Raw genomic sequence first — 144179 nt, forward strand, 5'->3', positions numbered from 1 at the left:
CAACCCAATCACCAGAATGTTAGCTAAGTACCTTTCTGTTTAGGTTGAATATTCACAACATTGTGCTCATGCTATGCTTATGCACAAAAACCACTTGGTTAGGGTAAGCAGTTTGGCATAAAATATCTGTTTTTGGTCTGACTGTCGCCTCAAAAACGTCTCAAAGGTCATCTGGGGAAAAAACGCCTGGATTTGTCAACACAAAAACAGCCGGAAATATCCCCGGGAGTCCTTAAAATTATCCACTGGTGTGACTTTAACTGCGGTCGGCCATTTGGCAGCCTTGTTGGCTGTAACACAACCACCGTCCCCTCCACTTCCCAAAGTGCAAATCAGATAATAAGACTATAATGTGATTGTGAGAACTTGATATGCCACATTTGCTACAAATGTGAATCTTGGACGTGTTTGTGGTTTGCAAAAACGTTAACGCTAACATTTTATCCTGCAGACTGGGCCGGCAAACTAGTAGCGGTTGTTTAATGCTTAGGACCATAATACAGCAGAGAGGGTAGGAAGGGCACCTCTGGAAAACCTTGGGGGAACCGGGGGACATACACCTCGATGTGAACACACAAAATGGAGAATGTAAGGCTAAGTGGAAGGAACGAGGGGCGTATTGAGATGCCCCATCTTCTGTTTGTGTTTGGATATATAAAACATATTATATTTGGCATTGTGATGTATAAAGCCAATCTTTGTAATCAGTGTATTCATGCAGGGGTGTGCACGTACGCGTCTCTCTATGCCAATTCATACATACGTATGTTATAGTGTCTGAATTTGCATCTGCAGATGACTGAGCCTGGATCCTAGTTTGCCATTTCCTGAATGATTTAGTAGCAAATAAAAAGCACAGGGGACGAGTGCGGGATGATTTTTGCTGTCGACGGCTTTTTCCTGCATCATTTTGTATTCAGTCAAGTGCCTGAAACGGAAATTATTTCATCACCTGATTAATTTAAATCTGCAAGACATATGTGGATGGAGAGCCGGGAGATCTGGTCTCCCACCTGAGAAATTAGGGAAGAGCTGATGACTGAATCAAACCGACATATTTTTAATCCTATAGCTCTCCTCGCATTCTTGAAAATGGCTTATGGTATGCAATAGGTGCTATTTTTTTACATCTACTTATGCAAAGTGTGTCTTAATAGATCTTTGAACCAAATATAGACTACGTTTCTTTAGATACTTAGCTAAATAATAGTCCCATAAATGAAATAATGACTCCAAAATGTTTGTTCATAGTGTGTCTACAACCTTGAGCTACTGCTGCAACAGCGCAGTGTGCACTTGCATGTTAATCAACTGCACAATGTCGACACTGTCCAAGGCTGCTTTTCACCTCTCCCAAATCCATTAACGGCCCATTTCTTTCCCACCTGTGCTTAACCACTTAACCAACACATGCAACGGGCAGAGATGGACACCATCTGTGAGGAGAGGAGAGGAGAAGGGAAGGGAAGAGGAGTAAAGACGACACACCGGTCGAAGAAATAATATGAGAAATTGTTTGCTGACAGCTTACAGAGCCACGTATAAAAACACAAAGACAATCTCCCAATTGAATCTGAGAGCAAACAATATTGGTTTCTGTGTTCATCGACCTAGTAAGCCCTCTTCAGTATATGAAGTCTTTTTTTTTGCCTGCAAATGTCAAGCCATAAAAGATCTCCATCTCGTCCCACCACACCGTCCTCTCTGCACACTACACACTGTATCTCAGGGAAGAATAACATCAACACGTGATAAATCTGCCATAAATAAATAAATACATACATGCAGGATCATTTCCATTTGAGCTATATCAGCAGCCACGTATCGTCTCGGCTTCTGCTGAAATGTCGGGTGGGGAAACAACTGTTTGTGCGCTTGAGACAGATCTTCAACAGGTGCTACCGTGTCTTCAACGACCAGTTCCTCTCACTTATGTCGGGAATCGACCTGAAAAAGACAGACAAGAGATTCCAGGGTAGCTCGTACTGAGCCAGACCGCAGTCACAAGATGTTGGACATCCATGCTTTCAGTGACAACAGATCTAAATGGAGGACAGCACGTTTTGATGGCATCTAAGCACTTTGACCCAAAATCCCCAACTTCTGCACCAGAATTCAGACGAGGGGTGATTCTCGTCACCTGAGGCGTCGTCAGGAAGTCGGATTAGCTGACAGTGTCTTGCAAAACATCCAAGGGTTGTTGCCCTGGGAGAGGCACGATTAACACCCGTCATGGAGTCTTGCATCTGGTCGTCCTGTTGTTACCCAACAGTATATGAAAAATTCAAGACAATCTGAAAGTCTGGAGAGAACATCCTGCTCGGGTCTTCTCTCCACGCTGCATCTATTATACAGATCTTACTCATCACACCGAGTCTGTGATTCTTCAGAGAACGAGCAACTCTCAGACTTCAACAAGAAGAGTTTCCCACACACACACAATAATAATCCTTTGCCCCCAGTCGGGACGTGCACCTCCTGCACGACTACAGGCACATCCGAGGTAACAGTTACTGTACTGAAGGTTCTGATTCCAGTTCAGTGTGTGAAGGTCCAAACAGACATTGTAACGTCTTGGTTTTCCAAAGACGTGATAGGTCACTAGTGATGGCTCTTTATTGGTATCATTTATGCTTGTGATGGGTCCCTTTGCGGCGGACATGCCTACAAACCAGCCCCAAACCACATCCACATATAAAACAAGAATATGTATAAATCTATGGGGAATGGAAACGTCCCTTATATTTGAATAATCAAAGAAATATAGGGAATAATGAAATTGAAATATACCCTTTTTACTGCCTTTTAAGTCCCCAATGAAAATAAATTAAAAAAAACTGAAGGTGAATAGAGACATTTGGATATCAAGAGGTTCAGTTGAGACAAACAGACAAAACCTGCAACACTCTTACTAATCAAGCTCGGCCCTGATGCAGGTAGCCTGGTTGAATGAGACTTTTGATGGTAGCTTAGTTGTAAAATGCTCACAATTTCCCCTCAACCAGAAGGAAATCTCAGCAGGGCCCGAACAGAGCAGACTTTCTGGCTGACAATCAGTTTGGCTGAGGGCTGCAGCGTGTCAAGGACAGAATCAGAATGAGACTCACCTGGGCGTCGTTCCCTCCACCTCTCTTAAACCTTCACAAAGGGCGTCGTCACACCCTGATTGGCTGGGAGGGGAATGCCCCGAGCTGCTGTCACTCAGTAATTAGGAGCCGGTCTCCACACAGGTGATCTGAATCAATCCAGAGGGACCTTGAAACTCAGTCAGAAGGGTTTAATGTCAGTTTAAAGACTCAAAGTTGTTAAACTAAGAGTTGAAGGGAAGACTGCAATAATATTTAAAGATCTACATGTATAATAATCCAATAGCAGCGCTAACAAATGAATCACTTAAGTGAATAATTTACTGTGTCCTTGTTTGTCCCTTGAATGACATCAAGGGAACACAGAGCTGCTCTCACACTGTGTCGAGGAGAAAGTAATTAATGCCGTTAACTCGGGCCCGTCCTTGGCTGCTGTTTGAGTCCTGTACCACACCGGTCTCTTTGACCCTGTCTCACTACGGGGGAGCGCCAAAGTGTGGAGGCGAGGCCCGCGGCTTCAAAGCCGGATACTCTGGGATCCTGAAAATAGAACAGAGCTACTGTATGCGAGTGAAGGTGGGGAGAGAGAAAAAAAGTGCAGGACCATATGCTCTTCCTTCTGGCCGTGAAACGAGATGATCTAATTAAATCAAGTGCTAAGTTTTACATGAGTGGGACAAAGCTTCTCCTGCTGAGAGAAGGTTCAAAGTCATATTGTTAGATATTTCTCTCTGGCACAGAGTCCGTTACATCACTTCAGCGCCAAAGATTTATTCCTTAAAGCGACCTTGTGTTTGAGTTGTCATCCACCTACACTGACAAACCGTATATGAAATGTGCTGTTTATGTTAATGTGGCACGCTTTAATCTTTTTAATTTTTCTGACTTCCCGGAGACATCTGAGCTTTTCTTCTTCCCCCCTCGCGAGAATCAAACGTCTCCCGAGGAGGTGAATTCAGCGACAGCCCAGATGTTGGTATCTCTCGTGACAATAGCTGAGAGGAACAAAGAAGACTCGCAGGACGATGAGGCTGATTCACTCCCTGCATGCTAATGCTACCTGCTGACACTTATTTGAATATTATTCTAAATTTGAACCAAACTCATGTGTTATTTACCTGCATTTCTGCAGGGAAAACATCACCGGCTGTGTGTGGTGTATTTACACATCAAACATCTCCCTCGCTTCCCCATTACTGCTTTCCTTTTATTTATTTTTTGTCTTCAAGTTTTTCCTCCAGTCCTCCCTTCTGTCTTCTCTTATCTCTGGTTTTACGTTCCTCTCAAAGGTCTTATCTCGTGTTCATTATCTGATTAATCTTAAAAAAAAATCAGACCACGGTATATAATTCATTACATTTGTTCTACATGCTCCGCAGATTAAAAATGAATAGATGCAAGGTTGCAGGATTGCATAACGGAGGCGTCGCTGCTGCGGTGAATATCCTTCGCAGTGTTTGACGCTTGAATACTTCAGGTAAGCCGGTGAAAAGCGCTTTACAAAAAGATAAATACAGTTTTTGAAGGCTCGTGTGAAGCCTCTGCACGCCCACACAGGTGTTGTCACTTTGCTGATTAGACCTCTCAGCTCTGCGTGGGAGTGTTCAGACTGCGCCTGATTGACATCTGCCCGACTCTCCTGGCAGTTTTGTTGCACCTTTTTTCGATTCTACTTCTTGAATAACCGTATAAAAGAAAAAAAAAAAAGTGGCTCGAAGGTTTCTGTCCTCAGCGAACGCCAAGCACGACAAGTTCACCCTAATCAGCCAGACTGACTGAAACACTCGTGTGGGAGTGCAGCGGCTTTGACGAAAACTTACTACACTTTTGAAGACGTGTTCTTAATAATCAAAGCTTTCCTCTAATCCGCCGCTGCAAAAAGCAATTTCCTTGTACGCCTCTGACTTTAATTCCTAGCACAAGTTTGCTATTTACCTCAATTTTCACGGCCCCGGTCTGATGTATGCAGCGACGTACTGTAGGCCTATGTACCTTCTTATAATTGGCTCCTCTTGGATTTTTGTCTGCAACTCGGTTGAAGTCGAGTTGAGTTCTGGCACAATTCACCAGCCTGCGAGGTGGAGAAGGGAGGCAGGCTTTTAAGCGTCAAAGCTTTAAAGGTCAAAAAACACTTAATAGTATAATTCGTCTAAAACGACTGTGGGGTTGTCAGGAGGAGTGAGGGGAGTTTATATTGAACGATAAAGGCAATTCCTCCTGGTAGATATATCATAGGATGATTTAGATATGTTTGAGTCCTTCTAGCTTTAGGAATGGTGAGGACAGTTGGTCACTGCTGTGGTCCATAATCAAAATATATCAAATAGTGACTGGATAGCTGTAAAATGTTATGGATGAATCTTTCTGACTGTGGTGTACTGACTTTTCCTGTAGCGCCACCAGCAGGTTGACAGTTTTGGCTTTTGGCGCTAAAATGCTAAACCAAGACGGCGAACTGACGGAAAACATAATACACAGCTACCATTGTTATTGTGAGCGTGTTAGCATGCTGACATTAGCATTTAGCTGCAGAGTGGCTGGTGTGGCTGCAGATGGATAGTAGCATGGTGACGGTAGCATTTAGCTGAAGGATCCACTGGCATGAACGTGTGTAGACTTTGGTTTGGTGAAATAAAAGCATTAAAGATTGAGCATTTTGCCACCGTAATTTGACAACGTGCAGAAGTCTCCAGGCCTTCGTGTTGAGGAATGAAATTAACAGGCGATGTAACGATGAAAGGCAAAAGTTAACTGAATAAACAACATGAAAATATTAAACAAGATTTTATTTTTGCCATCTGGACGTGATGGTGCTGACTCGGACTCATAACTTTAATATTTCTACAATCCTGGCAATGCTGCTCAATTTACTCCCTGTTTTTTCTTCATACTCTGACTTTTACATTTAAAAATCTTCGTATAAATGGGTGCTTGTAATTTAATGGTTGGCTTCACTGATGAATGAGCAACCCGTCTCTTGTTTCATACTCACGACGTCTCAGTCGGAGCTTGATTTGTACTGATCTTTATGCCTTTTGTGTCATCAAGTCGCATCAGCTGATGACTGAGGGTCTGCAGCTGTGAGACGCTGGGTGGAGTCTGTCATAAATATATGCAGACTGCTGAGACATTACAGCAGCCTGAAGATGACTGGAGGCTGAGATGTTCTCGCTGTTTTCATTCTGTCTTTGCGGATAAAAAACGTCAAAAGGAAATGCAGTTTTCATGAGCCCAGAATACATTTTTTAAGTCATAGTAGTACTCCTTGACAACTAATAACATTCAAATACCGTGTTTGTTTGAGTCAGGGACTGTGTTAAATGCCATCTTTGATCTTCAGCGGAAAAAAGGCTCGAATACGTTTAATATTGGAGCGATGCAGCCATGTGTGACGCCTGGGTGGCCCGGCCTTAATCACATTAGAAAACCAACATGTTGAACCGCAGCCACTCCCCAAACTCGAAGTCTATTAGAGCGGAAAAGCCTGTTATTAATATCCCAATATGACAGTCCCTGTGTTGTAACACTATCTCTCCCTCCGTTATCTGATTTGTATGTAAGTAGGTCAGCAGTGCCGGGGCCCCGGCTATGAATGGGCTCAGTTAGCCGAAGATCCACAGGCTCAAAGCAATTACACATGAACACGGGGCTCCGTCCCAAATTTCCCTTCTAACGGCTGCCGGTTGACCCCTCGGCTCTTCCCTGACCAGTCGCACGTTCACAACACCGAATAATTAGACTTTCTGCTGCTCTCCAGAAGGCCTGAATTGATATATAATACTTTAAAAAGTTTCCAGCGATAACAGGATGGAGGAAGCAGGAGCAGCTGTCAGATAACAAAACGCTACAGCAGCTGGAAACAGTCGGCTGCCACCGCAGTGACATCCAGACAGACATTTACAGTGTATTATTCTCCTTGTCATCAAGTCCTCCTGTCATATTCTGCATTCATTATTTCTTTAAAAAAAAGTCACAAAGTTTACTGCTGAATGAATCCGCCGCTGAAATTAAGTGCTCAAAATCTGTCAATTAGCTGCTCCAGCTGCATTTTATTTATTTTTTATTTTTTTTAGACGCAATCTGTAGTAAAGTGAGTCGTCATGAAGCTGATGTTCTGTGTGAAAGACAAAACTCAAGTCTGGTACAGCCACCTTTTCCTCAAGCCTACAGGTGGCGGCGAGTACTTTATACTATATATATATATATGTAGGGTTCTTTAAAAATGTGTAAAAACATTCATTTTTATTTTACTGTGTTTCTGTAATCTGAGTGATGGCAAAAACATAGTTTCTCCCTTTTATACTGCTTCTAGAACACAGAGTAGAGTAGGACTCCATTTCCCAGAATCCTCTGTTTCTTTTCTGTTTGTGTGATAGTCTTGTTTAAATGAATACTGTCATATATTAACTTTGTAATTCATGTGTTATATTGTTTAAAACATATTCTGTGGTCTTTAAAATTGATAAAGGTTAAGTTTTTTCCTGGTTAATGAAAACTATTCTTTTCGCGGGAGGAAGTATCCCAGAATTCCCCGGGACAGAGGAGAGCTGCCTGTGTTTTTCCTCGGCAGAGAGAGAAAAGTCCATTTTTGGAGACTCGAACTTAATGTTGGCCCAGATATTGAACTGCCCAGAGAGACTTAATCGTTCAGAGTAATCCTTTTCACGTATCTCAGTCGATTGTGAAAGTGTGGACGACGGTGAAGTTATTTTTTTTCTCGAGCCGCAGCAGCGCGGTCTCCGCCATTAGCTCACACGTTAGCTCTGTTAGCCGAGTTAGCTCGGTCGCCGAGGACCAGCCTGCTTCACAACACGGACACAAGGAAGTTTCCACTCAACATCCGTGTGGGTCGAGAGGACGGAGCGGACCGTGGACGAGGTCACGGCAGATAACCAGGACGTGTCGGACGGTAGCCTGGGCTACGGGAGCCGTCGCAGGGCTTGTCTGGACATCGCTCTACTGCCTGGCGGGCTGACGCCATATTGCGTCTACATCAGGAGGTTGCGTGAGTACTTGACATTGGAGCGGGACTGTGTTAAAGCACGAATGGCTACGAATGGGCCCCAACGGTTAGGGAAATTATCCAAGCGCTTGGGTTAGGTTTTTCATGGTATCATTATCATCTATCCTTATTTCTATGTGAACTGTGAAAATACATTAGTGCAGGTCTGGGTACTATTACTGTGTCTGAGTACACAAAAGCACTCTGGTTTGATATTTCTATTTCATGTTATTGGTGTCATATGTTGAACATTCAAGAGGTGTGAATAGAGTTAAAATATCAAGAACACGTCTAATTATTTCAGAAGTGAATGGTTTATTAAAGGAGAACCACAATTTGATTTAGTTTACAAATAAGCTTAAAATCTCAGGTTTATTTTCATTAAAAAGGTTGAGTTTGAGCTCAAATTAAAACATATCATTTCATTGATGTGAAGGAACAGTAAGGGTTAAAAGTGTACTCTATTGAGGGGAAATTATATCTTTTGATGTAAAATTATGCAATTGGTTTGTTGAAGAAAACTTAAACCGTTCTTTTGATCTAAAAGGGTAAGAGGAAGGGCATTTTGATGCTTCAGGTAATAACTGTCTTGATTCAAAGCATACAAGTGTTTTGTTTGTTGTTTCCTATTTACTTATCCATCTCTGAAACATTTCTCTTTTAAAGGTATTCTAAAAATGTAAAAGGTTTAAAACAAAATAAATGTTTGTGGTCTTCCTTTTTTCTCACTCAAGTGATAAAGTCCCTTGCTCAATTCGGTAGAGAAGAAACACAGCGAATTCACCATCTTTAGCTGAGAACCTAGGACCTGTTTTATTCTTATTGGGTGTGACCTCAGTGTAGATTTGTAAACACTAAGGAAAAAGGGGTTACATATATACATTTTTAAAGATAATGCATGTAGAAAAGTGCAGAGTTGAAGTATCTCTTCTCCTTAAAACACGATTATGATTGTGAATGAATAATTTAAAAGTGTTTGTCGGCTCCAGAAATGATTGTTTTGTCGATGACTGTGCAAGATTCCAGCTTCTAACAAGGTTTGTGAGCTGATAGTGTAACTGCATCGGTATCACGTGGCATCAACAGTCTTTAGTGGTGGTTGCCAGGTTGTGGGGGGGGAAATTAAAGAATGGCTGCGTTCTTCAGTTTGTGCCCAGCATGCTGTGCCGCCCTAACGTTAGCTAGCAAGCGTTAGCAACGTTATTGTTGGAGGTAATTAAGAGTTAACGAGAGGAGCTTGAAACGTCCAGCCACTTGTCAAAGATTAAACCGGTCTTTAATCAGTTATCAGTTATATCTTTGGCTCTTGGGAAGCCCTTAGAAAACGAAGTGATGTTTTTTGATTTTTATGGGCTGTTAGCAGTTCCACCAAAGAGCGATTTTTCCCTTTCTAAGCCTCTCAGATGGTTTCATTTAATGAAGCGTTTGAGGCGCTGAGAGGTCAAATTAACCAAAATATTTAAAAAGAGAAAAAGATTCAAGGTCCAACTATGAATACAAAAGTGTGTAGCAGCGTGACTTTTATTTTTCATCTTTCCTCTCCCCATTAATCAACCCCTCAGGGCTCGTATTTCAACCAAAAATAAAAATTGATATGAAACTTGAAAAGTGTGTGTGTGTGTGTGTGTGTGTGTTTCCAGTTGGAAACACAAAAGATAGCGGTTTTTTTCCTTGACCCGCAGTGAGACACCTGTAACGACAGAACACGAGCTCGGAGCTAATCGATGCCATCTCGCTACGACTGTTTACTTCCATTGTTCATTGTGCAGCGTCCTCCACTGACGACACGTCATTAATCACGATGATTCCTCTCGCTGGTGGAGACGTGGGCTCGTTTGATAGATAGCAGCAAAGGTTTCAAAGAAGCCTGTATGGAAACCGGTTCAGGAACCAGAGCTAATTTGTTGGATGGGAGCTACAAACAACCTGAGTGTTTATTAAAAGATCTTCTGCAGGGTAAAACGGTGAATAATGCATCCATCACGACACTTTTGCTGATACTACTCCTGTGCTTTTACTTAAATAGGATTTGAATGCAGAACTTTCACTCGAATTAAATATTTTATGTCATATTATCGCTGGAGGAAAAGATCTGAGTTTTTCTTCTGCGTTTTTGTCCTTGAGCAGCTCAGGCGTTACCTGGCACACTGCAGCGATTTGGTGATACATCTCCTCCAACATAAATTTCCCTAGAATACCGCCTCGCTCCGAGCACATTAGCATGTCCCACAGTGACCTCTTCACACATCCTGAATCCGCTGCTCTAAAATGTTTCACAAGCTTTTTACACTCGGGTGCCGTTGTAGTCTTTTGACACATCACCTGTTGCCATAATTGGAGGCAGCTAAATCCCTACCTGCTGTGTTTTCTCCCCCACCACCCTCCTCATCCTCAACCCACTTTGATGCCCCACTTATCACCCCTGCATTGTAAGTAGTTCTGTGCTTAGACGAGCAATTTGCTTTTTTCCCCCCCCCCTTCTCTGCTTTACTTTCTGCTCTGCTCACCCCACCCAGGATGCTGCCTCAGTAGAAAACCACGCATTCTGATCGTCCCGAATCCATCCTGTAAACACTGCATTAAATATTGATCACGGTATCACGCACAACTTTTTATTTATTTATTTTTTGTTTTTTTGTTTTGCTGCGCTAGGCTTAATGCACACCGTGCGAGGGTTTTTCTGCTAATGAGACACTTGAAGTGCTGCGAGTCATCTCCACCACCAGCGATTTGATCAAAGCTTCCAGATTACAGATTATTGAAATTAGTGGTGCAGGGGAGTGTTTAAGGAGAAGAGGTTTTTTTTATGTTAATGATCGCTGAGGAGGGTTTGCAGGAGATACAGTACTTACAGTGGAGGAGTTATCTCTTCACACTTCGTATTATAGGTCTGAAAATGTCATGGTACTAATGTGATAAGAATAATATTCAGAATTTCTTTAAAATTACACCCAAATTACATCAAAATGTATTGAAAATTACCCCAACATGATTTAATGATAATATTCTGACAAGCAGTCAATAAATACCTTATAATTTCTAACTGATTTCCAGCATACGTCCTACTTTCTTCTTCTTCTTCTGCTGATCATGCCTTTTTTAATTTCCAACTAGTTTCGGTCGAACTGCTGCAGGTCAGGAAATTAAAGTTTGTTTTTTTTAACCTTTTACATTCTCAACAATCCATCAATCAATAATCAGTCTCTCTCTCACTGTCACACACACAGTAAATCTTACACATGTACATGATCGTAAATATTAAAGGTGTAAGTTTAAAACATTCAAAAAATGTACAATTATCAACAAAGTGTAAAGAAATAACATAAAAGAAGTCTACGTACTGTGTTGCAGTGATATCTATTGAAGTTAGCATGCTAATCCGTTAGCCCCTCGCCACTTTGCACCTTTCAGAGGTGATAGTCAGATAGCAAACACCACCAACACTCATGCTCTGAGCTCCAAGTCTGGGCAGAGTCAGCTAATACACCCGCTGCATGCTTAACCGAGCCAATGGCAGCTACAGTTAGCAGCAGGTAGCGGTTGCTCTGGTGACATGCTGCCCTGTTTGTAGGATGACAGGTTCAATTCTCACACACTTAAAGAGTTCATATTATGCTAATTTGTAAGTTCATACATTTATTTGCAGGTCCTAGTAAAAAAAGTTTACATACTTTAATTTTCAAAAAACACATTGTTTTTCTCATACGGTGCATTGCTGCAGCATACCTTTTCACACATGAACGCTCCGTTTTAGCTACAGAGTGAGACATCTAGCCTCTGTTCAATCTTTGGGGGTGAGAGTTGCACATGCGCATTACTTAACGGGCAGGATGTGGCCAATCAGAGGCAGAGTAGAGCGGGTCATGCCGAGCAAGGTAGTGTGATCTAAAATGACGCCACTACAGAAGTAGCAACTGTATGTCTGCTGACTGACTGGCGTGTATATATTCTGTAATAAATATATATATATATGTATATTGCATTTGTATTACGTTTTCAGCCTGATAGCCATGCGTGAACAGGAGGACAACAAGATCAATGGTGGAATATCGAGCTTTGTTTATGTAGCTGGCTTTACTGAGTTTATTAACGCTCTTCAAGCAACGTGATGGCCAAACAAAAGGGTTTGTGTGCAGGCATGTCATGTTATTTTGTGTTTTTTTAATTTATTACAAAGTTGCAGCGCCACCTGCTGGCCGAGAATGCATACAACAGTGTTTTGAGATGTCGAGCTAGCTCAGGAGTCGCTGATATTCGGATGCTAATTCATTTATGGTGGCTAATTATAAAAAAAAAACTGACATTGAGGGAAATTGTTCCAAAGTCAGCTGATCTGATGAAGTGATTCAGAAACACATTTTAATTTACTGACCTGCAGATGTCACTCAGTAAATAGTTGGGAATCAAGCTGCGGCACAGCACTTCAATTTAGTGGCCTGCTGAGGGCAACTTTTTCATATTCCCTAAAAGAGGGACTGCAGATTATCACAGCCACATCACTGATGGATGATTCACCTGGCAGAGGATCACCTCCATGTCGATCTTAACAAGGCCAACAAAGACCTCAAACACTGGCTGGAAAAAGACACCAGACTCCACCTGAGGAAAGTTTCCAGCTTTTGGATGAAATGACAAAAAGGATTTCAGAGGTGGGAGGCCACTCTGAACAAATGCTCCTCTGACCTGATGCTGCAGAGAAGCAATTTAAAAGTCCTACTCTTTCATTTTCTCGATTAAGACAGAAGCTGGTTGAAAAAAAATCCAAAGTCGAGCTGAAATTACCAGCATTTTATTTACTGCTTGTTAGAAAATAGCAGTATATTACTATCAAATCATGTTGGGGGGTCATTTTAATACATTTCAAGGTATTTATTGAGGTAATTTAGGGGTAATTTCTAAGAAATGTCAAAGATGTTACCTGGCAATCACCACCGACTTACCATGACATTTCCAGACCTGTGAAAATGAAGTGATACCAAGTTACCAAACACATAATACACATATTTTATGCCCTGAAGTATAGAAAAAGCTCAAAGTACATACATTAGCTGTCCAAAAATAGCCTATAGCCAGAAAATAGTCTTTAAGCAGTCTCTGTCGGAGGCACTAGCAGGGATCAGTGGACGACTTGGAGCTTCTTCCTTGCGGAGAATCTGCAGAGCGAGAGTTGCTTGATACTATTAAAACATTGAAGTGCAATAAACAGCAGGCCTTACCTTCTCTGCAGCTTAAACAGACATCCACTCATTCATTTCTCTCTCACACACACACTCACACACACACCAGGTGTTAACATGAGGACAGGACGATCTATTTGAATGGCCATCCTCAAGGGCTCCACTGAAAGGACTCATTTCCAGCTCACATGGCAAAATTAATAAACCTTTGGACAATAACTTTCCTGTGTGCGTGTAAAGAGGGGGCCTGTTACACTTACACTATGGTATCATTTAACATTTATTTTTTTATTTTAAATAATACAATAAATATACTACAAACGAACATTGGCTTTGGTAGAGTTACAAGTTCATCATTTTCTCTCCACTTCACAATTTTCTTTTTTTTCCCCGGACATGACCATTGAAAAAACGGATGTATCCTGATGAATAAAGACGTGGACCTGGAGATCATGTCACTCTACAGATATCATAACAACAAGAGAAAGAACTTTACAATTTCATGCATACAGATAGGTTTTAATGCTTCAAAAGACATACAAGAGTGGATGGCCACAGTAAACTTGAATTTATTGACATAAAAACCAATATAACTTCTATCCTCTTATCCTTACACAGGTTTGACAAGACTGCGAAAAAACAAACAAAAAAAAAAAAAACAAGACAGACAAAATGGAAATCTACAAAATAAAAACAAAAATAAAACAAAAACAATGGCAGCATCACTGCTGGTTTCTGGAAATTTACAAAAATTTGTTTGTCCTTTTTATTGAGAGCGAAAAAAAAAAAGTTAAAGTTAAATTTGGGCGTACTGCATCACAATGGAAAAATAAAGCCGAAGATCTACAAGCATATTGATATATCTTAACAGAAATGGTTCAAGTCACATATTTGAAGATTTAAAAAAAAAATAAAGGAAACAAAACAAACCTATGTATGAAGGGCTGTAAAGATTCTGTGGTAGATACTAGTGGTCATAAGCAAAGAGAGTGCATAGTTTGAACAAAGAGCATAATTACAATGAGGGCAAAAAAAAAAAAATAGTATTTTCTGACACTGCACGAGCAAAAATCTTTCATCTGGCTGATTTGGTGACCTGCTTGTAACTGCCGGTAAAATCAAGAAGAAATACTTTTCAAGTTGTTTCCCATATAAAAAAAGAACTCATTTCAAGCCACTTAAAGCTAAAATATAATCATGAAATCCTTCGGTGGAAGGGTTTCATACGCCGAGCAACACTTTCTTTCTTTTCTTTTTTTATCCCTTTGGACGCTTTTTGGCCCAAATCACAACATGTCCAACGTCTGAACTCCCATCAGTTTGATGTGGCAACAGATGATCCAAACAGCAAGAGAGCCATAATGCAGCATCTTAAGAGCAAATGATATGCAAAAGCAAAAAAACAAAAACAAAAAAAAACAGCACCATCTTTAGCTTTTCCTCTTCCAACAGTTTGGTACAAGTTTTTTCTTTCTTATCTGTGCGGTCCGCTGAAGCAGGAGATAACATACGCCGCCATGCTGCACTGATCTGTGAGAGGATATGTAGAGAAATGGCATGCAGACACCACCGCTGAACATCATCAAAAAAACAACAAGTAACAGGATTGCAGCAAAGATCCACCTGCGTCAGACGTGGTGGTTAAGAGAGTCAAGGGGGTGTCGGGAGGGGGGGGCTGCTGGCGATGGAATATTTTCACCAGGTTTCCTTTCATTCAATAAACAACAACTAGAAAAATACATAGCACCACAGAAGAGAGGAAATAGCACCTAGGTTTCGATTTCTTTGTGTTTTCATTAAAATGTGACATCATCTCCCATTGCATAGTCAGATAGGTGAGTATTTGAGGAAAAAAAACAAAAAACAAGAAGCTGTTTATTAAGTTAATGATATCGCCACCAAAGGTAGGTGTTTCTGTTCAGAGGGCACGAAAAAAAAAAAAAAAAGGAGGAATGTATTATTTTTCTTATGCAAATCAAAAGTGTCACAATATAATATCACAGAGCTTGTTTTCGTCTTTTATTTCCATTCCGTTTTTAAATTACAACAAGGTGTGCTCCACAACTGCAACAAGACAGGACTTCCCAATTTTCTTTTTTTTTTTCCTTCTTTTTTCAATTTACAAGTCAAATTTCCTCACTTTTCTACAATTTTTTTTAGATGTTATCCCCGTATCCGTCATCTCCTACCTCAAAATTAATAAAGTCACATGCATGTTTTGAAGCCAGAAGCAATAAACATTACCAGGAAAAAAAAAATATACAGAATGTACTTACAAACATAAAAATTATTTATATATATTTATATATATAAAGATCCATTCCAAGAGAATGGGGAGACAATTATGCACAAACAAAGCTCCCGTAGTGAATGAGCAAATAAACCAACAAAAGAGACGAGTGGAAGGAAAAAAAAAAAAAGCCAGGGAGAGATGAAGGAAAACATGAAAAAGAAAAGAGCCAAATCAGATGGAGTCCATGGCAAAAAACGCTGCGAGCGTGTGGAAACGGCTGCAGCTCTCAGGGTTCGCCTTCGATGTTTGGGTCATAAACCATAAAAAGGGTAAATCAAGTGTGGGCTAGAGTTGTGTGTGTGCTTGCGAGTGTGTTGTAGGAGGCAGGATGTGACATCCAGTTTCAAAACTTGCATGTGATGGAGAAGGCACACTGAGGTTTCAAGGTTATTTTTCCTCTATTCCTATAGAATTTCACCGTATTCTCAACTTGATTTTCGTTTTACTCATACTTGTTGCTTTATGGAAAAAAAAGTTACTTTTTTACAAATAGAATCGTCCTATTCTTTTTCAATTGTTTTTTTTTTCTGAGAAAACAAATATATGCTTTTTTTTTTTTCTTCTCCATTTTGCTCAGTAAACAGTCTTAGCCGATGAAACAGACGGGGCCCACTTCGAAGCCGAACTTCTGCGTGGAGCCGCCAAAGTCGTTGAACATGATGTCCACAAATGGCACCTGTTCCACCTTTGGCGTGTTGATCTCAAGTATTGTCTTTTCATAGCCCTTTTTCAACTGTCAAAGAGAAGAGACACAGCGGGAGGCAGAATTAGTGTGTGAAAAACATATTCCTCAGAAATAAAAGCATCACACACGTTTACAGCTCTCACTGACTGAGCTGCTACAGAGACAATCAAAGGAGCCCTGCCAGCGCGTGCGCTGCTCTGACTTACCGCACAGCCGTCGACCACGGCGCGGATGTAGGGGTTGTTATCATAAGACATCTCCTCATCGTTGGAGCCCAGGAAGCGGATGGCCTTGTCGTAGTTGTCCTGCTCCTGGTCGTGCCAGGCCACCGTCTGGTAGCAGTTGTACGTCATGTTCTGTCGGGCCGCCGCGCTCAGCAGCCGCAAGAAGGTCATCTGGACCACGCCGATGGGGTTGCCCTCCGCGTCCACGTAGGACAGCTGCAAAGAGGCGGACAGATGGAGGTGAGCATCAAAACTTTAACACCAGGGGGGGAGGGACCGGTGTAAAGGATGCGTGGACCGAGAGGAAGATTTACAGAACACACTGTCAAGGCTTTACTCTGCTGTGTTTTTTGCCTCTCGGGAGCCATTTTGATTTAATTTATGACCAGTAATTTGTATTCCTCCTTTACTGCTGTGTTTGGCTTTCTTATTAGAAAAAGGAGGTGTCATCCAAGGATATAGAGTTAATGCAGTACCACGCTCTGTGAGAGCATGGACTAAACTTAAGAGAACTTAATTTACCAAGGATGGCGACGTTCAACATTTTTCTTACCGCCAACGAATCCCACGAAGAGAAAAACAAAATCAAAAACGTGTGAATGTGTCTCTGAATACTCGCCGACTTACCTGTTCTGTTCTGGTTCTGTTCACCCACGTTTCCACTCAGTGAGGACACTATTTTCTCCCTCGGATGAATAAACACTTTTAATTGCAGTCTCGGCCGGTGTGTCGGACCTTCTTGTGTGGCTTCTTGCATGCATACACAGAAATCTGTATCTGTTTATAGAGGTTAGTGCACTACTGGGTATTTACAGAACGGTGCATGTGGGATTGACTCAGAATAAACAACAGTGCCTATGTTCATCATAATGAACATGTCAGCCAGTAAAACTGTGACTCACTGATGTGTTTTTAATAGTTTTTGGACAACAGTGTAGCTCTAAATCAGGCTTTGGCTACACAAACAATAGTTGATTGTTAGCATTAGTTTTGGAGGTTTCATGGGGATTCATCGGAGGTAAGAAACGTTGACGCCCTTCTAAGTCCATTTGTTTAATAAATGGATAAAGTAATGATACAATATAAATGAGGAGGAAGGCTGCAGAGTCTTTTCCAAGGCCTCGTGCCTTGAAGCAGTTCTGGTGTTCAAGGCTTAATGTGGAAAAATCTGCCTCAAAGTACAAAAAATAAGCATAACTAAATACCTCATTTAAATCTTGATTATGTAATTATGTAAAATATATATCCAATATGAGCAAATTATGGTAAGTACATGAAAACGTAATTATCGTAATAGGAAATATGTTGCAGTAGGGATATGTTAATTGCCTGGTAATTAACCTATAATTAACCTCGGATTTTTGCTTTTCAAGCTCATGTCAGAAAACAGAGATATGTCCCATTAAGCTGATTATAACGCTGCGTAATCCTGACTGATAAGATAGCGATTTGGAACCAGTCACGGTTCACTTTAGTGTCCGTAGTAATTGGCTATCTGCATACCAACCATCAGGAATCCATTAGATCCACATGGTCGCTTCGTCTTTCAGACAAACAGGACTTACTGAGAGCAGAGCGCATGCAGCATCCGCGCCATGCAGCCAGAGCAGCTGTGAGTCTGGACGCGTTCTTTCCTTCTCCACTTGTTGTCACACACACACACACACACACATAAAACACACACACCACACCTCGGCACACATGCATATACAAACCCAGAGTGCCGACACTCAAGCTTGACATTAACAGAGCGGGCTGTCATCTGTGCGACAATTCCGTGCCAATGATTGCTTTAATTAGCTAATTAATCACAAGATGTAAACAATGAAGACTTTGTTCTGCGTTCTGTCTGTGAGTGTCGGCGCCGTGGCTCAGAGTGAAAAACCCGTTCTGATGTTTTCACCCCTCGGAGCGGCTCGATAGTCCCATGCTTTTCTCCTTGCTCCCCCGCTGCCCCCCCGCTCAGCGTGTGGATCCAGCCCAACATCGCCAGAGAAACATTACCTCTTCATCATCACAGCCGCAAGTCAACAGTGACTGAGTACCCAGAAGCCCCTGGGTGGTGACTGAGTGCCTGACCCGTTTGACTCGGAGCTACTCGGCCGGGGCTAAGTAGTGTTTAAGGGAGACAGTGGGAATGTGAGCGCAGCTGAGTGGCGGTGGCAGAGAAGAAACGAGTCTTATTTTCCCCCCTCTTTGTGAGGGATGAATGACCTGCTGAGGCGGGGAAAATGTCGACATCTCCAACTAAAACAAATCCAATGTGCGTGGAAGAAAAGTGCAAAGTGATGTATTCACTGTGAGGTGTTTTTGTCCACACTATTAAATCAGCTGTGTATGGATACTGCTGTAGCTCCCTGAGTCATCCGAGTGTCGAGGCACGCAGTCACTCTTAGGAGATGCTCCCTTAATGAGCAGAGGAGGATATACAGCCAAGATTTAAACAGCCGGTTGTTTTAAACTCCATCAGGTGACGTACGTGTTGCAAATCTTGCCTGTATGGTCCACAAACCTCTCCTCCATTTCCTTGTAAGAGCATCACCTATGTGTCTGGACTGAAGGCGAGTGCAGCTCAGTGCTCAATCATCATGCACCCACAATACCAACAAGCAAAGGTGCCAGTGCATGTACATACTTGAGAAAACCAGAACCATGCAGAGCCTCAGGCGCGCAGAGTCCAAGCCGGAGCCGGGACTCCGGCACTGCAGGCGGGGCCACTTACCAGGGAACCTCTCTTGTAGTGACTATACCATGTGCCTGGCGAGTCTTTGGGCCATTTTGCCATTTTGCTCTGTAAAATATAAGAGGCATTCAGGGAAGGGAAAAGGACTCTGGGAAAGTCGGGCTTACCAGTTTACCACGTTTGAATTCACTGAACCAGGAGCCGGGATTCTCCTTTACCCAGGATGTGAGCCTAGCCTGGGGGCATGGATCGAGGAGGAGGAGGAGGAAAAAACAGTGTTAAAAGAAAGGAAACAGATCTGACAGCAACACATCCCCTCCCCTTCTTTTCTCCTTCTGTTTGTCCTCTGAGGAGTCCTCCCGACCTGAAACAGCATTCAGTGAGATCAACCAGACCAGCCGGGTCCAGGGCAGAAATTTTTAGCAAGCCATTATGCCATTTTGTACAGTACAAACTGTAGCTGGCAGCTAATTGCTGCTGAAAAATTCATGAGTACACAGTGATTAATTAAGAAATGATCGCCTGCGAGGAGCTCTTATACGGCGGCCTCTATCCCTGCTGTTCGGTGTTAGTGCTGTGCAGCCATGGTGCACTGACTTTGTTATGCCATTAAAAGCCGTGAATTGGCCAACAGGGCACAGCTCTAATGGTCTCAGCTATGACAATGATGAATTTCTCCATAATTAGATAGCAGGGTTTGATACGGAACTGTCATCAATAGCCTAATGCGTTAATGAGTGATGAGCCGGAGATCGCTTATCGCTGGGAGATGGCATACATTAGACCCACGCTGCCTTGAAGGTGACCTTCAGTTTGTTTGCAGTGGAGTGGACCGAGCAGAGGAGGAACTGTATATCCTTGCTGTGACTTTCTGACTCAGTGACAATGTGTCTGGTAAGAGATGGAGCGATCGACAAGCAAGGAACTGGAATCGGGCCGATTGGTGTCAGATATATCCGATTCTGTGCCGGTCAGATTTACATTTTCTGCTACTTTTTACTCCCACTCCACTACAGTCTGGAGGCAAATATTCAACTTTTTACTCCAATACATTTGTCTAATAACTTGAGTTACTAGTTACTTTGTAAAAAATGTGAAATATTTATTATTTACTTGTTCTCACATATTATATCAGATATCATAAGACATTTACTCATGTACTATTCATCTGGGTGACTTTCACTTTTACCAAAGTAATATTTTAACACGATATCTTTACTTTTACTCAAGAATGACTTTTGGGTACTTTTAACTACACAACTATAACTTTAACTATACAAAAAGCAGAGCACTTTATTTTGAAACTTGCGAGTTCGGCCTAATGTTTTATTATGAACATTAAATGTTTGTGTAAGTTGTAAATTCAAGAAAGAAAATTGGAATGGGCCAAAATTGGACTCTGCAGGTCAGACCTCGTCCAAGACAGTTTCAGTCGGCGCATCTTTAACGTCCGGCTTGTGATCCTGTGGACTGTAACTACGCTCTCCTCCTATAATAACTGTGCCCATCCAAACGCACGTGGGAGTGTTTGGAGTCTTTATGCACAGACTGACAGCGCAGGCTTTTCTTTTCACCCCCCCGTCACAAATGAAAGCCGCCCCATCCACCAGGACGCTATAAAAAGTCTGCTTCATTATTCTAAGCTTAGGCAAACTCCTGCTCCTCTGAGGCTCGGTGAGTGGGATCATTAAAATGGCTGTAGCTCCGTGCTGTTACACAACCTCCCTGACTTGTCACAGTGTTCCCAGTGTTTCACCACGCTCGCTGCTCTCCTCGCCTCTACATACTCATGCATAATGAACCAAATAATCTGCCCCGACGTGCCTGTCACCTGCCAGAGGCTTTACAGGTGATAAAGTCCTTAATGGCATTGCACCTAAAAATGGCAGTTAAACAACACGGGTGCGTTAGGACGACGTGTGATATCGACTCTCAGAACTACACTCGGATTTAGCGTGTTTGTAAAATAACGTCGCCCCTCGTGGGATTAGGAGTCCCGTTGAGTCATCGCCCACATCTTCATCTTGGGTTACAACACACCAAGTAATCTCACAGAGGCTAATTATATGTCTACATGTGTAGGTACAACAGAGCTACCGCTGCAGCTAGTCTCGAGACGTTCAGGTTATTTATACAGTACGCGCGGCTGTTAGTCCCAGACGTGAGGAGAAAAGAGGAATTTACATGCAGCTTTACTTCGCTGTCAATCACAACACAAACCAAGAGGCTGAAAATAGTTTCTCTTCTTCTACATCATCTTTCTAGTCCCAACCCTCTTCTGCCTCCTGTACCCTCAACCTAACTGTCCAATACGGGTGTGTTTGTGCAAGTGTGTGTCTAAACGCTGCCAGGCTTACCCCTTCAGACTTCTTATCTGGGTAGATGCAGCTCTCGCCGCCTGCTGTGAAGTTGCAGTAGACCTTGAAGGAGTCTCGGGAGCAGCCCTGGTTTGGATCAATCCAGTATTCACCTGGAGGGATGGAGAGAGAGAGAGAGAGAGCGATTACAGAGTGGCATACGTATGATTTAAAGCCTATACCTGTCTCCCTTGGGTAATGGTGATGTCTGACATGATATGGCTTGCTGTGCCAAAAGTATCCTGCATGTCTCCGTCTACAACTCCGATTCCAAAAACATGTGGACGCCGTGAAAAACGTAAACACAAACATCATTTCCCAGCTCTCCCATTCTCCTGTTGCTCCTGTCCCAACGTATTTGAAACCTTTTGCTGGCATCAAATTCAGAACAAGCATATATTTAAAAAAATCAATGAAGTTTATGAGGTAAAACATTAAATGTTTTGTCTTTGTGCTGTTTTCAACTGAATGTACATCAAAAAGGATTCTGTTTTATTTATTTTTTCACGAAGCGTATCAATGCAAATAATTAATTAATTAGTCAATACTTAGACGATTGCAAATGTCACCGCAGCTGTGACAGATCAGCCGCCGAAACATGAAGAATGCAGCGTGTAATGATGATTTATGGTGGACGCACAGTAACATCAGCGCATCATCAGCATCGACCCGGAATGAACATTTCTGAGGACACGACGGGCTGATGAGTTGTGTAATCAAGCGCAAAGTAGTCGTTGTTTTTTGTTTTTGCCCAGTGAATGTGCACATTTTAAAAAGCATTGTACGTGCGCATCTGCCAGCGGGCCATCACGATAAGAGGAAGCGTAATCGTATGTTATTTCCACCAAAGAGGGGACAAAAAATGTGTGCATCAGCCAAAACGAGTTCATCGGCACATTCAATATTGCCAAAAATCCAATATTACTAATTCTAGACTGCTGCTGATTATTTTCTCTGGTGATTGATTATTCATTTCGTTTATAAAATGCCAGAAAAGATGATTAAAGCCCCAAAAAGATTTAATCAAATTGCTCGTTTTGTTCTACTTTCACATTAAAATCTAAGAAATTTAATTTACTATCACATACAAGAATGAAAGGCAGCTAGAATCGGGGTACGTTTGACATTTTTGATTGAAAAATTACAACCCGCTGAAGGACGTACAGCATGACAGGGCCCATTAACAACATGAATGCAGTGTCCGGTAGCTTTTTTTTTGATTCGACTAAGCTGCCTTGTGATAATTGCCATTTTAGCGCAGACATTAAAAACTGCAGAGAGGAAGGATTAGACAAAAGACCTCACGCCGCATTTCAGATTGCCTGTAATACGAACCATCGGGGAAGTCGGGGTGGCAGAGCTGCAGGTCCTTGCAGGTGCGAGCGGGGTTGCCCTGTGTGCCCAGCGGGTGCTTCATCTGCTCGATCTCCAGCTTGAGGGAGTTGAGCGAGCCGAAGATTTCCTCCATGCCGTCGTCGTAGTCCTTGTAGTTGGCGTCCATGGCCGCGTCGTCCATCACTTGGCTGGCGTCGATGTTCCTGCGAGTTCTGCCCTTCATGGAGGACTGGATGGGGAGTGGGTGGATGACGTCGCCGGGAGGTCCCTGTTATGGAGAGATGAAAGATGGAGAGACAAAATGCAGAAAATCAGGATGGAGATTGTTTAAAAGTGACGATAGAACACAATTCATAAGACTAGTGCATTGACTTACAGGAGGTCCAGGAGGTCCAGGTGTACCAGTCTCTCCCTTTGGTCCAGTTTGACCCTGAGAAGGAAAAAATGAAAGAAATGCTTCATCTTAAACCACAAAAAGACACTTGTTGCCGTTTCCAAAGGAATGCAGCTTTCACAAAAAAAACACTTACCGATGACCCTTTAGCTCCTTTGGGACCAGGAGGACCCTGAAGACACAAAGATGATCAACAAATCAATACTGGCTCAGACATAACAGGCTTTTTAGTTACACACATACAACACATATGATGAGAGGAGGCTTACAGGTAATCCAGGAGGACCAAGGGGACCGAGAGGACCTGATGGACCAGCAATACCCTGGAGGGATAAAGAGAGAGTGCGATCAATACTCACGAGACAGTATTGACAAGCATGAAGGATATTGGCGCTGGTGACGTTTTGGCATTGTGTCATAAAAAAGGTTATCAATAACTTCTGAGAGGGCTGAGTATTGGTGTTGCTCTTACATTGTCTCCTTTGGGACCATGTGTTCCTGAAGGACCAGGAAGACCTCTGTCACCCTTTTCTCCCTGTTCGCCTGGGGGTCCGATAAGACCGATAAGACCGGGATGGCCCTGAAGTTGGAGAACAACAGACATATATTATCAATACAGCAATCAATAATACACCATTACATACATTAGCCATATACGTCTGGAGGCTAACAGCAGAGCTAATCAATCTGTTGGTAAAGAGCTCCATTAGTTTTATGCTCTCAGTTGGAGAAGTTCTGGAGTGGCTCACCTTTTCTCCTTTGACACCAGAGTCTCCTTTCAGGCCGGGTAAACCAGGAGGACCCTGTGAGTGGGAGGACACATCGAAGGCTGTGAGTAAGGACTCAGCTCACACATTATGTGAGATACGTAGCTCTGTTAAAAGACCAGGAGTCACTTCTACTCACCATAGGTCCGGGAGGTCCGTCTGGGCCTGGAGCACCAGGTAGGCCTTGCTCTCCCTGATTGGAAACACCAGATACACATTTTATTTATGTTCAGCAGTTTATAGAAAACCTGCTCTGTGCGCCGTCTCATTAATGTGATAAATTGGTGGAAAGATAAGAAACACTCCACTTACAACTGGGCCAGGGATACCCCTGAGGCCTTCAGAACCGGGCTTGCCAGGTGATCCTTGAGGACCAACGGGACCTGTCTTTCCTTGGGGACCTTCCAAGCCAGATTCTCCCTTTTACAGAAAAAAACAAAAATGCACAAACACCATTTAATTCCAGCTCATATGTTTGTTATTCGACATGACCGGAGTACTAAGTGACAGAAAATCTGTATTTGTCGGAGGCGTTACCTTGGCTCCCTTCTCTCCTTGTCTTCCCTCGGGTCCTGCAACTCCAGGGGGGCCCTATGTAAAAAAGAAAAGATGGCAAAGATTCATATTGTGGAATATAAAGACGGAACGTTTTAGCATTTTGACATTGATGACTTTTTGCAAAGTCGAGGACAAGTGAGCACAAGGCGGTACTTACTCTCTTTCCTGGTGGTCCGGAGGGACCAGACTCTCCAGTGGGTCCAGGGGAACCCTAGACAGAATTTAAATTATTAAAATTTTAAACAGTATTAATTTGGTGTGCTTTAAAATGGCATTTTTAGTAGTGGTAAAGTAAGAAAGGACACTCACGGCCTGACCAGCCTCTCCATCATCTCCCTTGTCACCAGCCGGACCGTCTAACCCCTGTGTGAGAATCGAACAGAGCCTCAGTCATGCTGCACTGCATAGAAAACAAACTGTAATGACAAGCTGAAGATGACTTAGCCATACGTACAGCTGGACCGGGCTCTCCAGGGGGACCAGGGTCACCGGGGAATCCACTTGGACCCTGCAAGTCAATAAAAGGTTCAGATTTTTAGTTTAAGGTCACACTGGCCGTCCTTTCTGTGAGGTCAGAGCAGTGGTGAGAGTACACTGATTTATAAAATTAAATTCTGAAGCCGAAGGTGGAAAAATCTTACAGGGCTGCCTTTGGGACCATCATCTCCAGGGGGACCTTTAGGGCCGGGAGGTCCAGCTGCACCGGCGGGACCAGACTCTCCCTTTTCTCCTCGCTCTCCTCTTGGACCCTGGAATAACACGCAGTGTTTTTAGTCATTCTGACTCAGAGATGGTAGCAGAAGACTTAAAACAAAGTTTAACAGTTTGACAACAACAATTATTCTTTTTCTTTGTTGGTGAAATTATTGTTGGTCCTTTGATTCTTTGTAGAAATGGATGAAAGAGAATAAGTTAACTCACAGGTGGGCCAAGTTCTCCCTGAAGACCGGGCTCTCCTGTTTCACCAGCATCTCCCTGATAAGAGAGAGAGAGGAGGGGGGGGGTTATTAGAGGTTGAGAGAGGCACACATTATCAGAGGGGTGATTTGTTGATCCAACATAGTTCTGAAATTCCCATCAGTTACAGCCGCCCCTCACTGTCCCGGTGCCCTTGTCACCCAAACGGGGATAGAAAGAGATGACACAAGAGATTTCAATCCATCAAGTGGCAGCAGATTGTGTGGCTGGAGCGCAGGAGGCCGCTGACCTCACTGTTCTCCCTGGACCTTGCACATATATCTTGTCTCCTTCCTCCCGGCTTATTGGATAGCTGCCCTGTTGACTCACCTATACGCCGCGCGCTATCGTTACTCACTGTCACATAACCCTAACGTCCTCCCTGCTGAGGTTTGCTGCAGACGCGGCCCGCCACACCTGTTTCAGGGGGAAAACGTTAGCCCGTGTCGTGTTCGGGAGACGGGAAGCCGAATCGAATCGCGCAGCTCTGCGGATGCCAATGACAAGCTGTGAGCTGATGTGTTGTGATAAGCATATCCAGATTCTCTCTTGCATGAACAAAAGGCTCTGCATTGTGAGCATCAAGTCTAAATTAGTGTCTGGCTGTCTTCCACAGCCTCTCTTGTTGCTGTCAAGAAATCCACTTTAAGCAGTCGGTACGCCTGTTTAAAAGCATGACTGATCCTCCTGTATTAGCGGCTCGTACTCGGCTCCTTATGCAACGCTGCATCAGAGGAGCCCTGCAGAGGTCTTTGCCTGCATCCTCGCGACAACCTGCTCCTGTTCATGTTCAAATCTGCTGAGCACGGGGGAAACCGGAGAGCATGAGAGACAGCTGCTCATCACAGATATATGAGGGATGTGTTTACAGGAGAAGAAAAGGCCTGAGCTCGGTTGCTCCGCCAGCTCCCTGGCCTGGCTAATAAAAATGCCACATCAGCTAAAGAGCCATTAGGCCAAAAGAGCGCCCGTGTTTGTTTGCAGAGCAGAAGGACAGGCTATCCTCTGGGAGATTATGAAGGAGCAAAAGGTGATCCTATTGACTGAGCCAGATAAAACAAATCGCACTATCACTACGGACAGAAAGTGATGAGACGGCGCGCAGCACTGCGGCCAGCCGGCTGCAAAAGCTGCCAAAGCAGGGCCTTTCATAATGAAAGAGCAGCAACAAATAAGAGCAGGAGCTGATTTTTATGAGAGCCGTCTTTAATAATGCATTTATCATCTTAGAATTGCGAGAGCAGTGCCTTTGACTATTTATTCATACTGTCTCCACCCTGCAACAGTACTGCTGGGGATGGCAGCCTGTCCATTAGATTTGCTGTGCATCTGTCACTCTGCGGCAGATAAAAAACGATCACGTCCCCGTTTAAAAGGGTATAATATAAATAGGCATGGGGAATATTAATGGCTGCAAAAGGCTTTTAAAGGGTATCATACGCAGGCTTCACCGCATAGCACTCAAACTAACTGCCAGCACAATTAATCTGTGTCTTTTCTCGGTGTTACAAAAACCAGTGAACAAGATACAAACCACCTTTTCTCACGGAAAGTAAGAAAAACTGTGCACATAATCAGGTGTCTCATAACATTAAGCCCACTCGGGGACCTCTGTCGTGTTGTCTGCCTCTCTGGAACGACTGCCTCATTATATACTTTAAAAAATGAACATGAGAGACGATGCAATTTCTTTGGAAGGGAGCCAGGAAGCGCCATCTGGAACAAAGAGGCTATAGGATGATGAATTCATTATCAATTGAAGGGACGCTTTCATAATGGTCGATCAGAGCGGCCCCTCCCATCCACTTTAAAGTGATTACAAAGCAGTCCAGATACAGTATTTACACGAGTGGGTGATGTCGCTTCCAGGAGACAATTAAATTTCTGTGTGTGAATATGTGCACAAAATTGATTTGGTTAAAATCGGTGCGGTTGAATTACAGTTAAAAAAAAAGAAAGTCCATGTTTACTCTTTGTTTACTAAAGTGATTTGTGCGTTTTCCTAATTGCCTGCAGGATGAACACGAGTAGTATCAAATGAAAAGAGCAGAAAAAGGAGGATGTGTTTACTTTTACACCTGCTGCAATCTCCTGCCAGAAGCAGCCATCAGAGCTACTGGAAGTCCTTCAACACAACCTCAACACCTGGCACAAGAGTAAAGGTGAGCAAAAACAGACACAGAGGAGAGGTTTTTTACCTTTTCTCCGACAGCACCAGGGTTTCCAATGCCACCAGGAGGTCCCTGAGGGCCATCTGCTCCTGGAGGTCCTGAGGGGCCTCTGGGACCAGGGGGACCGGGTGGACCCTACACAGAAGAGAGGATGCAGTCTGATGAGTAAAGACATTTCCCCTGAAAACTTTAAATGCAATGTGTTGAAAAATAACACGCTCTTACCATTTGACCAACGTCTCCAGTTTCACCTTTCTCACCAGGTGGACCAGGCAAGCCCTGAGGAGAGCACAGAGGATTTAATCACACTGTTTCTCAACAATAACATTTGACCACAGCTTGTACTTGTTACTGTAGCCCGCACCTGCAGCCCGACTGGGCCTGGAGGTCCAGGGAATCCTCTTGATCCTTCATCTCCCTTCTGACCAAACAGACCCTGCTGACCTCTGGGACCGGGCTCACCATCTGCACCCTGGGGGTTGTTTGGGAGATAAAAGTGTTAGTGGTACTGTTGGGATACAGATAAAGCAGATGAGGCACCGAATGATGCGCAAGGTAGACACTTACAGCGGGACCGGGTGCTCCTACGGGTCCTTGAGGGCCAGTGGGACCAGGTGGACCCTGCAGAGGAGAAGGAACACATCAATTAAAGCCAATGAATCGGCAGTTAAAATGGATCAGCCTTTGCAATCCCATGCAATGAGATGATACATGGAAATAAACAACTACTCACATGTTCTCCTTTGTCACCTTTGCTTCCTTTCTGGCCCGGCTCGCCGAGCTCTCCCTGCGAAACAAAACGATTACAGTGTGAAACGGAGACGGACGGAAAACCCTCGATTCAAAGTAATACTCAGCTGAGAGGGAGATAAAATGTGACAATGAGCAGCGTTTAAATTACTATCAAACACTCCCGAGAACAGAGGCTGACATATCAAAGCACAAACATCTCAGCAATACCCCACCTCTGAAAAGACACTTTATTTTCAATATTTCAATTACATCTCTCCAAATGGTGACAAATATAGTTCGCCTCATCTGACGGGGGATTATCGTGATGAGTCACCGGCGCTACTAGCAGCCAGAGCAGAATAGATAACTAGTCCCATCTAAACCTGTTTGCACCACAATTCCCAGAGCGAACAACCTTGCACCATTATTTCAAAGCCTCCACGTGCTGTGGGTGTTTGGAGGAATAATGTTAATAACTGCCAAATCCGAAGGCATTTGCTTTTGTGTTTTGAGTCAGACAAAGCTCTTTGTGAGGCAGCGTTAGTGTCTTAAAATAAAAGCCTTGGAGCTGTTCGTTCCCCTTGGACAGGACTTATAATGAGAAAGTGTCTGAGTGTGTGTAAACATTAGCGTGTGAGATCCCTTTTTTTTATCTGCATGGTAAATACCCTCTGTGTTCTCTGTGTCCCTGTGCACCACGGGGACCATTCGTGAGGCCAGTTAAGAACTGAAGCATGCTTCAAAGGATAAGAGATTATCCTCTGAGTATCTCCGTGGATGATCTTCCCCCAAATGTTTTGCGAAGGGGATGAGGAGTTATTCTTGCCTCTGAATGCTACAGAGGGTCACTTTCACACATTCTGTCACTGCCACATAAAAAATCCTCCCACTCCTCTTTCTGTTTGTACAGCAGGGTACGAAGCTGAAACAAGGCAGGTTCACCTTTTAAAGATCTGTTAATCGATGCAAACTCTGTCAGACAAATTCCCCTCAGAGCGTTTAAGGTCACGGGGAAAGAGGTGAGAGAGTATCTGGCTTAGATCTCATCTGTAAAGTTTAGTGTCTTTGTGAGGTGGTAGGTGTGAATGTACTGCAGATTAGTGTGTGTGTGCTCAAAGATTTAAAGCTTCAATGCGGCTTTACTGAATTTCATTATGGTTCTCTTTACTCGAAAAGGAAACAAGTAACTCACCTTGTCTCCGTCCTCTCCAGGTGGTCCAGGAGGTCCTCCAGGTCCTGGCAGACCCACGGGTCCCTGAATACCGTCTCTTCCAGCTGGGCCTTGAGGACCTTTCTCTCCCTAAAAGAAATGTGTTTTTTTTCATGTCAGACACGCTCAATCTGTGTCAAAATGTTTCTGTATGCGACAGCAGTCTTTTTGATGTGATGTTCTTACCGGTCCACCCTTCTCTCCAGCAGGGCCTGGTGGTCCTTGAGGGCCAGGACGTCCAGGAAGGCCTGTAGGTCCGGCTGGGCCTGAAGGGCCACGCTCACCAGGAGAACCCTACATCCGCACCACGGAGCAATGTTAGAAATCAGAGAACAAAGACAACAAAGCTGTAGCGGTAAAACAAAGGAATCTCAGGCACATCTACACAACCAAATAGGTCAGACCTCGTCTTATGTAAGTAGCGAACTGTGCATATCATTATGTTATGTAAGAGCCTGGAACAACTGAGGGTGGGAACTCTGCTATGAAGACAATTCCCAGAGATGGAGGCAGAATACTGAAGGTGTGAGCGAGAGAATGAGTGTGACAAACTGGGGATGCGGATGCAGTAAGTTGTACTCACAGCGGGACCAGGTGGGCCGTGAGGACCCTCATTCCCTTTCAGGCCGTGCGCCCCCTGCAGAAACAGAATAAAAAGAAGGCTTCAGAAAACAAACACATCTGTCGGGGAAGCACACTTCCTGCCTTGCACTGGACTGCCTATCTTCAAACAGGCTCAGCGTGAGATGGAAAACCTCCTACAGTCCCCAAAGTGGAGGCTGAGAGCAGACGGGGAGAAGAGTTATTTACCGAAACGACGGCAAACATCCTTTACATTACAAAGAGAGAGGTGTGTCGCATCATTTCTGCATCCGAGAGCGAAACAAAAAGCTGTCGCTGCCATTGATTTCCCGACTAACAAGTTTGCAGCAAGAATTGCGTAACTACCAGGACATAACTTTTGGTCGAGTTGGAATAAAAAAAATTAAAATTAAAAAAATAAACAGCCCGGAGCACGCTGTTCACTTTCTGTAGCCCACTCAGGGATCTGATATCATGTCTGATTCTTGAAGTTCACCACAGTCGTACAGCTTACAGATTTAATAGCCCAGAACGATTATGCAATAACCAAGCTGTGAGAGATATTGAATTTGTGTGATGCTATTGTGCCGAGCAGAAGGCGAATACTAACCACAGGGCCGGGCAGACCTCTCTCTCCGGGGAAACCTCTAGGACCGGGAGGGCCGTCTTTACCTGCTGGGCCTGAGGGTCCGGGGTCACCCTGTAGATCAAAACACAACGCTATCAATCCTGTAAACCCAGTGTAAGCAAACATCATTAAATATTAAAAACTGAGCTTCAGGACTCACCTTGGCTCCTTCTTTCCCTGCAGCTCCAGGTAGACCTTGCTCGCCAGGTGGGCCCGGGGGTCCAGGGTGGCCACGATCTCCCATTGGTCCAGTCTCACCTGTTGGACCCTACGATTGAAAAGAAATAAATAAATGAAACCACGCACACTACAGCACAAAACCCCTTTTGCAGAGGAGGTGTGAAGACGAGACATGAGGAGGAACACTGAGCGAAACCAGCAATTTGATACAAAAAACCAGACGCTACAATTTCTCCATCTATTACAAAACATGGCGCGGAGAAGCTGAGCATTTGCTGCGTGGGAGGCTTACTAGTCATTAAGGCCACATACAGCTCCGTTATCATCAATGTTCTCAGCTGGCATTAGCAGAGCGGCTGGGAGGGAGAGTCTGTTAAACGTTTATGCATAATGGATGAAGATCCCTTTTGCTAATATGAAAGAGGATAAACACTTAAGTCACGGCTCGTATAGGTACGAGGATGAATCAGTTTTTTGGCCGGGAAAACAAAAGGCTGAGTGTTTTGGTAAGTCTGCTAAATCTAAAACACTGAGATTAGTACAAATGCAGATTTCTTATTTTTTCCGCACTTAAGGGCGATTTTTTTTTTGTCTCTGCACACAAGAACAAAATCAATACGAGTTACGCAACCAAAACAACAGTCAGTGAGTCAACTGGTAATATCATATTAGACCAAAACAGAAAGATGGTCGGAGACTGTGACTCACCTGAGGTCCAACCACGCCTGGAGGGCCAGGAGGTCCGGTCTTGCCTTGGAATCCCTGACAGAAGAAAATAACAGAGCTGTCATTCAAACGACTCTGGAGAATACAGATGAAGAGCTAAATATTCAGAGTAGATCTACTCACAGTCTCTCCTCTCTGTCCAGGATGTCCAGGCAGTCCGTCTTTTCCCGCAGGCCCCTGAGAAAAACACACAAAAATATGAATGGAGTACATAGAAAGGCATTATGGGTAGGGCTGGGTATCAGTATTGACCAAAATAATCCAGAACCAAGTAGAATCGAAAAACTAAATAATCAAGTAGTTGTCAACTATTAAATTGATTGATTTTTATAATCGGTTTAAGCTGAACATTCTCTGACTCCAGCTTCATGGACGTGAATATTTCCCTCTATGAAAGTAAGCTGAATATCTTTGGGCTGTAAACAAGAATCAAACAAAAAAAGGTACCAAACGAAGTACTCTGTGGTATCGATATCACTTTAAACGAACAGTGTGAGATGTCTCTCGATCAAAACAACGGCAGCTGTCTTCATTGTCGAGCGACCTCCGCTGCTGATTGGAAGTCTACGTGATTCGGACAGAGCTGTTCACAGACGGGGTCGGTTTTTAAAGTGTTGTTCACGTTGTGTTTGGCCTTCCTCGCCGACTTCCTTCCTTCCTCAATGTCTTCAACTCTCTCAGGCAACCGGACAAAAACGCAGCGTTGCCTTGAGTCAAATTACTGACGTCTCGCTGAACATTGTTGGAAACATTTGGTATAATGCGAGGACGCCTATCAACAAAATGTATCACAAAGATCTACCTGGTTTTTAAGCATTTTCAACCAGAACTGTTACATATTGTTATATTTTACCCCAACGATGGGTTTGTATACAGTGTTGTGTGTAGTTTGGACTTACAGGAGGGCCCTTTGGTCCTGGGAAACCTGTTGGTCCCTGAGGGCCTGGCAGACCCTGAAACAAACACATGATTCCTGGTCAACAATAAGTTTCTCTCTTACAGAAAAAGATACTTTTGAAACTAAGATGTGCCTCGATGACAGCGCGATGGTACGTACCCTCTCTCCTGGAGGTCCTGGTGGGCCGTCATTCCCTGAGTTACCCTGAGGAGACAAAATAAAGAGTAAACGGTGAACTATAATATAAAATACATGTTATAAAATCTATGCGAGAAAGTGGGAGTGAAATATCCTATGCACCTTTGGTCCAGCTTTTCCTGTTGGTCCTCTCGGTCCTCTCTCTCCTCGAGGGCCCTTCAGAGAAAGACAAAGTGGTTAAAATCACAGAAAGGGTCCTCAGAGATATTTGTGACCTGAAAATGCTTCACAGTCGAATCGTGTGGGTTCCCCCGCAAGCGTGGTCAGGTTGAACCTCCATGTTCGCTCGGCTGCCAAGCTCGCCATCTGCATATAAGCAGGAGTCTGCTGAGTAAGACTAACCGTTGGTCCTCTCTGTCCGCGTGGGCCAGGCTTTCCTGCCGTTCCCTGTGGACACGAAGAACACACACCATGATCAAAGGAGGGACACTCGCATCATTAAGAGGCTGCATCCTCTCGAAGAGCGGATCTAATGCCAGCAGACGGTCACATTTGCAAACACATTTCAACAGAAACGAGCCATTTAGGAGCTCTGAGATCTTCTATCATGAATTACTTGTTTCCAAAGCGCCATCAATATTTATCATCACTTACATTAAATTCATTACTTCCTCAGAATGGGGCATTTTAATCAACAATAACGCACAATATAATGGTTTAAAAGCAACATTATCACTGCAGTGGCTGCATGCAACTTTAATGAGAAAACAATTATATCTTCTGTGTGGCTTTTAAGTTCCTGTGCAAAAGTGTTAATGGTGCCGCAATCCCTTTCGGCCTGGGAGCTCGGTCTCATAAACTTCACAAATGTTTCGTGAAGATGAAAAGCTTTATGCGGCTTGCTCCGTTCGTGGCGAAAAACCATTACTCTTTGCAGGGCGAGCTAATGGCCCGTCCCTTAAACAAAGAAGATGAAACATTGCTCAGGCACCACAACGTGATAAACAACGCTTTTTGGTGCTTCGAAATGAGCTGTGTAAGTAGTAATGAAGAAGAAATGCAATTGTCTTTCTGTCCTTGGTAAAAATCTTTATTCTAGAGCCACGCAGCTACCTCTACGTTGATAAATCCGGAGCAGCGACAGGAGCCTGTCTCCGGCGCTACGCCTGTATCGATCCAACCCTTGTAGGGATGAGAAGAATAATAAGAAGTCTATCTGACATACCCGAGTTCCTTTCTCTCCGTTGGCGCCAGGGAAACCTTGGAAACCCTGAGATCCCTGTATGTGGGAAAGAAAGGCAATGAATCATTTAAGAGACAAACCTTAAATATTACATCCCTTGTTTATTCCCCGAGATATCTGTCAAGCATTAAATGCAACAGGAGATTAAGTGCACCGTAAATAAAAGCAGATGTCATATCAGGGGCAGAGCGCTGACACCAAAAGGCATATTCAAATCCCCGTGTCTTTGATCAGGGAGCTTCAAGCGCGTCCAGTTGTCAGACTGCAGCTTTGGCTCGGAGAGGCTAAATGATGAGCCATCAAAAGTTCAGCCCTCACATGCACACGTATTCATCTTTCATTCTCTTTCAAATTCACTCAGAAACACGGACGGCCAAATAAAATGTGTCCATTATTAACAGGGTTTTAAAGTTACTCTATACTGAATCAGCGAACTGATGACAATAATGTTTAGAAGTGCATGTACGCAATTACCTTTGGTCCTTGTCTTCCTGGGTATCCTGGCAATCCGGGAACTCCAAGTTTACCCTGCGAACGAGAAAAGGAACATTTGTTTTTAGACGAACTGATAATCCTGTTTCGGTCCCTGATCCTCGATCAGATCCCGACTCTCACTTACACTTTATAATAACCATCATTAATAAATGGCTCATTAAGTATTTTATTATTTGTTCACAGTGAAAAAAATAATGAACTAAAGTTGAATTAGCTATAAAGCTCCAAAAATGCTGGATCCTACATTTCCCATAATGCAACTCAACAGCTTGTCTTCTTAAACGTCTGACATCATCAGACTTTGGTTAAAGTGAAAGCCACCGATGTGAATAGTACCTGAGTAAGAGTCTTAAAGTATCTGATATTAAATGTACACAAGTGTCATAAGTACAAGTAAAAGTTAAATATATATGTATGTAAATACTATGGGTTGAATGATTATCAGCTGATTATCAGCTCTGATTATTGGAATCAATGTTTTTTAATTCGATTGGAGATAAAATAAATTAATGTGCATAATCTGCACAATAACTAGTAACTAAAGTTATCTAATGATTGTAGTGGAGTAAAACTACAGTATTTCCCTCCCTATAGTGGAGTGGAAGTATAAAGTAGCAGAAATGGAACAGCTCAAGTGAAGTACAAGTACCTCAAAATTGCAGTACTTGAGTAAATGTACATTCAATCACTATTTGTGAGTAAACTAAACTTCATGTGTGTGTTTAATGTACTTGTACAGTGGTCATGCATTAAATATATGGTACACATTTTTCTGGGTTGTATCAATAATACAAAAATAATTAAATTAATAAAACCAATAGAAATGATGTGTTATTTTTATCTCCTGGTGAATATTTTGTCAAACTCAATGTAAGACAAGCAGACTGCTTCCTGCCTCCACACTACATTTGTCCATCTGGGAACGTAGCAGATACGACAGTCGTCTTACTGGTGGTAGGACGACATTAAAATATGAACAAGCACCTGCTGAACACGGCGCGTTCATCAGAACCGGCTCACTGTTTGAACTGGGAAACGTTGGCTGCGGCGCCGGCTCTAATTAAATATGAAAATGACTCAGCTGTTGCCTCGTGTGTGATCCAGATCAGACTAGTGTCTACATCTATAATGCAGCGTAACCGCCATAATGCAAATATATGTACAATTCACAGTCACAACAAGTGCTTCGTTATACGAGGGAAGCTTTAAGGGTAACGAACACACGCGCTGTGTTTACTGTGGCTCGTGACTTCCCAGATCAGATTGTGCACGAGTCTCAGTGATGCTCGACGTCATTTCAAGCCAATTCCCCAGCCTTCAGAGAAAGAGCTGCACCCTCGATGAAAGACGAGTTATTTTTAAGTATTTCCCAACAACAGCTGACTCCATGTGTAGCTTAATAAAGAATGTTAAGAACTGAAATCATTTGATGCTCCCAGCTGGTTCAAGAGCGGCGGCAAGGAAAAAAAAATCGGTTGCCGTTCAAAAGAGAACGATTGGAAAAACTATTTTCCTCGTTAAGCCCTGCTGAGCAATAATCCGAGATCACACGCGTCTGATGATACAAAATATAAAGTTTTCTTATTCTGTTTTATCAGACGGATAAACTGATACATCCAATTTAGGCAGAGGGGGTATCCTCTCTGTGGGATATCAGTGTTGTGGTTGTAGAAGCCAAACTGGCAGAAGGAGCTTACCTTCTCTCCGTTAGGGCCAAGAGGTCCAGCATCTCCTGGGAGACCTGAGCGACCCTTTGGTCCCTCGGGACCGTCCTCTCCTCTGGGTCCAGCTGGTCCGAGCTCTCCCTGGAAGCACAGGAAGTCACAGATATCACATGCTATCCAACAGGTCACTGTGTGGAGTCACAGTACTGGAAGGCTGTTCCTTTACATTCACTGCTGAAAGTGGACATTTCCTCTGTGCTCACTTGAAGGTGGGTCCACGAGCATTATTTGTGACATCACAAATAGTTTGGATGCTGATCCTGATCCGATATTCAGCGTTATACTTACATATTTTATACATACAGCCTAAATAACGTAGTTTACATTTCTCACGTTTACCCTTGTGTATCCTAACAGACATGTTAAAATAAATTAGAAAACATAAATATAAAATATAAATTATCTTTGCGCTGCATATTTTATCACCTCAATTATTTAGGGCTGCCTAAAGTGGGGCCCTTAGGCCGAAGTTGGCCCGTCATCAGGTTCGATTTAGTTTTTAATTTGAATGAATCACACTAGTTATCATTGTTCATGCTGCACAGGGATTCAGCCAAGTACAGACCTTGGTATTCTCGTACCATCTTGCATTTTAACAATACAATAGGTGTTTGCTTTTGGCCTGTGGCGCTCTGTTAAGTCTGAGTTTTTTGGCTCTCGAAAATGAAAAAGTTTGAGCACCCTGGCTGTAATCATGTATGCACTAACCTAGCTAACTAACTTTTCTTCTTTTCTGCCTATTGCTGGTGCATTTCTGGGGGCTCTACTGCCACCAACTGTTGAAAGGATACATTACACATTTGTATTACTGCCCTCTACAGACAATCACGCATACCACTGGTTACATTATTGAAAACTCCGCCTTTAAAGGCCTCGAAACACCTATTTTCTCAATCAGCTTCTTACTAAAAGCAATAGCAATTGATCGTTCCTGTACAACACCATCACATTCTCACACGTTTGCATCTGTGGTATGAGCACAACTTAGAAAACTAATTTTTCTTCTCGAGCGAACAAGGTATTCAGGTCGCCCGTCGTGAGTGTAAAGTTGTTTAAAGAATCAAGTAAAGCTATTTTCCCTCTCTGCCCGCCCCTCAAAGCAGTTAGCGACCCTATTATTGCTTCCCTCTGTACGCGCGCTCCACTTCTAGCGGGACACACACTAAATGACAGAGTACAAACTCGCTCTGACAACCAGTCGCTGCTGCGGAGACCCAGCGGTGTGTGAAAGGTATCTAGTTAAAGGCTTTTGCAGCGTTGCACAAGCGAGCGAAGGGGAAACGAGCGCGCACACCCACACTGGAGTACACATAAAACGGCATCAAGCAAACTGTACTTGACTCACACTTGCAAGCTCATCAAAGGGAACACTTTAAATTGAGCACTCACACACACACGCACTTTTCGCAGGGATGCTTAAAAATGAGTCATTTAGATTCTGGTCCATGTGTGTCTCCTCCAGAGCAGAGGGCCTCCTCAACCCCTTGCTTTCATGTGGATTTGCTGCATCTCCAGAGAAAAACAGGCTGCAGCCCCATGTCTCTCTCTCCAGTTTGATGGGGTTTAAAGTGCCATTGATTTCTCCTTCCTTTCTGTACTCGGCTAGCCTGGTCAGGGACTGGAGGTTTTGATGTTTGAAGAACGAGCTGGGGCGAAGTATGTTTCTCGCTGTGAAAGACTGTTTTCTTGCTGCTTGACTTTCTAAATCCCTAATGCAGTTTGGGGAAGCTGTTCCTGGGTACACCTGTCAAAGTCGAGCTTTCCTCCTAAAGTTGTGGAGGTTCAGACTGACGGAAGAAAGTGGCAGAGGGCGGAAAAAGACTCGGAAGCGCTGGCGTAAACACACACTAACACACACTAACAGCCTAACAAAGGAACAGCAGCAAAGTCCTTTTCAACAACATATAATGTTTGCTCATTACCCACAATTCAACAGTACTCGCAGAGGCTTAGACCATAAGGGGTTTACATGTCAGAAGAGTTTGGTACTTTCATCGAGTTCAAGTAAAGGTCACCCTCAACAGAAAAAACTATAAAATAAGAACTGTAAAACAATAGTGGTGCATTATTTAGCATTAACCAACATTTAAGTAACAGTTAACGCATGTATCTAGTAATAACTGACTTATGGTGTTCATGTAAAATAAGGTATTACTTAATAAATATTATGTAAACGTTGGCCAAGATGTTGTTAACATTTGTTCAACGAGTCATGTTACGCTCACGTTCAGGTTCAGGTGTACATGCTTTGTTTCAGCTCCTGTCTCTTTAAGGCCCCTCCCTGCTGCTCTGATTGGTCAGCTCACACACGCCCGACTCACTGCTGCCCTACAACAACACAGCAGCTGCTCCAAATCAATTCTCACGTGCCAAACTAGCCGCGAGGCACAAATTATGCAATTGTGTGACATGGTGACGTAGTGTGATGTCACAAAGTCACGTAATTAAAGGCGGGTCTTCTGATGAGGCGTTTCAGGGGCAGTGTTTTCTGTGGGAGAGGGGAGTTTCTGCTGGTGCAGACTTGGACTAAAAACTACATAAAACACTGACGGAGAAGAAAAAAATAGGTCTACTTTAATATTTATCTCTTAATGAGAACCTCATGAAATGTTGATTAACACCTTCATCAACCGTTTCCTAATATTAGTTAGTACCTCAATTAACGTGTATATATACATGAATACCTTATTATTATTATTAACTAATTACTAGATAATTAGTTAATCGTTAATAAACTGTTAGTTAATGCTTATTACTGCATTTCTTAACGTTCATAATGTACCCTTATTGTAAATAATAAAAAATAACATATAAATAAATAAATAAATAGTAATAATGAATAATGTAAAAAACTAAAAATAAATAAAAAATATAATAAACTAAACTAAACTCCAGCTCTCGAGAGTTGACTGACACACACTTACCCTGTCACCCTTGATACCCATGTCTCCCTTGAAGCCGGGGAAGCCGTCTTCTCCCTGGCAGGAGAATAAAGGAGACGGAGAGGTGAGGATGTAACGAAGGTGAACGAATGGCATAATACAGATGCTGAAACCATTTGTGAGGCATTCACACACACACACACACACACACACACACAGAGACAGACACACTCTCAAAGACAAGCACACACAGATGTTGAGTCTTGGCAAGATCCCCTGTTGCCATAGAAACTCTTGATCGTCTTTTTTTTTGCTTCTGTGCCAGCGAAAGTCAGAATACAGGATTTCATTGAGATAATCATTAGCATCGTGGAGCAATAATAATTCCCACGAGCGCCACAGTTTCTCTGAAGTCTCTTCCTCTCACACGGCCACTTTTCTCAGCCAACAGTCGGAGTTCTCTTACCTTTTCACCCTTGTGTCCTTTAAGTCCTCGCACACCGTCGGCTCCCTGTGATGCAACAAGAGACAGACGTTACATACAAACATGGCGCATATCGGACTAAATCTCCACCAACGTGATGATTCGTTTTTCTAAAATAAGGCTGCAAAGTCAGAAAATGTGGCTGATTGTTGTTCTTTTGTTAAATAACGGATGCATTCAGATGTTATATTTGCCTGTGAACTACTTTTTCTCGACCTTTCGCCTCGTCTTCCCAGAAAGAGCGCACACTTTGGATTTTCAGCCGCGTCTGTTAGCCAGGAGTCAAGCCGCCTGTGTGATCTCCTCTCTCAGCGGAAGCTTTAACGATCGGATCAATCACAGCTTCTTGCCAAGATTTTATTTGATGGGATTTTCTTTTGTCTTGGTTTTATCAGCTGCTGATGACAGCGGACGAGAGGAGGGCTGCGAGCCTCGAGCCGTTATCAGCCCCTGTGACTAACCTCAGCACCACCTGATGTGAGCGAGGTGATGTAAAGTCTGACAGGGGGTCTCTCCTCGCTTAATCTTTGCGTCGAAGCTTGTTTTTATGCCTCTGTGAGGAAACCGGAGGCCATATTAGCATTCCACGCTTTTCTTCCTTTAATTTAGCAGAAAATTAGGTCTTTAAGTTTGTTGAACAGCTTCTTTTTTATAAACTCACACTAGTTGGCGGACAAACCTTGAAAATAATAACACAGCGTTTCTTTCCACAGGCATTTCAGCAACGATAATGGGCAACTATTAGCCCATAACAGTTATTAATTACAGGGTAGCACTAGCTGATGATATCACAAATGAATTTATTAGTGGTTGATAATCATCTCACCTTCACGCCTCGGGGCCCGGGATAACCGATGGGTCCTTGAGGGCCAGCGGGGCCCTGGGGAGATAAAATGTTCGGTGAGAGTTTGCAGCACACAAGCAATTACAGTACACACATGCACCCGCAGCGCTACTGTTATCTCCATTAATGCAAAAGGTTTTATGCAAATGTGTCTGAAGTAGGACAAAGACGTAGCGAAGCCGAAATAAATTTGGAAAAAGAACAAATGCGAAGCTCCAAACACAGAGAGAAGTGGAGCGAGAGATAAAACTTACCAAGTGTCCTTTCTCTCCAGGAGGCCCTTCCTTTCCAGGGTGACCCTGTGAATTATTAAGAGAAATGTTATTGCATCTCATTCCAGGATAATTACTGCCATAAATACTACAAGACCCCCTTTAACTGAGGGATTAAGTTGTAAAACTATGGGAGGACGTGTCAAACTTGAAAATTGGAATAAGGGCCTTTAGAGTTCAATCTCATTTGGGATTTCTATCCTTAATGCACAGAATTAGAGCAGCGCTGCTGGCTATTACTGCGCTCTGAAAGCCGAGACTGCCGTTTTGGGACTTCATAATACGTCACTCACATACTGTACATGCATGTGCACACACACAATGCAGATATCTAATATGGATGTCCGGTAAAAGGAAGGAAAAAGACGGAGGAATGGAAGGAAAATCGATCGCGTTCTCATGAGACACAGAAGCTCTGCAATGCCTCCGATGGTCTTTTAGCGATGAAGAGAGGATGGAGAAGGAAATAAATACTAGAGAGGACTGACATGAGGGGCATGGAGGGGGCACTGACACTGAAAGAGAGAATATTGCAGTTGATGGAAGATGCAACAAATGGGTTCACTTAAAAAAAGGAGAGTGTATAAATGGCGCAGAGCTTTTTCTACCAGAAAAAGACTCAGACAGCCATTAAAGGATCAGAGGTCGTATGGTTTTCCCTGTACACTCTCTCGTTCGCCACATCCCTCCTCTTTTTTCACACCATCTCTCTTCATTCATATTTCACAGCCTCCCTTGTCTCCGTCTCCCTCAGGTGCCACCTGGTGCCTTTCGACGGCACATTTGCCGTTAGCGCAGGTGTCTCCTGCAGCGAGTGTGTTAGCATGTATACGTCTGTCTGTGTGTGGGCGGGCTGTTCCACTGTTACACAGCTGTGGCTATGTGTTGTCTCAGACATATGTTTCAGACGAACAATTAACTCAGTGTGTTTGTAATGTGTGAAGAGGTTTTGAAATGAGAGGCTGTTATCATTTGACACATACAGCTTCTTCTTTTCCTGTATGCAACTTATATGTACATCTCTTTCCTTTATCTTTCACTTCTGCTATTTGCACAGTTTGACAGAGTTGTTGCAGCTCGTTGAATCTTGGATGTGTGGGACATAAACTCACCGGAGGACCGTCAGCTCCTGGCATTCCTGGCAAGCCGGGTTTTCCAGTTGGACCCTAGACAGAACACAAGACAAGACGTTAGCATTCGAAGGTTATAGGTATCATAAAAGTCTGAATAAACAAAACTAAGAGCTTACAGCCATGCTCGCATCTCTGTGAGGCTGCACTGGGGCAATACGCTGGTGTACTGAGCTAAACGCTAACACCAGCGTGCTAACATTGGATTGGAACTATTTTGGTAATTAATTAATCATTTCAGTCTTTTTCTAGTAAAAAAAAAGGCAGACATTTGCCAGTTTCAGCTTCCTTCAATGTAAAAATGTGCAAACATGCCCATGAGAACAATGCTAACATGCTAATACTTAGCAGGTACAGTGTTTACAATGTTCACTATTTTAGTCAGCAGCAGATTACTGGATAATACAAACAAAGGTGGGTTGCAGCCCTAGCTGACATGCTCCCAACAACAATGCTAACATGCTAATGTTTATATTTACAATGTTCACCATTTTAGCTCACATGTTAGCATGCTAACATTTGCTAATTGGTGTCGAGTACAGATGAGGTTGACGTTAACGTTTTATTATATTTAGTAATGAACCAAAGTATTCCACAAATTAAAATCTTGTGTTGATGTTAAATAAGGAGTCAGGGAATCACCAAAGTTCGTCCCGTGTACCAGAGTTAATGTTGCATTAAATCGTCCAACTGCTTACAGGGGCCATCTTTATTATTAACTCCTCCAGAGTGAGTGAGTCTGTGCTTCTATGATTTATGATCAACCTACTGTTTACTTTCTCGAACCAACTCTCTCAAACAAACGATCTTGTAACTCCACTCTGTTCTTTATTTTCTTCGCAAGGCCACAAGCTCTCCGGTTACTTTATTTACAATCAGGAGAGGCAAAATTCCTGCATTATTCATCCCTGAATTCCAACTGTTTAATAATAAACTGAATAACCTCTGCATAAACTGGCAGATATGATTTAGCTGAGATTGGATTAAAATGTATCAGGGTTTCAATCTATCTGTACCGTCTACTAGGCAGTATTTGGGGCTGCGTTGGAAACGGGAGACGCGTTTGCATAATAGTGAGATAAGCATTTGGAGCTGAATGAGAGAGCAACTTGGCTTTCAGCTCATGCAAATGAATGAGACAATTTCCTGCAATTTTAAGATTTGTGGTTTGTGTTTATTAACATTTTATCAAGCTGGCAGTTTTTTTCTTTTTCTTCTTCCCGGGGAGTTACATATTAAAGTTTTTATAGAGCGATCATGTGATTTCTTACCTTCTCTCCTGGAGGTCCGATGGCTCCTTGGGGGCCTGCGAGTCCCTGTGGACAGAATACGCAACGCTCAAAACATTTTTATTTGACGGATGGGAGAGAAATCTAAAGTCAGACAACCTGTTCATCACTGACCTGAGCACCTGGGTTGCCTTGCTGTCCGGGAGGTCCTGGCTCTCCTTGAGGTCCCTGGAAAAAGCCATTTTTAGAAACCTCATTATAAATACAAAGATTGATTACGTTATTTACTTGAGTTAAAAGCCCCGTGAGGAGCTAAGAGTGATTTGTTGCGCCATATGGTCGATTAAAAGTGAAATGTAGCTCTGAACAGATATAAATTAGTCGCCGTCCGGCAGCACATCACCGCATTATTACCTTCTTATACCTAAACAGGCCATAACTTTTAGACAAACAGCACAATTTCTTGCTCTAGATGACACACGCCTACTTTCCAAATGAAAGAAACTGCTGAACCACAAACACAAGACACCTTCCCTCTCAGATAACTGGCAATCGATTACGTTGCCCTCCCGTGCAAGAGTCTGGGAAAGCTGTTGATCTTCCATCTCTACCTAGTTGGACCGTTCCCAAGCTGCTCCAGCCAGGTATTCTCTCATTACAGGCAGCCGCTACCAAGAAATTGACCTGGAATGATACGACTGGCCGTGGCGGACTGCTCAAATGGATCCAAACACAGTCGGTCTATTCTTCATTATCTGCTAAATATCCTCTGATTGTGCTGCTGTGTGTGTGTGTGTGTGGGTAAGACAGCGAGGGCTCAGGAGGCGATGCAGTGGATAAAATAAAGAGGAAGAGATGAAAATGTTGTATTTTTTAGATTCGGTTGTGTGTGTTGGGTTTTTATCTGGCAAATGGAGAACGTCTGGTACAGAATATTAGCATTTTAATCAATTCAAGCTTCACTTACGATGTTTCCTTTGGGTCCGGGGTGGCCATCCATTCCAGTTACGCCCTGCAGCAGAGGAGATGAACACATCATTTAGTGCATATATACACCAGCAGGTCAGCAAAAAGTCTGTAATTCACTGAAAAAGTTATTAGTTTGGGTGCATAGTTTGTTTTTTCTGCCGCAATTAAAACATATGATGTAGTGTGATGACTTTGTGTAACAGTGTGGGATCATGGGAGTTGTTGTCTTCATTGTTAAACAACCACCATTGTCAATAAAAAACTAGTTTAGTCACCACAGCCGACTTCCCTCCTCACTCTCTGATGTTTCCCTGGAAGTTTTAGCGACAGGCGCCCAAATCAAATGTGCTTTTGAGAAAACGTAGATTTGTCTGAGTTTGAACTACGGGGTGTAACAGTATCTGTTCATCCTGCAGTCCAATATGAGACAGCGTCACATGATCACTGGAGCGAGGCAGAAGAAAACAGGAATCCAACAACTTATCCTGATGACGATGTGAAGGCAGACAGGGACGGTTGTTAGCCGTATTACCTTTTTTCTCTTTGATCAGGCCCGCATAAAAATACTTCCTATGTTAGGCCCAATCCCAACACAACCCCTAAAAATAGGTCAGGCTCTGTTGCTCATGTTTTGGTAGCTAACTAGCTAGTATTTCAATGTTGCATTCCCCTCCTTTGATGGCATATGAGGCCCGAGTCGTTGCAGTCGGTACCGCTCCTCTAACATCAGATCAGCCTGGCGGGGTAGAAGCACGGGTCGCTAATGTTAGCCTATAAAGCACCGCTAGCGGTCAGGTAATGAAGCAATGTTCCTTTTTTTATTTGATAGCGTGAAGTCGTGAATGATTTGACTGTCTCTGCTTTCTATCTCCGCCAGATAAATGGCTAACGGCATGATAATAACATCAGGATCGCCACACGGACGACTGCTGATGATGTATGAGGGTCTTGAAGTGTCGTCCCTTCTCATAAGGGGGAGATTTCAACCACTATCCCTTGTAGCTCTGTTCTGAGGGGATAATGTAAGTTTCAGACAAAGTTAAACTTGTTTTCGAACATCTGAATGTGGAAACGTTATTACATCTTTATATCTGACTGTAGACAAATGTATAAAGTTTAGTTTTTGCATCTGCGCTGTCTGAATTTGAGCGTATGATTTATTGTATTTGAGATCTCCACATCCCGCACAGAGACATCGCTTCAAAATAAGCCACCTGATCGATGTGCACCGCCCATGTTAAATTAAATCTGCTGAAACGATATGAGCGTTTGTTTTCGGCTGCGCTGTAGACACTTGTTTGAAGTTAAATTCAATAACGTATGCTACTCTTTTATGTATGCTGTCTGAAATATATTGAGTTTCGTATTTCCCTGCGGATGTTGTTTGCATTGTCTTTTGTTCTTGTTGCCGATGAGACGGCACAATATGGACTCTGCTCTCCAAACAGTAAATCTATTGTAACAGGAACAGATATGAAAAGGTGAGAGGAGGGGACTCACAGGGGGTCCGGGAGGTCCCTGAGGTCCTTTTGGTCCCAGCAAACCGCGGGGCCCCTAGGAAACAAGAAAGAAATGAGATTGAGAATGATACCACACCTGTGAGAGGACTGCTGAATTATTAAACATGTTCAGCTAAATCAAGTTTTAAAATTATACCTCTGGAAACAACCTGACTCCCCAAATGTCCTTGAGGATATTCTACAGTCAGTGAGGAGAAGCTGAAACCGCTTCCTCTTCTTTTTTTTTTTGTCTTTACTACACATTTCCCACAGCTATGCCTCTCAAACAATGCTTTGGATCTCTGCGGTTTTGCCTCACGGCCACAGTTACCTAACAAGACGTATTGTCCTGGCAGTGTGGATTCAAACCGATGTAGCACACCCTGGTGGACAAAATAAGTCATGACAGCAGATATCAGGGTTTCTCCTTGCCTCGTCTTTCTTCCCCCTCTGTGGGGAGTATCCCGCCAGAGAGAGTGGGAGGCTATTATAACAAGCTCGATGTGAGCTGCCCGCATTTCTCACCTCCAGAAAGGCACTAGAACACCTGATCACCGCACACATCCTGGCTATATAATGCTAAACGTCCTCTTAGACGTGGCTGGAGTCTGCAAGGTGATATACGGCATCATCAGACCATATGATTGCTCGCTAACACAATGACATGATGAGAGCGGACACTCAAGCTCTCGGCTCTATGCTGCAATCTCTCAGTGTAAGGCTGGATGGTAATACATGTGATCACTCACTGGTTCACCAGGAAGTCCCCTGGGTCCAATCTCTCCATCATCTCCCTGGGAAAGAGAGAGAGAGAGAGAGAACGGGTCAGAATGTGGAACAGACGGTGAATGATAATGGAGGAGAAAGTGAGGATGTGTGCGTGTGTGTGCGTGTGCTACGAGGATGAGGAGATAATGGGGAGGCACGAAGAAGAAAAGCAGGGGAGGAGGGGATCGGGTTGCATCAGCTGTGGGTAATGAGGATGGTCGGGGGGAGATCAGAAGCAGATAAAGGTGCGCAGAGATGAAAAATATTAAGGGAAAATTGAGTGAGAGAGGAGAATTGGAAATGTGGGTGCTGACAAAAAAGGTGAGTTTGGTGGAAGGAAGGAGTTCAACTCGGAGTAATTTGTGTCTTTCTGCAGGATAAAGATAACAGATGAGATGGATCAGGCGCGAGCTTTAGTTCTACCAGGCCTGTTAGGCTGAAATAACAAAAAGAAAATGCAGGAAATAAAACTGAAAGACAGAGATGTGAGGTTTGTTTTTTCTGCATTACCCTCTCTCCGTCCTCTCCATGAGCGCCAGGAGGTCCAGAGGGTCCAGGTTCTCCCTACAACAACAAACATCGAGATTTAACAGTGGCACACATCAGAACAAACACACACACCTTTCATAGCGCCGCAAAACAACTCACTCTGTGTCCTTTTTCACCAGGAAGTCCGGCCAGACCATCAAACCCTCGGTCTCCCTGAGGAGCAGAGAAAGAAAAGTTGCACACCTTTTGTTACGGACGGGCTTCAGAAACACACTTTTAAAAACCAGCATTATGAAATATGGCGCAGTGAAGTGTGTTATGAATGTGGCAGACAAGGTACCTTGGGTCCAGACTGTCCTGGCATGCCTCTGGCACCGTCAGATCCAGGACGACCCTGTAAAAATAACAAACAGTTACATAACATGTCTGCTGACAGATCGCTGCAAACAGACAATGAGGGCTGGAATATGTCTGGCTTTGAATTCAGCACTCTGAAATGTATATACACGACTCCGACTGAGTAGCAGAAAATATGTTGCATGCTTGGCTGTCCCAACTCGGTTTGTGTCACCCTTACCCTTCTGCCAGGCTTTCCAGTGGGGCCTGGGGATCCCAGAGGACCACGTGGTCCCTGAAACACAAACACTTCTATTAAACTCAAAGGCCTTTCCTTATGTTTTGGTTTCCATCTTGGAAAATTGTACTAAAACATGAAAAGTTGCACATAACTTAATTTGTTAGAACAAATAAAACACTACAGTAGTTTAACAATATAGATTTTTAAAGTTAGAATGTTTGAGATCAAGGATTTATTCGATACAGTTGTTTCTGCTCCTAATAAACCGATTTTAAAAACTACATTTTTATGTGTTGTACCTGAGGACCTGATTCTCCAGACTCTCCCTTCAGTCCTGATACACCAGGAGGACCCTGAGGAGAAAAAATAAGTAGAAAATTGAATCGACACTAAACTAATAAAAAGTGTTCAACTCAGCTACAAACTGTTTGTATATTCATTGTGTGCACTACAATATCTGCTGATCAAATTGTTGACGTAAAGACTTTGAGTCGGTGCCGTGAGGTGATTTTTGAAATACCTACCAGAGGGCCGGACCTGCCAGTCAATCCCATCGGACCTGTGGGGCCTCGCATGGCGAGCTGAACACGGAGAGGAGAAGATTAGCAATTTGATAACGAAAATTAGATAAAAATACATAAAGGATCAAAGTCTGAAACATTTAACCGACGTATGATTAAATCTAACATGCATTTAGCTGTTTGCATGTGTGTTTGTGTGTGTGTGTGTGTCTGCTGTAAGTGTATTTGTGCGTATTTTTTTGTGAGTTTGATAATACTATGATAATATTTAAAGAAAAATGATGAAAAGAAAATTAGAAAACAAATATGGTTGCACATTATTTCAGCTTTAGAGACTGTGGAAAATATAACGTCAGCTAAACAAGAAGAAAATGTAAGAGGAGGTGCAGAGGAAGCAAGTTTGCACGGGACAACACTGACTGCTGCAGTGTGGTGTGTGTCTGTGTGTGAACTGTTACCCTAGCCTGCTGCATGATGGCTTGCATCTGGGCCTCCTGTGCTGAGACAGCAGGTCCCTTCTGTCCGGAGTCACCTCCAGCGCTCATTCTGAACTGTGGAGGGAATCAGAGATCGGTTGAGGCTTCGCTCCAGTAAAGATGTTACCAGCACACATTAATCACTGGTGAAACGCACAACGATAATAGCTGAGACGAATGTGGAATGAGAACAAGTTACTGCAGGGAAAACAAATATCAGCTCCCAACAATATTTTCTTTAATACAGCGTACTCATCTTGAAACTATGCAACAGATGTTGAACTACAGTAAGCGTCGGCCTCCAGCTGCCAAACCAGGACTATCAAGAGCAGCCTCTGCAGGCCGACAAGCTGCAAATTCTACCGGCATCTGGTGGCGATAAGCCGGAACTGCACCATGTGAGTGAATATCCAGGCTTGTGGTGCGACACAGGTTTGTTTGGGCCAGGCATCTCTGGTTGGGTTACGTAGCACAGTGAGCCTCCTCTGGCCTCCTCTGGCTTACAGATGCAGAGCAACACGAGCAGGATTTCACCATCGCAGAAACATTTGTTACCAAGAGGCAAAATACAAATAGTTGATGGAGAACATCGGGGCTGAGTCAGATCTACTGCTGCTCCAGATTTTCTTTTTCTTTCACAATTATTTTTTGCACATCCCACAGTTTCTTCTTCTGACTCGATGTCTGCTGAGTTTCATTAGACACCGGCCCATCTTGTCTTCGCTATCTCTGTTACGATCAAATATATGCAGCTATTTCTTTTTTCTGCCTGCCAGTCTGTGAGCTTTTTGGTCTGTCTCTGATTCTTTCTCTCTTCATATTTAAGGCTTTTTTTGTCATTCCTTATCCAACATTCACTTCTTTTACTGACGTTCCACTGCATCATCAAGCCTGGAACAAAATGTTCTGATACATTAATTTGTTGACTAGCAGGGCCAGAGACAGGGAAGAACAGTGGGAACGGCGGGAACTACGTCATTTTTTTTCACGCATCACCGACTCGTGTCAGAGCAGACTGTCGACGGAAAGATGCATCACTAACAAGCCCTTTAAGCAGGCGTTGCTATCATGTTTATTCCACTTTTTCAATGCCGAACCGAACAATCCTCTGGTGAGAGAGGGGTGAAACAATAATGCGTGTTTCTCATTAGACCCGGAGCTCCGGGATCAGATTTCAAGTCGGTGGATACACCAGAACGACTCGAGTTTCTGTCCAGACAGAGCTCGCCACATGGCTCGCCCAGACAGCTCTGTGGACCCTCGAAACCACAGCTCCACATCTGCACAGCTCATCAAGTCAGACAGCGGCAGCTTCAGACATCTTCCAAGTACGAGGAAAAGAAAGTCGAAAAAGGTAGGACGGAGGAGGAAGTCGTTAGCGTCGCCCTGTCGTATCATTGGATGCAGCTGAAGCTACAGAGAGAACCGGCGGCGTTGCCCTGCTTCCTGTCTAACACCAGAGGACTTCTTGGAAAGACACACGATAGGTTCGCTTAAGATCTGACTGAAGAATGTTGAGCACGTTGAAACTATGTCGGTGGAGAAAGTTTGGTCAAAACAACCAAGCGTGAGCACTACAGATGATACTGAGGGGGATATCTCACTTACTGAACACACCACAAGGGGTTGCTAAAGCTCAGATTTACATGCCAAAATATTTATAAGAGGTAACAGGTCCATTAAAACATTTTTAAAGGAAACCCCCTTCATCCCAACACTGTGTAAACCACATGTCAGAGTTATTGATAAAACAGAAAGATACGTCATACTTGGCTTTCAACGAGGCTAAAGAAGCACATGGAAAATGTTTTAGCACTTTAAGTGGCGTAAACACGAAAACAGACAGCGTATTCTGCCATTTTTAACCCTTTTTATGGCAGTTTTAATGTACTTACAGGCAGCATCAGGACAGTTCCTGGGGGTCCTGGCAGACCATCAGCACCAGGAAGACCACCGCGACCCGGAGGACCCTTAGAAGGAAAATAACAAAACGTGAGCACGAGTACACTGACGGAAATGTGGTTGTTTTCTGTAGTTTTTTGAAAAGCTTGCGACAGACTCACCCTCTCTCCAGGATCTCCAGGGCTGCCTGGTGGGCCAGAAGAGCCCGAGGGTCCGGGGAGACCCTATTTCAGGCGAAAGTTCTCACGTTACACACATCATACATACATAACGCAATACAAAGAAACAGCTCCAGTACAATTCTCGCCTTTCTCTTGCAAAGTGGTCACACATGGGAGAAAGGAATGCATGAGGCAAAACGGGACAGCTTGTCGAGCTGTAAATCCTTTGTGAGGCGCTCTTTATTTGTCTATAGCTCAACGCCTGAATGGCGGCACTCCGTGGGACTCCATCTGCAGGGTGTCAAGAGCAACTGTGTCTGAAAAGTCTTCCCGGATAAATAATTTAGTTCTTCAACATCTGGGCAGGTCCATATATCTTCGGGGGGAACTGCTTTGGGCCACACCCTTTGCATTGGAAATAAGAGAATTGAACTAAAACTAGCTTTTTCTATCCAAGTATGGGTGACATAAACTTCTATCAGCTTTTATTTATAAACAGAGATTATGGAGAATAATGCCACGGACCGAGAGAGGACGGAGAAAGCACAATGGGAAGTGAAAGGAGGAGACTCGGAGTGACAAGATTGACTTACTGTTGGCCCCTCAGGCCCAGGCGGACCCTCCACCAGCATTCCCTGAAACACACAAGCACAGAAAAACTCATCAGATACCACAAGAATCCTCACAACTGTTTCAAGACCTCGTTCACAACGTCCGTACGCAACAGATGCACACACGAGCGAATCCGGCGTCCACTAATAAACGGCTTTGGTTTAAAGGCTATAAGTCTACATGAATACATGTCCCGACACACCTGCCCATCTATCAAACTTTCCATCTCATAGTCTTCGCTAAACCAATGTACATTCCTGCCTGTCATTTCGGTTATGCTCGCAATTAATCCACAGAGAGGGAGGACGGCGAAGACGCCCTGAGGTGCTTAGCTACCTGACGAGAGGCTGAGGGAAGTGCTCATCAAAGTGAGGCGATAATTAATTTTTTCCCATCGACAGACCAGATCTCTGATCATGCATGCATTAAAGCAGTTTATGTGCATGCGCCTGTGCTTTGAAATATATCAAGTGAGATATCTTTTGGAATAAGAGTAAAGAAAGCAAGAAATGTGAGCTGGCTGTGGACTCCAGCTCAAAGCATCTGACTTACAGATGCATCGTTGCAGCTCAGCGGCTACAGAGATATTGCTTTGTTTGTTTGCTCTTGCGGTAACATTTTGGCTTCCTGCTTCGTTACGAGGACAGAAACCCACACTTTATCCAAACTTGTTAAAAAAAAAAAGTTTTTTTCTTCTTTTTGCATCAACCCTTGAGCTCTACCCACGGAGCATTTTCATTATTAAATTACCACCATTGATCTTTTTACGCTCACAAGGTTGTGCCTGTGTTTCGCCTACAGTGTGTGTGATGGGAAAGGGGCGAGACCGTGGGGGGAATAACAGTGTGTGTGTGTGTTTGTGTGCAGGAACGTTTGTTTACAGGAGATGAGACGCACCGGGTGGGGATGTATCCTCAGATGTACACACACACACACACACAAACGGTCATCTAGGAAGAGGACGCAGACACACACTCTCACGTATAAACACGGAGACACTCAGTCAGAGCGCCGTGTATACTCAGCGGAGTTCAGTGACATTTGTTTGAAGTGAAACAGCTGTAGCTCGATCCCAAATATAAATTCCTGGTGTGTCAGATGTACAATTGCAAACATACGAGAGGAGTCGTCCTCATTTTCGTGTTACCTGTATACACGAGTGTCTGAATCACAAATCGGGTGTGCTCCACCTGTTTTGGCAGCGAGGCAGCAAACGTCCGTCTTACTCCCCTTTGTTCTCTTTGTATTCCTTCCCCTCCATCTCCCCCTCGTGTTTACACAGTACCCACTCTGTGTTTAGAGATTATTGACAATCCCTGCATGGCCATTCTCCAAATGTTTATGCTGTAGTCCTGATGACCGGCAAGGCGCGAGAACTTGATGAGAAGACGAGGGTTTTTGGCCTCCGGATTCTTCTCTCAGAAGTGAGAGGGGTGCATTGTGTTTGGATGCGGATCAGTCGTATGTAATCACGAATACAAACATCCACGCATACACCCATGTGCACACCAGCAGCCTACATCTGCTGCTCAAGTATGTTGTTTAAATAGTGGTACTCACAGGCTCAATAACAGCAGGCTCTCCCTTCTGTCCCTTCTCGCCGCGAGCACCGTCGACCTACACGCCAAACACACAGAAACAAACAAAATTAACCTCACCCCCATCAAGCTATCCTCCTAGTCTTTCAAAAAATCACGTCTTTGCCGTTTACTCACCTGTCCATAATAATCCTCCTTCTCAGCAGGCAGTACTTTGCCCTCTTTGTCGCTGTAATCCAGTTCTGAGTAGGTGTCATAGATGTCCAGATCGCTGTAGTCGTCGATGTTCTCCTCCTTGAATATACCTGTGTAGTCGCCGTCGCCGTCCACACCCTGGCCTGTTCCGGTGGCGATGGATCCCCCTGCTCCGGTGCCGGCGCTGGCAGATCCACCTCCAGCGCTGGAAGATCCTCCCGCGGAGGAAGAGCCGCCTCCAACGGAGGCAGAACCACCTCCGGCAGACCCGCCACCGATGGTGATGGTAGAACTGCTGCTGCTGCTGCCTCCACCACCACCACTGGTGTGAACGGTGCTGCTGCTGCTTCCTCCACCACCACCGATGTCGATATGACCTGTACCTATGCTACCGCCGCCGCCGCCGCCGCCGCCTCCACCGCCGGTGTAATGGTAATCGTATCCATCGCTGTAGTCATCGTATGAAGTTCCAACCTACAAAAACAGATATGGTTAGAAATATATATGCAGATGTACTGGTGGTTTACATGATAGGATCGATGGAAAGATGACAATTCATTCAAAAGAATGACTCTAAAGAATAACCCTGACCTTAACCCTGACCCGAGCACAGGGGGCATTACAATAGGTGTTCTTTGCCTTCTTAACAAGCAAAACAAGTTACAGTTTTCTTGTTTTAGGTAGAGGTAACCTCCCATACAGCACTCCAGGGCTGCAATTTAGGATTATTTCCATGACGGCTAAAGTAATGCAGATTATTGTTTGATCTATAGTCTCAAATTCCCTAGCTGAAGTCAAAAATACCTTTTTTCTGCCTGACGAACTTTCCAAAACCCAAAAATATTGAGTTTACTGTCGTACTTTTTGAAGATGGAACTCGAAAAATTAAAAACTCCGGTCAACTTCCTTGAACCTGGACACGTTTGGCCAATAAAGCCGATCAACCTATCATAAAAGCATTCGTTCCTTCATGTTGGCTTTCTTTAAACACATCCATATTGGCTCTGCTTCCCCCAAGTGGATTGGTGGATTATAACAGACAGACTGGTCCACAGAAGCCACTAATGACACCTACAGAGATAAAGCGAGGATGTCCGTGAGATGGATGTCAACCTACTGATGTCTTATTGCTGGTCATGGTTATCGAACTTCCCGCTCCACTGGTGATGACCCTTCCTCCGGTGGCTGCGTCCAGATCAATCTTTCCCCCTGCTCCCAGATCCAGCTCTCCGTCGGTGCCGATGCTAGTGCTGGTGATGGTGACACGCCGAGAGGTGTCCCCGTCTGGCGATGCAGTGGCCTCGTCGTAGTAGGTCTCGTAGTTGCCGTAGCTGTCGTAGCTGTCGTAAGGGCTGGTCTCCTCCCCGTAGGTGTCTCCTCCGGCAGCTGAGCTCGGTGTAGCGTGGCCGACTCCGCCAGAGGACGAGCTGGATGAGCTGGATGAGCCTGAGGTCACCACTTTGCCAGCAGAACCGGCGCCCAAAACCTTCTCCACTGTGGTAATTACACTGTCTGCATCCGTCACCTGTGAGGGCACAGAGAGGATATTGTCCGCGCACTGATTTCATTTAGATTAATGTGTGACGTCCGTTTGTGCTACATTACCTTGACGTCTTCTTTTGTGGTTGCCTCAGCATCAGTTGGCTGATAGGGCTTGCCCTCAGAGTCCTCATAGTAAGGGTATTCATAATAGTAGCTGTCCTCCTCTGTGTTCTGAAGGAGAGAAAACATGACACTGACACTGAGGGAGTGCGACTGAGAGAAAAAAGAAAAGCGATCAATTATTAAAAACACGATTTTTTAAATATGAGCCGCAGCTCTGTTGCTCCTGGCTGATATATGCGCGACAGACTGGCCATCGATCAGAGGAGCACAGGAATGCCTTCTACTCCCGCTGCATCTCCCTGTTGCGACTTGTTACGACTGAGTGACAGATTACTTTTCTGCTGCCTTTCTTAATGAAATGAAGAGAAAAGAAATAGGTCAGGTTTACATGCAGCTTTCAGGCATACCGACAGGGCAGGGGGGAAAAGGTCAGGAGGGAGAGCTCCCTGTCCATCTTTTAACACTTCACTGACACACCTTTACGCAGCACTGGTATTCAGTGCAGGGGATGCAGGCTTAGGCAGGCACCGAATCATTCCTGAACATTATTAACTAACTGCACAGCCTGATAACCCTGTTCTCCCCAGTCAGCACTTTCCTCTGGCAGCGTGCGGCTCCCTCGCATTAGGCCAAGAGGCTCTTTTCAGCACAGGATCCGACCGAGATCCGATGTGAGTATTAGAGACAATTATGGATTAAGGGAAATGAACTTCCGAGAGTTAAGGTCAAGCCATGGGAACGCTCGGCGCTTGTCTCTTGTAACGGGGCGGCGAGTTTACACAGCTGCACCGTGAACATATTAAAATTATGAAAACCTAAAATGGGGAGGCAGGATATTGGGATTTTTGCTGATATTCCAATGTTTTTCAACACATTTTGGCCGTTTGCCTATGATGATAACTTCAAAGAACATAAAATCCCTCCTGCAGGGGAATTAGACATAATTATTCCTGCTGTGATCAAGGTCGTCAGAAGTATTGATACTCTGATACTCTGATACTTTGATACACGTGTCTAGAAGAATGCAGTTTGGTTGTATAAAAATAAAACAGATCTACAACTTTCAACCCAAGGCTGCACAGATGTTACCACTGTTACAACTGTGCTGGTATATGTGAGCGATGTGGACTCAAGTCACTGTTTTGATGACTTGCAACTTGACATGATGACTCGAATGACTTGGGTCTTGGGAATATTTCTGATTGATGAGAAATAAAGAAAGCTTTTATAAAGTTTTTTTAAATCAAGTCACACAACCTGTGACTTGAGGCTTGGATTAATTCAATCGAGTCACATGTCTGGTAAATGTTCAGTGACTTCTTTGGTACCAGCACAGTGTGGAGGTTGTTCAAAAATAGTCGTATTTTGTGTTTCTAGGACTTTTTCTTTTTGCTGCGTCGTCGAATGAGATATCGAGTATCGTTTTTTTATACTAGTTCTGTAATGAAGTTTAAAATTCTGGTATTCTGACGACCTAAACTCTTATCATGATGGGCTACGGGCAGATGTAGACACACGATGATGCCAAAATGTACAAATTTGCTGGTTAAAATAAGAAAACTACTTAGTCAACACTTGATTACGCCTTATCGGCCCGTCATATCAGCAGAAATGTTCTTTTCGGGCCAATGCCGTAATGTAACTTTAAAGCCTTAACAGCCGATAATGTGACATTTTATCATAAATCCCTGACAAAAGGTCTCGTTACTCACGTATTCATCAGTGTTGGGGTCCTGGTTCTGAGGCTGGTCAGGCGCTGGCACTTCACAATCGGGGCTGTAGTGCTCACAGTAGTCATAGGCAGCACGATGGTCTGCTACAATCATTAGCTGCTGGATGTCTCCCTGGAATCAAGACACAGGAAGTCACGTGACTGAGTGGACACAGACACAAGTCATCCATGTAAATAAACAAGCAAACGATCACTGGCGACAAAGACGCCGCTCTCACACTTAGTGACCTAAGGAGGGAAAAATGAAGGAATATAAACAAACAAAGATGAGGCAGAACATCTGTGTGCTGCAGCGCTAGCACATGCACAACTAGGCAGTCCTGAAACTAGGTCAAGCCAGGGGGAATCTGAGGGTGACTAAATGATGAAGAACTTTGTCTCGGGTCCAAGAGTGTCGTTTCGCATCAGAGTTGAGCACCAGAGTGTGAGACAAAAAGGTTACAGTAAGCAGAGCGGAGCAACGGGAGAACATGGAACAACTGACTTCATGAAGCCGCGGACGATGACAGAAACAAACGCAACCGGTGTGTCTCTAACAAGATCCGAAGATCTGAACAGGGATCTTTGCCTTCGAGCTGATCAAGACGAATAGATGTGCGACATGTCGAACATGAGCAGACGTGCAGTTGCAGATAGCTGAACCGAGAGTGTGTGCATGCATTGAGTCGAGGTGAAGGAGGGGGGGGGCGTGGAACGGTAGCAGAAGTGAGAGATTTGAAGAAAACTCAAAAAAAAAAGAGACAGAACAGAGGAGATTGATAGAAACAGAAGAGGAGAGAACAAGAGGGAAGAAAGACAAGGCTCAGAAGGATCCCCGGGCTACATAGGGAGCTGGGTGTGTGTGTGTGTGTGTGTGTTTGCCACATGTTTCTGAACAGAATGCATATGGCACCGAAAAGCCTGTGTTGTATCTCTCCAAACATGTCCTAATCATACTTTCAAACCCGGTGATGTCATTCCACATCGATCAAACACAATGTCAACTTTAGCTGAAACAAATATATTTTCCGGGGGAGGTATGAGAATCACGAAGCAACCCAAGTATGGGAACAAAACCACCACAGAGGGTGAAGTGGTTTTAATTATGTCCGACTGCCAAAAAGTCTGAAATCCCAAAACAACTCTTTCCAGCTTAAAATCTCTGCGGATCGTTCTCTTTTCTGACGAACATAAACGCATCACGTTTGAGGTCTCACCAGTGACAGTTCACCGCTGCTACACTTGGACATACCACACACAACTCCCCATCTTGGGTCCTTTAATAACCCTTGCAAAACACCCCACAAGATGATGTTTCCTGCTCAGTCCTTGGCTTATGTTATCAGGGGGGTTTATGATGGATGCGGGCGAACAAATCCCAGTGCTTCCTCCAAGACAGAGAGACTGCCGGTACAAAGCTCTCCCAGCTATGAACTCGGAGCTCCCAGGAAACTTTCGAATGGCTACCTCTGAGCTATTTGTCTAGAGCTGGGATCCGTAAGGAGCCTCGACTTGCTATCATTTTGACAGTCTGTCTCTTATCCTGGCATGACTGCGTGTCACAGCTGCGCTGAGAGGGGATGATGGGAATTCAATGTTTGAAATGAGGTCACATTCAATAAGGAATCAGCCCTCAGTACGACAAAACAGCCCTGCCGTCTGGAGCATTGCAACTGCTTTCCTATTCACATGCCATTCTTTAGCTTTCCTTTTCCTCTGTTTCCAAACACTCTCTTTCTCCATCACCCGGAGCAGCCAGAGGAATGTCAGGGAAGAGCCTGACCACAAGTGGTGTGATCCTAATTGTACCGAGATGAGATAATTAATCATATACCTAAGGATTAATGAGAACATCCTCGCAGCGGTGACAGCACCGTGGCAGAATGTGTTTAATTATGTGTGACGTGTACACAGAGAAAGAAAAGAGGCATGTGCATGCCTAGAAAGAGAAGTGTGCTGCTATAAGGAGGTTACTGAGGCTGGAAAAGCTGATGGCTGCATCTGATTGTACTAACTCTACAGCCAGAGGCATGTGAGAGAGGAAAATGAGGATGAGAAGAAGAAGCTAGATGGGAAACGTGGACCTGAGCTGAGCTGTGCTCAGTTGCGTTGGAGTGCTCAGCACAAAGAGTTCCAGCCGTCTGAAGTTTTATTCTGTGTTAAAAAGCTCTGGACTATAAAAAGGGGAGCCAGGCACTGAGCACAGGCATGAAACCACATGCAGATGGTCAGGCAAGCAGAAGTTAGAAACAAATAATCTTTTTTTAAATTGCACTTCTGCAGATTCAAGTTGGGGAAAGAAGAAGACTGCAGCAGAGAGGGCTGAGGAGCAGAGGACAACATGCAACGAGGATTATGTAATCAGCTCAATTAGCTCAAATTACATTTAACAAAATGTGTGATTAAATAATAGCTACACTGTCCAAGATTACTTGATCTTGACAGTGAAAAAAAACAATATTAGTGGAAATCAAATTTCTGTTACTAATTACAGTAATTGCCATGTAATTCAGTAACTGATTACACTTCGAAGTACAGGTGCTGGTCAACGAATTAGAATAATTTGAAATAGTGCAATCATTAAATTCTTTGAATGCATTTTTTGTGCAGAAAGCAAATCAGGTGTTCACCGCACCTGTCCTACTCGTTAGACTAATCACAGAACTCGTTACCTGTAAAAAATTTGCTCAGCTGAGCTTTCCAAAAGGCCCATTTAGGCCATTTAACTGTGACACTGTTGTTTTATTGAATTAGAATAATGGAGAAACCGTTTCATTGAATTAGAATAATTTTTATTATAATTACAATCATCACTTCCTCAGTATTTTGTGGCTGCCCCCTTGGCTTGTATGACTGCCTGAAGTCTCCGCGGCATCGATTTGACCAGCTTGTCGCAAGTTTCCGCACTCACAGCTTCCCAGGCAGTGGCGATGTTCTGCTTCAGTTGGTCCAGCGTAGTAGGCTTTCTGTCGCGAATTTTCCGCTTGACGATGGCCCAAAGGTTTTCAATGACATTGAGGTCAGGCGAGTTGGCCGGCCATGCCAAAACTTCAAGCTGTTTTTTAGTGAACCAATCTTTGGTCGACTTTGCCGCATGAGCCGGTGCAAGATCCTGTTGAAATATGAAGTCTTCTTCGCCGAACTGTTCCTCAACAGTCGGAATCAGGAACGTTTCCAGAACATCTTGATATACGGCAGCATTGACAGTCTTCTTGAGGAAGCAGAGTCTCCCTACACCTCGAGCGGACATGCATCCCCAGACCATAACGCTCTGGGGAAACTTGACGGATCTTTTCATGCACTCGTGGTTGTAGGTTTCGCCACCACGACGCCAGACACGAGGACCTTGGTCACCGAAGGAGATGCAGAAGCGTGATTCGTCACTGAAGACCACTTTCTGCCAGTCTTCAGCAGTCCACTCGACGTGTTCTTTGGCCCACTTCAGCCGTTTCTCCATTTGTTTCTTGTTCAGCATCGGTTTTACTGCTGGAACGCGAGATTTGAAGCCGAGTTCGCGCAGACGACGGTAAGTGGTTGATCTGGAGACGTCAGCGCCGGTCTGCTTGTTCCACAAGTCGGTGAGCTCGGAAGTGGACTTGAACCGGTTGCTGACTGCGATCTTTCTCAGCTGCTTGTTGTCGCGAGCAGAAGTTTTTCGGACGCCGGAACAGTTGGTGCGCTTGCTGCAGTTTTTCTTGAGAGCTTTGCAGACGGAAGACTGGCTGATGCCGAGCTGCTCAGCAATTTTAGTTTGGGTCAAGCCTTGTTGGCGAAGGGCTTGAATTTGAGCCACTATTCCGGTTGAGAGGTTGCGCTGCTTACCCATGATTGGTTTTACAACTTAGAAATTCTACTCAACCCTGACTTTATACTGCACAGTGAACACTCTTCACAGAAAACAAAAATTCGAGCATTTATTCTAATTCAATGAAACGGTTTCTCCATTATTCTAATTCAATAAAACAACAGTGTCACAGTTAAATGGCCTAAATGGGCCTTTTGGAAAGCTCAGCTGAGCAAATTTTTTACAGGTAACGAGTTCTGTGATTAGTCTAACGAGTAGGACAGGTGCGGTGAACACCTGATTTGCTTTCTGCACAAAAAATGCATTCAAAGAATTTAATGATTGCACTATTTCAAATTATTCTAATTCGTTGACCAGCACCTGTAGTAGTCTGACCCAACCCTGACTTCTAGCCCCCAGTGTGGGTGAAGCTCCAAAAACACTGGATCCTACATTTCCCAAAATGCAACTTCATAGTGTCCCCTCCTTCAACTACCTACCTTTACTCCAGGTTGTAATGCAACCTGTATTTGTTATGTTAAAGTTAGCATGCTAACCAGCTAGCCCTGGCCCATCTTGTCTCGTAATACCTGCTTTGTATATCTAGAGGTGATAGTCCGATAGTAAAGCTCCAGCAGAGTCAGCTAATAGGGCTGCTAGCTGCGATGCTAACTGCGCTAACTAGCTGACAGCAGCCACAGTTAGCAGCAATTAGCGGTTACTCTGGGTATATGCTGCCCCCTATTTGCTAGGAGTATGAATTTAACGCTATTTCTTACATATTGCACCTTTAATTCTCATCACATAATAAATATATACAATTATCTGATACACATTTTATTTCAGATATAAACAATGATTGGAAAATAAAGTGTAACTCAGCACAACAGTGTCTGTACTTCGTCCTCCATCATCACCCATAAATTATTCCTGCTTCCATATAAATGGCGTACAGCGTATGGGTTCCCATGAACACTGTACACCTCCACAGTGAAACTATTGTCAAAGTCCTGATCCACCGTGACAACCGCTAAAGCTGGTTCTGATTTCCTTTTCTTTGAGCCGGCGCTGCTCCTTTCACCGCACGTCGCTGACAGATTGCGGTGCCAAATGTTATATAAGCTGCTGTTTTACAGATGTAGGGAAGCAGTAAATATTCCTATACTGTACTCCAGCTGTATGCTAATGCAAAATTCTTCATTTAGTATTCTGGCGCTGGATGGTCGACTTCACCCAGCAGCCCATTAAAGCGTGAGGTATTTTCTACATTGCTATATACGCCGGCTACCGCTTTATGCTTGATGACAGGAAACTGCACTGCTTCTTACTGTATGTGCCGAGTCAGGGATTCAGAAAATTCGATGAGGCTGATTGGTCAACCAAACACTTTAAAAGAACAGGAAATTATAGCTTATTTCTCACCTCAAAAAGTCACATAAACGGACGCTTATACATGACACAAAGGCATAAATAAAATGATTGATACGCAGCGACACATGCAGACACAGACACACACAAGTGCCACCAAACCCCACACCAAAGGAGAAGAAAAGAAAACCTGAAATTATACAATCACACCCAAAACCCCTGAGGGAACCATAAAAGACATGCAATCATCTTTCCTATTTGAGCGAGGACAGTGACATTTGTCACCGTGGAGCATCATGTGGCACATCAGAGTGGTGCTTAAGGCAGAGTTTTCAGACAATAACAGGGCTGCCGCTGTCAGCATCTCCCTGGACTCGGCTGAAATATGACTCTTCTCCCGGCCAACGCTCTCCGCATGTCGAGACTCTGGCGGAAAAGGCCATCGACTGTGGCTGTGAGCCACGGCCATGCTCACTTCACACACTTCATGTTAAAGAAACTGCTGAAGACGCTGCAGGGTCAGGGTTACATCAGGGTAACTGGATAACAACTCCAGACTGATTAATAGCACTTAAAGAAACAGTCCGCATCATCCTTTTTTTTTTGTTTTTAATTTACTGAAGTGTCACATCAACTTCTTGTGTATCGGCCCCCCCACACATTCATCCCTGCTGGATGTTCTGGCTGTGTCCAGGTGGGGGCAGGAGAGTGCTCTAATGAGCAAGCAGCCAAACATTTGTCTCCATCTGAACCTGACCCAAAACTCATGCAGGGTGGACCGAGTTCATTGTGTTCCCTCTTCTGAATAAAAATATATGATGCACGGGATGGAAAGCAATATTGGCGTCGTTTCCAGAGTCGCCACATCACAGCGGACAGCTAATGAACGGGGTAAAATGTTGCAACACGAGCGGCTTAAACAAAACAAAATGAGCTGCACGCATAAATGCTCTGCTCCTCCTCCACACGTTCTTCATGCATAAGGCCAAGGGAGCCCAACAGAGGCTTATTTTGATTATAGCAAGGTCTTGAGGTGATGTCAGGCGAGCCCCTGCTGAGCGTCCCATGACATTTTTGCACTTTCTTGGCTTAGAGCAGCATAGCATGAAATAAACAGCACAAACCAACGCTCATTAATTCCCCACATCCCCAGGGACACCTGATAATGGCTCTGTTTACCCATTTTACACGACAGCTTAAGGAAGAAAAACCTGAGCCTTGTTTCTCATCGTTTTACTGCTCATATGTCAGGCAGAGGAAAAACGGGTAGGAGGGCCCCACAGAGCAGGATGAGACTCTGGGAGGTCCGAGATCTGGCAGCATTTTAAGGGCGAGCTACTTTCACAAACGTATTTACACAGTCACCCCTGAGCTCTGAGCCAGGCCTCGGGTCCCACTGCCAGCCCACACCGGCACACTGACAGTCCAAGCGCCTGGGCAAACTCCAACCTGACCACAAAAACCAAACAACACATTGAGGAGGTCAGCCTGCCGCGCAGAGGACATAAATCAGCGTGGACACGCACACAAAAATGCACACTGACAAACGACACATGCATGCACACCTCTACAGAAACTCCACTCCAGGCCACTACAGAGTGAAACCTTTACCAGACATCAAGTAAGTTTTCACCCACATGCACTTTCCCCTCCAGACTGTAGCTCAATCCCAACGCTCAGAGCAGCTGCCAAGAGCAACAGGTCCGTCTGCCACCCCACTTATCCACTACACAGCACCTTAACCATTCCCTCACCTCCTTGGAGTCCATCTTCCCAGCCCCCATCACACTCCCTTTCTCTGCGTGACGTCCTAATTCCACCTCTCTAAGGACTACAGGCGGCCATATTCCCATTTCCCGTTCATTCGGGGCGGTGGAAACCAGAGCGGCTCGCCCCCACCTAACAGACTCTGTAGATTCGGAGTGTTTGGCTTGGCCATTTGCTGAAATCTACATAAAAAAAAAAAGTGCTGAGGGCACACTTCAGCGCTTGCTGACACAGTGAAGGAATAACAGAGGGAATAAGTGGGCGAAAGACAAACATCTGACATGAGTTAGAGAAATTCTCTTAATTATCCATGGTGGAAAAACCATCTTCCCCGGGGCTACTGGAGTCTACATCCCGTTCCTCCTTGGATTGTATAGAAGTAGTGTGTTATGACAGTCAAGCATGGCATTTACCTTGGATAAGATTATATAGACGCATGTGAACACAGCAATCCACAAGTCTGAAGAGCTACTGTACGGCGAACATGGCAATTTAACATTGTGTGATTTGAAAGTACTTTTTAGGTGTTTTAAGGGACAATAAGCCATTCTCTCAAGATCTCTACTTGAAACTGTAAATGTAAATGTATCCAGATACGACTACATTACTGATTTATTTTTAAATCCAGTTGGGGCAGACTGCAGTTCACACATGGGGCCAATACCTCTGAGTCAAACCTCAAGTGCATCATTTCCTCCTTCACTCGACTTATCTCTGGGAAAACTGCAGCTAGACAGACAAAAAACATAGTTTGTCCACCCCCGTTTATATCATCGAGAGCAGACTGAATAACAGAAACATCTTTAACTGACTCATACGCTTAACAAACTGATTGTAAGATGACTCTTCGTTAACTATCATGAATAACAAAGATAAGCTGCAAACTTTTAAGAAGCAGGAACCAGCATTTATTTTACATTTCGTGCAATCACACCACTAATCGGAGCCGTCCACTTGAGATCAGATATACTTTACTAAGATTCATTTTTTGTGGAAACAGGGCCTCATATTTCTGGGACCAGACCAATCATGAAGACCCAAGCAGGGCATCAAATGTCTCCTCTACTGGGGCTCCATGAGAGAAGTCATTATCCACCATTTAACACCCGAGGCAGACCTGTTACTGTTTGTTTGACACCTTGAAAGTTTTTTTTACCTCCACTGAGGTTATGTTTTGGCCCTTGTCCATTGGTTGGTTAGTTGGTTGGTTGGATGATTTGTCAGCAGTGTTACACAAATCCACTGAACAGATTTCTGCAGGACTTGGATAGATGATGGGACTCAGCCCAGAACAGACTCCATTAAAATTTTGGTGCAGGTGTGATAAAGACATTTATTTCACTTTCTTTAACAGCAACAATTTGATGTAGATCCAAATAAAAATCTGGATCCAGCAGATACGTTTTAAATAAATAGATGAAAACATTTTTTTATTTCATATTGGACGAAGCTTGATTGATTTAAAGTGAGTGGTTGTGCCTTGGCAGAGGTATGCACTCTACTGAGTGCCATTCTAGTTTACAACAGAAACTGTGGAGCCACTGATTAAAAAGCTTTACTTGAGCTTAGGTGCAGCTAATAACAAATAATAAGACAGGAGCACAGTCAAGGTCTGGCAGTGTCAGCGAAACCAATTTTACTACTAGCTCAGAAACTGGGCCAAAATGGGCTTAGATCGGATTCTGAATCCCAAAAAAAACCTGCTACAAATATGGAAATAGATGATGCAGTACATCCTCTTTGTTGTAAATCACAAGAACCTCGACAGGTGAGCGCATCTTTACCTTGGATGACTGAAAAATATGAACTGTAAATAAGGAGGGTGCTGAGCGAATGGCAGGAAAAAGCTGAAGGAAAGTCCTGAGGTGAAGATGAGGAAACAGGATGTGTTAAACTCATCATGCCATCACAATATTAAAGCTCTTAACGAGCATCAAGCTCATGTGTTGCATGTTTTTACTACTTTTTCCTGGCTCGGGCTGCACCATGGGAGCCCCACAACTCGCTTCATCCCAGCCCTATTAAAGGCCTCCCCAACCCTTCGCACCGCTCCTCTTCCTCTTATCATATTGCGTCTAACTCTCCCACTCATACCATGCCTAATCCTTTATTTCAACACATCTTGACCTCAGTCCTCTCCATCTCAAGTCCATTGTGCTTTCTTACCTATCCTCCCCCGATTTATCACCGCCCACCCACACACATGCACCCACCGCCGCCCTCCCCTTCCCCTTGTTCAGGACAGCCTATCAGCGGATACCAAGGAAACCTCTGGATGATGTCATGTGGTATGGCTGCTGTTCCAAGACTGACATCAGTAGGGAGAGAGCTCCTCATTCTTTCCAGAGTATGACCCAAAGGTTTTGGCTCCACTATGCCGAACCTACCGCTCCAGCTCCCCCGCTCCTCCGCACGCTCTCAATCCTGAACATCTTGCTTTTCCTCAACACCAAAAGTCTCTAATACGCCAATTTTAGTTCACATTCATACTGGATGGAGGATGCTTTTGCCCTTGGCTGCAACAGCGGAGGCCAGACAAGAACTGCTGTGTCTGCACGGCTCCACCTGGACTGCTTCGTTTCACTCAAGGCTCCCTGGACCCCGCGGATTACTTCGGAGTGACGCCAAGTGGTCCGTCTGTCCCGAGCCAACCGCAGCAATTTATTTCACTGAACGCTACGTCGAGCCAAGAGATGGGTATTCAATTATCTTTGGTTTTGCTTGGCGCAGCCACTGGGAAAAACAGTGATCGCAGAAGTCAGGGGACACATTCTGCAGATGGACTATGTTGTGCGCGCTCTACCGTCTGAACGGAGATTAAAGTACACTGGAAATGCACATCCACAACCCCACGGTAACGAAGACAAACAACATCGCTCAAACCCATTAGCTAGCAAAAGATAGTCTCTTAATGACTGATTTTAAGATGCACATAACAATCCTTCAGAGGGAGTAATGACTGCTTCATTGGAAACAGATGAGCATTGATTACCCGATTAAAATACCTATCATCTTATATAATCAGCACCTTAATCACCTTCATCGTCTTTATTGGCACACGCTACAGCACTCTTATGCAAGCTGCTCGGGAAAAAAAAAAAAATAACATTATGGTACTTATAGAGTGCAGACACTCTCCCTGCGACCGCAATAACCATGTCAGAAACCAAACCACAAACCAGCATACGCTAAGTGCTACTTGCCTCCTGTCCTGACTGCTGTATGTAAAGAAAAGGCCTCTGGAGAACTTCACAGGCAAAAGAAACACAAGATGAGCTGCGTTTACATCAGACTAAAAGCCAGATCAAGTTAAAAATGCCTTGTGTAACCAGTAATGGAAAGTAACTAAGTACATTTACTCAAGGACTGAACTTTCAAGTTCAATTGAGGGATACTTCACTTGAGTATTTCCATTTTCTACTGCTTTATACTTCCACATTACTGCATTTTTGTACTTTCTACTCAGCAATTGGACAAAAAATAACAGATTCAGATCATCAGAAAAGAGCTGAATATTCATACATATATATATTCAGGCCACTAATCATACTATAGTATCATTTACTGACCATGTAGGTGTGTCCCATCATAACAGGGGAAATTCAAGCAAATGTGACTGTTGTCAGATAAGTATATTATCCACTGAACGTGAATAACAAAAGCAGCTTGGCTACAATCACTGCCCGACGGCCCGGAGGAACAAACTACGTGGGTGTCCGTGACGAGTCAGTGCTGCAGAACATGATGGTGTAATCACGTTCAACACAGAGCCCCCGAATGCCCAAAACGAGACGCGTTGGTGTGACTTTACATGAGTTAAGAGACCTGAGAGTTGAGTTGATGAGAACAATAGCTCGTTTTAATGAGGTTGAAGAAATATTGTCCATTTTTCCGCAGCAACTGATTATCTTTGATTTTTTGTGTTGCACTGAAATCTCCGGTGACTCGAAATATAAAATGAAATCAAATAGCCGCTGTATGAAACAGCCCTCACCGGCTGACAGTTCAAAAGTGCTGTTGCTCTTTCTTGTTATTTCCCCTTTTACATGCTGTTTTTCTAAAGAGATTGACTGGAAATTGCAGCCTCTTGAGTCAACTGAATTAATTGGCCTGCCAGTGAAATCAAATACGTTTTTTTGTGTGTGTGCGCGTGTGTGTGTGTGCGTGTGTGTGTTTTCGTGCTCAACACCTCTTGGTGGTAACTGACTCTGGCAAAAGCCAACACAGGATCAGACTAAACTACAGAGGGGAGAAGGGAGTACGAGGAGGGAAGGAGCGCGGCCTGAGCATAATTTGGAAACTATGTGGCATATTTTCCATTTTGTGCACGCACTGGAGCCTGTCCTGTCTCCCAACTGGCAGACGCACAGCAGGAGGGCTTTTAACATCTCTCACAAAATATCTGTCTGTTCCCACGGTAACCATTGGACTGTTAACACGGCTCTGATAGCCGGGTAAAGATTTTTACAGTGTTCCTTGTATCGCCTCGATCTCAACGACGAGAATACCTCGGGCAGAAATTACAGCAGGATTATAAACTGTCGTGTGTAAACGCAGTCATCACGTCGGCAACTGGAGGTATTTACTAGCGGCCATTAGGCTGAAGGGGAAATAATAGCCAAGCTAGAGCACGTATACAGCAACATACACTAGAAACATCTGTATTTATGCCTCATTAAACTGTTTGAGTCAACAACTTCATAAGAAAGTTGAACATAATCAATGTTAATATGAAACAGAGCTGTGTTCCCGAGCTTCACCCGTACACCGCATCCAACACTCGTATGGAAAATGCACATGTGTACAGTTCAGTTCATACTATATGTCTTCTCTCAAAGTATAAAAATCTGGCTTTGGTCGCCAGGCGATGATTAATGGTTTCGAATGAGTTCAAGAAGTGAATTTTTAGCTTTATTTTTATACTCCATCATATATCTAGCTCCCTGATGGCTTGGCAGACCAACTTTCAGGGATTGTTGAGTGGGGGGGGAGTGATGTCATATTTCATTCTTTTTGTCAGCGGTGAGGTTAAAGGTCAGCTGGCTCAGCATCAGTCACATCAGTCAGCCTCTGTTACTAATTATTATTGAGGGCCTCAGCCTCACAGACTAATCCCCCTTTAAACAAGCACAACTCTGACAGGACAAAGACAACACTATTCCTTGTGCCTTTCTGTGTGTGTGTGTGTGTGTGTGTGTGTGTGTGTGTGTGTGTGTGTGTGTGTGTGTCCGTCACAGGGGTTATGTTTAACAGCCACAAATATCCGCACAAAAGTCTTGTTTTCTCTCTGAACTGATTCTGATTCTTCACACTGGGTGGAAGCGAGAAGTATTTTGTTGTGATGCACACCAGGGATCTCTGGGCATCATAAAACCCCCTGAAAGACTTCCTGTCACTGGTCAGATTAATATTAATCTTTCATCTGCAGCCACAAAGAGTTTGGAGACATAAAGAGAGGAGGAAGGAAGAAGGAAAGCCCTCATTGTAATCATGAAAACCTGTCGCCGCTTGTTACAAACCTTCGTAAACGAGACTGAACTCAGAATACAGACATGAACCCACAAACAGAAATATAACAGTTTGAGGTGACACTTTGTTAGGGTACACGATCAACATTAGCTTGTAGCTTATTAGCATGCATATTAGTATCATATCTGCGCACATTATAATAAACCATACTTATTTTACTAAAAGTTGAACCAGATTAGAGTTGAATCAACTTATCTTTTTAAGTTAATCATATAAATATACAAGTTTTATTTATTTCAAGTTGATTAAACTTAAAATCTCTAGTTTTCACTTTCAGACTACTCAGAGTTGACAGGAGCTCTTCCAACATGAAGAGTTTTCTTTTTTTTAATTGAAATGATGAGTTGGATAAATATACTTTACTTCAATTAGTTCAATCAACTCATTAAAATAAGTTTTGTGGTGGACTTCCCAGCATGCATTGGCTGAGAGTTGAACCGAGACACTTCCTTATCATAGTGTGAAGAAGACAGGTGAAGATGCTGCTGATGAACTGAGAAAATGTTCAAGTAAATCAAATGTGTTAGTGTTTGTGAGGTTCATCAGTTGTTGATTTCACTTAGTATCTTAAGTTTACTGCTTTATAATGACTAATAAAGACAATATGCTACTGAAATGCATGCTAATAACCAACCAGTTAATGTTTAATTAACCCTGATCTAACGTGTTACCCCATTTGACTTACACGTTCTAACTGCTTGCTCGCCACGATGATGCAAAACTCAAAATAGCAACAACAGATGCAGCACAATGAGAAGCAGAACAGAATTTAGAGACGTGTTTTCGTGCGGACGATGTGGAATATATGGCACCTAAAATTAAATTTGATTTGCGACTGTGTGCATGCGCATGGGTGGGTGGCAGAGGTCGGAGGATCAGATGTCGGGGGGGTCCACGAGCTGAATCCGCACATCTATAGAGGATGTGGCCGCGACCGCGCTCCCCATCCCATGCGGCGTGGGGACCGGGGATGACCATCATTTGCACCGCAGCCACATGTGTGTGAACTGCAGTTAAGATGAAGAATCTCATTTAGCTTTTTATCTAATTTGCTTGAGGACTTTAAATCACAGTGAAGTTGGCGACGGTGACTGCTGGTATGCAGACTTGTTTAGCACAAGCCTTGAAAATAGAGCATAATGGGAGATCAATCCCAATTTGGCGCAATCAGTTCACACAGGGCCACAAACCAAATGGACACGAGTAGAAAACTCACATGCATCTGGTAAAAGAATGACACAAACATACAAATAGTTCTAAATGCTGCAAAAACAAATCATGTACACCAGGAATTAAAGTTTATTTCCTACCTCAAAGACTTCTTCATCAAGTATTCTAGTTCCAAACACTACAATTCCCTTGGTATCGATGATGGGGCTGGCGCTTCGGAGCAGCTTCTGGGCGGTCTTCTTTTTACAGTCCAGAATGAGGGTGATGGTCTGCTTGTGCACACTGATGGCCACTCGATGCCATCTGAAAGGGGAGGTGAAGTTAATTCACACACATACTGGGTTACATCCTGCCCACTGACTCACTACTAACACCCTGCTAAGAGCCTCTTTTGTGCTCAAATTCAAATGTAGCCTGTTTTGTTTGCTGTGAAACACAATCTGACTTTATTCTTTCTTTAAATCACATTATTTTTATGGTGATACAAACTGAACTCTACACTGTGCCTGCAAGCAGAAGATCCATATCTGAGGATACATTAATCCACATTAAAGGATAAGTTCACCCAATAAGGAAAATTCAGTCATTATCTACTCAATCTCATGCTGAAGGAACAAACATTTCGGGAGCTTCTCAGCAAAACAGTGTAGTAGAATTCTCCGAAACAACTGAAGTAGACTTGTTTTAAAACATAAAAATACAGCTCGACTGGCATAATCCAATTTTCCAAAAGACCGGAGTTCCCAAACCTGATTTGAAAAGATGTTATTTACCCCCTTTTGAAGCCAAAATCTTCATCGTAGCCGCTTAGCTAAAAGCGTTAGCGCAACAGCTTAACCCTGCGTCAAAGGATTAAATTGCATTTTTTCACATCGATTTGAGATCTCAGGGCTTCCTGAGACTTGAATTATGCTGGACAAGCTGTATGGAGCCATTTTTATGTTTATTTCTGTTTTTTCCATTTTAAAAACAGGTCCGCATCTACTTCAGTGGATTTAGGTAAGTCCCTCAAAGCTGTTTTGCTGTGACGCTCCACAAATGTTTGTGGACGACGAAAATTCATCCGACTTTCCGTCGGCAGTAGGGTGAGTAGATAACGACTGAATTTTCACATTTGGGTGAAATTACCATTTAAATGTGAGAGATTAAATCACAAACAAATCCCCTGCAAAGGGACCACCTGGGCCAGGTGCTGCTAAACAAACTAAACCACCATCAGCCCCCATTCACCTGGACTTTAATTATAGGGGAGGTTTGCATAAACTAAAAGCAGAGCGTATTGTACTGATGGATGTTCATCGAGCAAACAACAAGCGCACGTACTTTCCGTCAGCTAGGTTGACTCCTCGGAAGAGGGGGTAGTCCTCGGGGCTGGGTTTGCCTGTGTGGTCCTCGTACAGGAAGACGGGAGAGCGGCCCACTTCCAGTCCGAGCTGCTGGATGCCCTGTTCGTTGTACACAGACAACAGGAAGGACTGGCTGCCCTTCTTAGGCTTCACTGTAGCCAAGATGGAAAAGTCCTCCGGGAACGAATCACCTGGCAGGTAGGATGGCGGGTTGGACAAGGAGAGAGAAAAGTTTTGGAAAGTTAGAAGAAGCAGTAACCATTCATCATGAAATACTATGTTTTTTTTTTCTCCAGAATGTTGTAATCGTATTATTATTTTAGGACACTGTGCTCCTCGGAGTCGAGGAGGAGTGTCAAAGTTATTATCGCTGCTCCTGATGGAAAAAAAGTGCTACAAAAACAGACAAAGATAGCTTAGACTGGAAGAATTGGGAAGACGAGTTGAAAGGAAACATCAGCGATTTGCCGAGTGCCCAAAATGTAACAGGATAGGATTAATGTGAGCGGGGCTGGCTGGCAGACTAGAGGCCAGTCAGAGGAAAAAACAAAAGTTAGAAGTGCAAAGTGGAGCATTTCCAGCGCAGCACAGGATGAGAAGCTTAATGACAAAAGCATGTGATCCTGGGAGACTTCTGTCAAACTATCCCTCAGACCCCTCCTCCCCACCTCTCTCTCTTCTCCCACAGCTGATCGATCTAACAGACGCTCGGAGGGTCCAGCAGGGGGTTGGAATAAGTAACAGTGAAATATTTGTTTCACAGGAGAAAGAGTTTAAGAAGTGCTGAAATGGAAATACCAATCATAATTTGGTATTTGAACACATAAAATGTGCAGAAACAGACATTAAAAAAAAGGGTGTGTTTGCCTCCATCTGCATGCTTCGAGTGTTCAGCCTCAACTATTTCCTCCATTTTGCTCGAGTGTGAGGCACATCTGCCACGCAGATTCCTCTTAGTGGGGTGTTCTCAGGACCCCAGAAAGAGGGCGGCCTTTTCCAGCTGAGCCTACCAGCTGAGGAGACTGTCGCTCGCTAATGTGGAGGTCAGACAGAGAGAGTTTTTCAGTCCGGAGAGTCAATCTGATTATACTTAAAACCGCCATTGTTATGAGAAACCAGGTATCTGGATTTTGTTTGAACATGAGCAGAGGAAGGAGCCATTTGGATTCCAGTAGCAGATCCTCTCTGTTCAGTATGTGCAGAGCAGAGATTTCCAGACGACCGGAAAAGAGAGGCAGGGTCTGTGGCTGGAGCGGGTTTGTAGCACCTCGTGCAGAAATCAAACCCCCTCCCTCTGCCACCAGTTTTTTTTGGATGAACAGCAGACAGGCTGGAAAATGCTAAAGTGGAGTGAATACAGTTTTAGGTAGGCGATCAGAAGCCGTGGAGAAAAAAAAGAAGCCTCAGAGGGAATGTGGTGTGGAAACCTGAGGTCAGGAAGAGATAGTGGAAAAGGAAAGAAGAAAAGCTCCACCACCGACGTTCAGTCGCTTTACTCTTCGCTTCTACATTTTCCTCCAGCATCTGCGTGTCTGTTTGCCATCTTGTCTTCCTTTGCCTTTTCTCTATGATTCCTTCATTAATGCCAGGCATCAAATCACATCATGCGGAGAGCACATGCCTTGGCAGAGTGCTCCCTCAGGAATTCAGCTTGGCATCATATGAGAAACATTTCTTTAATTGACAGATGCTTCGACAGGATGGTGTAAGGCGGAGAGAGAGAGAGAGCATGAGAAAGACAAAGAAGAGACGGACAACTCTTCAGAAACTTCACACGGAGGAGTTTTGTGACAGAGAGCAGAATATTAAAGGAGACATATTATTTTCTCATTTTCAGGTTCATGATGTTATTTTGTGTTACTACTTGTATTCCCCCTCTGTCTGCTGTCTGTTAGCTCCTGTCTCTTTAAAGCCCCTCCTCCCGAATGCCCACTCTGCTCTGATTGGTCAGCTCACACACGCCTGAGCCAGCACCTGTCGTGTTTCCAGCTTCCGGTTAGCTTCACATCTACCGTGAAGATAGGCATACATTTCGCCAATGTGTGACATGGTGACGCAGTGATGTCGAGAAATCACGGATTTAAAGGTGGGGCTGCTGACGAGGCGTTTCAGGAGCAGTGTTGTCTGTGGGAAAGGGAAAAACTCCTTTAAGATATCGAGGTAAGGATGCAAAAAAGCTGGGATATATCAAAGAAAAAGAAAAACAGATGAAGGAACGTCTGCCACCACATCCTGTTGCATGAGCCGTGTCTGTCGCAGAGACAATGACTCAGCGCTGGCTCAGGACAGGCTGTTTGTGTGGAGGTCAAGGGTCAGCTGAGGGGTGAAAGGGACGCCAGAAGAAGGGGGGGGGGGAGGACAGAAATGAGGATTTTCAAATTCAAGGTTCAGCTCTTTTTGGAAGGCAGAATTAAACCGGTCCCTGAATAGAACTGAAGTAGCATTTACACAGCGAGGTGTCTCATTTGCGGATTCATGTTTATGCAGTGTGTCCCGTCCTCCCTGCCATCACTGCGAGGACCGAGATGGCCTGAGGGAGCCGCGAAGGAAAAGGATTTAATGAGCCCTCTCTCGCGTCGGCGTCCCGCCTCACTCTCTCCTCAGGACCTCATGGCAAAGTGTATGTCGGGGGGCTGCGTGGGGCGGAAGCTCAGAAAAAGCTTGGGTTTCTCTGGAATGCGTCTTTCAAACCGCTACTTCGGGCCGCCAGATGAGAGATACCTCATTCCTCAGTTGTTGTCTCAGGGACATGGTGGGAATGGAACGGCTGCGGTGCCAGAAGTCCTGGGAGTTTACACCGACGGCATCGCCATCAGTGTCTGACTGAAGAAAATAAAAAAGTCTGGGATAACCTGAGACATCTTAACCGGCCAATCAGACACAGCCCAGCAATTTCCTCCAGATTAAATAACCAATTAAAGTCGCCTTTTACTTTGACGGCGGGAGAACTGCGGCATTAGGGGCTGATGGAGGGAGGTCTTATTTACAAGCACACCTCAGTTATGTGCCAAACTTACAGAATGCCTCAAACGCCAGGGAGGGGCAGGAGTTATGATCCTGTCTGCCATCTGTCAGTGCGCATACAGGCAGGTAAATGGGCTAGAAAGTCTTGTGTCCTGTAATTGGTCAGTCAGTCATCGCCGTGTCCAAATCCCTTCTTCCCTGCGAGACGCGCAGCATTCCAGCGGGATTGCACATTCGCTGCAGAGACAACAAGCGTACCTGTCTGCCGGTTGGGAGGAACGCGGGCAAAGAGGAGGATGGATGTGTGTCAAGTTCAAGGTCTGAATAACCATCATGTGACTAAAGCTCTGAAGTTTAAGAACAGCGAGAGATGGATCTGCATATAATTACATGGCTTTTTGTGTGTAAACAGCTCAACTTGGATTAAGCGCAAAAAACAGCAAGTGGAGACGCGTCTTATTCTCTATGATCCACCTCTCATTACATCTGCTTCTGCCTAGAGCTGCAATCATCAACCTACAAGTCCATAAGTCAATCAAATAAAATAAACCACCAACTGTTTTGATAATTTATTAATCTTTTCAGTAATTTTTAAGCAAAATTACCTCTTAAATGTGAGGGCGTGCTGCTTTTCTTTGTCATTGATGACAGTAAACGAAGAATCTTTAGTTGTTGGACAAACGAAGCAAGCTGAGGACGTCATTTTGAGCTCAGGAGAATTGAGATGAGCATTTTTCAGTGCAGTCTCTAATCGTTTTATGCGTTAAAGCTTCGACTAGTTGATAAATCGAGTAGTCGGTTCGGTTCGGTGCAGCCCTACTTCTGCTAATCGCCTCCTCGCTCCGCTCGAGGATGCACGGATAATGCAGTGCAGTGTAAACATGACCACATGTCACCTGTTGCTTTGAGAATTGATTTTAAGATTCTATTGATTACTTAGAAAGCCCCGAGAGGCCTGACTTCAAGTTATTTAAGAGATCTTTCATCGCCCCTGTGTCTTCTTTGTTGTTTCAGGGTCTAGATTGAAACACGAAGGTGATGGAGCAACGACTTTACAATGACTTGCCTGAGGAGATCAGAGCTGCAAACTCGCTCTCGTCTTTTAAATCACTTTTATTTGCTTTGTGTTTTATTCTGTTTTTGTAAAGCACTTTGTATCTGTGGGTTACTCTATCCCTGCTGGAGACATTAACTGGTATTATGGCTATAATGATAAAAAATGACATCTGATATCTGCAAATCTTCTCTATCATGCATCTCTACTTAGTAACTGTCACGTAGAATCGCATCATTTTGGGTTTTTTGGCGTTTTTAATGAAGAAAATGGATTTCTAATTACCCTTTCTCATTTCACTGATGGTGCTGTGCCGTGCATCTTCACAATCTTAACTGGTTCTTCAGTTAAGCCACAAACGAAGGCAGGTTTCTGCTGAAATGTAATGACGCTCTACATGTGGGATGGTGCATACCAAACATAATAATAAACACAGGCGATGTGCCGCAGTATGTGTAACGCTCTGTATTGCCCCAGGCTTAATGAAGTTAGTAAAATATGTCAATCCTGAGCCATGTTTGCAAACAACAGCACCATCTTTTTAATTTTAGCTTAGCTAGTCGAATCTCACTGTATGTCTCAGCAGAGGGTTCAGTGCCATCGAGCCACAACAGTCCAGACCACAAGTATGAATGCCAAGTGACAGCTTACTCTGTTCAGACACAATGTAGGAGCCACTGCATCATTCTGTCCTTTCTGTCTGGACTAATGTTGGCTGTTGTCCACGATGGCAAGCAGCGCAGACTCAGGGGGTGAGGAAACTCAGCTGCAGCCAGAGATTTATGGGGATTTGAATGTGTATACGCACTCATTTTTTATCTGGATGCATAAAGAGTTACTAGATGAGGTCAGACTTGAGACATGGGAAGTGTCGGGTACTAAAGTTAAATAGGGCAGACGGCTTCATCGCCCCTGTTTCTTCATTCACGTCTCGTTCACATCATAAAGGTAAGAAAGGACGCTTGTGTTTTCGGTGCCTCGGTAGTTTCAAATGAATCATCCCTTCCACATGTTTGCCTAATGATTGCATGTCTGCACTCGCTCTTTTCCAACACATCATCACAGACTGTCTGTGGTAACCGGGTCACGGGCAAGCGCTCTCAATCGGAGCTGCTGCGGTTTCTTTAATTGCCGACATTATAGTCATAACAAAGCGAGCGTGTTTCGCATGCTTTTGTTATCTATATGTGGCATTATTCTACCTTCTCAGGAGGCAGGGCGCTGTGCTGATGACTCAGGCTAATTGCACCTCCAGGCTTCGGGCCAGAGTCATAACTCAGTAGCAAACTTAGTTAAAGGGGGAAAAAAAGGGATGGATAAAATGATCTCACAAGTTTTAGCTGCCTTCTGGAACATATTAGCTGCACATTCTCTCAGTGTGGAGGTGAGAGAGGGACCACAGACAGCTACTTATTCTGTTTGCACCTTAAGACTGTGTGGTGCCTATTGTGAACTCCTCCGAGTTGGTTTGTTTTATGTGGACTGTTATTTCGGATGAATCCAGAGTAGCGTGTGTATAATTATAGAATGTGTATCTAAACAGGGCTGTGCTGTCACAGAGCTTCAAAGCGAGCAGTATTTGTTTGATTGGAGAGCATGATCAGGCATGCAGGCCATAGGAGCCCTGTGGCTCGACTTTAAGCCCCAAAGAAGAGCCACGACATGGATCAAAGGTCCACTGAGGCCAGCGCAACGTCTCGGAGAGACGGCCATGAATGGGGCTGTCATCCAATCTAAGCTTTGTGGGAGCTTTGCGAGCAGGAAGGGTTATTATTTCTCCCTCTTTCTGCATCAAAACCACATCATTTACTTCTTCTTTCTGCTTTTTATATCCCTAAGCTGCAGGGAAACCAATCACAATAATTGCATGAAACTGGTTGTCTTTGGTCGCAGAATTATGGTTTTGAATTCCTGTACTGTAGAACAAAAAAAAGTAGACAGTAAGGAGAGCCTTGCATGTCTCACTGGACAGACACAAAGAGGAGAAAACAGTGCGAGGAGGCGGTAGCAGCAGCAGCAGCAGCAGCAGCAGCAGTGTGGGAGAAATGATAGAGGGAAAAATGATGGCGCTTGAGGGAAAATAAAGAGAGGGAAGGAGGGAGGAAAGTGAGGAAAGATTGCCGAAGAAGGAGGAGAGAGAGGAAAGTACTGCTGCAGCACACAGCGGAGCAGTAACCCAAAGCCACGTCAGCACAATAGAACAAGGCAAAAGTGGAACCCCAGACTTCCCTCCCTGCTACCACCCCTGTTTTCACTGCTTTTCCACCGTCCGGCTCCTCCTACAACATTAAATATTACAGGGCTGGATTTCTCATGCATCTGGTGTGTGTGTTAGAGGGGGAATGAGCATTATCTAGACATTTTATGTGTGTGACTAAGCAACGGGGCCGAAAGAAGTGTCCAGATGTGCTAAACACGTCTGATTTACTTTATAAATAAAAGCTGCAGACTTCCTACAGTATATGTTTTCATAAGGGGTAAACAAGGTTGGAGGGAGGGTAAGGAGGCGCTGCCAAAAAATCTCATAAAGCAAAGATAGAGTTGACATAAATAATCAAGTTAAAGGAGCCAATAAAACTTCTACCTGGAGGGGAATGAAAGGAACGGGCCAGGTGGGAGCAAACACAAATTGCTTTCCAGCTACGTTAAAGTGTTAATAATCCCACTTTACTGTGATGTGAGGGTTAAAGGTCGTAACGCTGACCAGATGGCAGGGCAGAGAAAAACTTTGGGAGATGAGTCAAAGCTCTTGGAAAAGCTCCACTACATCTGCGGTGCAGTGTTGGAAAAATTAGCTGGTTTTGTTTGATGTTTGGAGAGAAAAGAAAAATAGAAAAGAAATGAGAAACGAAAAGAAGATGATGGTTTGTTTGGTTTCACATCTCAGCTGCTGAGAGACACTCACCTGGATACAGCTGTTTGGTGGGGGCGCTGAGCTGGGCGTCTTTGGATACTCTGTAAGCGACATCGGCTCCTTGTGTTGACCTCCTATGTGAGCAGAGACCCGTTGTTTTCGTAACACCCTCGGGTAAATTGTGAAAATCTAAAATCTTCAAGAGGTCTGCTGGTTCCGCTGCAGAGAGGGGAGAAAAAAAAGACACAGAAATAAAGAGCGTTTAGTTTTAATTGTCAAACTCAGTCGTACATATTCCTTAAAATACAGCCCACATATCATATTGACAAAGCATATAAAAATCCCACAATTTCTGCATTTTCAAATAAGCCTTCATTATGGCCATTTCTTTAACCGTTGCCTCTATTTTTTGCCGTCTGCTGACTCAGGCGCTGCAGTTACTCAGCAGGAGTTTTGCACTGTTGTGGTCCAGAGAAGATCTGTGTTATCCATTTAGGCGCTAAACTGAGATGTGCCCGTTTATAGATCACCATGATCATGGGTTGCGGATGCAGCAAAACCCATCCATCCATCCATTTCCCTGCGACGCTAAATGTACCGCTGCCTCCCTCTTCGGCCACAACCGTGCAATTAGCACACTTTCAGGCCGGTCGTCTCGACTGTAACCGGGGCCACCGCAGAAGTACACTGGGTCAGAACAATGTGACATGGGGTTTGACCCTGCACCGCACCCTCCCGTGCCAAAACCACCCAGGACAAACAGCTGTTCCTGCAGCCAGATGCAAAGACAACAAGCTGCACAATGACACCCCATTAGCATGCAGCCTTATCCCAGCAGAGATAGGGACAGAAAAGGACCTCGGGACCTTATACTTGCGTAAGGACAGGGGCTGTCAGGGTGTTTTAAAGGAGGGCAAACACTAACAAAAGGAATTTATGGCACAGGAGTTTAAGAAATAACACCGAGACAAAAGCAAGCATGCTGTTTTATTCTACTGGATGTGAGAGTCTGAGGCAACCCACACTCAGGTACAGCAGTCCTAGTGTCAGGCTACAAAGACCACACAAACCGTTCAGGGAAAGAAGAAAAAAAAATTCAATAGCCCCATCCATCCGAGAGCGAAAGGGACGCTGGGAAAGGTGGAAAGGGGAGTGGGCAGAGCGAGAGTGTTTGTACATTCTGCGTCTCCCTGCAACAACCTCCAGCTGGATGTCATTACTTATGACTCACACGCAGCGCAGATCAATTAACAGGAAAAAACAGTCTTAAACAGAGGTCTCCATTTAAGAGCCATTTGGCTGCACGTGCTCGTCCGCAGCTGTACAGTGATCGCGGAAAAACAGACTTCCTCCTCATCAGCTAAAGTGTGATTGCATGTCGCCTACATCATCCTATGATCAACGAGATAAAGACCCAACTGGAGGAAGCTTACCGAGACCACTCAGGACCAAACGTTTGTCAGAAGACGTGATTTACACACCGACTGCCTGACAACAAATATGAAACGCGATGACAAAACATCCTTTGAGGCGCAGACTTCAGTCATGGCGCAACTAGTTTCCATCACCCAACAAATCAAACACACTTTATAACAGTTTATATCTGTTTATACACAAAAACACACACACAGCAGTCTAAACAAGACTGTGTGGACTACTTCAAGGAGTAAAAGTGGGATCTGAGTTAGGGATGCATGATGGTAACACCCGATGGACACCTGAGGGTAAAAAACGGAAAAGACTTAATGAGCAAAGATGGATGATTTCATGCTTCTATCATCTTCTTCTCTGTTTTTATTAGTGGACTGAAAACCAACTCTCTACAGTGCAAACAGCCACTAACAATATCAGTAAATGCTGGGCTTTGTAAGTCAATGCAGGCAATTTGGTGTCATAATATTGGCAATATTCATCAACTATAATTTCACTGATACCGTTAAAAAGCTGATAACATAAACATCCCGATATCTGCGCCTGAACACGCGGCAAAAACTGCAGCCGACAGCCAACTAGCACGAACGCTCTGCGCATGCGTGAGAGGAAATAACTCTCCACACCACCGGGTGGCGATATACAAACCGTTGTTATCATTTTAACACAAAGCCACTTCTAACTGAGGATATGTCTCGTCTAAAATAGCGGTGAGGGGTGGAGGCAAAAAGGAAGGATAAGCTAGATGGGTGAAATCATGGATAATTTAACATTTCTCTTCTCGTGCATCGAATCACTCAGCTGAGCAGCCAATGATTGAATGATGAATGAATGATTTCCCCAACGGGCTCGGGCCATGAATGAAACAGCCAGGTCCACGGATGCTCCGGTGCTCTGGAGGCAGTCTTTAAGCTGTATTTGCAAAGCCCTGTTTCCTAATCAGGACGTTCTCATCTCAACTCACTTTCTCTCCCTCTCTCTCTGAAGTCAGCCCACTTTCCCTTGCTTGCAGGAAGTCTATTATCCAACCCAAACTCTGTAATTGCATTTTTACACATTGTGAATGTAGAACTCAGGCATTAAACATCGCCTCAGGGGACATTCGAGGCGAAGGCACACGGCAGCTCATCTGAGAGAAAATACATGAATCCGAGCACCACACCCATCTGTTTTTTAAAACCCACCTAGGCCGGGATTTACACATAACGCATACCAGGAACGAGAGAGCCTCTTAGTAGGTGAAGGGTCTAAACAAAAAGACAGCTTTGTCTGTCATCGGCTCATAATGAAGAGACAGACAGAAACTCGCCCACCGGCCAGGAGATGTCTATCATTCACCCTGATGACAGAGGTTCATTTAATGAGCTTGTCTCTGAGCGCTCTGCAGCCGGGTAATGATATGTCAGAATGTCAAAGTGATGGGAAATGGAGCTCTGCTACAAAACGCTCGGACTGATCTGACATTAATCAAAAGCTTTGTTCTACATTTCTATCGCTTATTGGTCTAATAAGCGGGGAGATTGCGAGAGCTGATTGAAAAATGTGATGCATATGATGCAAAATCTCTGAATGTGGAGAATTTGTTCTGCTGGTGGCTTCACAAATGAGGCGTTCAAGGGCCTGAGTGCCGGCAATAAACTTCTAAAAAAGCTGAGTAAAGGTGTCAGTATGGTGTCAGAGGATTCAGCATTGAAAGCACAAGCACTGATCATATACTTCTGAAGTAAAGGGTTTGAATCGAATGCCCCCAGGACAGCATCATGATTCTACACCTGCTTCATGTGAAATTTTACATTTTTTTATTACATTTTAGCACTAAAAGTGTTTAATGCATTCATCAAACGAGGGCTCCATACTGACTTTCCACACTTGTTCCACTGGTGCTCCTAACTTTTACCATTTCGGAGCACCGGCACATAATTCAGGTAGGTGCACCCAATTTCACTGAATCGATAAAGCAGGAATTAAGTTGCAAATACATGTACACTTCGTAAAATCGCCTGCACCAAGATATTGCGATAACATCAACTGTTTGAAAAAATAAACACCAGTGCGACCAATTAAAATGTTTATTCGCACTTGACAGATTTTTGGGCACGTGCGACCAGAATAATCGCGCTCTGGAGCCCCGCGTTAAACATGGACACAAGAAGTAAACTGCTTGAATAAACTGTTTATAATTGTCAGAATAAAACACATTACAGAATAGACTTGCTAACCTTTACTAGACTTAGCTGATTGTCTTTTAATTGTAGAAGTTTATAACTCAAATTTTTTTGGGGAGTGGCGCAAACTGTTTAGAAATTGAGATGAGAGATCCAGTACAGTTAATATAAAATAATCCCTACGTGTTTTGAGAATAGAAAAACTGCATTTTCTAAGAAGAAAACTGGAGATCTTTTATGTTTTTACTACACTCTTGCAGTCTACAACCTTGCATTGATTTAGCATCTATCAGAAAAACGTCATACAGGATTTAAACAATCCGAAAATCCTTCTTACCAGCTAATCCGGCTTCCTTTGATTCAAAATCGGCTTCGGTGACCCACACACAGGGAGCTACTGTTTCTCAGCCACTAATATAAGAGAAGTAAATGACACATAAACTGGCACATACGGCGTTTTCATTTAATTTTTTTAACAAGGGCCATGGTTTACCAAAGGCACAGCTCAAAGCTCTTGCACTTTCCTCACACAGCCCACAAATGTTCCCTGTAAAAGCCACAACAGTCTAGCTCTGACACTGCAGTAATCCCCTCTAACCTGCCAACATCCAACAGCACATTATCCCCTGGGAGATGGATCAATCGATCACTGGCGGTTTGCACAGACGGAGCCCATACAAGGCATGGAAATGTAGGCCAGTCCGGCTGGTCCTACGGTTAAACACAGCAGCCACTGTATAGGTGATGGCACTTACATTCACAGCTCAGATTAAACCCCGTTGATGTCTGTGATTCTCAGACTGTTACAACCAACCAGCCATAGCCTCACTTTTCCACCTCTTGATTCATCTTCATGTAGTCTCTTTCTACTCACACTAGGCTCTCCACCTTATATGGACACAACCTCGCACATGAGACTCTGGAGTTGACAGGTACAAACCCTCACTTCATACCTTACCTCATGTAATCAATAAATAAACTTATATTCCTCCCAGTAACACTCATATTGGTGTTAGAGTACTTTAAGATCATCTTCTCAACTCTCATTTCGGTGCCACTTTGTGCCAAAAATGTTGTTCTTGTGCTTTTAACACAAACAAATACACACCAGCAGCGGCTGACGGCGAACTACCTCCATTTATCAGATGTTTTCCCAACAAGCCGCGGCCATTTTATTAGTTTACAGATGACAACAACACACGCACAGTGATGAATGTTTTAAAGAAGTTCCTCTAGGCAGCAGCGGCCCACACTGGCGGTGCATCATGACAATATGGCTGTCATAATAACAACATCAGTTCAGCTTTACAGGGAAAGGAGAAAAAAAAAATGGGGGAAGTCTGTAAGGAGCATCCAGGCGATGCCAACTGTGTCATGACCCCTGCTGCTGCTCCTGCTAATCCACACTGACACAAAGTAATCATGAAGATCAGCAGCTTTTAGGGAAGGAAACCATTCATCATCAGGATGCCCCTCATTCCACACCTGTGAGCAGCTCTTCCATCAATCAGTTGGCTGTTTCATCAAACTGTTCCACTTTCTCATTTCCTGTCTCCAATTTCCTCTTTCCTCCTTGTATTAGTTTGTTCCGATGGATCTAAAAGCGTCCGCAGGGCCTCTGGTGGGTCGCCTGGAGGTGAGCCAGGTGGACCGGGCCAATTAGCAGCTTACAGGAAAAGAGGACGGTGAAAGGATGGCGTAATATATCTCTGTCCGGACACAGGTGACATAACAGAGCTATTGAAAAAAACATCAGAGTAACAACAAATGTCTTTTCCAATAAGCAATGACTCACCTGATGCAGTAGGTGCAAACACAGGTGGGGGGAGTAAAATACAATACAGCGCGGTGCTGCAATATTTTGCATGACTATATCGTATTATATTGAACACGGGCGCCAAGCGTCGATGTTTGTTATAAAATTCATTAATATTGCAAATAGTAATTAAGACTTTCTGGGACTAGAATGAAAAAATCAATTGCTTTTTCTTTCAGATTTCCCCAGCTCCTCACCGCGCTGAGCTGCATCGTTCAATATATAATAATATAAAAGCAGTTATAGGAGTCCACACACGTTTGCATTCGATTAAGTTGGACTGTATATACTCTAATAAGAAAACACAGTTCAGATCTGCAACAATCAAAAGACAATGAATCGCCAAGCAAGCAACATCCAGCTGCCTAAGTAAAAAAAAAAAAGATTGCAATATACTGCATGTTTACGCAATAGTCAGCATATAGACAATATTTTTAAAAGTCAAATAGCGTCGCAGCATTCTCCTAAAGTAGATGGGGACTTATATATATTATATATTATATATATCTAAAATGGCTCCACACAGCTCATCTGGCGTAATCCAAGTCCCCCTGAGATCCCAAATTGATGTGAAAAGCTCGATTTTGGGTGAACTTATCCTTTAAGTATCTCGATCATATCTGGTGATTCCCACTTCTGGCCTAAAAACCCGATCCGCTCCACCCTCTTTGACATGTTCTCACACACCTTCATTCATGGATTTCTGTCACCTGCAGCCGACCTTCCAGCGGAAGCTCTCCTGACCACATCCTAAGCCGCAGGTATGAGTCTCAGTCTCACCTTGTTAGGCTGAGATGTTTACCCACTTAGCATGGCGGATCCCTCGAGAGACCAACACCTCTGGCACTTGATGCTAAAAATACTTTTCCCTCTGACCACAGCCCCTCACATCCAAGAGGCAGGTTCTCCACACATACACAGACACTGTTTATACGACACGGTCATGTGTACCTTCGCTCCCCGCCGGTCTGCGCACCTTTTTTCTGCTGCTTTAATGCAGCAACCCTCGTAAATACAGAGCATCCTTTAAGCCTTAATGCTCGTTGGAAGTTTTTTTCATGTGTAAGCAAAAACAGCGTCTTTTCCTTTTCCTACATCAACACACTGGGGCACTATTCCAGATGTCTGTAAGGCTCCAACGCCTCTGCTGTACACAAGTTAAATGCATTTACAACATAATTACAAGAGCAAAGACACGACATGTTAAAAGGAGGACTGAAAATAGCAAAGGGTTCACCCAGGAAACTCTAACTCAGACTCGTTTCTTCCTCATGTTCAGTGTTTCAAAACCTTCTCCTGGAAGATAAACTCATAGACGGATGGGGTGTGAAGTATCCACTCCCACAGTAAGCTCTTTCCACGCTATGTGCACCACACAGACTTGTAAGTGTAATGTACAAATGTGTAAAGCAAAGTGCTGCAACTGTGACGGAGCAGTTAACTTTGTTTCCAGCCTTTTATAGGTGTGTTTGTCAGACATGGGTTGAATGAGGCTGCAGCTACAGTAAAAGATAATGAATTCATATAAGCACATGCTTAAGCTCACTACAATACAACCGAGAAAAGTGTGTATGATGTGTTTTTTTTTTTGTCTTCCCCTCTCTACCTCACTGCACTTTCTTTCTACCTTTTTCCTCTCTCTTGTCTGAACAGTAGCCTGAGTGCCACATTCATAATCCTGCTCTCGGCTCGGTGCCAAGACTGTGGTGGATCCCATTCCCCTAACCTATCCATCTATCCCGATCTCCACAAATGCACACATACGTGTACACACACACACACACACACACACACACACACGCGTTCTGTAACAACACTTAGTGACTCCAGACGGCACCATTTCATCTGACAGGAGGAGGGGTGCCGGACCAGTGAATTAGGACTTTTTCATGGGGGGGAGATTAACATTCTTCCCTCTTTCCCTGCCCCCTATCCTCCTCCTCCAGCCCGTCCTGAAGTGAGGCCTGACTCTCCAGGCACATGCTTGACCTGGCGCTGAGGACAAGGAGTAATTAGCAGCCATAAAGAGGACCCTGCCTCTCTTGGAAACCAGCACAGCCGAAAACAAGAATGCCAAATGAGAGACTTCCCCCTCCTAGAGCGCATCACACACAGTGAGGGTGTAAGAGTCTCTTTCTTTTTTTTTTATTTCACCTGATTCTGTTATAAAACCTTAACTGAAGCCAACTGTTGTGAGGACGGAGCCTCACTGTGAATACAGCAGGTTACAATTAAGGCCCCTGACTTTAATTACTTAAAACAAGACTGTAACTTTTTAAAGGCAGACATTCTTCCTCTTACAGATTAAAAGTGGAATTCATCAGCGATAAAGCACACTCCAATATACTCAGGGGGGTTTTTAGCTGATGTTTGCAAGCTTTAGATAGCATTACTGTGTACCTGACTCTCCTCTACATGTACTACTGTTACACTGATTTTATCATTATCCCATGTTTGCCAGTTGTGGCCACAGTAGCCGCTGTTGAGCCTAAAAAATCAGGATGGTTTAATGTTAATCCACCTTGATCCTGACACAAAGCCAATGCAATCCTAACACTCGTTAAGTATATGGAAATGTAGTGTGAAATAGTGCCTCTCATTTATTTCCCACTTTCCCTACCATTATAAGGGCTAAGACCAGCACCTCAGCCATTTTTTTGGCATCACCTGTGCCAAACGAATGTAAAATCCATCAATGTGGACAGTAGTGAAAGCAAACGAAATGAGTTCCCAGATGTAATCCAGTAGACTCCTCCAGCAAGTTATATCATGCAGCTTTTTACGATTCCCAATTTTTTGAACACATATAATAAAAAATGCCTGTTTTTTAATCAAAAAACATAATATTTCCGTCCACACACCGTGCGAAAACACTGCTTTAAAAGTTAACGTTTTTATCTCAAAGTCCTTCAAAATCGAAAGCATCGAGACAAAACAACGACCTGACGACACACTTCTGTCAACGTTGACCTTAAGTTGTTGCTTCTGGCTTTCATGTGACCGACAGAGCTGGGAATCATACTGCAGACATTACGCTTGCTAGATCGAACGCATTACATACACTGCATGGACATCCTGTGAGAGAACACACACACTCCCGTAGACGTGAAGCGCTAACGCCAGAGCAAACCTGAACCAGGTCGCAGGATGGTAAACAATCACACATGCCCCAACACCTTCGCTTAATGACACCACCGAACACTGTGAGGGAGATTTTCAGGGAGATTTCTTGGCAATCGCTGCTCTTCTGTATGTAGGCTTTTCAGCTCAGATTAAATACATCCTCAATTTAGGTTTCAAGTTGCACCAACATGATGATTTTAATACTTGTCTTGACACACTGCTGCTTGTTTTTAACTGTTTTGAAGACGTCCTTTGAAAGTGACATGCACCTGCACTTTTATTCTTATTCTTTTATCTTATTTTGATCTACTTGTTTATCGTTATTTACATGTATGTTAATAATGATAAGCAGACAATAGATTAAAGAAAACTAATATTTGTATTCATGTTATGTGCAATCAGTGTGCCTTTAAAATATGCATCAATGAGAGGAGATGGTGTAAAGTGAGATTATGTAACTTTAAATGGCACTCAGTAGAGCGCATACCTCCACCAAGGCCCAACAGTCCTCTTTAATGCAGATTTTTATTAGGATCTGCATCAAATTGTACTCGATTATAGATACTAGCCTAAACTAAATACACCCTATCTTGCAATGTTAAAGAAAGTGAGAATAAATGCCTGGACCTGTCCCTTCATCCGGATCCACACCAAATGTTAATGGGGTCTATTCTGGGCCGAGACCCATCCTCCATCCAAATTTCGTAAAAATGCGTTAAATAGTTTTTGTGCAATCCCACTGACAAACCAACCAACAGACAAGGCTAGTTCATGGCAGCTAATGTAAGCTGATGTTAGCTAACTTAGATATTGCCATACAAATGACAAGACTTTGGCTTGTCTATTACCACATGTACAGTAGCCACAGTGGGTGTAGTTCAAGTATTAGCGTTAGCATTAGCAGCCATCATGTTGTCAGCTGGTTTGTTTTGAATGAAGAGCAAGTGTGACTGAGAGGAAGTAGAGGAAGTAGACAACGTGACAAGTCTCAGCGGCAACTGAGGACAGTGTTTAAACTGGCAAGAGTACAATCAAACCTGTCAGAGACCTCACATGTCAGTATCAGTGAAGTTACATTTCATCGACCGGCTCTAATCCAGACTTTTCAGGACACTGACCCAGTGACCTGAGCCGAGAGCTGCACGTGAAAGCAGCAGCAGCAGGGAGGAAGAAGCACAGGAGGAAATGAGAGGAGGGAGATTTTTTTTTTTTTTGTTTATGCACCTTCACTCCAACAGCCAGGATCGACTCATTCTGACCTTCATCATGAGATACCTGAACGTTAACCGCAGCCTCTGATTTCAAAAATGTCAGGAAACACCAGACAGAAGCACGTCCGTGGACAAACTCCACCAGACTTGCATATTCACCCAGACATTCACACACACAAACACAAGCACACAGTCTTGAAAGATGATCCAGAGAACAGACAGACTTTCTGACTGGAGCTTCTCTTGTGTACTCTGAGTCTCAGTGCTTCAGCCGGACTCTTATTGCTTTAACAGGGGGAATACCAGATGGTTTACTTCACTGTCTCAGCGCTGCAGCTCGCAGCAGCGCAGATAAATCACTGTCTGCCGGCCACCACAAACTAAGATGGAAAAACTGAGTCAAGATTCCACGGTGCACCTCTGAACGCTCATTTTACAGCGAGAAAGTTCAGAAACGGCACTTCTGAGGCACATGTGTGATGTGTGTCATCTTCGTCTTCCACCCCCTGTAGTTTTTGTCTCCTTCACCAGCTTCATTTAGTTTTATTCTCGAAAACCTTCATTAGCAGCTTTATATCCCTGCGCCTATTCGATCCTTTACTGAGTCGTAACCCTTTTTCCTCATTCTGTCTCTCCCGCAGCAGATACGGTCTATGATGGCTGACTGCTCAGAAAGTTATGATAAAAGAGGGCCCTGCAGCTCTGACATTTGAGAGCCATTTCCTCTCACCCAGCCTCGCAGATAACCATTATTCCAGCACCAAACACCCTGACAGAAAACAATGAAATCGAATCCAATAAATATGAAATCCTGCACAAAAAGTGACACTTTTCCCCCTCATTAAGGCACACCAAACCTAAGTAGCACATTAGACGCTGTGCCCCTGAGCTAACGACGGGAGTCAATCCAAACAGGCAGTGCTTTCTCTCAAAGGGAGAGTTTCGTCATCATGAGTGAACTCGATGACCCATGACCCAGTCCACAAAATCAGTAGATGTGCAACAGAAAAACAACGAAATTCCCGATTAAAATCTAATATGGCATGCTACGGTAGAAGACAGCATCACTGAATGCTGACAGTGTGAGAAAAAAAAGCAAGTAAATGTAGGTAATATATCAAAAGCAGCCATTTTATGATGCACAAGCGATCGTATCAGCGATGTCTTAAGGGAAAGAAAATAATAGAGGATGGGTGAAAAAGAAAAAGTGATGGCACGGTTTCAGTGACGTGTGGAAAGAGTGATGAAACACGAAAATGGAAAATCAAAAGCAGCACTTAGGTTATCAATCATTGTTCTCATGGTAGTAATAACACGCACTGTAAGCGCAGCCTGGGGATAGGAAAACTTGCCATCTGAAGCGCCAAATAATAACTGCCGGCGTCGCATTGACAGCCAAGTCGACCATCAATTCACAAAAACTGACACGTTTTAACCAGTGTCCTATCTGAGCAGCAACATGTAAGTGTGCCGTGAGAGAGCAGAGTGCCTGACTGACAGTAGGCTACCTCACCGGAGTCATTAACTGTGAATCATCAACTTCCGACATCGTGTCTTTTGGTAAAATGAAATATAAAGCCTCCTGAATGCAGGAGAAGTTAAAGAGTTGACAAACCAACCCTGTCTCCTAGAAATTACTACTAATTTACGGTAATTACTGTATTTACTACAAACTATAAACTACTTACTTTGTTTGGACAATTATGTTTCATGAGGAATCATAATTACTGTTTGGACCATGTTCCCCTGCAATATTTTTCTTTTTTATATAATCTTTTCATGCATAAAAATGTGTGTGTGTGTGTGTGTGTGGTTAGTTTTTTGCATCAAAAGCATTTTGGCTGAAGTTAGGGAAACATTGTGGTTTCGGTTAGATGTTAATACATGTAAACAAATTGTGTTTCTTAACTTCTTCGACATGCAACCGACAACACAGTCTTTTCCTGAACTTAACCAATGATTAAGTGTTGCCGTGCATTATGTGATATTGTAAAGACAACATACATACAGACCAGGATAAGATGCTAGCAGTTAACGTTTCTGCAAACCACTGATACGTTCACATTAGCACGTCTTAGGCTACGTATCATACTGACATTTTCTTCAAAACATGTCATATAACGCTGAAATTACATCTTCATGACCCGACTTTCATATTGGGGGTCGGAGGGGACGGTGGTAGAATTATACCACTGGGTGTTTTAACGAAACCTTGGGCCATTTTTGTCGTAACCAAAACAGGAATTTTAAGCTAAAATGTGATCGTTTCCTATCCCTAATCGAGTGTTTTAGTGCCTAAACCTAACCAGACCATAAGCACAGTGTGGTCACAAGATAATATTTAGAGTTTAAAAGTTTTAACATATCTTTGGTTTGCAGAAATGTACACTACCAACATTTATTCCGTTCCATTAATCCATCCATCCATCAAAGGTTGGGTCCCCAGGCTAAACAGGGTGGTCCACACATCCCTCTCCCCAGCAATGTTCCTCCTGGGGGATCCCAAGGCTTTCCTGAGCCGGATAACATACATAATCCCTCCACCTTGCTCCGGGTCTACCCCACCAACTAGATGTGCCCAAAAATCTTCCAAAGAGGAGGCAGCCAGGAGGCATCGAGAACTGGCTCCTCTGACGCGAAGGAGCAGCATCTCTACTGTGAGCTCCCTCCAGATGTCTGAGCTCCTCGCCCTATCTCATTACATTTTTGACTAAATGAATTAACTGTTGCACAGTGGCACTAGACAAATGTAATTTCTAGGAGACAGTGTTGCTCAAACACTTATCTCTGCTGCTACCGAGTGTTTTCTCCGTGTGTCTAACACGTCTCCTTTAGTTTTGCCTCGGCACATGCTAGCGTTTGCGGTCATATTTTCTCGCTGCTGCAACAAAACCAAATTAATTAAGACTAAGCCCTTAATTAACAAAAGACTGCTGAGCGAGCAAAAACATAATGCTTTCCATTCCAGCTCTTACTAATTTCATCACCTAATAAAGTATAAATAGAAGACATCTGATGACAGAGACGCTTGTGGAGTGACCAGAAACCATTGCATTTCCCCTAGTAGGAAAGAAATGCTTACACTCAGTATTTCGACTGCCCAGGCTGTGGCTAAGCTTGGGCCAGGGAAGGGGGAATGGGGTTGGAAAGGATGAGTCATACATTGCTTTCCATGCTCAATGATTATAATACCCCATTACAGAGAAAAGCACTGTTTCCCAGCTGAAGTGAATACTCGGCTTGTGAGCCTGGACCAGACTTAACTTTTTCACTCTGCCATGCGCTACACGCTGCAACAAAGCTCACTCTTAAAAATCAAATACACGAGTGGGAGTTGCATCATGAGGCAGCACGTCCAACTTTCACATCACTCGTGTGTTCGTGTTGACATTTCAAACGCCGCTGCCTCCATTTTGTTCCCTTTTGTCTGTCAGCGAGCAGGGAGCACATTGTCCCTTTTAATCGTAATGTGAAGTGTAACGATCCTTCTCTGTGCATGTGTTTTTAAAGCTGAAACGTTACTTCAGTCGCAGCACCTTTAGAGGAAAAACCATCTGTATCTGGCTTCGGATCAAGCACGCTGTGTCATTAGTACAGAGCGCCATTGAGCAGCAACAATCATTCATCCCTTGATTAGTCTGGAAAGGAATAGAGACAGCATCAGTCCAGAATATGGCAAATAATGCACTATTTGTGCTGCACAAAGGATCTCCTAAACTCTGTCCCGAGGTCAAAATGACCTGTCCTGCATATTTTGTTTTATCTCCCATGTTATCAGGCATTAGTGGCTGATTTACAGCGTCTTTTCCACAAAGCCTGCATTTACAGGCTGAAGTGGCACATGCAATTGCAGGGTCACCGCTTCTCTCCACAGTCCAACTACCTCAGATTCCTTCCCCCCGCGCCATGGCAATAGGCACACACAAGAAGAAATTTTTTTTCCCACCGCCACTTATCTGATCGAGTTGGACGCGACCTCAGGATTGCCACTTAAAGGTGAGTCAGAAAAAACAAGCCACGGAAAAACTACAGTTACATGATGTCAGTGTCTCTGGATGCTAAAAGCCCCTTGGCTGCCATGCAGCTCGCTTGATAACCCACAAGGCACATCTGCGTCTGGCTCTCACCTTGAACAAGCTGTGTTAGTTTGATTTTGGACAGATCTGGACAGAACCAACTGTTCTAAATGAAAAAAAAAAAAAACAATAAGCGAACAACTGAATCTTTGTCCTTTTTATTTAGTCATAAAAATGGGTTTGACTTCAACAATATAAAAAAAGGACCATAGTTCTAGCAATCCTCCAGGGCATCCAGCTGTTAGCATCCTGTAAAATTTACAAGCAAAGCACACCGGATCTTATGCAATTTATTCAATTCTGCACGGATCCAGTCGCTTCTCTGTGCTTTTCTAATCATCCTCATGCAGAACTTTATACACAGCGAACACAAGGAAAATGGAATTATCCATAAATTCCTTTGGAGGACGACTTCTCCAGATATAAAGAGACTGTAAATGAAAAACAGCTGCGGACCAGCTGTATTCGACCTTTAACCCTGTCATAAAGTTGGCTCGCTTAAACAAAAAGAACCTTTTAATGACCCGGGATGTGTTTGTGCAGACCTTGGCCGAAAACGCGAAGGCACACTGCTATTATTTTCATAAACCCCGGCTATAAGGCTGCAGATGTTATTCGATTAGGAATTTTCTCTAAAACCAGAACAGAATGGTGTATTTTCTTTAGAAAAATGCAACAGTATTTTTTTTTTTTTTTTTTTTTTTCATGGTCCCCTGTTCCACCGCGAATGGGAAGAAAACATCTGGAAGACATTTTTTCAGGCTTTCTGGAGAGCTTAGCAGACAGCACAATGGAACTTATCGATTCCAGATGTGAAGGCACTCAGTGAAACAGTGCGGCCTTCTTCTGTTTATCCCTTTTAAAACGGACATAAGGATAAAACAAATATCAGCGCCTGATATATAGCATAGTTCTTGAATCGTGATCGAATTTCCTGATTCCTCGGCGTATCTGGTGGCTCCTTTTCAAGACTCTTACAATGCTCTTTTACCGTCGCTGGCTTTGGCCAAAATCCATCCTTGTTTTCATTTGGCAAAAGGTATTCAAAGAATGTTATTTCAGTATTTTTGATGACTAAAGTACTCTGCACATGTCAGTTCTGGTCCTGTGTCTATGTTACCGACATAGACCGTCCAAAGGAACTTTTAGTTAATTAATGATAACAAACCACAGTGAAAAGAGTCTAAACAGATTTTTTTCCAAGACGTGTGAAAAGAGTCTATTGATAGAGGAAACTAAGCGAGAAAAGGCAACTCAGCAGAAACACAAAGGAAACCATTTGGTCCATAGCAGGTATGCTAATCATAAAACTACAAAACAACTGAGCTGTCACGCTAGGAGGCCGGGGCACTCTGTTACATTTCAGTGGGTGTTATTCAGTCGGACGTCTATGAGTTTTGGGGCACAAAAAAGTAAACTATCGCAGATTATATACATTAAAAAAAAGCATTAAACGACGACCTAAAATATTTAACTTCACACTCTTTCTCTTTGACCTCCACGAGCCAGAGGACAATTTACTGAAACAAGTAGCAGTGAAGCTTCAACAGCAGGAATTCCTTTCTTCAGGCAGTGAAACTGTAAACCTGACGGCAGCGGCAATCCCAAAGTCCCGACCTTCACCTCTGAACTCTGACCCCCTCCTCTCATTCTTCACCTCCCTGTCTTATAGGCCTTCTGTTATTACCACTTTTCACATGAGTTCAAAAGCAAAGCTTTCCTCATTAATGCCAGGGCGAAGTGACCTCCCTTAAGAAGTGGGGAGTATGACTTCACTCACACTCTCTCTAATAAAGCTTGTCTTACATTCAGTGCGCTGATCCTCTGTGACCTCAGGTCGCCATCGACTTCAAACTATTTGGTAGCGTGCTAAAAAAAAACTCAATCGATACAGTATGAGAATTTAGGCTAACCTTAAAGCTAGCACTGCCCTGATTCCCTCAACAGAAAGACTGTGGGATTTTTCAATTGGATTGTGGATTATTATTGCAAGAAAATAAACTCTGGAGCAATCACAAGCTTATGATACTTGAATGTTTTGTTCAGCAAGATAATCTTCACAAATAAAGGCCACTCGAAAGATTTCTGAAGCGTAAATGTAATCAGCAGAAGTGAAAGCTAATGCTATGCCGTAAAAAAAACTACATCGTGGTGTCATGACTACAAACGTCACACACTATAGGCCTACTATATATTTAGCCACTTGTTAGCATCAGCTTAGCTTAGCTTAGGTTACCGACTTATTTTATGTTGCAGCTGTGAACATTTCTTAAGCGTGTATTAACCACACACCTTTTTTAAAACATCTAACTGAAAACCCTTTACTTCAGCACGCTATATATGTGGCAACGCAAGACGCATAGCTCAATCTTTCCTTTCTTTACTCATCCGTTTGTCAGTAGCTAAATACTAACAGGCCTACAAGCTAAGCTACATTTGACTAAAGACTTCTAAGACTTAGGCTTGTTTTAAAGCCTTTAACTTTATTGTTTGAGTTCACCTTCACTTTTCTAACCAACCTTGTTTCAAGCAGTAGCAGACAAAGTTAGCAACTAGCAAGTTAACCCTGTGTAACATTTTGCAAGCTGAGTCTTTCACACACTTTAAACTTACTTTCACCAGGGGGATAAAAACACAACTCAAAGTGATGCTAATGCTGCCTTGTGTCTGCTGGGTGTTGATACGCTAGGCAGGCTAACTCTTTGCTAACACAGTGTTGTGTGGTGTTTGTAGCTTGTTCTGCTGCCTCCAGGTGGTGAAACAATGGATGCATCTTTATAAACAAAAACTTTGAAAAATTAATGAATCAATGAAAGTGTCGTTAAATGATTGGTCTACACTGTCAATCGTTAAAATAACACAAAGATATAACATCAAATCAAAACCATACAATTTAGGGAAATCTACTTTTTTGACAATTAATAGTTTACACATGTAAATATTTCTGTTACACCTGCATTTTTAAGCAAACATACTGTGTACAGAGTTGACAAGTCTCAGATAAGCAGTGATGGTGTGTCAGGGCAGGCCTCTGCAGGCTTTCAGATTAATGCACATCCTGGTCTCTGGAGGCTAAAAGGTCATCTGGTGTGGGATCAGGATTTATCAATTGCTGCTGACAAACTGGCTAATTGTCTGTAATTACCATTTATCTTGAATTATGGGGAAGATATGTGCAAAAAATGAATATTGACACAAAAACCTGATGTAAACTGATGCTTCACTGAGCTTAAATCTGCAAGAATATGAATAAAAGGTGAAATATTTCATCTGAAGAACAAGATAATCAGTTCACACAGATCTGCATGTAGTTGGCCCGTTGCTAGCGCTCAGCGCTTCTCATTCTGCATGTGTCAAGTGTCACGTTTCGTGGATTTGTGTACAGCACCTCTTGAGGATAACTTACAAGACTCTGGTTGCTCTCTGCCGGTATTAAGAGCCGATTAACTCCAGCTTGCAGCATCAAAATGGATTCAGTCCCAAGCTCTCTAACAAGTAACAACCCAGCAAAAACTCCAGTGCGGCCCCTCCTCTTTCAGCAAAAAAATGACCCAGATCTGGATCCAACCATTACACATTGAACCAAGTTGTGTTCAGTTAACAACCAGTGTTTATAGGCAACATGAAAATAAACAACTGCGGTAGTCCCTTCATATGTTTAACAGTATAGCCCATATGAGCTTGTAAATCCACTTCGGTGGCATCTGGCTTTTATTATAACGATTAAAGATCTCCTCCGACAGACTTGAGCTCTGAGTCGATCAGCAGCTCAGCCGGGCTGCGACGTCACATCGGCACAATCTCGGACACTTTCCTAACCGTCCGTGCAGATTGGAAGAAGCCACCTGTTCGCCTCAAAGCCCCGTGTCAGAGCCTCTCCCAGCAGACGGCAGCGGGACCACCAACCATGCCAGGCAGCCTTAAGGTGCTAATAATACATGTAGGCCAGACCCCAGCCCCACTGCCCACAGCACTGCGTGACCTCTGAGCACCCATGGGACACAACAGTGCCACACAAGACCCACCTCACCTCTTCCTTCAAGTATCTGATTTAACATTTAATATCAACGCTTTTCAATTCATACTTTCAGACTTTTTAAGTGATATAAGTGTTGGTGACGAGCATGAGGAGACTCTGCAGAGTGAAATAAGTGGAGGTTTTGCAGCTTTTTTAGCAAAGGGCCCTGTGCTTTGGAGAAGCTGTGCCTCCTGATGTTGGAGTCCTTGAGGCGACTCCACCCTGCCACTTCAAGACAAGCTGCAGCCCCTCCCCTCTTATGAAAATCATGCTCATCCTTCTCATCAGTTATTTAAAAAAAAGAAAGAAAGAGAGAGAGAGAGAGGGAGGGAGGAAAGAAGTCACGAAAAAGTCTATTTAAAGTTTCTTTAAACTTTTACAAAGTTTGCAAAACAAATCTTGGACACCTGGAAAACACATTTTTATGGTTATAAAGTATATTCTTTCTATTTTATACATGCAGCAAGCCTTTAAGATCACATATCCAGGCCTACATCTATCAGTTATTGGGTGTTTTTTTTTTTTTGCAGAAGTGTCCAGTTTTCTCTCAAAAGAAAACTTTCTCTGGAGAAAAAAAAAAAAAAAACTTGCAGTCTTTTGACACTTTGACAAGTCCCATAGTTTCGGGTAGACCAAGCTGAATATATTAAGGCACCAATAAAAGGCACAAAGATGAGTTTTAGGGAGGAGGAGGAGGAGGAGGGTGAGGAGGGTGGACATCACAGTGATCCACTAGAAGAAGAAGAAAAAAAAAAAAAAACTTTTCTCAGCTCCAAACACAAACTCTCTCCTCAGCTTTTGCATCTTACCTGAACTTGCTTGCGATGTGACAAAAAGCAGAATCACCGCTAAAGTGACTTGGACGTCCCTTATCCTCCGTTTAACTTTCCATCTTATATGGGTATCCATGACCGCCAAGAGACGTCCACGGCAAAGTGGAGAAGATTCACTTTCTCAACCCACTTGGAGCAACTTATTTTTTCAGACTTGCAACAACTTCACAGGACAAATACTTGGAGAAAAAAAAAAAAAAGCCAAAAAAAGTCCCAGAGAAAGAGAGAAAAAAGGGGGAGGGGGGGTGTATCGTTATGTCTCAAGCAGCCATAAGGGTTTGTTGGTGTGCGTTTCCTCCAGCTAGTAGACGGATGGACGACCCGTCTCTTCCCGCACAGCTCCTCTCTCCTCTCTGCTCTTCTGAACTGTCCTGCACCGCTGCGCCTCCGTTCAGAAGTGTCGCCCCCCTCTCCTGGTCGTCACGTCAAGCCCCCTTCAAGTCCAACACACTCAGGGAGGAAGAAAAAAAAAGGTCTTTCCCCCCTCCGGGCTGTCAGTCACTCCCGAGGACAGCAGGCTCGAGCAAATCAGAGCCGTCCATACATTAGAGCCAGCCCTGTTATTGGTGCTGTGGGAGGGAGAGAGGGGAGAAAAAAAAGTTGAGGGGAAAGTTTCACGCCTCCTGAGTCTGAATTCTTCTTTGACATGGAGGCTGTGAGCAGAGGAGAGAGAGGGAGGAGCGGGAAAAGCAAACTGCAAACAGAGACAGACATGGACACAGACGTGCACGAGTCTGTTGTAGATAAATATGATGATCACTGGTGTCCATGCAACTTTAAAGGTGCACTTTGTAGTTTTTGGGAAGAGGAGAAACATCTTTATTGAATGACTGTTTAAGTTCAATTTCTCTTTATTTTCATGACTGAATAAACAATTTCTGTTTAACTCTGTTTATATGTGGCGGACCCTGCCACCTTTCTAGCTTCAAACAGTGTTGAATCAACAGGTGGACGTCACTTCTACATATTAGGTTTGAGACAGACGCTTACTTAACATTAATTTGATACTTAATAACTAACTTCAACTTTAAAGGTGCACTTTTTTTTATGCCTAAACAAGCTAAGTAAACAGTTGCTCTTTGTTTTCTAACTGAATAAACAAAGTGACCCTAAAGGAAAACACAATTTCTGTATAACTCTGTTTATATGTGGCGGACCCTGCCACCTTCCTAGCTTCAAACAGTGTTGAATCAACAGGTGGACGTCACTTCTACATATAAGGTTTGAGACAGACGCCTACCTAACATTAATTTGATTATTAATTCTGAAAAGTTATTTAAATTAGAGCCAGTAGAGAATAATAAATAGTGAATACAGCGGAATAACCTGCTTTTTCCCCCAACTAACTAAATAAATAACTTCAATTTTAAAGGTTTATTCAGTTAGAGATAAACAATTTCTAATTGAATAAACAAACTGACCTTAAAGGACAACACAATTTCTGTTTAACTTTGTTTATTTGTGGCGGACCCTGCCACCTTTCTGGCTTCAAACAGTGTTGAATCAACAGGTGGTCGTCACTTCTGTCCCTGCATCCACATATAAGGAACATTAATTTGATGATCTATACTGGAAAGTTACTTAAATTAGAGCTATTAGAGAATGTTAAATAGTAAATACAGCTGAATTACCAACTTTTTTCCTGTTACCTAAATAACTAACTTCAACTTTAAAGGTGCACTTTGTAGATTTGGAGAAGAAATTCAAACTCAGAATTTAAATTTTTAAAATATTAATGAGAAAATAATACAAACTCATACATAACTTAATAAACAAGCTGTTCTCAGCGGGGGAAAAAAGGTCCCCAGGAATCTGTTTGAAGCTAGAAAGGTGGCAGGGTCCGCCACATATAAACAAAGTTAAACAGAAATTGTGTTGTCCTTTAAGCTCAGTTTGTTTATTCAGTCATGAAAACAAAGAGAAATAGTTAATTTAGGCATAAAAAACAAACAGTCAATGAATATCTTTCTATTCTGATTAAAATCTATTTCCAAAAATGACATACTGCACCTTTAATATTCAAGTTTATTTGATGAAAAATTGGACTATTAGTGAATAATACCAAAAAAAGACAGTTCCTGTCTGCCACCTATCATGTGGCTCTGGTTCGATATCACTTAACATCGTGCTCACATGGTGGTATTTAATCTGTTGAGTGTGTGTGAGGCTAGAGGGTGTTATAAAGCGCTTTGAAGCAAATCTGTGATCTAAAGCTATGCGGTCTATTAATAAAAACTGATTTAACCACATCAAATCCTCAATCAGTCGTACTCTGGGGCTGATGTTAATGATTCCACTATGTGTCATCTGTTGTGGTGCATATTCCTAATTCAATGTGCTCAATCAAATGGCCGCAACTCAGCTAAAACAAGAAGGGATGATGCAGTCTAACATAGTGACAGTACAGAGAGTGTAACTGAGTGCCTAGTTGGGCTTTTACATGTAAGACATAAAACATACAGCTCTTAATGGACAGTATCATGAGATCACAATCCAATAAAATACACATACCACAATATATCAACACTCATATAACCTATAATGAAGTACAACATGCTAAAAAACCAGATACAGCTTTGTTGTAAAAGATTTTATACCTGATATTAGTTCAATTTCAGTCCGCTGTACTGGACAAAATGTAATAAACCTGAAAAAATGGTGAACAAAAATACAAAACAAATCAATATTTTGGCTCAGGAGGTAGAACAGGTCGCCTAATGATCAAAAATGTTCCTTTATTCTGCATGTGAAATGATACTGAACCCCAAAATAGACTATAATAGAAAAGTGCCATATAAATTCAGTCCATTTAACAGTTCTGCTCCCATCAAAAATCATGTTTTATGTTTTATTACATTAGAGAAAGTAATGTTTCAAGCCCAGTTTGGCTCTTTTGTACCCCACGAAGATCCAGTTTGGGCTTGAAACATAAACTTTCTCTCTAAAAAAGGGAACTTTTGACAGTTTATTTCTTTCTTTGAGGCCATTTAAGTGCAATCTGAGACGCCACTGTTGTATTTTAATATACAGTAATGAGAGAAAGCAGCTCATGTGTGGCCTATAAGCAAAGATAACGTATTGCTACCGTTCTTTCGGGGCCAAACACAAACTCTCGCTGCTAAAAATGGCAGCTGTCTTTTATAAGCCGTCATATGGCGGCTCCAGCGGGGGGGGCAGACGTCCATTAACTGCCCAGTAAAAGTTGGTTTTAAGCACAGTAAACAAACAGAACGGTGGCTGTGGACACATCTGACGCTGCGTCACAGTGTGAGGTGTGTGAAAGACGGGTTTAGATGCGGATGCGTAGTGGCCCCATCATGGTTTTACCTCAGATAACCCGTCTCACCATATAGCGTATTTATAACGTCCTCTGATTTATAACAGCTTGTCCCCAAAAGACAAGTGGATATTTACATCAAGAGTGCACCAGCCTTTCTTAACTGACCACTTAGCCATATAATGGTTACGTGGTCAGATGTATGGTTCGAATTATGGCCTGAGCCCTGTATTTAGGGTGGCTCTGCACCTACACCGCACTAATTTTAAAAGCTCTCAAACTACTCCTGTACGAGGTCTACGCTCGCTCCCATAGAGTGTCCTCTAACCGAGAACATGGTGATTTATCTGCAGCTGGACCGTGGGGTGGTTACGCTTCATTTGAGGACTCTCAGACAGAATAATTCTTCACAAAATAAGTCCCAGAGAGATAAAAAGATGGGATGTACAGTCGAGAAGAGAGGGGCAGGCTAAATTGTGATTTAGTGCTTGAGTTTTTCTGGGGTTTTTCTTCAGTCCCGTCTCTTTGTCCTGTTTTCCACATTCACCACGTGTCAGGCTGGATATCAAAGCAAAAGTCGGCCTTAATCAGTCCAACCTTTTTTTATTGTCCTCCACTGTTAAAGCAACACTTACAGATGGTTTGACTCTTACTGGAGCTAGATGAGAAGTTTGAAACTCTAGCTTGCTAGCTTAGCCTAGCTAGACACCGTTAGCTAATGGAATCAACTGACAAAGCCAACGTTAGCTTGCTAGGCTACAAGGAATTTAAAGTGAAAATAAAAAGAAGAAGGTCGACACTTGACACCAGTTTAAAGATGTAACTATGAAAAGTTTTCAACTAAAAGGGACAAGAAAATGATGGTTGTTTCGGCTGTTGTGTCAGTGGTAGCTGGAAGCAGCTAGCTTCTTTAAATTCACAGAGCGCTAGATTGGCACAATGTGCGTCATAATCTGTATTGTTTTCAGGGTCATAACTCAGTCAAACTTCAACATACATACATGATACACACATTTATAGATTATGTACACTGTACTTTTCAAAGATATCACACCACCATCGGGAATAAACGTCCATTAACCTGCGTAGAAATCAAAGAAAAAAGGGCGCTCACTCTAACTGCAGAACTTGCCTGAGAATCATCACGTTTTTAAGTTGCCTTCAGTGTCAAAGTAATTTGCTGACAGCTACCTGAACATTCATGGGTAAAATGCAGGCAGGAACTGGTAACAGCTAATTCGGCTCACTTTTAATGGTGCCAGTTTGCTGAAATTTAAACAATTACTGGCTAAATAAACTAGACTCGTGTTGTAGCCCACAGCTAGCTCCATGGCAAAGCTGCAGTATGGGAGCTGTAGTTCCAAGACAAAAATATCAGTACTATTATCATTTTTATTCATGTTGCCCTATCAATAGATATATATTTGAGACTTTTAAGGCTCAGATTGTCCCATCAATGTCTTTCACGTTAAAAAATCGTGTTCACACGGACACAGGGGGTCAGACTGGTGCCAGACAATGTAGCCTTCACTGATTACTCACTAAGACATTCCTGGAGTGTTACTGTCGATGTCTGATTCAGCAAACCATTCATTTTAAAGTAGTTACTTAGACCTAAGAATAGACTTTTATATAAATTGGTGAAAAATGGTGAAACCCTGCAGTCCAGACAGGACACCATCATGCAGGACACATTCTTAGGATACTTTAAACTTGGCTTATGTCATCATAACTATTTTATTTTTAGGGTGTTCAACTTGGAAAAAAAACACACAAGGTTTTATTGTGACAGAAGCATCTTTAAAATACAAGGGGGATTTTTAGAGGGACATCTTTATGGGCTGTAAAGGTGCTTGCATCTGCACGTCGTCTTCCTCCTCAGGTCCCCTGTAAACCGAAGCATTTCATTTCTCATAAACTCTGTACAAGTTGAATTACGCGTGTTTAAACCTGACTTTTACATCTTTTCAATCATTTCTCAGACACCCAATAATCTTCCACAGACCGTACACCAAAACATCGCTCTCCAGTGTTGTGATGGGGATGAATTACAGAACGAAGTTGATTCAGTGGTTTCACTTTAATGATAGATTCTTAAAGAGCCAGAAGCAGGAAGCTCGAATACAAGCACTCACATACAAAAAAAAGAAAAAAGAAAAAAGACTAGATAAATCGTGGATCCTGGCACTGAGCAGCTCCTGGCAGCTCCGAACAGCAGATTAGATTTTTACGCAATGTTGTGCTGCAGAGCAAAGAAAAACTGGGAGTTTGAAATTCAGTTTCGCAGAGCGAGCTTTGCATGTGTCGTCCACTGTTTTGTGAGGCTTTCTGGCGCAGGAGCAAATCCTGGAAACAAAGGAGGCACGTGCACTATCAGAGAAGGGGGAAACCCAGGAGCTGACTAACAAAAATGTGTAAAACACAGTGTACACAGTTATATTTTTTCAGACGGCAATCAAATGATAATGAATTTAGACCGCCATCTGAAACACAAATGTGCAATGTGTAAAAATCGAACTGCACATGTTTAATCAGTTTGTGGTGTTGCATTCTTTATTGGATGATCACGATTTTGCAGAAGAAGCCTTTCTTGAAATATTTAAAGATCTGTGTAAGTAGTGCTTATAATCTTTAAGACAGGAGCAGAACCTTTTTGACAATAAATGAACCCGATGCCTTGTCTTTCAGCTGCACACTGGTGTTGTTCTGCATTGTTAAAGCCTGTTTGGCATGACGCACCATGGCAGGACACCATATTTTCCATTCCACAATGTGTGACTCCGTCCCGTGCCAGATTTCATCCTGGCAAACCTCTCTAAACTCACTGTGGGGAAATTGTGAAGCATTCAGAGACCTGGGTGTTAGAGAAAAATCTCAAGAGTACATACGTACGCTTGGGATGATGACAAGAGACGGGAAAGCACACTGGTGCTTAGTGACTCACCTGTCTGCTCATGCTCCCACTTGCAGCTCATCTTTTCTTCGTTACACATGCTGTGTTGGCAGAGGATTTGCAAGCACAGATTTTTTCTTGTACAAAAGACACGGGGCCAAAAATATTAATGCCAGGCATGAATCAATCAATTTAGGTATTAACTTAACTAAACACGATACGACAGCTGTGCATTGTGCTGTACGTCCTGCACAACTGTGCCAAAGAGTGCAGCAAGAGGAATGAGAGCGTCAGTGCACTGATTCTCCAGAGGTTTAAGAAACCGACTCGATGTTGTCGGAGAGCAACGGGGAGTTAAGTTGATAAAGCATGTGTGTTCAAACTGTTGTGTTCTCCATGATGTTTGCGTTCATTGAGCTGAGACCTTCTTCCTGTGTTAACTCTATCCAACTTGTGCTATTCAAGAAATGCAGAACATCTGCTGAGAGTCTTCGAAAGTGTCAGCCAGTTATTTCTCATTGTTGATACGGGTCCTGTTACATGTTTCATTATTGAAACGTTGTGGTTCTTCTTCGAACATTGATGTTTTCAGGAAATAATTGTATTTATTTCTTTTTCCGTTCACTGGAAATGTTAGCGGCTGCATTTGTACTGTAGTTCATGCTCAGTGGTGCAATGTAACTAAACACATTTACTTAAGCTCTGTACTTAAGTACAATGTTGGGGGTACTTGTACTTTATCACAGTATTCACATTTTCTATTACTTTTCTTTAATTTTGGTGGTAATTTTTGACTACATTTATTTAACACCTGCAGTTACTAATGACTTACTAGAATAAGTACATTGTCTCATAATGTACAATACAGTATATATATATATATATATATATATATATATATATACGTGTAAATATATGTATAATTAACTTTTACTTGTACTTTTGACTTAAGGACATTTCATCAGATACTTTAAGACTTTTACCTGCGTACTATTTGAATGGGTAACGTTTACCAAAGTAATATTTTATCACAGTATCTTTAATATAACTCAGGTATAACTATTATGTACTTTTACAAAACTGTTCATGCTAAATGTTTGAGCCAGAAATGGTCTCCAATGTATGGGAGGTTAAGATTTAGCAGATTTTATATATTATATATTTATTAAAATACATAAGCAAACAACAACATACAATATACACAACATAATATTTTCCATACACCCTACAAATGAGGTGTTTCAACTCGTGAGCATGCCATCTGACACCTTTGACATGTTGACATTCTGACCCGTGATGACTCAGTAATCATCACTACATTATTACATTAGTACTCAGGCTTATGTAATACTGTGGGGTGGCTGCTGCTCAGGAGGTAGAGCGGGTCATCCACTAATCGGAAAGTCGGTGGTTTGATCCCTTGATCCCGGGTTAAGTATCCTTAGGCAAGATACTGAACCCAAAAAAGTGTTGAAGAGCACTTTAAGTGGCCAGTAGATTAAAAAATGCAGATCCTTTTACCCATCTCGGCCTTCGTTTTGATCTAAGCTACATCCCGATGAAGTTTCCTGACTGTATCTTGTACGGTTGTGATGCTATCGCGGTGATAACTGTGTGACAAACAGACAGACTGACATATAAACTCCTGCCAAAGTACTCAGAACCCCTTCTGTGTCAGCTCCTGCTACAGTAGACGTCTCCAGGACCACATTACGCCATGATGAGACACACAGATTGTCGCGACCGGTAATAAAGACATGCAGTATATACAGGTGTCAAATGTAAGTCACTATAAAATATAACTGCCTCCAGTTAATTTTATATTTTTCCTCAGAATCATGTCAAACACGTGACCCCCCAGAAGTCTCAGGTGACTTCCTGCTTCCTTGGGCGGGCAGCAGGTTTCGTTTAATGTTTATTTAGCAGTAAAAAAGTACAAATCAAGCACTGGTTAAGTACATGGATGAAGCCTTGAGCTGACATATGGAGTTCATAAAGACGAACAAGAAGCAACAGTGTTGCCAAAACACTGGAGAAGTCGATGAGAAAAGAAGAGCGAGTCTTTACATGTTTTCTTGTGAAGAGCAAAGGGAACGCTTGAACAAATTACACTCGGAGTCATTACACCGGCTTTGATGTCGATGTTAATTAGTTTTGGGCTGTCTAGCATCTTAAATGTACTGCTGTGACGTCCATTGTGTCTCGGCTGACTGAATTATACTTGTTATAACAGTGTAAAGAGGAGAAATCTCACATGTAATTGTAGAGGGTTCCCCAAATGAAAACACCAGTATAAACCATCCATTGTTGCACACGTTGAAGGTGAGATAAGCTCTGCTCAGATTCTCTCCAGCGAAGAGAACAAAACACTCTTTTAAATTAATTCTGTCGACCAAAGCAGCGAGAATTAAAGTGCCGAAGTTGTCGCCTGTCGCCGAAGAAATTAACTAACCATGTCTCCTTCCCCACCCCTGCGAGCCCAGCTCCGCCCTGTCGGCTGTTTGTAGTGGTGACTGTAATTATGGAAGGCGCTTCATTGCCCATGTGTTTTAACAAGACCCGTTCGTTATGTTCCTCTCTCACTGCCGAAGGCGGCTCGTCACATAATTGCGAGGGTCCGAGGAGTGACACTGCGCAAACAAGTCGCTCATCTGTGTCCACTGAGGTTTGAACTGGAGTTTGCTGGTGCAAACCGGTGCAATAATATTGTTTCAATGTTAAAAATGTTAAAATAATACACTCTTTTTCAAGGCAGAGCAAGTACTTCTGAGCCTTTTTTCCCCTGAAATGCATGTTTACCTGGAGGAATAAATAGTCAGACTTCTGCTGTTTATGAAACTAAGATCTTCCGCGCTGGAGAATCTGAAAAATGTAGTTTCGATTACACTCGTTTCTTCAGGCCTTTTTCCATTTTATTCCACAAAAAAAAAGGTTTATTGCCTGGCAGCTCACCTGATGTATTTTTTACTGTCTGTGACATCCTGTGATCTCGCACCAGAGCTCAGAACTGCCCTGAAAAACCTCAAATCAAAGTAATAATTGACTTTGCTATCAGTATGAGGAATATGGGCTCTATCTCACTATTTCATCAGACATCTTCCCGCTTGATTATATTACCATCCAGAGCCAGTATTCATTTCTGGCCATGCTAGTGACATGGCAGTGTTGGTCAGTCAGTCCAACATTTGACTTAAATATCTCACCAACGTTTGGACAGATGCCATGAAATGTTTTACAGACATTCACAGTCTCCAGAGGATGAATCCTAATTACTTTGACGATATGTTGGCTTTTCCTGTAGCGTCACCATGTGGTTAATCCTTTAAAGCTCCCATGAAGTCGAAAAAAAGTGCTCGTGACAGCGCTGGATTTAAAGATTAATGTCGTCTTCCTGGGCTGAGCTGTAAGGTTAGCTAGCTTAGTTAGCTAGCACTAGGCTACAGGTAAGAGGAAAAATATATATTTTGGATTTTGGGGTGAACTATCCCTTTAAACTAATATGTTGATGGCACACAACTTCGTAAACAAAACCCTGTCTGTCTTTGTTTTTCAATTTAAATAATTGATGGCCTTAACTTTGTTCATCCTTGAAAATGCAAACAAACAAACAAAAAAACAATGAGATTAATACAAAAAACATAAATTAACAACTGTCCTCGAATGCGACTTTAAAGCATTGCCACCATATTTTAATATATTTCAACAATACATCACTGGATGACACAATAAGCTGCTAATAAAAAAAAAGGACCTATAACTTCTGTGGGCCTCTCTCCAGTGGCTCCATATAAACGCATGTGTTGATTACAATGTACTGCTCGCCACTTGTCAGGCATTACATAACATGGCATCCCAATATATCATTAGTTCACGAGCCTCCCACATTCTCTGCTTGCAGGATGCAGAAATGGTCCCTGCATTCAAAAGAAACAGCTTCGGGTCAGGGTCATCTTTTATGAGGGCCCGCTGCCTCTCCAACGAGCCACCAGCCTTTGTGTGGGCAGCGCACACAGTTTCAGGAGCTCCGTCCTGTCGACGTTCAGTCCCACAGTGAGAGTTGAGCTCTTTATTTCATGAAAAGGACAACTTGGCCACAGAAACTGACTCACCGAATTAAACATATTGAAGTTTTTTTTTTGCAAACATCACAGACTCTCGACCCGAACGGAGCCTCCCGGTTCACGGTTCGGTCTACTCAACCATGATGCAGGCAGCTCTGTGTTTGGAAATTTGGCTGCTGATTCTGGGAAGTCAAACAAAAATTAAACCACAATAAAACAAGGGAAATATTTTAGTTGTCCACAAAATTATACAGCATTCATTGTGCATTTCCTCCTTGAATGGAAACCTATTACACTGGAACATTTTACAACACTGAGCTGGCAAATTATATCAGAGAGCTGAAGTGAGACATGTGTGATGGAATGTAACTAAGTACTGTACTTAAGTACAAATGTAAGGGTACTTCACGACTACTTCAGGCCACTTTTATACTCCACTACATTTATCTGACAACTTTATATAACTGTTACTATACAAATTAAGATTTCGGTAACACTTTATAATGACCATCATTAATAAATGTGAAATTTAACTTAAGTTTATGTGTATTTTACTGTTAACAAACAATGAAATGCTTAATAAAACATTTATTAAGTAATTGTAAATATCTATAAACATCAGTTGCAACTTTGTAACGACCATTCAAATAATGTTATATAAACACTGGCTTAACAAATGGTTTATGAAGCATCTCACCGTTTGTTAACAGTGAACTAGCTACTTTTTAATTCACTAAAAATGAATGTTTACAAACCAAAGAATCAATCGATTATTGGAGAACATTAATCCTTGAAGGTACAATATGTAATATCTATGTACGAATTTGAGTTTATTTTAATTTAAAACATCCAAAATTAAAAATATATCAACAGAATATAAAGAAAAATCAGTTTTTACTTAATGTCAGAGGAGTTTTGTCACCAGCAGTGTAACACCAGGATTCCCCCATTGCTCCAATCTTTATAAACACTACACTACACTACTAACACTACTACAGCTCCACTGGACTGAACTTGTACTTTTAATACTTTAAAAACATTTTCACTTTACTTCATTATCATTTTTACTTGTAAACTAAAGTGTAAGAGTATTTTTACAGTGTGGTTTTTAGCAGTTTTACATAAAGAAAGCATCTGAATACTTTCTCCAACACTGGTGTCTTATCTTGCTTCACCTCTAAGATTACATTTTCAAACAATCACTGTGTTGTGTGAGTGTGGTGTGTGTGTGTGTGTGTGTGTGTGGTGTGTGGTTTTTGAGAGGTCCCACCTCCTGTCAATCAAAAACCAAGTCAACAGGCAAATCACACCTCGACAATTTTGTCAGTTATAATCAGTAAAACAAAAAGAAAAGACAAAAGGAAAGCACAAACTTGGAAGCTTCTTCTTTAAGTTACTGTATAATTAGACAGAATTTACTGTATTTCCAAATATTTACTTTATAATTAAATAAAGGGATTAAGATAAAACTGTTTTTATTTTTCTGTTTCCATGCCGACAGACAGTTTTGATAGCTGCTTTTACATTGTAGGAATATAAAAGCACGTACACAGACAAAAATAAACTCGCGCAGCACCCCCTTCTTCTGCTGTTTGTTTTGATGATGGTGATATGACTTCTCGGGACACGGAGAGTTTCCATTGGCCGTCAGTTGGAACTGAGCTCATATAAATATTATCATGAGTGCATAAAACCTGTGCACATGTGAAAGTCTTCAGCAGCTGCTCGCGAGAGAGTCATACATCAGATTAGAGCATAAAAGCACGAGTACGTGAAGGCTCTCACTTAGCTGACGTACACAAACACGTCTCCCCTCCTTGAATACACACTGTACACTTAACACGTTGTCATGAACTCACCAGCTGCCAGTTATCAAATGGGTGCAAATCCCCTGTTGGCAGGAGTCCTGCTGCCTGCATGTTTGTGCTCCTCCCTGGAGTCAGCAGAGGGACGAGGACAGGAACCTTAACAGAATAACTGAGAGGTGCTATCTTGAGTAGAATATGTAATTAAAATGCTATCATTAGTAAAATACAGACAGGGTCAGGAAGTCTGAGACCACCGATCGAAACACCTCCACCCCCTTCTCTACTACAGACCGCAACACAGGCCCAACAATCCGAGTGAAAAGCTGAATCCCTGAAAGCTAACCCCAGCACGACATGCCAGCACCAGAACAAATGCCCAACTTGGCCGAGGCCAGGTGACCGCGGAGGAAAGCCCACCACAGCAAACCACCAGTCCAGTCAAGATGAGACCCGACTTTATACTGCGGCAGGACAAAGATCCCTCAACACACCACAAAGCCTCGCAAGAGAACCCAGTCACCAGGAGATCATGGTTGAGCTTAAAATACCTGTTTTGTTCACCATGATTGTGGATGGAGATGCCCCCTGGTATCCTTAAAAATATCTGGTGGCATGACTCGAACTACGGACGGCCATTTGTCAGCCTTGTTGGCTTGTAATAACACCAACACCACTCCATCCACCACCTGATGTGAAAGGTGGCTAACAAACATATGATGCGAACGTGAAATGCCACATTTGGTACTAATGTCAACCTTGTTTTTGCCAACACTCACATTTTTATTTTCTAAAGCATAATAAAACTTTTTGGATTTGTTTCCTGTCATCGTGACAGACGCTGATTTCCTTCTATTTATTCAATCTCATCATTTTGTAGCCAAGAGGAAATTGTAGTATTTTTAAACCTGGGCCCTATGCTTATATTTTGGCAGGTAAATGAATAATATGTACAAAAAGTTTCAAAATCGCTCCAGTAGATGGTCCTCGCCGGCAGGTAGACCGATGGACCTTTTCCTTAGAGTAAAAACTAAATATTGTTTGTTTAACCAGCAACAGCCTCTGTGTCACTGTTGCCAAATCGACCAGACTTCATTTACAGAAACAGTCGTTTTACTACAGTCAAACACACTCAACGAGAAACTAAATAAATCTAACCAAAACCACCTTGGTTAATCTTTCCAGTGTTCCAACAATCACCACTCTGGATTTTTGGTGGAAATTAACCCTTAATTCACGTCGACGTGGGTGAACGAGGGGTAAGTAGGGAAGGTAGTTGCAAGCTGGGAACGTATAGTGTCCCTTGAAATGCATTTAATGATACTCTAGCAAGTAACAATGTTGTCCAAATGATTCTTCATTTATCTAAAAGTTGTCTTTTTGGCAGCTGGACTCTTGGATGCACCGACAATGAGCAGCTGAAAGCACTCATTACCAGTCTCTAACGACTTTTAAGTCTCTGCAGCTGTACTGAAGGAGTTTTACGATCCTGTTTAGGCTGTCTTTTTTTATGTTTGTGTGAAACTCGGTATAAATGTATTCTCATCTTGATGTCACGCGGCTGCATATGCATTAAAAAAGTCATGTTTCCTGCTGCAGGAAGGCACTGTACACTGTTTACAGTTCACAGAGTGAAGGCCTCTTGTGATGACAAGTCACCAAATGTTTTCAATCAAAGGGAGGAGAACAATTGGGAGAAGATACAAATCAGATGATGATTTTGTAAGTAAAATAATTGGCTTAACCAAAGCGGGATGTGTGCTTTATTTATTCGATGATCAGATTTTGACCCATTAATTCCTGATTTAGAAAAACTGAAAACCAAAGATCTTGAGCCTTAGTCAGCTCGATGGACGGTTTCCAGCGCATATTTGTGGCGACCAAAGCAGGTATTTCAGGCCAAAACAGGAACTTTTTCTTGGTTTCTGTGCCAACACCTAACCAGACCATGAACTTATTGTTGTCACAACATGAAATTGAAAGCTGAAGCTGAAGAAATGTACAGTTGCAACCTACAGAAGCGGAAAGTTTGAACGTATCCATGGCTTGAAGAAACTATACATTGCCAACGTTTATTCTGGTGATTGGGTCGATATGCACAACAACCAATATACAAAAAAAGAGATGATTTCATGTGTTTTGCGGCCAACTGTACCTTGGAGGTGGGGTGTTTTTGCATCATTTGTATGCAATTCACTGACCCAAATGACTCTGTCAGCAGCTGAGCAACAGCTTGGCTTGATTCTTGCCCCTGGCCTGACTGTAAACTCCACTCTGCAGGCAACCGACCACTCAAACACACTACCTTGGTCTCACATGTGGCACGCAGCCTCTGCTCTTGGCTCAGGTCGGTCCTGCTGTTCTCTGTCCCACACTCCTGTTATTTTTTTTGTGCTCTTAAAGCCTGATGTCATAAATTAAACATCACATACAGGCTGTAATAATTAAGAGCCAGCAGGATATGCTAATCAGAGACTCCAAGATTGAAGTATCGGGGATAGAGCACAGGCCAGATGGAGTCTCCGCGGGTGTGGACCGGTTCCAAAGCAAAATGGCCACATTACATGTCTGAAGTGGTGCAGTTGAGAAATTTGCCATGTCACTGGAAATAGGAGGGTTGTTTTTTTATCATATCTGTCCCTTTGATGATCCTTTGGATGTTCAGAGAGCTCCTCTGCCCCTGATGGCCTCCCAGATGATAGTGGAATCCTTCATAAATGCTAAACTGGAAGGAAAAAGTCTGCGGTGAAAGCCTCTCACTGAAACTTTGACTTAAAGAAACTGAAACTTCTTTTGTTTTGTTGGTGCCGTGGTTTCAGCCATGGAAATGTGTGAGTCATAAGTCCGTCAGTGTCGTCCAGACTGAAATATCTCAATAGCAATGGGATGGATTACGACGAAATTGTGTACAGACATCGATATCAGCGGTGTGCCACGTTGTCTAATCACTCCAGCGTTGTGCGGTTGCAGTGTATTCCTGAGGAAAGCGTGCAGGGCGTGGGTGAATGGTCTGAGTTTTGTTAATTTTGATCAGACAGAAGAGCATGTGATTCATCTGCGACACATGTGCAACAAGGCACATAACAAGCCTCCATCATAATTTACTTCAGATTAATAGAAAGAAGACTTTTATGCTAAACACAATGCATGCTGGGAGATGTGCTAACGAGTCAACAATGTTTCTTGAGCATTCTTGATTTGTTGAGTTTCAGGGAACAATCAGTCGGACATTTGGTCGACACATGCGTCGCAATAAAACAAAACCTAATAGAACATTTTCACTCTAATGAATCATGGTTAAAGATTGTAAAATGTCACTTCTGCTGAGGCAGAAAGCAAAGCAGCAGTTTGGTTTTAAACTTTTAGGTCAAACATTTGCAATTCATGTTTCTGTGTGCATCATCCCCTGAGGATGAATCCTCCTAAAGCTGGTGAACCCCTGACTTTTCACTTAGCAACACCAGCAAGATGACATTTTGTGACTGAAATGTATTCACAGGTATTGGATTGATTGCATTACATTTAAAAATCATTCATTGTCCCCAGAAGATGAATCCTAACTTTAGCAATCCTTGAGCGCTAAATTACCCAGTCAAATATCTGAATACGTGCTGAATGTATCGACACAAAATTTTGTACAGACATTTATGGTTCCTTGAGGATGTGCCCTGTTGACTTTGGTGATCTCCTGACTTTTTCTCTGGCGACAACATGAGGTTGACGCTGATGTTTTGAGTCAAATGTCTCCGCAGCAATGGATTGCCATGAAAATTTGGTACAGACAACAGCCAGGTTTTCATCCAAATGTATTGCAAATTTAAAACAAAAGCAAATTAAATGAAAATGAATTCTTGTTTCTGTTCACTATCGTCATGTGATTACAAGACAAGCAGTCGGTGGTGCCAACCCTCCCGTTGGAAAACCAAAACACCATTACAGAAGAAAAAACACTAAGACGTCATGTTTAAAAAAGAGCTGATCGAACTGAAAATGATGAAAAACCATGTAGAAAACTTGACTAATGTGAGGAGGTTACATCAGATTTTTGTGGCGCGATGAGGAGATGGTTTCAATCTGCTTCTACTTTTCACTTCAGCTCAGAGCGAAAACAGCTGAGCTAAATGTTTGCAGTGTCAGAACTTATTCGCGAAACGTGTTTCCAAAAAAAGGCAAAAACAACCTCGGGCAACAGTTTATATACGATAATGGAGACACGGCTAATAACGTCCCGCTTAGAGTGATTTGAAATAGTTTTGATAGTTGCTTAATGTTTCATCCAGCACCATCATGATAACCATCAATGGACACATTTGATTTTACCACTAACATGGCTGTAGAGTTTCGATTAATTGCATTTACACCTGGCTGACATCTGAGCGCAATGTGAGTCTGATAACCTACCCTTTAACGTGTTTTACTTAGCCATACCTGCCAACACTACCGATTTTCACAGGAGTCTCTCTATTTTTAGCCCTTTCTCCCGCTCCCGATTTCACAGTGATACAAATCAAACAGGAATTTCTCAGTTTCTTGTGGGACGAATGTCGTGGTACCTGGCAACCCAACCCAGAAGCAGAAACGACCCTGCCTGACGCACGTCACTCGTCCCTGCACTCACTTATTGTTAACATGAGCACCAGAGTCTGCAAATGTGCCAGATTTTGCCATACAGGCACATTTTCAACTGCAGTCTCTGGCAGGTTGATGGCAATAAAAAAAACCCACAACACATAAGCACAGACAAGTAAAATAACACACCCAGTACTCCAGACCATGACAGCAGTCCCTGGCAGGTTGATGGAATATGAAAACATAACTTAAGCCCTCCGCTTCGCCCGGTTTGCTGCTGAAAATGGATGAAACAAGAAGAAGAAGCAGAAGAAACACACTTCCAAATTCAAGCTCAGCTTGGTGCGACACTCTTTATTGACATTTGCTTATCCTCAGATACACAACACACAATAATGACGCATGTTAATGGGGTATTCGTATTGTTTCTTCTGACTGTTTTTAGTCAGAGTTTAACCTTTTCCTTAGTTTCATCAGATCTTCTATGTATGGAGCATTGTGAGATATTCAGGAAATGCTGGAAACAGTGAGATGTGCTGAGTCAAGCAGTCTGCGGTCACCTTTTTTTCCCCCCTCAACTGGTCATGATGCCATTGGCTCAGTTACCTCTCTAACTAAAAAAGGCCAATCTGAGGGTTTGGACTCGAACTCGTGCAGAAACAAAACAATCCCCTCTTAGAAAAGAGACACAGAGACATTAAGTCTGTTTTCCGCCAGAAGAAATTCTTCTTAAGAGACCGAGTCCAGTGTGTGGGACTTACTTTCATTCTATCATAAGGTTCAACTTTAGAAACGAATCATCCCGAAGGTACAAAGGTCACAGAGATCAAGAACTAGTGGACCCTCTCATCTTAATCCCGACATAGATCTGCCCAGCAGATGTTCTCACACACACACACACACACGACCATGACCCACCCTTTGTAATACGGTTATGTACTGCTGAAGTTAATGGGCCTTTCTGAATTCCAGGAGCACCCGTCTCAGATATTTGAACTATTTCCCTGTGGCCCAAGGGATAAATCCTTCTCACCTCAATCCTCCTCTCTGCTGGTTAAGAAAATCCCATGTCTGGATGAGAAGCAGTAATATACAGGTGGAGCCGCACAGAGACTGGACCTGAACTACACAGATTTGATACTAATCCACCAGTCGCCCCGTCCCCCTGCCTAACTTCTGAGGCCTCACACAGAGAGAGTTATGGATTTCTTGGGATAACACATGTTTATACAAGCATGCGTCCCTGCTCTTCTGTGGATTGTAGCATGCACAGACACAACCGCACACACTGAAACCGATGCGCACGTGCACACGACTGTTCCATCGCTCATCATTTTACTGGTAATCTCCCCGCTCGGCGCTGTTTAATACACTTTCCATCTAACGCGATTCATCACAAACATCTCATTGAGGTTTGGCAGCGCTCCTGTGGAAAATCTTAACACTGCAACTCATGCCAAAGTGCTCATTGGTCTTGATAAACACGATGTCTGCTAAAGGGGACGTGCAGCACAGTCGTAACTTTTTTGTTGTGAATTTATTGCTGTTTGAAAAATCGACATTTTGTTATCAAAGCACAGATGAAAGGAACGTAAGGGCACAATCTTCCCATCACCGGGTCCGTTACAGCAATGCCACTCCTCAAGATGTCTGTCATTTTACAGCAGCTAGTTGCCACTTCTCTCCGTAAGATCATAAAAGCTGGAGCTGTTAGCATGTTATGGTCTGCAGTTGAAATCCAGATGTCTCCTGGTGAGCGCACTGTTGGAAAAAAAAAGGAGAGGGAGAGAAAGGGAGAGAATTTGGGGGGTCGTGATGGGATAAAATTTGGCGAAGATGGGGCGATGTTCAGTGGGAAAGCCCATATGGTATAAAACTATTCTGCTGTCGGTTAAAACACAGATGGGCACAGAAAATATGCAGACAGCCACAGGTCATGACGGTCTGATGAAAGAGTGGTACTAGGGGGGCAAAGCACGTCAGAAATCCCAGCGTTCTGGGTGTTTGATGTGGCTGATGACACACTCACACGCCCAGACTACAAAACTCTGAATGAACAAAAAGGATTTTCCTCCACTCCAGACTACAACAGACAGACTCGAGTAATTTACTCCATAAACAAGACGTAAACCGTAGATTTTGAAATACTGATGGACAAATAATGGAGACAAGAAAACATCCCGCAGCAATTGTGTGGTGTTCGGTGGAGGATTGCGCCCGACTGTCTGGTCAGTGTTTAACCTTGAATCAGGCCAGTGCTCCCATTCAGACCTTGTCCCTGAGGACTGGAACCGCTGATGGGGGAGTGAGTGAGGAGGAGGAGGAGATGAAGGGAGGGACTTTCCGAAGTACTCGCTGGGAGCTACTCATCTGCTCTGTGTACATTTCAGTGCCCTTTCCTCCTCTATGCTGCCTTGTTCCAATGTTTTTCCACTTTTGACTGTTTAAATTGTGTGTTTTTAGTCGTGCTAACGTGTCGGGGGATGGCGATGTTTGTAGGTTAGTCCACAAGTTTGGTCTAAACTTAAATAACTCAACAACTATTGGATGCAACACATCCTCATACCTAAACGATCGAGTAGGTCCTCCTGGGTGAAAGTCCTGTGCTTGTTTGACCCAACTCTCCATCTCTGACCTCCTCCGAATGTCACTACTTTGGCTGACTTCCTCCTTTGCTGCCGTCATAATTATTCTGGCGGCTAGAAGCAACCGCTGAACAATAAACATACATATAGATCGTAATGAGCTGCATTCACAGTCAACTTCTAGGTTTTGCTTTTTCTGAGTGGATGGCCTGATTGGATGGACTGCCGTAAAATTTTGTACAGATGTTCATGGTCCCCAGAGGATGCACCTTAATGACATAAAAAAAAATTGATAATACAAGAAAAGATAAAAGATTAATGATTAACTGTGTTTGAATTTGGAACAGATTTTAGACAATAGACAATTTTTTATAGGTCATGGTCCCCAGAGGATGAATCCTAATGACTCGGGTGATCCACTGACTCTTCATCTAACTCCACCAGCAGGTCAAGTTTTTCACTTAACCTGTGAATTAGAACAAAATTTGGTACATGCATTCATGTTCCCCAGAGGATGAATCATGGTCCTGGTGCCACTAGGAAATTGATATTTGTGGTTTTGAGTGAAACATCTGAACAACTGCCATGAAATTTGGGACATTCGTGATCTCCACAGGATGACTTTTAATGTTCCAACCTTTAGTGTGTGATGAAATATCTGCAAAACTAATGACATTCTCATCAGCCTCAGCTGCACTTTCTTGTTGCTAATTAACCAGCACAACATGTAATAATTGACCTTTAAATATTTATGGACACGGCTGTTTCTTTGTTGGAGTTTTGGGCTTGCCACTGGACAAATTGGCAGTAAGGTTGACTGAGGTCACAGTGTTCAAACAGCTAGTTAAAGTATTTAAAAAGCCAGTGACATAACTTTAAACCTACAAAATGTATGAGAACATGTTTATATGGACATTAATGGTCCCCAGAGGATAAATCCTATTGAGTTTTGGTGATACTGTGACTCCAACGAGCAGATCAAATTTTCCACTTGTACTTGTACTTCCACTACCTGTAAAATATCTCAAGATGTTCAGTTCCCTGTGAACTAGGACAGATTTTTGGTACAGACATTCATGTTCCCCAGAGGATGAAGCAATGGCCACGGTGATCCGTTGACATTTCCATGTGTCACTAGGAAATTTGTGGTTTTGAGTGAAATATGTCCACAACTGGATAAACTGCCAGGAAATCTGGTACACACATTCAGGATCCCTTCAAGATAGTTTTCAAATTGTCCTTCATTTTTGTTTATGACCAAAATATCAGCAAAACTAAAGGCCTTCCCATCAGCCTCGGCTGTACTTTGTGTTAAGTGCTAATTAGCAAATATTAGCATACTAACACCCTAGGCTAAGATGGTGATCAAGATTAACATTATACCTACTTATAATCTTTAGCATGCTGATGTTGGCATTTAGTTGTGCCTCGGGGAGGAAGCCTCACAGAGACGCTAGCTTGGCTTTAGACTATTCGCCAGTTGTGGCGTGTGGGGCACTTGGAAAGCCCATAAATATAACATATAAGATCTATTACTGTTGTAAAAAAAAAAAAAAAAAAAAGCAGCAGCAGCAGCACAGTCCAAAGGGGGACACAAAGATGGAAAAAATAAACTAAGAGAGGTGGAGTGAGGCCAAAATGAACAGAGGGGGACTGGATGGTGTGATGGGAAGAGCGTGTCTAGACGGTTCCTGGCCTGCCTGAGCTCCGCTCTTTGATGTGTCGCCTAGTGATGCGTGCTGCACTCTCAGGGCATGTGTGCAGGGCTCTGATGAGGCTTACTCTAGATCTTCTGTTTTTAGGCCATCATCTCCGGGTTTATAGCCTCCAATGCCCGTCACTCTGCCTTCTCTCCTTCCATTCATATTCCTTCCACTGATCTCTTTCCCCTTCGTGTCCCCCCCCCCCCTCTCTCTTCTTCTTCTTCCTCCCTTGCCTTCCCCTCACGCCATTTTCCATCCTCTGTGCAGTGCTGGCCCCCACCACATTCCTAGCAGATGTTAGATGTGTGTGTGCGTCTGTCTCTGCATGAAAGACAGATTGTACTTTTTACTTCAAGACTCATACCTGGATGCTCTAATTGATTTTCTCTCTGGTCTCCCTCGAGGCCGGTAACTCTGGAGTCAGCCACTTCCTCTCAAAATAAAACATGACAGTGGTAATGAGTCTACCAAAGCGTAAGAAGAAGAAGAAGAGTACTGTACTGTAGTTGAACAAATGAACAGGGTCTTAGCAGAGGTGGAAACATTTCAGCGAGTCACACATAAAGTATCGCCCAGTTTAAAGGGGGGTTTATAGAAAGGGTGAGGTAGCACTTTCCAGAATCTTCAGAAAATTACAAGAAGGGAGGGAGGCCAGAGGGAGGGGAAGGGACCGTGGAGGTCTGTCTTCTCAACTGGGAGCTGCTGGCAGTTATTAAGCCATACAACCCACGGAGAAAAATGTACACCCAGAAACTTGTTAAAAAGCCATGGCAAGGCTGTGTGTCCTTTCTTTCCGCGCTTTCAGTAAAGAAAAGGGGGAAGAAATAATGAGCTAAGTGAATTAAACAGGATGACTTAACATTTTCTGTGGTCACTTTTGTTGTAGTTTGGCGTCTGTGCCTTTCAGTGCTTTGTCCCACGGATGAGGGGGGATTTGATGTGATGTCAGAACACACTGGAGGGATGAGATTTTGGAGAAAGGATAAAGGAATTAATATACAATACCGTGTAGAATACAGTTTAAATGAAGAACAGATGACTGAAAGAGAAGCGTAAAAAGAAATGTGAGACAGAAATAGTAGTTATTTAATAGAAAATACAATGGAGAAGCACTTGGATCGAGCGTGTCGTTGATAGACAGATCCACCTCAGTGGAATTATCCGCTAACTGAATGAGCTTCATTACATTGACAGCATGGCATGAAGAGACGAGGTCACTGAGTGTAATATGGCACGTAATTCTGCTGACATCCTTTTCTTCACCACTGCCTCCAGCGAGTCCAGGCCCGGCCCAGCAGAGGAACCTTCCGCACCAACATTTTCATCAGCCTGGCAAACACCCAGATTAAAGCAGCGCAAAAAAAAAAAAATGGCTTGGCAGTGGATCGAACACATTCGGAAGATTGAAGTCTCTTCATGAGGAAGGAGCTGATCTGTCATTTTATGTCAAAATCAGCCCACGATTTAACATCCAGGGCCAACATTTCAGTGCAAATGCAGGAAGTTGTGTTCCTTTTACAGAATGTGGACGACACAGTAAAGGTTTCTCCTGACGGTACAAAGCTTTTTGAAGTACAAAGGAACAAATACGACATTATTTTATTATGTTTTCAAAGAAGTAATCTGTACTGTAGGAATGTCAAATTTCACCGTGAAAAAAAGGAAATCCCTGATGAATTCACACTGTTTCTTTCTGTCCTGTTTCTTGACTTCAATGCAAAAACATGAAAGCTTTGAGTATTTGTACGAACTGTGTTTCTGCCTTATTTTCTGTAGAAGGAGGCGACTTCCGCTGCTGCAGTCAGGTTGATAAACGGGAGTGAAGATCAATACACTGTTTGATCCTAAAAGAGTAAAAGTAATCTTTGAGCTCTCCTCCCGTCGGTAAACAGCTTCCAATCAGAGCGGAGATTTGGTGCAACATTGGGTGTTTATTCGTGGCTGTCCCTCCCCACACGACAAATGGCAAAGCCCCCAACACAAGCAAATATTCGCTGAAAGTTCAATAATTTCAATGTGTGCAAACATGCAAACTCTGTGTATTTGCATCATTTGCATAATTAACATTATGGTTCCTTGTTATGCAGGTGGGACTGTCAGCTGTGATGCTGGTAGATGATCCTTCCATCCCAGCAAAAGTAATGTGCAAAGATGAGGAACACGATTTTGTTTGTGCTGGATGAGCACCAAACAGCTTGAAATCCGTTGTTTTTCTTTTGTTTTCATCCCAACTCTTTATTCTTTCAACAAATCTAGCGTGTTCAATAAATTCTCAGAAACATTTGGATAAAACGTGAACAATAAAGGTTTGAATTAATTGATTCATGTTAGACATGAGCTGTGTTAATGTGCCTCAATTAGATCTGACAAGCGCTGCAATAATCCTGGGTGCACTGTTAAAAAGATCATACATTCTCATGTGGTTCACCGATCTCCTGTATCAACCGTCACACGAATTACCCATGAAATTCCCGTGAAGTGATCCGGAAATTTTTCTATGGAACCAAACTAGACGATGATGATGCAACATTGAACTCGCCTTGAACACAGTGACCTGCCTCTCTCTGCCATTTTTATCTAAACACAAGCAGGTAGCCATCAAACGACACAAAAAGAGCCGTGGAATGAAAAGTGTGCTAATCGGACTGTGAGCCACCATGACTGCCAGAAACCTGCAGCACAGGCTGGCATTCATTGTGCGACCATCTGGAACTGTGGTGGAGGAATGCAACCCATTTTCTTCCACAGGATATGGCATCATTTGATGTTCTCTCGATGGGAACGCAAACTGCTGGGTCAATTGCCACTCCAATAGTGCTGATTTGAAGAGGTGTACAAAAGCTCTCAAATCGCCCTCAGCGCTGTTTATGTGAAAGCAAAAAAAAAACACAGCCAATCCAAAAATCTTTAGCCGAGGCAGATGGCCGCAGCAGGAGATAGAGCGAGTGTAGCTGAAAATCGATAAAGGCATCAAGATATTGTCATCGTGTGCTGCAAGGAATTAAAAAGCAATGGCCAACTGGCTTATTCTTTTTCTCCAATTCCAAGATTTTTATAGAGAAAAACCATATGTTTGGCATCATCATCTTTCAACCACTCACTTTTGAGACTTTTTTTTTTCATCCGACTGGTTTTCAGTGAGAGGGTTTCTGGACATAAATCTGATTCTTGTATCAATAAATCAATGCAGGATCGAAATACTCCCAGCGCTTCACTTACAGCTCAAGGGGCTGGGTGTATTCTTTTTAAAATAATCTGCATTCGTATTCCTCAAGAGTGGAGTTTTATTTGAGAATGGTATGCCACCTGTGTCTTGAACACATCACGGGCCAAAAGAAGAATGCTTGTGGAGAAGAACACTGTTGGCAGCCGTGGCGTAGAGAGCTATAACTGCATCCACCTGCCTCTACTGTCTTCCATCGTTCAGCATTTTACTTGAGCTGCTGCAACGTGTTAGCGGTCCAAAACGGCAAGCACATAGCCAACAATTTGTTGGCTTTGAAAGCTTGAATAGTGGCTCAACGGTTATTTTACAGTGTCTTTGTTTTGGAACAACTCACATGACTTCTGTGTATTGCGTTGCAAAGATATATACTGGAGTTAGCATGCTAACCAGGGTCAATACTTACATAGTCTTACATCTTTAAGAAATGGGGTTCTGGGAAGTTCTTTCCACCCTGGGAGAAACCGAAAAGACCTGCAAAGAAACCGAAAAGACCTGCTTTAGCTTAGCTTAGCTTAGCTTAGCACAAAGGGAATCAACTAGCCTCCCTCTGTCTGCTTACTTCTAAACTTTACCGATCAACACATGAAAGTGGTAAGAAAGCTATTTATCAATTTCCCGAAATAATGAACTACTCCTTTAAAGACAAGTAGGGTATATCAGCTGTCCCATGAGTAAGAGTAAAATATAACTTCTTCAAGTTTCACTGAAAAGGTCAATGAAATATATTCAATTCACGTACATTATGAAAAACAGCTGCTGTATCTTTGCAGCTGTGTTTTTGGCTGACTCACTGCCCTGTGGTCAGTCTGTACTGTCTCATTCTCCACCTCCACTGTGTCTACTAGTCCACCTATGACTGAACTTCCTTCAGTCTGAGGACTTGATGTACTTACAGGACTAGTGAGCCATGTGAACCGTGGTGTGAACAGCTGATGGGATAGTGACTCAATTATTACATGTTTTTATTATTTTGCTAGGTTACTTCTGCCGCCACAGAATCATCAATGGGTGACGAGGGCTATGAAATACTTGCTCGGCCACAAAGATGATCCCCCGACGTCTCCATGACTGGTCAACATTTTAGTTAAATTTAGATAAAATGCCTTGATGACTATAAGATGAATTAGCAGAGAATTTGACACTTCTTTAGCACCACAAGCATGTCAAAATTTTGGCTTTGGTATGTGAAATAGGCTACCTACCAAAATGGTGATATTCCCATCAGTCTGTACTGTTCACACTAGAATGCTGACACTATAGACCAAGATAGTGAACATGGTAAACATCGTAACTGCTCACCAAGCTCAACCACATGTTGAGGAGGTATATAACGTCTTTTCAAACCAGCTTCAGAAGACTTGGATTACGCCAGACAAGATATGTGGAGACATTTTTATTTTTGTCAGTTGTTTCTTTTATGTTTTTTGAACAACCCCCTTCTCCTCTGATTGTCTCAGTGAATGCCTCAGCGCGGTTTAGCTGTAAAGCTCCAGAAATGTTCAATGGACAATGAAACTTCACCTGACTTTCCATCGGCATAAGGATGAGAAGATAATGACTGAATTTTCACTTCTGGGTAAACTCATCCTTAAATATCAGGATGTTAACATTGCTTTTCTCCTGTTAGCATGCCGATGTTAGCGTTTAGCTCCAATCACAGCTGTTCCTTTAGCCTCAGAGAGTTGCTGGCATGGCTGCAGATTTTTAAAAATTTTTGTTGTTTACTTTTTGATGTGAACATTGTTGAAATGTTGCGATTGTGAAAGTATGAAATAACAACCCTGCTGTTGTCTTTGCCAACACAAATGATTCACCACTCAGCCACAACATCCGCGGCAACAATCACAAATCAGACCGGCCCCGTTTGCTGTACGAGCTGCATGATAACATACTCGAGTGCCACCTGAGCATGCTTTGTTCTCTGATGAAAGACAGAGATAGATAAAGAGAGGAGTCAGGGGGGTCAGCTCAGATTTATCCAGGATGGTCCGTCTATATATACAAGAACTAGCTAAATTTAACATCTGTTGACATGGGACACACATAACCTTTCCCTCCTTTTACTGTCTGCCTGTCACTTCACCCACCCCCCAAATACACACACAGAAATGCTTGGTATGTTTAAAACAAATGTATGAATTTCGAAGACAAATGCTGTTCTTGCTTACGCATTTACATAAATATGTACATTTGTGCACTTATGCTAAAATCTGACAATATAAACTCATTAGCCGAGGAATTTCTTTGTTTCTGTCTCTCGTATACATTCAGACCCACCCACAGTTTGTTTGACAGGCTCATCAGCCACAAGTGGATGTAGCAAAGTATTTCCCTTCCTTTGCCTCTGGGGTTTTTCAAAACGTAAAGGGTGTCAGAGGATGTACATTCCCGGGTAAAAGATCTGCAGCCGATAATGATTTTTATATACCAACCACAAGATAGGAGAAGATAAGACAAGGGAACTAAAACATGACTTTTTTTTTCAATTTTCCCCAGCTCCATGCAACATTTTAGTGTCTTTCAGCTCAGTGTTTTGGTTTTATGGCATACATCTTAACTGTTATTAGCTGTAGCAGGCAACTCAGTGAAAAAAGCTCTAAACTTGTACACTTGCTGTCTACAACCAAACAACAGACAGTAAATGTCAGACCTCTGTTCATCAAGTGGCCAGAGACAGACTCTGTTAATTAAAGCTAATCCTGCTTGCCTTCTGGATGTGTAAATAAACCGTGTGCTGAAAAACTTTGCCATCTCAACTTGAAGATGCACTGTGTAGTTTTGGAAACTCAGAAATGTGATATTTACAATATTAATGAGGTAATGATACCAACAACTTTATAACTGAATAAACACAGGAAAATAAGGTCCCCAGAACACTGTTTGAAGCTAGAAAGGTGGCAGGGTCCGCCACATATAAACAAAGTCAAACAGTTTGAAATTATCCAGTTTATTCAGTCATGAAAACAAAGTGATTTTGTCCTTTTATTTTGATTTTTTTAGGCATGAAAATGAATCGAGGAAGATTTTCCTATTAAAATAAAATAAAAAAACGACATACTGCTCCTTTAAAAGAAAATAGCACGTCATTGTCGTGATGTTGGTTTGTTTCAGCTGCCCAAAAGTGAGTTTCCTGGTCCCTGTGGACTGATTGCAGTGGATTCAGATCACCTGTGTGCAGGGTGTGGAGACTGGCTGCTAACTAATGACTGACAGCAGCTCGGGGCATTCCCTTCCCGGCCAATCAGGGTGAGACGACGCCCTTTTGTGAAGGACTGATTCTCATTCTGGTTCTGTCCCTGACACACTGCAGCCCTCATCCAAACTGATCGTCAGCCAGAAAGTCTGCTCTGTTTTGGGCCCTGCTGAGATTTCTTTGCTTAAATATAGTTTTTCTTTTTCTATCTTTATTTCAAGTGAGGCTGGTCTGCTTTCATGCCTTCATGATAAACTAAATGGATGAATCATCTCACATTTTTCTAAATGTTTTCTTTTATTCTTCCCTCAATCCCGACACCGACTCCTGCAGTAGCCCTGTATTATGTTATTACTCCATCAGTTTAGGACAATTTCAGCTTTCCTCTTCAGTGAGCGTGTGTCTTTCTTCCCCCCTTATTTTCAACATAGTGTTAAAGCTTCTATTTGTAAGAAAAATTGATTTTTGAGTGTCATCCCCGACTCGTCAAAAGCCCAAAGCGTCCATTTTTGAAACGCAGTGCATCATTATTTGCCGAGTTGGGAATAAGACTCAAAACAACTTTTCTTACGAATGGCAAATTTCGGAGCTCTTGGTGGAGATTTAATCGTTTTTTCACAGAAATTTGATTTAAATGCTGTTGCTAGTGTTGTCTGTAGGTGCTGGACTCTGAGGAATAATGGAAAGTGATCTGGTTGTCTTTGTGACGGAAATAATACCACTTTGCAACAATGCAACCGTAGCAACCGAGTAGGCTACAGAAACTAGGTAAAAGACTAATTAAAGCGTCTTCATCAAACACCTCCAGGAGCTCGGTTTTGGTGGACAACGTCAGCAAACTTTAGATAGATATTGATTTTGTGACTCTTTTCTGCTTGTGCCGATGTCACGCCACATTTTAGCGTCCACCGTTCTGCCACCATCACCTCAAAATGCCCGCTGCTCCATCGTCTCGCTTAAACATAACCTAATGTTCCACAACATAACTCGCCAGTAAATGGTGGGAAACAGGGGACATGACATGCAACAAGGGGCGATTACAGTATATGTCATGCATGAGTTTTTTTTTAACCGCTTGTCCACCAGGAACCCTCTGTAACATGAGGTCATAGATGACACCATGGGGTGACATCACAGCGGCCCCTTTTTCTTTCTGCTGCGACGTACCCAGCGCTCTGCCAAACATCAGCAACATGGGGCTCACATGCGGACGACACACAGCCGCATACCAGCACGATGATGATGGTGATGATGATGATGATGTGTGAATGGTGATGCAGGTTCGACATGTGATTTTACATCTGGAGCCACATTTTCGCCTCAATGCTCAAATCTCAAAATAAAGTATTATTCCTTTTAAGTGAGTTTTTTTTTTTAAATGTCTGGACAGGTGGAGCGCAGCTGTCATGATCTAAAACAGAAAAAGGAGTTAATACTTCTGATGTGTTATGCCGTCTCTGAGGTTATACTGTCATTGTTCAGTGAGAGGGAAAAAAAAGCAATAGGAAGAGGGAGGAGGTGGGAGGTGGGAGGTGGGACAGGGCGGGGCTCCTGAACCGGGGCTGGAAAACTTCAGGCAGTACAGATACACTAGACGAAGGTGGAGCTCATTGTTGGAAAGGCAGCTTTGTCGGTATCACTCCACCCCCTTCTCTCCCTGCCCCCTCCCAATGCACACACAGATACGGTTTTCCTATATTTTCCCCGCAGCCTATCATGTAATAGTAGAAACATATGCGCACTGGTGAGCTGACATGTGCGCAGGCCCTGGGTCCACAGGGAGGGTGAGGGATACATGGTGCACTGAAAAAATACTATTAATTCTTCTCCTCCTCTCCTTTTTTTTCTTCCTGTTTTCCTTTTTGGTTTCCTCCTCTGCTGTTGTTGTTCTCTTCCTTTTTGACTTACAATATCCCCCCACATTACCCTCCACAGTTGTTCAATACGTAACCAAGCTCGACTTTACTTCTGTTTACTTTTTTAACCATTTAGCCCTAAAATCCTCGCTTCCTTTCTCTTGCTCGCTCTTTCTCTTCCTCTCTGTCCTGCATTGTCAGTCGTTGCTTTCTGAGTTGAAACAAGTCGCGCAAAGACCGAAAGATGTTTTTTTTTTCAAAAGGAGAACAACACTCCTTGACAGCTGCGCGTTCGCCTTGGCTCTTATTTTTGAGCAAATTCCATCCCACCCTTTTGCATCATTCACTGCTCCGTCCGCCTCACGTTCTCACAGCTCCCACGTTTTCTCTTTCCGTCACTTTTTTTTTCTTTCTCCCCCCCCCCCTCAGAAGCTTCTCTTAACTCTCCCCTCTTTTCTTTTCCCCTACTTTATGACCCCTTCCTTCCAGATCCCTCCTCCTCCCCACTTTTCTCACCTCCTTTTTTTTTTTTTTTTTTTGGTAACGTCTCTGCTCTTATTCTCCCTCCCCCCTCTTTGCAACCCATCCGGAAGGTTGGTTTTGCTTCCATTTCTGTCTTGGATGATGAGAATTGTCATTTTCTGTGACCATGATCCAATATCCTACTGTCAGCATGATTTAAACTAATCAGGGTGAGGCTTGGTGTGACTTTAAGGGTAAGGGGGAGGTAAAAGCTATCAACAATCAGGACAGAAAATTGGGACAGACGTACGCAAAGACACCAAGAGCTCCTAAATCAAGTGCCTGTCACAGCTGCGTCTGACACGGCTTGATGGCGGCTCATTTTCTTCCAGGTTTGTCTCATGAGTCTATACTTGGCTCGATGGGTGTTCACTAAAAAAAGGGAGGATGACTCTGGTCTCCGGGATAAGAAACAGACATGCCCTTCACTCGTTCCAGGGGGGAATGTAAACAGCAGCATTTTACAAGAGTATGTCACTATATTTTCTCAAGACTTCCTCTCAATGATGTGAAGTGTGGTGGTACTGTAATAAGAGACATTCCCACATTAATAAAAAGAGATGATATAAAATATATGAATGGTAGACTGTAGGGGTGTAATGATCAACGGTCCAACAGCATCGATGCAAAGTGGAAACATTGATTCATATCGCCGCCATCGTTAAGATACGCCTTTATTTTGACATTCCCATGGCACGTGTGTGTCACTGTTTCCATCCATGTGCATGTGCATGTCCTTTATAAACAGTGCTTTCTTTTTATTAAAAATAATGGATTGTTTTCCATTTAAATGTCTGGCACCACTGATGAAATAATATTTCCACTGCAGAGTTCAGTAATAAAATATTTTATATGCTATTTTTGAGTTGATATAAATGTAACTTATTGTGTTAAATGGACATATGATATCGTCTCATATCGATCACAGGCCCCTGAATCGAAATCGTGGCAGACTTTGTGATATTGGCAAATATCATATCGTTATAATTGATATATTATCGTATCGTGATGAAACGTTGAGCTGTTGTATGAATTGGGATTGCGGGTGAGAGCAATATCCCGCTGAGAGTGATGAATACTACTGAAATTTAAAATATCATTAAGTCTGCCTTTATTCAGTCAAAAATATGTTTTAATCTGTTGTGATTTTTTTTATTCCTTAGAGAAAGGGAAAAGGAAAATATTATAAATATTCCTTCTCTTTGCAGCTGCTGCAGGGGCGTGTTTGTGTCTGCGTTTGACTGACAACAGCTGGCAGGCTGAGCACCAGCAGGGGAATGACAAGTTAAACAAAGTTGAGCTGTAATCTAATAACAAATAATGCAATAACCACTCCTACAAACCGATTTGCACTTATGTGGCACATACAAGTGATTTCAACAATTTGCATTTCTATATTTTCTCATATACAAAGGAAATTTATGATAGGTATTAACAGTCCCAACGGTGAGTCATGTACAAATAGACTGCCTGCTGCCACTTTGAGAAAATGAAATGTATAATTGAAGTGATTGATGATCGTTTTGATACAGTTTGGTTGTAGTTCGGGAAAATTCTCCAAAACCGACAGCTGCCTCAGGGTCTTTATGCAGGTTTATCTCTGGTACCATCTATCTCACCCAACACCGCCCACAGTCTAATATATCCATGACTGTCACCTCCTCTTCTCTGCCTCTCCTGTTATGGACCACTTTGCATTTGAAAGATGTTTTTCAGCATCTAACTTGACATCAAACCGTTCCCACTTTATTTTTTCTGTCGCAGCGCTGCTGTGATGCACCGCTGTATTAATAGTCTCCATTACACACTACTGACACCACTGAACTTTGTCATCTTTTTTATCTACTGTTTTACTGTTGACGGTTATGAAGCCAAAAAATAGATTATGTACATTCCCCCCTTTTATTTCTTAAGTTTTTTGGACACAGGAGAAGAACATGACTTGTGATTTGCAGAGCAGGTTTATACGCTATAGTGAAAACTAATAATTTGGACTTTAAGGGCTCTGAAACGGCTTTTTTCTTAATCATTGGCTTCTACATGAACACACAATTATCTGCCAGAGTTGGAACAGTTTGGATTCCTTCGCTCGAGAGATTTTCGTATCTGTGCTCGTGTCTCTGCTCCCCTATGTGGTCTGAGATGGGTGTGAAGTCACGTCCTGCTGAGGGGGTTTGGCAGTATATTTAAAGTGTGAGGGTTGTTTGTTTATGTTGAAACCACTGTCAGTCAAATTAAATGAGACCACACCCACACAGTCCACATCCAGCAAATGACTTTAGTTCAGCGAAAGGATAACCAAAAGGTTGTTTTTCTGAAAACTTGACTTCATTTGGGAATGTAATGTAAAGAAGTATATATTAAAATTGAAAGGTGTTCAGGGGCTTTAAGTATTCATTTCTGATCAGAAAAACCAACCGTCCTCCATCTATTTAGGGACGGTTTCCAAATTTAGCAAATGACAGAGGGAACCGTGTGAGGTTGAGGCGAACGAGACTCTAAATCATGCCCTTGTGGGTGCTCATCTTTAACGCTGTCCCGACACTGTGGTCACGGTGGATGGATGTGGCCCGGGACGCTGCCTGTTTTGTTTTGAGCCACAGCTTTTGGTAGGTGACGCTCAATTTAGGTGTCAGGTGATATCAAATTAAAGTTGACTTATGGAAACACTGCGGCCTGCCAAGAACATTTTTTTGAAGGTGGGTCTGACCACAGCTTTAAATAAAAAAAAGAAAATCATGTGAAAGTCTCTTCACGCTCTCGTGAGAGAATGGATTTTGTCATAATGTGTCTTCCGTCTGAGCCGAGGTGGATGTTTGTCCCTGCTCTGTCTCGGTAAAGCCTCGGGTCAAGACGGAGCACAGGAGGTCTGCAAGGGTCAGGTTTTCACATCGGCCGTCGCCACTCTCCTCTGCTCCCTGAAGCCCTCACACCGAAGCCTATAGCGTCGCTTTCATCAGCTCAAAGCATTAAGGTATCGCATCGAAAGCCACAGAAGTTACCTCAGTGCAGAAAACCTTCCCTTTCCTCTCTTACAGCGCAGAGGAAAAGCACACATCACTTTAGGTTTTGAAGCGTTTGAAAACTGAGGTTTTCTCGGGAAACCATCCTGTACTTAGTGGAAAACTCTCTTGAGGGGGGTGCAATAAAGTTTCTTCCATGATTCAGTGGACTGGTTCTTTTCCATTTACAATCCAGTTACGGCGGTCACATGCAACTTCTCAATAAAATAAATGAGTCAACTGACGGTTTTATCAGTCAGTTACGGTCGAAGCAAAAAATGCTTTTTCGCCTGAATCACTTAAAAATCCTCAAAATCTTTTCGTGCGCTTTTGTTCCTAATTTACCCCACTGGCTGCCTCTGACGTACGGTGATAGGCATCTTGTGGCTCCAGCCTTGTAATGTGTGATGTGGGCTGTTGGAGGCATGTTTTAGCCCTCGCTCTGAAGTTCTCCCAGGCTCCAGGACACGGTCTTAAGCACCACTTAATGAGCCTCAACTTTCAGCTGCCTGTTTTACAGCGAGCCGTAAAGCCAAACAATACAACAATGCTTTTCTCATGAAATCGAGGGCTTACGATCTATTTATCATACGACCGATGTTTCATTGTAATGAAGATAAATTGAGGAAATCCTTTCGAGCAAGATTTTCTCCACACTGATGGTTTTTCGAGTCGTTTTTCGTTCAGAGTTCATTGTTGACAATAAAGTTCTAACAATAGCATTTCTTCTTCTCTCTCCTCCTCTTTCTGTTGGCAGACAACGTGTTCCTCGTTCTTTAGCATCATCTGGTTTAGCGTGACTGTGAGCTGTGCTCTCTGCAGGGTGAGGCTCTGCTTTGTTTACTTCAACTCTTTGTTTTTAATGGAGCTATTTACTGAGATATTTATGTTTTTGTTGTCAAGTTTTTATAATTTGTCATTGTGACATGTTAAGGCTGATGATACGGCCTTCTACACGTGATTAACAGTATGAAGGGTGCAGAGGCGAAGTGGAGTTTATCTTTGTAAGGTTGCATGAAGGCGCCAAAATAATATAATAATAAGTCAACAAAGACCCAAAACTAGAAGAGTGCAGTCAATAGAGTGCAGATCTCCACCAGGCTCACAGTCAGGATGGTGGCGAAGATAACAGAGACTGGGATCTATTCTTCTCGTGTTGTCTCTAACTTTAATGCATCATAACATATCAGGAGTTAATCTGCAGATCCTCAGGCTCAAAGTGAGACCCAACTTTTCTATGCATGTCAGATTTAACCCCCAGCACGTTTCTCTGAGGTGAATAAGCACCAAGTCTATTATTCACTAAAGCGGACAGCAGCCGTGTCAATCTGCACAGAGCACATTGAGCCAGACGCGAAGTCCGACATAGTGCATCCGGTCAGTTTGTGGAATAAAACACCCGGTGCCTGTGCCTCCCTATCAGATTTCAAACTTAAGTACTTTCTTCAGGACTGAATCTTAAGGAACAACACAATTTCATACTTGTTTACTCTGTTTATCGACTCTGCCATCTTTCTAGCTTCAAACGGTGTTCTGGGGACCTTATTTTCCTCTGAGAACAGCTTGTTTATACAGATATTTCTGAGTTTGTTTTATTACCTCATGAATATTTTAAAATTCAGAGTTTAATTTCTTCTCCAAAACAATAAAGTGCCCCTTTATGGTTCAATTTTAGTTGTTTTGTTGTGGTAGGGTTAGGGGATAGGTTTGGGCTTGGTTAGGGTTGGGAAATAATACGATTTTGGCTTAAAATACTGGATTTTGTCACCACAAACACGGCGGGAGATGTCCCAAATTCTCATTATAGATATCAGAATTTTGTATTCACAAATGCGGTTGGAAATTGTCCCGTGGTCTCCTTCAAAAACTGTTGAAACGCAGTCTTACACTGCGGTCGCTGGCTTGGCTGCCTTCTCACCTAGGTTTACTCCAACTTGCGCTCCACCTATATAAACGCTGATGCGTCACCAGTTTGCAGAAACGTTACCTGCCATAGTTATATTATGCCGTTCAGCATTTTATAGACCTCAGTTTTCCTGTAAAACTACAAAATCACACAAGCCTTTTTTAAATATATCTACTCTGAAGAGCGTTTTTGAAAAAGCTGGACACAGAAAGAGATGCATATAGAGGTCAAAACTAGCATGAATTATGTGAAAAGGAGAAAGTAATGAGAGAGGGTCCGACAGGAGGACAGGAAGCTGGTAGCGGGGGTGCAGGGGTGAGCCGGTCAGGGGGCTGAAAGGCCCTGTTTACAGAAGCCACAGTCTGCTGAAGGCATCAGAGCCCTCTCCCCTCAGCTATCAACACTTCCAGGAAGGCTCATGCATAAGCTCCATCACACCAACTCACATTAACGCTCTTACACGCATACGCGTTCAAGAATAAGTACACTTCCACCAATCCGAAGGCATATTTAAACATTATGACGTATTATTAATGGGACTCGTAGTTATGGATCGGATAAAATGATTCTGGCGGATAAGGAAAGTCAGTCCAGACTGTAATTAAAACACCCAATGGGCTTGTGGGAGTCTGCTGACGTGGATGTTTCTGCCTGGAAAGAGATGCTTTGCAGTTGAGTCATCCCAGGCAGAGGGAGCCGTATCCTGGGCAGGCTGGACCCCTCTGACCCCCCCGTGGTCCTCCCCCAGGCGCCCTCCTCCCTGCCTCTGATTTACACCGGGTTTCCAGAGGGACAGATACGCTGGGTGCAACCCCTCCTGTGAGGTCAATCCCAAATCATGACGAGAGAGTCGGCCCCCCCAGTAGGAAGCTGGCTCCGTGTGGAACTCGAGACGGTCTCCTCGCTGGGACACGGAGGCTGACCATTGGCTGACAGGTGTGCGTCTGTTCCCCATAAACTGCCTCTAACAGGGCCAGGGACCCCCAGAGGAGGCCTGACACCTACACATGTGTGGAACTGCAGTCACACACACACACACACACACAGACACACAGACACACAACACACACCTCAGGCCGGCTGGGTGGGCCTGCTGTTTGCTGAAACAACAGGAAACATCACGGCTGTCAACATTTCAGCATTCTGACTGTTTGTTTCTGTGTTCTGTGTTCAGCTTCTCTCCCTGTTTTCTCTTCTTTTTGCAGCAGCTTCGCTTTTAAAGAGACGGTGCACCCAAAAATCTTACCCAGTAGTGCCTCATCGTACAGATAGACTCAAGGTTGTCCAGCTCAACAGACAAAAAAAAAAAAATGTATTTCAAGTGTTCAACGTGTCTTTCCAGGAGCAGTGTCCCCGTTACTTGGAAGTGACCCTTTAAGGCCTCAGTGATCCTTTAAAGTACTGGCAGGCAGACGTTTTTCCATCGCCGAGAGGCCTCTAAAGTTCTCCGTGCAGAAGGCTTCCTCCAGCCTACGCCATTTTTCAGTTTGCAATAAAACTGCCTGTCACTTACTGTCGAATCAAATCTGAAAAAATGCAGAACTCGCATACAGATATTTCCAAACATTTTAAGTCCCAAGATGTTGTAAATTAAAATGTCAAATACGTTTTAGTCAGTTTTCTACAAATTATATATCCTGTACTTCATATCACAGCTTAGCATTTTGTAAAACATCCTTTATGTAGTTTTCAAGAGTCCGTCAAAAATCATTTGACAGACTCTTGAAATTTGAGACCTGAAACCAGCCTTAAGCCAGTCCTCAGTTACAGTGACCTGTATGAGAGTTCACTGGGTGCATACCTCCACCAAGACCCAACAGTCCCCTATAATTCAATAAAACCTCATCCAATATCAAATAAAACATTTCTAGGTCACACACAGGATCCTGACCAAGGAGGCCAGGGTTTGAAGGGTGTGAAATCAAACGTCAGTGATCTTTAACTAAACCTAGCCTAACCAAAAACTAAAAAGAGTATATCAAATACAGCCAGCCTCGTCATTTAAATCTTAAAAAAATAATCTTGTATTTAAAACAATAGTGACATTGTGGGAAATTCGCTTTGCTTTCTTGCGAGCGGTCACCTCCGGTTGACGGCACAGCCTGTAGTTTTTACAGATTGCACAAACCATGTATGACATGTTAAAACAGTGAGCTTCAGACTCTTAAGACTGTTTGACATTTGGACCGAGCCCTTTTCCCTCCGCTTCATCTTCATTCTAATCAAAGCTTAAGTGCCTCCTGCTAAGCCAAGCTAACTTTCTCCTGGTGCAATAAAAAAAAAAGTGTTTTCCATCTGGTCACCAAACTCTTTTCAAGAAAGTGGATGAGTGTATTTATTTAAAAAGAAGATGACCTATTCCTTGTGTCTTGGCCTTCAGCAGAGCGCTGACTCGGTCCACCTGGCTAACATGCACCGCTTCTTTCTTCATATTACTGTATTGTTCTCAGAACCTGACGTCGTGTCCACACTCTTCATGTCTCTCTGAGTATTTTCTGTCTAAAATGCAGGTTAAAATGCATCCTTTACATTTTTTTCTTTCATTTTCTGGCCACCCACTTTCTTGCCATTCAATACCTTTTCCATCTCTCTGCAGTTTTCATTCCCCTCCTCCCCATCCGCTTCATTCCTCCTCCTCCTCCTCCTCCTCCCTTCCTCCTTCCCTGCATGTGTAAACGGCGGGTGGAGGGGGTTTGGGATGGTGGGAAAGCTTTGCTTGTAGGAAGTTTTTTTCCCCCTCTGTGTTAACGTGTTCACCGGCTGGACAGCACATTCTTTCCACCTCTGTCGGCCTCGCGGGTCAAGCAGAACCATACCTCCTCTTCTCCCCCCTTCTCGCTCTCCCTCTCTCCTGGTTCATACACTGATCTGAGCTGCTGGAGTGGGGCGGGCGGGGGGTGGAGGAGGAGGAGGAGGAGGAGGAGGGCCGGGCAGACATTTTCAGTTGAATCACACTTTCCAGCGGTTTCCCCCTCCTGTGTTTTTCAGGTGCTCTTTCTCTCTTTCTGCGAAAGAGTTATAAAGAGGAAAAGGCTTTAAATATAAACATATGTGGCACACCAGTAACGTGAGTGTTTCCATTCCAGACACTTGATTTATGTCTGCCAGCTAAAACACAAGACACAGGATGAAGAGGAGAAGGAGGGGGTGGAAGAGATAGATGTGGTCAGAGTGGAAAGAGTGAGGACGGAGGGGAAAGGATGGCGAACTCTGGATTTCGATAAATGCAGGCCTCTCTCTGAAACATGTCTGCTTCTGGTTTTCTGTCACACGTGTACAAACAGCAACACATGCCGTCAAATGAGCAATACAAATCCTTTTCGCAGCTGAGACAAGATCTGGACAGTGTTGACCGTCTCTGTTTTTAACATCTGTGGAGTCTGCGCCGCCGGTTTGTTTACTTTATGAGAAGTGGGATATCTCCTCCATTGCTCCCCCCTCGGCACACACACAACTGAAGGAACGGCAGAATTAAAGCCACCGTGAGACAGCGAATTGAGACATAATGTCCAGTATGTGCTACAGGGATGAGTCATAGGGCGCTTAGGGAGACATTTCCCTCATTGTGGGTTTATCTTCCCCAGTAATCACCAATATGGACCCGAGCACAGACACTGACTAATCCTGATGAGAGGCAATGCAACAGCTGCCATGTAGAGCCAATCAGAAGAAATCTAGAGCTTAAAAACTGCGAGTGGAGAAAAAGCACAGCCTCTTGTTCTGCGGGCCGTTATTAGATTTGCATGAATGGTTTGGATCAAAGTTTTGGACAGGACGAGCTGGTCATGAATCTTTGATGTGGCAAAACTTTATTGTCCCCAGGGAGGTTTGTGAAGAGCAAACCAACACAATAACCAGATGAAATGTTAGCGAATGTTTTCTTCAAGTTCAATTTTCTTTTTCTTTTGTTTCAGCTCAGTTCTTATGCTTTGTTTAGGTTTCGGCACAAAAACCACTTGGTTAGGTCGCCACAAACATGGCAGCAGATAGCTCGAAATTGCAAACTTCTGGTTTCTGTCTCCACAAAGACGGCTGGATATTGGCCTGCAGATAGCCCGACATCAAGTCGAAAGTCTCAGGTTTTTATCTTCAAAATCACGGCTGCAAATTGCCCTGAGGTGTCGTTTAAAACACCCGGTTCTCTTGCCACAAACACGACTGCAGAGAGCCTGAAAGTGCACCGAAAAACATCAGGTGTTTGGGACTATTTGCAGCTGTGTTTGTGGAGACAAAGTCTCTTTGAATATATCCAGTGGTTTCACATTTACGAATGCTGAAACGCTGCCTCGTATCGCTGTCACCGTATTGGATGCCTCTAACGTTGCCATCTCCCGACATGAAAGTCGGGCAATAAACATGTACTGTGAACGTGATATGACAGGTTTCAGTATGGTATGTAGCCTGTGACCTGTACAAATCCGAACAAATCTTGGGTTTGCAGAAACATCAACTGCTAACATATTATCCTCGGGACTGGGCTGAGCAAACACACCCTAGTCGAGAACAAGATGAGTTGAGTGATCTCAATAGGTTTGCCAGACTTCGAGGAGCCGCGAGGAAGAGCTGTGGGGCATGGAGATGTGCAGTGAAGATGCATCCTTATTGGGATGTAGTGTGGGTCAGATCGCCCTGACTGATATCTGAGGTAACTGAAACCTCTCTTCACACACAAACCTGAGTGAAGAGAGAAAGGGGTGTGCTCATTTGTTTTTGCCAGAGGTCCTGGAAGGCTAGGGGTCAGGGGTAAGTGAGAAGAGGAAGGCTGAGGGTGAAGCAGGGAGAGGGGGTGAATGACAAGCATTTACCAAAATCAGCAGGTAATGAGAAAGCACCCAGTTCCTTTCTCTGCCTTTCATCTCCGTCACAAGAGAGTGAGCATGCTTCATCTCTCCTGCTTTTTAAGTCCTTTATAATCCACACTCAGACATAACACACTTCATCATACGCTGTAATAACACACACGAGTTGAGTGACACGCATCTAGCTGTTTAAAGCTAAGCGAGTGAGCTGTGATTGTAGGACGATGAGAAAACTAAAACAGTAGTTCTCCTTTAAGAGTAGGTATACTGTGCTTTTGTTTGTTTTCAAAAGAAATCGAATCCAACAGAAAAGCCTCGACAAAAGTGGTGCCTGAAAGGCTCAAAACATTGGTTCAGATGTCTCCGAGCTGAGCCGAGAGGTCCCACGGATTTGCGGGGGAGTAGGTATAGAAAAGAAAAACAAAAGTGGCTGAAACACAGGAGATGGGTAATTTTATAAAACTTTGGCTGCCTACGGGATTCTGTTCCCTCCACGTATGGTGATCGTTAATTGCTGCCATCTGTATTTCTATGGCAAAGAGGGCACTAAACAGAGGTGTAGAAACGAAAAATGCAACCAAAACGTTCTGCACAGCTCACGATCTATTTACTGAGCACAATCCTTTTACTGCCTTTTAATCAGGAATCTTAACCTCATCAGAGAAACAGCGTTCATATTTCTTTTGCACTCTGCTTGATGAAAGCACAACACCATCTGTTATCACCGCTAAAAATCTACAGCTGACATAAACTAAAGAGTAAAACGCTTCAATGATGGAATAATTCACAAACTGCCTGCCAATTCCAATAAAATGATCTGTTGGGAAATCCCCTTACGTCCTCCTCGCTGGCGTCCTTATAAAGAGATACTGATTGAAGCGTTGAGCGATAAGCTTGATCCTGATATCCTTCACAATCAAGCTTCCAATGTTTTCCCTTAATTTCTAAAGTCCTGGAAAGAGATACTTTTAACAGATGATCTCTCTGCAAACAGTCTAATTGAACTGGATACAGGTCTCTCCAAAGCGTGACACTACATTTTCAAGTATTGTAAAGGAAAAGTTCCTTGTTCTACATTCCAGTTGTTCTTCACTTTTGATCCAACTTGATCTGAGTCCCGCCTGTGTGGCTGAATGAAGCATTTCACAGAACATTCACCTGAGAAAACTCCAGGTTCTCCATGGTGTTATGCACCGTACACCTAAGTTAACAACCGACCTACGTTCGGCCTACGCTCCAGGCCTCACCTATGGTCATTAGCTTGGAGCAGCTGACTTTGGACCTTGGGCAGCTGACTTTTGGTCCACTGCTCCAGGGTTTCAAACTGGACCAACATGGCGGCTTGTTTTGAAACTTTGGTTCTGGCGAGAAATGAGCCATGCAGTTGCAGAAACTGTCTTCATTTTAACTTGACAATGTTTCGTTGCATGGCTTTCTAAACAGACTGGGAATGAATGGGAAGTGTGGAAACGAAGGATCCTGTGGACACGTACCATACGTTAACAACCAACCTACTTTCAAACCCTCACCCTCAACCTTCTTGAGATTTGGGTCTTGGCCAAAAGAATGAGAACGCCGATACAAGTGGCCGAAATGAGCTTCCTCCATTGTAGCAAGGCTGAGCCTTACTGCCAGATAACACCAGGCACGGCTGTCTGAGTTGATTGCAGCAGTTTTAGACAATTCTTGCAAGTTGCACCATGTTTGGATCACAGATGCATTAAAACTTAATGTTACTGTATGTTGCTACTTCACGTTTGTTTGGGTTCAATTTTCTATTTCTCTCTCGTCACAAGGCTGTGCTTATGGTCTGCTAAGGTTTAGGCACAAAAACCAGTTGGTTATTGTTAGGAAAACATCACGGTATGGCTTAAATAGCCTGTCTGTTTTGGCTGCCACAGAAATGTCTGGAAATCAAGCCAGACAGGAAGTCAGAACGAAACCGGGTTGTAAATGTGAGGTTACAGAGATGTGACCAGTGGAACCAAGGCTTTAGAGATGGAGTGAGGAGCTCGGAGTAGAGCCACTGGTCCTTCGTGTCGACAAGAGCCAGTTAAGGTTGTCCAAGCATCTGATTAGGACGCCTCCTGGGTGTTGTCTTCATCCATCTGTTAAACTAACGTCATTCAGTGGTGTCATTCAGATGTACAGAAGTTCCCGCATATAAATGTTCCTTACGGATTAATTTAGAGATGACTGGACATTAACGAAAGACTGACAATACCTGAGCAGTATCTGGCGCCTGCTGAGCGAGTGGGAGCAGAGACAGAGCGAGAGAACAGTGTTGATTTAAAAATGTTATGACAGCAAAGAATTAGACTGTTTTCTGTCTTTTCACAGACTGCATCCCTGTTGGGTCTTTAAAAACATATTTTTCCATTGAAGCCTTAATAAATGGCGGCTTCTCTCCAATTCTCACATCAATCTCTTGGATGAAAACAGAAACAATAAGGAGGGAGTGGCGAACTGATGATTGCTGCAGCTTGGACTGGTCAAGCTGCAAGAGGAAAAACAGTTTTTGAAAGCTGATCTCCACAGAGGTCCAGTTTGCTACGCTGACGTCTTTTCTTTGCGGATTCAGGATGATGATTGAGATAATGTGTCATAATGAACTTCGGAGGCAAAACATGATAATCACTTTAGTGAATTTAACCTTGTTCTAGTGCAGCCTTTATGTTAATCTGGCTTATGTGTTAAATTTGAATTAAATCGACTTAAGAAGGTCCATGTCTGAGAGGGGCTTAACTATCTGTCATTACTATAATTTTACTTCTATGCTGATGACACCCAAGTCTACATACACATTAACACTTTACTTTGAGGTGTGTTTCTTTTCAGCCAAAAGTTAAATATGTTTGATAATATGTGGCAGGATCTAGTGAAATTCAAGTCAGTTTAGAAAGAACTTCCCAGACTTTCTCATGGGGTAAACAGATCATAATTTCTATCCTGGTACTCATTTCTTCTTAGTAGAACCAAGAATTATGTTCTTCTGCTCTATCCTTATAACTCTAAATCCATCCCTGATGTGATGCTTGTAAAGAAAACCATTTGGCCTCTGTCCTGACCTTTTTGACCAATAAAACCAAGGGTCTAACATTTCTACAGAGTTCCTGTGGTCGATGACTGTTGCTGTTGACTCAGTCTGTAGGAGGATCTCATTCTTAGACAGCGGCAGCTCAGGGAGAACAAGGGAGTTGTTTCTTGAGAAAAGCAGCTGTCGGAAGAAAATAAATTAGATGATTAGGGTTTAATAATTTCTCTGGAAAAGTCTGAGTCAGTTTACACACTTGCTGTTAACTTTGTATTACCCACGTTCTGTTTCTTTTTCTTCTTTAACTTACTTTAATGTACTTTTTGTTCATCAGTGATGAAGATGCCCTCCCTTTACGAGGTTTTTTAAAGCAAACCTTGTGTCATTTCGTATCTATATCAGGGTTTATGTTATCAATAACGGGCTTCATGAATATTGTTTTAAAGAACACGAGGCAGAAAACGATGCTTCAGGTGATTTTTTATAATCATTCAATATCGAGTAAAGACTGTTTCAAAATGGGTGTATAGCTGCCATTTTAAAGGAAAGGTACATTTTCACCATATCCACGGTTTGCAGAAACATGTGTTGCCAACATTTATTCTGGTGACTGGGTTGAGAAATGCTCCTCTATGATTCAGAGGTTCTGTTATTGATCCAAGCAGCAGTGATGGACCCGGGTTGCGTCATCTCTTGAGTCTTAACAGACCCCCCCTCTTTCCTGGTGCTGAATCTGAGCATTACTCAACCTTCAACACCAGACAGTCTCTGCTCATTTTCTCCTGCCATCAACAAGAGAATGCCGTTTTTTACAACTCACAATCCCCCCATATGAATGGAGGAGTGGAAAACAGCAGGAAATGGCAGAAAGTGTGGATTGTGTTGTTTGATTGAAAACAGCTTGTTGGTCTTCATTACTGTGATGTTTTGAGAAGAGATGAAGGCATGGCTGACTTAAGACTGCAGCTGGGACTTATTTTGTTCCACGGCCCTTTGCTGATATTCTCAGAGATGATTTATAAACTCACAGCTGTGTGTATAACTCGCTCGCCATTGGATGGGTTTCTTTTTGGATGGATGGAGCACTGTCATGTTCAAGACATTATTTGTTTAATCACTTAGAAAAAGGGACACTTAAATGTTAGAAACTCTAACTCAACTCACTACAACTCATATATTAGACAGTGAAGCTGTCAGAAGTGTTAACTCAAACCAAGCGACGTGAAGAACTTTGCCCGAGTCTATAGCATGACACAACTGTGTAAAGACCCTATAGAGGCCAAGCTCTGACACAAGTGTTTCGATGTCTACAAGACAGATTGAAGAGTAATAAATCAACAGGGAACAAACTCCAACAACATGGAAAAAACAAGTCAGTGTTCAAATCTCAAACAGGAGATATTTAAGAGGAAAAAAAGGAGGATTCAACGTGTTGTTCTGCCAAATCAAACGTCTTTGGGCACTAAAACTACGAAGTGGAGTCAAACTTGAAAAGGTATTATTAGCTGACATTTGCTGATTTTTTAAAAAGTCGTTTTAAAGCCAGGTTATTTACTTTAACTCATCAATTCTGGCAACTTGTGGCAACTCATGCTAGTAATGGTTTCCTTGGGGAATCCTTCAACATAGGAAAGGAATTTATCACCCAGTGAGTCAGACCTTTTTCCACTTTTCCAGACTGAAGGAAGGATAACCCCACCGGGGGTGGAGGGAGGCCTTGTTCTGACTGTTAGCTGGGGGTGGGAGTTGGCAAACGACCTCACCTCCAGACTACTTCAGCCTTTTTCCTCTACTCTCCCCCCCTCCCCAGGAGAGACTCATAACCAAGTGGGGCAGATGTTGGTCACGGAAAAAACGTGAGCATCAAAAGTGTGCAGGAACATTGTAGACGAGTTTGTCATGATGGTCAGTTGAGAAGTGATCTCATGGTACCCAGAACAGGACAGGAAGGAGGAGGAGAAAGAGAAGAAGAAGAGGAGGAGGAAGAGGAGGAGGAGGAGGGAGAGACAGACTGGTTATGTGGCATGGCAGTGGATCTGGTGGTAATGCATCCCAACTCAGCAGAGTTCAGGATCAGGGTTCTGGAGAGCCGCGCTCTGCTGCGGTCCGCTGTGCTCCACAGGCCCTGCTGGAGACATCACAGGCTCCTGTGGTTGGATTAGTGGGTCACGCTGCACTCAGCTGCAGAGACAAAACTCCTCCATCATCTCCTGAACTTACAGTACACGTGGGCTCTGGAGACTACTGTATATCCAACACCCTCCCTCCCTCCCTCCCCTCTCGTTTTCTGACCTTCCATTTCATGTTCTCTTGCGTCATATGTTTGGACTTCAGCTTACTGTAAACTCTCCTCCTTCCATTTTGGAGCATTAAACCGAAGAAGAGTAAGAAAATAATGGACACAAGAGCATTTTGGGCTTTGAGTCGGTCTGGGTGTTGTAAATTAGAGGTTCAGGCTCGGATTTTGTTTGCCAGAGCATGTTGCAGCCTCGGAACAAACATCTGGCAAACAGCTTTCTCCACATCCCTTCAACAAGCTCTCTCATTCCTCGTATTTCCTTCTTTTCGGCATTTCACATCTCTACATTTCTGTACGAACATGAAGTGGAAGTAGATCTATCGTATACTCTTTTATCCGCCTTCATCCTACAGATTTGAATGATCCAATAAATGTGCAGCACGAGAACGGCATGAATCAGGAAGTCTGATTAAGAGCGTCCTCCTCTTCTTCAGCAGTTTCATAAGGGCAATAAAAGGGTCCAGTTCTCATGATTTGACAGGCAGTCACTTACATGATTTCAGATCTCCAACTGTAACGCACAGTAGGTAAAGTGTCGCCCCCTAGTGGTGAGAATGAGAACAAAAGCATGACGGTGCCAAGTCTCCTTTCGCTCCTTTTGCCTTATCAGATAATTTACAGAAGCGAGACATAAAGAGACAACAAGCAAAACTATCAAACTAAGTATGAGAGGGAACAATACATGTTGTGGTGTCACTCATCTTGAGCATGAATCTAAAAAACACTTGAATATGAATTAAAACTTTATTTCCCTGAGGAAGAACATCATATGCTTTTTTTCCCCCCCAAACGAAATCATAATCGGTGTTTTTCTGATTCATTATTGCTCTTGTAGAAATGAATGTGTATACACAACTGGGTCATCCATCTTATCTTTGTCTTATGTTCTCCAGATAAACTCTCTTTTTTCCTCTTCTTTCTTTCTTTCCCCCTTTTTCCTCCATTCTGCTGATGTGTCACCAGCCCCCCTATTCTCCTGCAGCTCCCCCCTTCCCACACACAACACACACACACACACACACACAGACACACACACACACACACACACACACACACTCGCTCTAACGGTTCCAGATGTGTGCGGGGATGATGTCATGGCAGACCGGAGGCATTGGACTCGGATCCTTCTCTCCTTCTCCAGAAAACATTCATCGCAGACGAGGGAGCACGAGGCGGAAGAGCGAAGCGTTGATAAGTTCCCAGACAACATTGTGACTTTACAGTGTCCTTAAAGCACAGCTTATCTGCCTCTGATTAGTCGAGCAGGTCGGTTTTTCTGACTCACAGCCTCCCCACTGTTGTGTTATCCACCATCTGACCCCACAGCAGCTGGTTAAGTGTGTCTACATGCATGTTTTTTTTTTTTTTTGCTCATATCACACCCTGGACTACCAACGGTACCTGAACATCCCAAAACATGTGTACATCCTGAGCAGATGTTGTTCAAAAAGGGGGTTAACGACAGATGACACACAGAGGAGGAGGAGTTGGTGAGTGTTGTGGTGGTTGCTACGACGACCGCAGCGTAAATAAATTGCAGAAAAAAAAGAGGGCCAAGTAAACGCTGGTCCTCAGTGAGAGGCCTGTCTGAGATCTCCAGGGGACGGTGAAAATGGGGATGACTGAAGGATAACATGAGCTGTCCCCAACCCTGTTACACTCCCCAGCTGGACGGGAATCTGGGCCTCAGACACCAGCTGGAAGGAAAGACCTCACCTTCCACCCTGTCAGGAAAAGTCAAGTCTTAAACAGGCCATCAGAGCAAAAAATAATTAAGTTATCCTCTGTTTACCCCCATGAGGATGAATTTCCTTCTCTGCATTTAACCCATCCTAAGTGTCAGGAGCAGCGGGCAGTCATTGCGCAGCTCCCCGAGAGACCAAATCAATCTCTGAGCCAGTGACTTGCTCGAGGGCACAAACAGGGAAATGAACCGGACATGCAGTTCCAGTGAGCACATGCATAAATGAGGAAAACATGCAAAAGCCGAGCACCGACAGGGGGTTGACTCAGGACTCCCACGAGGTGCCACTGAGCCAACATCACGCCCTTTCTTTTTTGCTGTTTTAGCACTTTTAGCACAAAAATAAAACAGGTCATGCAAAGAAACGAACACTCTTTGTGTTGCTGAATTAAGCATCTTGTTCAGGGAGGCAATGATGAATATGATACTTGCATATTTATAACTTGCTACTAAATCAATTTTCCTCTGTATTTCTTTCCACATTTTTAATTCAGGACTCTTGATTGATATTTTTTATCTTTTAAAGGTAACAAGGGCTGTCTCTTTTTATTCAAAATGTGTGTATTTGTTCGGACGTGGGGTGAAGAGTTAATATTTGAGTGTGGGCGTCCGAATTCATTCAAACAAATTATCATTTCAAATTTGTTCAGCCTTGATTTTTGGACAAAGTGACAGCTGTGCTGGTCATTGTTGTTTCTGTTAATAGACTTTCTTTCTCAGGTTGGCATTTCCATATTATCTACATATTTATTATAGATTAGGCAGTTTCTGTGTCCAGCTCCCCACTACAACTACATCTATGCAGGTTTGGAGTATGTACTGTGTTTATTCTAACCTGTCTCGCCAGATGGTTTGTTACACGGAGCCATCTGGAGAGTCATCCTTGGAAACTGTTTACAAAAGGGCAACCACTTTCAAAGAAATACTTGGCAGGTGATTAGACAAACCATCTGTCCATCACTGTCTATTATGGGCAAGCTTCAACCAATCAGATCAACAGGGAGCGAGAGAGAGAGAGGGCTACCATCGGCGGAGCATCTTAGTCTCTCTCAGCCTGTTGTTTTGGTTTCATGGTCCAAAATTTACT

General features: G+C 43.1%; 1 protein-coding gene across 2 annotated transcripts; it reads right to left on the reverse strand.

The window, feature by feature from the left end:
* Nucleotides 1–13818: 13818 nt before the first annotated feature.
* On the reverse strand, nucleotides 13819–97040 carry col5a1 (procollagen, type V, alpha 1). 2 transcript variants are annotated; one of them, XM_084339656.1, is made up of 66 exons: nucleotides 96595–97040; nucleotides 77997–78164; nucleotides 71051–71264; nucleotides 69868–70030; nucleotides 56111–56242; nucleotides 54399–54506; nucleotides 53911–54318; nucleotides 52776–53267; nucleotides 52621–52677; nucleotides 51042–51083; nucleotides 50449–50511; nucleotides 50281–50355; nucleotides 48368–48460; nucleotides 47913–47969; nucleotides 47688–47741; nucleotides 47389–47442; nucleotides 47152–47205; nucleotides 46971–47024; nucleotides 46833–46886; nucleotides 46304–46348; nucleotides 45556–45609; nucleotides 44054–44098; nucleotides 43261–43314; nucleotides 43129–43173; nucleotides 41840–41893; nucleotides 40710–40754; nucleotides 40438–40491; nucleotides 39594–39638; nucleotides 39170–39223; nucleotides 36219–36326; nucleotides 34501–34554; nucleotides 34009–34062; nucleotides 33186–33230; nucleotides 32946–32999; nucleotides 32805–32849; nucleotides 32647–32700; nucleotides 31871–31924; nucleotides 31730–31783; nucleotides 31002–31109; nucleotides 30824–30913; nucleotides 30215–30268; nucleotides 29818–29925; nucleotides 29614–29721; nucleotides 28423–28476; nucleotides 28257–28310; nucleotides 28054–28161; nucleotides 27915–27968; nucleotides 27717–27824; nucleotides 25483–25536; nucleotides 25203–25310; nucleotides 25016–25069; nucleotides 24871–24924; nucleotides 24719–24772; nucleotides 24541–24594; nucleotides 24316–24423; nucleotides 24143–24196; nucleotides 23986–24039; nucleotides 23709–23816; nucleotides 23506–23559; nucleotides 23373–23408; nucleotides 23219–23272; nucleotides 22843–23110; nucleotides 21508–21620; nucleotides 19190–19258; nucleotides 16450–16683; nucleotides 13819–16291 (listed from the first exon to the last, which is right to left on the reverse strand). In XM_084339656.1, exons 1-66 carry the CDS (start codon nucleotides 96692–96694, stop codon nucleotides 16145–16147), a joined length of 5982 nt encoding a protein of 1993 aa, XP_084195782.1. In that variant the 5' UTR covers nucleotides 96695–97040; the 3' UTR covers nucleotides 13819–16144. The 2 variants fall into 2 exon arrangements, with proteins under 2 accessions (XP_084195782.1, XP_084195781.1); XM_084339655.1 differs by lacking the exon at nucleotides 19190–19258 and adding an exon at nucleotides 19318–19386 and having other exon boundaries at nucleotides 96595–97039.
* Nucleotides 97041–144179: the final 47139 nt, after the last annotated feature.

This window comes from Pagrus pagrus, assembly GCF_965226575.1.
Source record: "Pagrus pagrus genome assembly, chromosome: 19".
Lineage (NCBI taxonomy): Eukaryota > Metazoa > Chordata > Actinopteri > Spariformes > Sparidae > Pagrus > Pagrus pagrus.

Coding starts and splice junctions, on each gene's coding strand:
- col5a1 (XM_084339656.1), bottom strand. CDS start 96,694: ATGGATACCCATATAAGATGGAAAGTTAAACGGAGGATAAGGGACGTC. Junction 25,537..27,716: donor CTGGTGCTGTCGGAGAAAAG/GTAAAAAACCTC, acceptor CTCTCTTATCAG/GGAGATGCTGGTGAAACAGG. Junction 23,273..23,372: donor AAGGAGCTAAAGGGTCATCG/GTAAGTGTTTTT, acceptor TTTCCTTCTCAG/GGTCAAACTGGACCAAAGGG.